This window comes from Varroa jacobsoni, unplaced genomic scaffold, assembly GCF_002532875.2.
Source record: "Varroa jacobsoni isolate VJ856 unplaced genomic scaffold, vjacob_1.0 contig00794, whole genome shotgun sequence".
NCBI classification, from domain to species: Eukaryota; Metazoa; Arthropoda; class Arachnida; order Mesostigmata; family Varroidae; genus Varroa; species Varroa jacobsoni.
This window is the reverse complement of record NW_019214526.1, coordinates 1-119,870: the sequence shown is the minus strand read 5'-3', so window position 1 is coordinate 119,870 and position 119,870 is coordinate 1. Positions and strand designations below refer to the sequence as shown.

The 119,870-nt window shown below is 41.7% G+C and overlaps 4 protein-coding genes and 3 long non-coding RNA genes across 13 annotated transcripts; 3 read left to right on the top strand and 4 right to left on the bottom strand.

Moving 5' to 3' along the window:
* Window positions 1-2,180: 2,180 nt before the first annotated feature.
* LOC111271610 (uncharacterized) lies at window positions 2,181-18,282 on the bottom strand. Of its 2 annotated transcripts, none has more exons than XM_022852538.2 (8): window positions 16,866-18,282; window positions 7,613-7,789; window positions 6,884-6,960; window positions 5,442-5,556; window positions 5,092-5,147; window positions 4,437-4,574; window positions 3,717-3,840; window positions 2,181-3,175 (listed from the first exon to the last, which is right to left on the bottom strand). In XM_022852538.2, the coding sequence occupies exons 1-8, from the start codon at window positions 16,927-16,929 to the stop codon at window positions 3,012-3,014; spliced, it is 915 nt and encodes a 304-aa protein (XP_022708273.1). In that variant the 5' UTR covers window positions 16,930-18,282; the 3' UTR covers window positions 2,181-3,011. The 2 variants fall into 2 exon arrangements, with proteins under 2 accessions (XP_022708273.1, XP_086829100.1); XM_086972974.1 differs by lacking the exon at window positions 16,866-18,282 and adding an exon at window positions 11,286-11,374.
* On the top strand, window positions 8,307-21,722 carry LOC111271612 (uncharacterized). Its single transcript, XR_015315391.1, has 6 exons — window positions 8,307-9,111; window positions 9,681-10,122; window positions 11,184-11,448; window positions 11,689-11,891; window positions 12,556-15,870; window positions 21,599-21,722. It is a non-coding gene; the product is annotated as an uncharacterized LOC111271612 (long non-coding RNA).
* Window positions 21,723-25,497: 3,775 nt separating this feature from the next.
* LOC111271611 (pyridoxal phosphate homeostasis protein) lies at window positions 25,498-110,225 on the bottom strand. 4 transcript variants are annotated; one of them, XM_022852540.2, is made up of 6 exons: window positions 109,622-110,225; window positions 75,612-75,677; window positions 29,767-29,896; window positions 28,409-28,563; window positions 27,766-27,909; window positions 25,498-27,172 (listed from the first exon to the last, which is right to left on the bottom strand). In XM_022852540.2, the coding sequence occupies exons 1-6, from the start codon at window positions 109,733-109,735 to the stop codon at window positions 26,984-26,986; spliced, it is 798 nt and encodes a 265-aa protein (XP_022708275.1). In that variant the 5' UTR covers window positions 109,736-110,225; the 3' UTR covers window positions 25,498-26,983. The 4 variants fall into 4 exon arrangements, with proteins under 4 accessions (XP_022708275.1, XP_022708276.1, XP_022708278.1 ...); XM_022852541.2 differs by lacking the exon at window positions 75,612-75,677 and having other exon boundaries at window positions 109,622-110,222; XM_022852543.2 differs by lacking the exons at window positions 75,612-75,677; window positions 109,622-110,225 and adding an exon at window positions 56,912-56,957.
* LOC147751978 (uncharacterized) lies at window positions 61,342-63,898 on the top strand. The gene is made up of 2 exons (XR_015315392.1): window positions 61,342-62,156; window positions 62,352-63,898. It is a non-coding gene; the product is annotated as an uncharacterized LOC147751978 (long non-coding RNA).
* On the top strand, window positions 87,568-95,247 carry LOC147751977 (CCAAT/enhancer-binding protein gamma-like). The gene has a single exon (XM_086972973.1). It carries the CDS (start codon window positions 88,376-88,378, stop codon window positions 88,739-88,741), a length of 366 nt encoding a protein of 121 aa, XP_086829099.1. The 5' UTR covers window positions 87,568-88,375; the 3' UTR covers window positions 88,742-95,247.
* Window positions 96,495-99,811, bottom strand: LOC111271615 (uncharacterized). Its single transcript, XR_002686970.2, has 2 exons — window positions 97,427-99,811; window positions 96,495-97,290 (listed from the first exon to the last, which is right to left on the bottom strand). It is a non-coding gene; the product is annotated as an uncharacterized LOC111271615 (long non-coding RNA).
* A 1,329-nt stretch (window positions 110,226-111,554) lies between the features above and the next one.
* On the bottom strand, window positions 111,555-116,947 carry LOC111271609 (growth hormone-inducible transmembrane protein). Of its 3 annotated transcripts, none has more exons than XM_086972972.1 (6): window positions 116,927-116,947; window positions 115,156-115,411; window positions 114,357-114,610; window positions 113,729-113,964; window positions 113,088-113,271; window positions 111,555-112,415 (listed from the first exon to the last, which is right to left on the bottom strand). In XM_086972972.1, the coding sequence occupies exons 2-6, from the start codon at window positions 115,364-115,366 to the stop codon at window positions 112,272-112,274; spliced, it is 1,029 nt and encodes a 342-aa protein (XP_086829098.1). In that variant the 5' UTR covers window positions 115,367-115,411; window positions 116,927-116,947; the 3' UTR covers window positions 111,555-112,271. The 3 variants fall into 3 exon arrangements, with proteins under 3 accessions (XP_086829098.1, XP_022708270.1, XP_022708272.1); XM_022852535.2 differs by having other exon boundaries at window positions 116,836-116,930; XM_022852537.2 differs by lacking the exon at window positions 116,927-116,947 and adding an exon at window positions 116,103-116,228.
* Between the last annotated feature and the right edge of the window lie 2,923 nt (window positions 116,948-119,870).

The window sequence follows — 119,870 nt, the reverse complement described above, 5'->3', positions numbered from 1 at the left end:
TCAATGAATAAATAATATATTTTGGCGGTTGTTTATATGCAAAAATTAATTTGACGCGAATAGGCATTAGCAATTATAGTTGCATATATACTTAGTTCGATGATAATTAAAAGACATATAAGTTACGTAGAAACGCGAGATTTAACTTACCACAACGTTCACTTTCAAATGGAAACAGTGACTATTGTGTACTGTACACTATGAAACTTTTCAACATCACATGACGCTGGTTAGCAGTTTTCACCACTTTCATTTCGTTTTTTTCAGGTATTGTGGCCTACGCTGACTAATAGGGTTCCGGCGTTTAGCAACATTAAGCCCAGTCGTTCGTGGTGTGGCTTCTATGACTACAACTATCTTGACGCAAACGCCATTATTGGCTGGCACCCGTACTACCACCATGTTATTATCTGCTCGGGATTCTCTGACTACGGACTGCAGATGGCGCCGGCAGCAGGACGGGCTGTTATGGAGATGATCATTGAAAGCGAGTTTACCTCGATTGATTTGAGAAGACTCTCTTTCGAGCGTGTCATGCACTGCGAAGGGTTACGAGAATAAGAAATAGTGTAGGTCATCAGAAAATCTTACGGGAAAAACCTAATCTAATTAAATGCATCCAATCCAAAATGACTGCCTTTAAATATATCTATTTGGTACGTTCTCAGTACGGAAACGATTTTTACAAAGTTATTATTATTATGAAGTTCTTGTTGTTAATATTATCACTATAATTACGGCGGGAAAATATAAAATGCAAGAAAAATATGATAGAAAAAAAGTGCATAAAAAGCAGCGTAGACGAAACATTGAGACAGGTATGTATATATTTCGATAGTAGTTTCTGTCAGGCGAAAGGCTAATGAAATTAGTGGTATTCGCTAGTTTGGAATTCACTTTCGGCCACGAGATTCTCATGACACCTAAGGAATCAGTGAGAATGGAAAAGATGGCGATAAGAACTGTGGCGTGAATCTTCTTGTGATAGCAATATCTGCTCACAAAAGCTGGTTTATTTTAACCAGTTTGGAGTTATTATTGCTTGTACATCTTTAGAAGCCGAATGTGTAGATATTTTTTAGGTTTAGACCAATTTTAGGGGGAACAAATGATAGCATGAATTTACACAAAGTTAGGTCACAAACTCTTCGACGGTGGAATAATTAAGCGAATATTCTATTTATTGAGTGTTAACAGGTTCATTAAAATTGCGTGAATGCATAAAATCGACGTATTTTTATTTGCTGTTTACTTTCCAAATTTTGAGTTCGCTCATGTATGTATGAACACAAATTTTGATGACGAAAATTGCATCCAAGATTAAAAATCGAAGGGTAGTTACGAGTATAAGACCAAAGTAGGAAAAGCTTTTAATAGAAAAATAAAGGAGAGCTTTTTTCCATACGGAACAGCTAGTTCTCAGCAGAGGAAAAATCGGCAAAGAGATGTACGAAAGAAAAACAACAAAAAATTATATACATAATATATAGAATTGAGCCTCCTACCTAGTAAAGACTAGAAAAAACGGGTGACTTCGATGAAATATTTTCTATAAATATATATAGAAAGCTAATAGATCTGGATCCTGGGGATAAGCTGAAAAGAGACAACTTTTTATTTCCTTAGCTGGTTTTGAATCAGTCCTCGTTTAAATATCTATGTCATTTATGAACAGTACGGTTGGGAATAATGATAAAGACACTAGAATTAGGAACAGTTACATTTAAATAAAAATTTCTGCTAAATACTTAAAGCTCAATAAAATAATAGTTTTGTAAATAGTAGTTTTTTTTTTTTTTTTTTTAAATAATCTTTACATATGACAGAGGTAATTGATTGTGTGGTATATTATTTATGAGGTTCTCTATTCTTATGGGATACGTAGGTACTTAAGTCAATGCTAGATGTTTGGAACAGTTTTGAGCCCAGACCATTTTTAGATCAGAGTTGTCCACGAGGAAAAAAAAAAAGACATTAGTACGGGGTCCGGGACGCGACCGATGTCTTACACAAGCGGCAAAAGCATTCCCCGAATATTGTCGAACTGTTGAAATGCATACAGTTATGCTTGTGTGTCACATAGCCATCTGGTATTTAGGTTTGATTAATTTCAGCTATTCAGTTTGGCCGGTATTAATGAAGGAAACTGACTCTGTCGTCCTCTAATAAAGACACCTGGATCATTTATAAGGTAAGAATAACTTTATTTGACTAAAAAAACCGCTTTTTTTTGTTATTTGTTTCTAATTATCGTTAACATTACCTGCTGTCAATGTGTAACAATAATGCAACAGGTGTTGCAAAGTGTCTTCTTTTGTTTTCACAACAGCATAGTTAAAGGCGCATTTCTCTGTAGTTAATATATATATATACAAGGGTCAATTATCTTATTATTATATTACCATTGTGAAATTTGTTTGTGTCTGATTCGCCATTCTACCTAACACTCAACTCAACAAAGGCAGACAGCAAAAAAATATTATTTCCTTTATAAATAGAGAAATAACATATTCGAAATGCAACGTTATTCCATCCTTTGTGTTCTGTAATGGTGTATTACTTTGAGCTAGTCACAAATGTCTTTTTTTTTTATTCGGTATGTAGCTAAGTGCCCGTTTTTCTAAAGATGGCTTCCTGTCCTTATAAACCCTGTAATGATGAATTAATTTTCAAATTTCACAGCTGCGTATGGCTAGCGCAACTAATGATAGTTGACAACTACCACACTGAAGGTCTACTACGATTTAAGGTTTTTATACGGAAGTTCAGTTTCCAGTAAGCTCGTTTGCATCTCTTTCGTGGGATATAATAGTAGTGCTTCGTCTTGTTGGCCTCTTTGCTAAATGGAACGTCGAACTAGATAGCGTCGTGGCAACGCAAAAATGTCAATACCCATATTCACATAGTGACATAGATAAAAAAAAAATGACAATACCCATATTCGAATAGCACCCGTGAAATTTAGGTTAATGCTGTTTCTTCATCATATGTACTGCCAACTCTGATCGGTATTAAAATACTCTTCCTATTCTTACAGCCAAAAGGGACAATGGCACAAAAACAAATACGCCGCCGACTGGCAACAGAGGAGTTCTTCCCGAAACAGAGCCACTATTCGCAGAGGCTCCAGGTAATCGGGCTAGAATTTTTGGTTTTTTTTTCGGTGCTTCATACTCTGAAATATCGGAGGAGAAATGAAGTACGGAATTTACAATACTAGCCATAAAAGTACTAACCTTGCTGTGCCCTACCATACGTTTCTCGTGTTTTACGTCTGCTATATGAGCCGTTAAATGTTATTCTAGAACGGTCTATGAAACATATCAACGCTGCTAGCATACTTTGATTACTCACAGATCCTTCAGAGTTACATCTATTTCTAAAAAAAATCTCTGCATAAAAAGTATTGCCCGCGGTAATCTTATATGGATGGATGAGATTCGATATTAGACGAAGACACGCGCTAAGGAGATGCTTGTTTTCTTCCTACAAAAATATAGTGAATGCTAATTCTTATAAATCCATTAATTTTATAACTATAATACGAAAAAAAAGAACGCACTTGATCTTTTCCTTGGAAAATTAAACATAAGTTTGTTAAACCACAGTTTCATTCAAAAACACGTGTGTCGACTCAGAATAGCACGGAGAAAGTTACGACGACTAAAGTGGACTTGCTGCGATGAAGAACAGGTGAAGTAACGCTTGATACTCACTAGGCGTGTAAACTTGTCGTTGAAACCGTTGGTATTTGACCTCTCTGAAGTGCATGTCGCACTCAAAAGTTAACGGTTGTCTCTGGAATAGCGTCTGATTAGTAGATTGCATTAGGAGTGAGACCTGAAAATACCAAGTATCATATACATAATTGCAGGGTAGGACCGGCCATTAGAACACAGATAAAGTTTGTCCCTTAAAATTAGTGCGGCGTTGCGTATCAGTGATACCTAATGCTCAAAAAGCTCATGCTTCCTATCCTCAATTGTAGAAAAACATTGAAATCTTATCATGATTACTATAATTTCAATTATTCTCACACACATACAACATGCAACTGCGGAAAATAGTGGCAATTTTTTGCATACTCCATAGGTATTCAAAATGTTTTAAAAAATGCTATTTCACACTGAGAAAAATGTAGAAAGTTTACATAGTGATTAAGACATTACAATAAAGAGATTAGCTCTTTTTGGTATGACAAATTAACGTCGTATATAGTTACCATATCTATGAGCTGCTACTGATTATGGGCGCATCGCTGAAGGTCGACTAGACTAACTTCGGTCTTATTGAATCATTGTTGTTCCATTGTGGATATCTTTTAACATCAACAGCCGCTAACCCATAGAGACTGCCAACTTATTCAACCTATAATTGTCATTCAATTATACCGTCCATGTAAGTTATACTCGCGCTTACGTAATGTGTTGCCTCACCTGGTGAACCTTCCCATTGAGCTCTATTGACTCAATATGCGCATCCTCAAACTGTTGTTTTGCTTCTTTATCTGTTTTAAGGACGCGATACAATTTCAGTTCAGGTATCGGGTACACTGGTGATACGGTACAATTAACCTATTAGGTGAACGCTATGTTAGTTACTTCTAACAGCGGATACACTTTACACCCGACTTCCTATTTTTTTTTTTATAATCTAGTACATTCGGTTACAATTTCCCAAAGTTATCATAATAATCACTATAAGGGAATAATTAATCGGTAAGGAATGACTGTGTTTGATTGTTAGTGTAACTTTAAAGCGCATCTCGGCGCTTTCCTAGTTCCTAGTTCCCAGTTACTGATCCCCTAGTTACGTTTTAATGAGCTGAGTGAAAGCATAAGGTGTAATAATAATACTATGTGTACTCTGACTATGTATACAAGAACTATTTATATTGCCAATAAGGTTAAAAACCTGATCCTTTTTCGGCTCACTTAGAAAATATTGTGGCGTAAGTTTAAAGCATTTCGATCTGTTTGGTGTATTTTTATGGTGCAGGCGATATGGTATGGATAGAAGCCTAGCAATATCTTGGCATAAAAAGAAATTACATTAAGGCTAATGCGGTGCGTATTACTCTGAATCTTATACCTGAAGGACACCGGCAGACGGTTCGTCAATCACCAACGTGAAATTGCGTGGGGGTGCTGAAATGCCAATTGGGTCTTTGTAACACTAGTCCACTAAGTTTATAATCTAGTCTTGCGTTGTCTATTGATGCAGGTTCTAGGTTGACCTGTTGAGTTGGATTTCGAATAGCAGAAAAGCTGCACGTAAAACACAATAATTTTGATTCAGAACGTCCTTTAAACGGTACAAAACATACGTGACTCAATGAATTGAAAGAAAACCACGTTTTCTTTCTAAATAACTCTTTGGCTTCTGGTATTAAATGAACGGTGGACGGTGCAAACAGTCACTTGGGTATATTGTCAACTTACAAAATACGACCATATTTGCCTCGGCGCTATCCTGTGAGTCGAAAGTCTGCACTTCACAGCGGTAAAGACCACTCATCGCGACCTCAGGATCTGTTAAGGCCAGCTTGTATGAAACCTGCGAATAGTAGTCATTAAAATTACTATTACATTGTAAACATATATATTTAATTATACGAAAATAACTTTTATATATGTTAAGAATCGAGGTTAAAGCCGGCTAACACTCGGGTAAGGCGTAAGTCTACTTCACGTGGAGTATTGACTTAGGAAACATTGGGTTAACATTTGGAAGGATTTTATTGTCCCTGGCTATAAAACTACTTTTTTAAGAGTTTGCTTATGTCGCACCTAAATATTGCTCTATCTATACCGCCTGTCCTAGTCTGCCCTTTATCTGTACATCCCTGATAGTTTCCTGATACATTTGTACAGGCAAGCAAATCAAAGAAGATCTATTTTATCCAAACAGTGCTGCGCATATAGAACAAATATCGGAAGCTGAGTTTCGTATTTCTACACACAGGACACACGAAACTGATATTATCATCCGACCTATATTACCAGACCCCAAACTCATAGAGGGATAGATTTGTTGCTAATACACTTGATGCATGAGTGTTGGTACTATTCAGTGTAAACGTATGTGTATACGTTGTACGGTGTCACGAATAGCTAGCCTCCAGCCCAGCTACAGGAATAATTAGATGCCCCGCGTGCCAATTAGATACGACACATGCGTAAACGGAAGAAGACATAAATGTTACTATTTCTCTGCCGTGTCAAGATAATTAACGCATGACGCGCGTGCAAATTATTGTCATATACAGCCCACCTGGTGCTGCTCGAAGGCCCCACTGTTCTCAACGTAGCTGTTCGTGCTGGAGGGAACGCACGCTAACATCTGGATAAAATTTATTACGGACACGTACTATTTCTGTTTTTTTAGATATATGGTAGTAAAGCAGCGTTCATATAACACCTAGTAGTATTTATCGATTGTTATATCTAAACCATTTTGTACTTCTATAGTATATCATTTGGGTCGTTCTCTTAAAGGGAACTGAATTACAAAGTGAGCTCCCATAGTGTATTACAACTCGTTTGGATGTTATTTTTTAATAAATATTCCATTACGCTGTTATAACTGGTAACGGAAAACTGTTGTAAGCTTTTTCATATTTAATGATTTTTTCTGAAATGTAAAAATATTTAATTTAGTTCAACTTCTATTATGACTTCAAAACAAATACATTTTTTTTTAGTCTATTTTTTAGTTTTCTTTGAATACTTTATCTACTTCGAAGATTGTATTTATAATGTGGCCGAGTAATTTTTCAAAACGTCGTTTATATGCCATTAAAAAGGTACTTCGGCGGGGATAACGATCGATACTGCCTTCAGAGATTGAATTTTGGGTCGAAGATTCTGCCTTGCCTTTTTACCTTGTTATTGCAAGTATCGGCATGCTGGTCTTCTTCGAAGGAGAACTTCGATTCATACGGCCCAGTAATAACTGGTTCTGGAAACAAAAGCGACTCATCTGTTGAAACTAGTTCTATCCTGTAACGTCATGATCTTTCAGAGACTGTACTCCATATTTTATTATTATATTTCCACGAATGTCATATATTTACATCATCAGAGATATATTAGTGCTATTATGGATAGGCTAAGAGTTGGGTTTATCCCTGTAATGACGCAGTAACAGTGTATTTGCCTATTAAATTTTAGGCATACATGGGGCAAAAACGTAAATATACCACGTTTCGCACCAGAGGCCAGCCGTCTGAAATAATACTTAGCGGCAATAGTATTAGATGCGGAATTCTATACATTTTATATAAAGGTTTGGTCTCGCTGTCTATTTCGGCAAAATCAGTGAACATAGGTTTGTGAAATACAAAAAATGCCCAGTTTTAGGTAATACGCTAAACAATATGTGCGGTTCCATGTCATGCAGAATTAAATTCTAAGTATAGCGCTCTTGGTATTCCAGTAGGTTCATAACGATCTTTTAATACCACATTACCTATTAAGGTTTTCAATATAAACATAAACAGATTAGAGAAACAACATAGCTTCATACATCATATCCTACTTTACTAGAAATTACATCCTGCAACGCCACTCAAAGTTGAGTACGAGCTTTTTGCTTATTACACTGTACTTACCTCCATAGCTTGCTATCCATTGATAGAATGGTGTAGTATCATTATTGAAGAACCATTTCACGACAAGGTTGTCGTCGCCTTCACCACAGCGGTAGGAGCATTCCAAATCGAATGGGCCCTTCTTTCCGTCCTCAACTAATTTTGGCACTATCAATCTTACGATATCGATAGAAAACACTGTTTCGAGAGAAAAAGCACAACAAACAGGACCAGAGAAACATCGAAAACGCAAAAAGACGATAACGAAAGATACAATCAAATCACTTAAATGCGTATAAATATTTCTAGTTGTTCGATCAATCTGCTTTATATATATATATATATATATATATATATGTCAACTTCGTGCAGGAGGATGCTGACGTTGGATTGCCTGAAGATATCGGTTTTTTGATTCGAATCCTGCAACATCCATAGTAGTACCGAAACAGTTGTCTCTAAACACATCAATAAACTCTTTCTAGTAATCAACAACAAGGTTTCGTATGATAACGGGCATTGTTTAAGTTTTTCTGGTAGTTTACGACGAATGGTCTATATGTATACAAGTTATCTTTTACTTTACGGTTTATTTTCAGCAGATATTCTTCGTACGTTATATCACCTCGAGTCTGAGTCCCGAGCTATCTCTACGGTGGCCATCGAAGAGAGAGCTAACGACATAATTCGGACACATAAAAAAAACAGGCTTACATTGTTGAAAGCTAGTTCTGGTGTGAAAGTACTTTACGCTCCCTCTTTTTCTGTTGGCTATTGGATATCCGGTCTGTGACTTCTGCTGAAGTTTTTTTCAGCAGGTTTACGACACAATATGGAAATTATACACCAAGGCCAAAAATTTCAAGCAGTGATGGTCGCATGCTCATGGTTGCTATGACAACGCACTCGCTTACCTATCAATTCGATGCGCTTAGCCAACCATATCGCGGTGTTCCACAAACACTTATACATGCGAAACTAGTTTTATTGAATTAAAATTTAGTAATTTGCAACTATTACCTTAAAAAGTATGGTACAAAATTAAATTATGTTCAAAAAGTAGGCAATCGAAAATAAGTAGTGCCCTATAAAAGGGAAGGTGCTTTATAAAATAGTTTTTTTTAACCAAACCATAGATGGATGTAGGGCGTATTGTTCATCAATTCGTGAAAAGTTTATGCCAGATTTCGAATAATTGGGAGTAACGGCTTTGTATAATATACATTGCAAACATATTAGACAATGAAGTGTTTTTGAGGATAAGATGCCTGCGATAGCGCGGTGCTTTTACTAACTAAAACAGCCGCGAATCAATCTTACTGTAACCAAAGCCCATATTTCTAGCTGTGCCTCTCAAGATTAACGACATATTAGAAGCCGGAAGACTGCGACGACAGAACCTTCTTTCCATTCCCGGTTGCTGTGTAGTGCTAATGTTTAATGCCATTTCGGGTGCCTCCTCAGCCCCGATATCGTTGAGCTGGTCCGAGCTGTGGCAGTTACAACAAACACTAAATATGGTAAGCAGCAAAGAAAAGATCCTATCAGTACTCATTATTGAATACATAGCACTAGCCAAGTGGTATATAGGTAACAAGCGTCCTAAGTAAAAATTCTAAAAAAATACCAAAAAGTGATTCCAAAGGCATTCTAAAGACTAAATCGTACGGGAACGCGAAAACAAAATGTAAGTGCCCAGCCAGTTTTCCACAGACTCCCAAGTTCGAGTAAACTGTTAGACGCACCTTGCTGCTACGCTGTTCCTCAAGTCAGTATTCAATAAAAATCAGCTGACCAGAGATTACATCCTATGCCTAGTCCTTTTATAAAGCATTCAAAATAAAAATACCTTAAAGCCAAATGCTTTCAGTAGCACACGTAGTTGGTTTTGTATTTATGTGAAATTCCTGATAAGGTGTTTATCTATACTAATAGCAATATTTGAACATTATCGATTGGCTTGTAACCTGGATCTGGAAATTATTTTCGAAGGCTTAAAATTAACATGTACCTCTTTTTCTAACTAGATAGGCCAGTTATTTTTTTTAGATAGGCGGTTAACTGCAAAGCATATCGTTTATTGTTACAGATCGAATATAAGAATTGACGACGAGCGTTCGGCATATTGTAAAATTCCGCAGCATTTAAATGGCACAGAGGGGTTCTCGTCATTGTAGCGTTTGTGCTACTTTTTCTCAGCTGATTGACCTAGCACGGCGTCACGTCCTCGAACACTTAGAATCCTGGAACCCAACTGAATATGCAGGTCAAACTCTTGACCGAAGGTTTCTCTTTACAGAAAAAAGGACACGCTGGAACAATACAAGTAAAATCGAAGATAGGCTTGCTACTCAGTTTAACTGTCGCATACACAGGTCTTATTATATATTGTGGCTTCTTCCATGTTTGAAGTTTGTTTTTGCAACTGCTTCTGGGATTGAATCATTACCGGATCGAGTGGCTTTCCTGAAGTACGATCTACTTTGCCCCACGCCACTTGGACCTACGCAGATGCCCCATCAGTGTTGAAAGTAAATTTCTTAAACTTTTGATAGTTATTGCCGCCGCTCCTTCTCTAGCGTTTATTTTTAGTATAGTTCGCCGCATTTGATCCACTCTTAGCCTGGTCTAGCCCAACCTAATCTACTTAATCGCGGCTGTTGAGTGGTCTTCCCGCCTTTTTACTAAGGGCAGTCAGATTGCTAATTCTCCAAATAACCAATAAAATATATGACAAACAAAGCTACCTGTAGTTTTTGTAACATTTTAGCCAGTTTCTCTAAAGACTTTTTGGCTGTCTTGTCGTAACGCTGGCGAATTTTTTTGCCATTTTCTGAAAACAGGACGCTGGTGAATATGGGTGCTAGAAAAGCCACACATAAGTTTTAATTATTAAAGTACAAAGCGTCAACTGCTTATGGCCCTCTTATATACATTTGGGGCAGTTGATCGTATCCTGCGTGATTTGAAATCATCGCAATCAGTGGGGCGAAGTTCGTCCTAATGGTTGTTTAGAGTAGCCATATCGCAGAAAAGTGCTGTCGTTTAAGCTCAGTATATTTGATGAAATCTTTTCAGTACATACGGATGTAAACACCAACTAGTACGATCGTCGATTTGTGTTAAGACTACATATTTGTAGAATCCGAAGATTCAGTTAACCCATTAAGGAGTCTACGGATCATAAACTTAAGTGAAACTTCATCGACTATACTGTAGCTTCTCAATGACACCACAAGGGCCACAAAGCCGACCTGTTTGTTCGATGCATTACACGAGCTTATTTTCAAAAAAAAAACTTCATCTTTATATCTTTCAGCAGCTCAGACAGAGATTCCACAAAGACACAAAGTACGACTTCTCTTAAGCCCAGTGCGATGCACTGCCTGTGAGGTTACTATTAATGATATCAGCGATAGTGGACCCCAGTGCGATGCACTGCCTGTGAGGTTACTATTAATGATATCAGCGATAGTGGACCAGTACAGGCGTTCTGCAGCTTTAGGTAAGCCACCATAGGGTTCCCCCAGTGTTCACTTGCCCCATCCACAAAACAGTTCATAACTAAGAGGATGAACCCTTGATTCGGGAGAGCCCTGTTAATCGCGAGCTGTTGCAGTACTTTTACGGACGAAACGCATCATACAGAAAGATATGGCTGTAATCACATCGGACCCATTGTCTTCTGACTTACTTCAGTTCATGAACGGTAAACAGTAGACGCAGTCAGAATAGATCCGCAAAGTTGGTCGGCGTGCAGTCATTTCGACAATTGAGAGAATGTACACCATCAGTCGCCATTGAAGACACCTACCAGAATGTACACAAGGACACGCAACAAGAAGCAAGTGGACTGGGTAGATACTTTTGCAGACAACTCGTTCGGAGTTAGCAGATAGCCACTTTTAAAGAAGAGGCGTCTGAATCGGGACTTTTAAATGGGCATAGGTATATGGCATTATTTTGTTTGATATCTGTTGGTGAAAAAATCGAACAGCTAGTGGATTAAGGAACCTTAATATTTTGTTATGAACTGCGCCTTTCACCAATAGATTAATACTAAAATTGGATTATGTTCTTTCATTATTGACGGAGAGTTGGAGAATCATCAACGCGTCGGCGTGTGCAGTACTGAGCACTATAACTACGGATCGTTAGATTTCTAGCAGGAGTTTCACGCTTCTGAGCTTTGCTAAGAGTCTTACAGAGGTAAAGATGCCTATGATCTGAAGGATATTAGGTTACTTGGCCTAGAAGTGATGCTTCGACTGTAACCAAACTGCAAATTCAGACAAAAAAGGTATTCACTTTTGTTCAACCTAGGTTTTTGTGCACCATCAACTACCTAGGTAATCTGTCAATAGTCTCTGATTTTTGGTCTGTAGCTTTTACCTAGGTTTCACTGCGAATTTCTTGGCTTTTAGACGTTCAGGCGAAGGAAACATACATTAACCAGTCTCATTGTAATCAACTCGCTCTAGATAAGTAGCTGGCTATCTAATGCACGATGCCATACATTATGTTGTTTCGGATCCACTTCGAATTTGCTTCACACGTTCTCCAGTCGCATCGGGTCGCCTACCCATCTACATCTCCATCTGCACTGTAGATTCGCACTGGAGTTGAATCAGCTGAATTTAACAACTGATTATTCTCATCCGAACCACCAAACCTGTCTCTCTATTTGGTTATCTTCCTTAAATTCTCTCTTTCTCTCTCTCTCTCTCTCTATATATATATATATACATATATCTCTCTGGGGGGTATCCCCCATGATCTTATGCAATTGATATGACGCAATTTTTATGTCTTTGCCCGTTGACTTTCAATTGTTCGCCTCTAGTTAGTTATTATTTAGAGAGACTCATTATCTCAGTAACATGTAGTCTATCACCCTGCTGATCTTGTTTATCTCACGCGTTTAATTGATTGCTTTACTAAAATGGGAATCTTGTTTTCGATAGATGAGATCTTCGACAGCTGCGACTTCTTCGACGGCCGCCTGGCGCCTTGACTGTGTTCTCACTGATTTGTCAGTGTTTCGCGTGGGCAATTCATTGGTGATATGCCGCAGTCTCCGCTGCGTTCCTGTTTTTTAACTATTTGCGGTTCACAGTTTGATTATTTTGGCTTCGACTGCATCGAACGAGGGAGAGGAACAACAAGAGGAAAGAATCGGCAATTGAATCAATTGATTCGTTTCATCTGCTCCCCTCATATCTTCTCTCTAAAGCAAAAAAAGGAAAGACAGCAGGGCCTGCGAGTTTCCATAGATCCCTGTGCTGATGTCGTTCCTACGTCTCGACGTTTTTGGTTACGTCACGTTAACGTTTCGAGTGATGGAACGGCGTCAACATTGACGACGACGACGAGAATGACAGCGGCAAAAAAAGAATATATTGAATTTTACGTTTCTCAACGGAGCGCGTTACACCGGCTGTCTGCTTCCTGAAAGCCAGAGGACAGTGCGACAGTTTAGAGCATAGTCAATAGAAGTGCTACCGGGGAGCGTCCGCCACATCACACAGAGTGAGAGCAACAGCATTCATTGGACACGGATGTCACTCCTCTGACAAACTGAAGCTCGCTGTAAGAGAAACACTCAAACGGGAATCTTCCTTTTCTGTCGTCGTTCTCGTTACTGTCAAAAAGTCGGAGACGGGGCACGGTTAAAACGGACGCCTGCCAGCGAGTACGACCATGTAGCCGTGAAACGATATCGCTGCCATACAATGCACAATTGCACGGACAATCGCATCAATCTTGCCCACTTGCTTACCAACGGTTGACGCTTCTTTCCTCTGGTAGTAGTATGCTGAAAATGAACTACGAAACTCTCATAATAGACGTTTACTTGGACATTATTGTAGATAATTTTTATTTAAGAACCCTATAGCATTTGGTGGTTAGTTATAGGTGACACATCAAGACAAACTTTGGGACGCCAGCTAGCTTCGTTGTGAGATGCCCAGAGGAAATATAAAAGATGCAATGATGTTCAGATTGCTATTTTGTAATCAGACATATCCATTATTACTTCTTATGCTTCCCACTATCGTTCTGTTTTCTATTTCTGACGAAAGAGTACTTGCCGCTATAAGCCAAAACGGAAGCAAACATTGCTTGTACTTTAAGACAATATTACCAAATTCAGTTATGGGCCATTTTGATCGATAACCTTCTGTTATTATTGGCCAATACCATAATCCCATCAATGTAGAACGTCTATGGATCCTGGAGAAACGCTGTTTTTTGGAGAAACTAGAGTTATTTTTGTATCTCTCTTTGAAAACTTAATTCAATAAACATTTTTAAGGGAATTTTGCAGAGACCAAAACAGGTAATAGTCTGATGGCGCGAGGTCCGGACTATACTGCGAATGCATTAAACATATCCATCGAGATTTTCTTATATTTTTGTCGGGTAGCTACAGATGTCCGTGAACTGATATTATGATAGTGGAACATGGCGTGTCTTTTTTGTCCGCTAGTTCCAATCGATTTTTCCAATGTCTTGTTGTCATTTTATCAGTTGTTGAAGGTACCGGTCAGAATCAGTTTTCTACCAGACGGCACTAACTCAAAATGCACGATTGTGTTCCAATTTCACTAAACACCTAGTACCATTTCTTTGGCGTCAGCCTAGGCTTCGTCAGATACTGCGTGTACGTTTTTATCACTGATGATCAGCCGTTCTAGACGTGAATAGCAGTTTTGTCAATGAAATCACGGTCGGCAATGTTATTTTCCGTCAATTTATATGGCATCGACCATTATTTCCCTAGCGATATAGGAGCTATCCCAGTGTCTATTTGACTCAACGCTTGCAATACTCGGGGCAACTCTTTCCGTAATCGGTCGAGCACTACAAGAAGCATAATTAAGCATAAGTCGGAATTCGCCGAACGAAGGCAATAAAATCACTATTTGGGTAGTCTGTTTCTTGTATGACTAGAAAAACGGTGAATACTTTTCTCGACAATCCGGTGTACCCAACTATACAAAAAAAAAGCTACACTCGGCCTAGGAAATATAATAAAGTCCTGAAATGGCATTACAACAGATAGCCGTCAAGGAATAGGCGCGGACGAAAACGTGCACTAGCTAACGGGCACAGTTAAGACTTCGTTGGAGACATCGTACTAGAAACGTAGATGTAAACGCGAGCACGCAGTGTGTACGATACGACAACACATTAACACATAGGTATTTTGGAGAAGAGAGGTCTCTTCTTGCGCAGTATATTTATAAGTACTTGCACGTCTGCCTATTCACAATACGTTGTGAAACAAAAATGAAACCTATTCAAGCGTAGCGTTTGGTTTCTTCTATTTTGTCTCGCCAGTATTGTTTTGTTTTTTTTTGTTATCGAACTTGGCATCTTGTCTTTAAGGTATCGCTAGCGCCGCTGCCGACAACAACAGCGACAATAGCGGCGGCGGCAACAACCCTGAGTATGCCAAACGCCCGTGCGGCCCGAACTGCGTCATTCAGAAATCCTCAACAACGCACCTATTCGACATATAATACAGTTACAGTGACGCCAATGCTTATTTGTCTGTTCTCAACAGAATCAGCAAAGTCATTGTTGCTTAAACGAGAGAAAAAGGACCTAGGTGTGGGTAGAAGGCTGAGCGTTCTCCCCATAGATAGGATGTATCGATCCAATTAATCTTTCTGGTTTTCCCAGAAATCGCTTATTCATTCGTTTCTTGAAGTTTCAGATCAAACATTATTCATTATTCATGTAAGTGCCACTTCTGCTGCTACCGGCAACACTGGGCCCACGAAGCAAGAATAGCGGTGAAGCAAAGCCTGAGCGGCCCAGTTTCGAGCGAAAACGAAAAACGCTGAGAATCCTGACGACGGCGATCAGAAGGCATTGACCCACAGTTCGACTAACTTCTGCTTATGGGTATCTCCGGTGCTGCCATATCGTCATTATAAGTCCGTCATCGTTCGGCGGGAAGTGGTGAGATCGCTGGCAAGCAGATATTAGACAAGGGAACAAGCAACAGCTAGATGACGGGTGCCATCGTTTCCCTCTTTCTGATCTTCTACCGGTGAACTAACAGACGACTCTGTTATGAGGCAACTTCTGGTGAAATCGAACTTCTCAAGCGGTAAAAGGATTCCCTTGAGCGTCGTCACGTCGGATTCCCCTTAGTCGACGATGACTGTAACGTTGTGTGCCACAGAAAACACATACAGGAGGGGCCTGACATGCTATGGAAACGTGCCTGTATAGAATGTTCTAATATGCATAAACAAACACCAGTTGTAAGTTCGCCTAGCGATGCGTAGTATAAACGACATTTACTAATCGTTATAATAACAGCCTTTAGATGTTGGTGAGAACTGGAAGAGCGATAATTGGCACCTATTAATCAAGTCTTTAGAAATAATTTTACAACAGCATGCTCAGCAGTTGGCCTAAGAGAAGATTAATATCAAGCAGGCCCAACTCGGTATTAATTTTAAATACTAATGCTTAACACAAGCGGTAGCTCAGCACCTGCATGCGACCTGATTTAGCCCAGGTGCCTATCGAGTTGATAAGCTAATAAAACGGCCAACCTGCTGTAAATTTGACAACAAAATGCTAATTTTTGTTAAAATTTCGCAAGTTGTTTACTCCGGCCAACGCCCTTTTGTTTGAAATGCTATTGCGGCGGTGTGCTGAAGGGCCTACATGAAATTCGCTTAAAAACGCTGTTACATCCTGTGGTTAACGCTCTCTGAATTACGTTTACATTAGATCGGCGTGACAACGAACGCAACACCAACATGATAAACAAGATCATTGCTCTTTATGCAGTCAGCCGTGACACCTGCCAAAAGATGATGTGTTGGTATGTCTGCATCAGAAACGCATCGTATGGCTATAAGGTCTGAATCGTTAAATATTTCGGTTTTTATATTCTCCTTAATACTACTTACCTAATGGATCTTGTTGGATCAAAGGTAAAATCGACCGGATTTCCTGAGAGCTCTATCTACTGAATCCTACTTCCGTGGATTACCGTTATTATTAAACCACTCTATGCGCTGATGGAAACACTGCACAGACCGGTCGAATGTCTGCTAAGGCGGCAGACTATACCTGTGAACTACTCGAATGTCCAATACGTTCGACGATTAACGTGCGGTGTAAGATAGAAAAGTCACAAAGCATCATTCTATTATCTCAATTGCGAGCCCACTTAAATTCACAGTCTCTATTAGAACCGTAGAAATAGAAGAATCTATTTTGACATGTCAGCTTGAACACGTACCTTGCTTTGAAGTAACGATCAACAGCAGAGCAAACGTTGATGATATCCAGTTGGCGTACTTCATTGTGACCGGTCAATCATAGAGAGCGAGGCTTCGGTATACGTTCCCGAAGTGACTGTCCCTTCAGTAATATTATCGTAATCCCTGCCGCACATCCACGAACCGACACAGCAACAGCGTTGTTATCGCGTACCGCTATACGGTCAGTGTGGCAATACGCTCATTTCCTATTGGACGTGCTCTTCAAAGTAAAGCCTAAGCTAAGATTTTTGACAGAGGCTTCTCTCCTGCATTTTTTAAGTACATCTGCAGGAACAGGGGTGCAGTATGTTTTGCGTCCGTTGTATGGGTTCCGCTTAAGCCGATGCCGTTAGAGAATGGCGCGCGGTGGCAACGTACGAATCCTGCTCTCTCAGAAAACCTCCCTATGTCCTCTGCGCGCCTTTGCCTGGGCTGGTCTGCTTCGATCTTATTTCTTTCACCTATGACCCGTCGACAACTGTTTTCCTCACTCGCTGCTGGACAACGTTCGTGGTAAAAGTCGTTCGATGTCACCAGCACTACAACAACGACAATAAACGGCAAGCGTAACAGTAAAGACGAACAATGATTCCAGCCGGCCGACCGGCGTATCGTAGCGGACGAGCCAAACGCGCGACAGAATTCTGCGAACAGTTTCAGCCCCGTCCAATCTTTACTTTCTCTGCCAGAACTGGCAGAACTCTCGTAGACGCAATGTGACGACACAATGTTAGAGCGAAGTGGCTGAAGCTCGTAGTTCGTCACAACTCCTATGCAACTCTTACAACTTAGCTCGCATAGATCACAATTGACTGTGTTATTGGTACTCGACGTACCCCTCTGCTTGATCTTAGCCAAACTCGACTCGCTCAATCGTCGCTTAGTACCATTTATTGCTTCTCTATCTCCAGCGCCGAATTCACTGTTGAAGCTCAACGAAGACTCAACGACATCCGAATGAACGTAGCTGTACCATCACAAACATGGGTTGTGACCGTGCCATCCGCGCGTTGGTATCACCGCTTCTTTGTTGAAGGGTAGTGACTACGGCCGTGAACAGGGCGGCAGCAGCAGCAGCAGCAGCAGCAGTAACGTAACCACTTCTACCAAATGTCTTCAGACCGCCGTGTCTCACAACTGTGTTTGGTGTGATATGTACAAGTACGTGAACCAGTAACTGTTTTGTCGACAGGCTGCACGAACCAAGCGTGCCATAAAGAACGAAATAGAAAGCAAAAATGATAGAGAATTAGCGTCGCCTAGAGCAAAGAACGCTTGACCGCTTATTCATTCGGTCGTCCGTCTCGACGCACACATAGAAACACACATATACAGACGCACGCGTACCGATAGAGCGCGACAACTCTCAGTTTTCGCGAAGGAAGCACAGTGACACTGCGACCGTCGCAGCAGCTTTCGCGCTGATTGCTTTCTGATCCCCTTACCCTCTTGGTTCTCTCTGAAGGAGGAAGGCCAGGACGATACCCAGTGACTCTGGTAAACACACTGTTACGCCTCTTGATTTAGGCCGCCATTGATGCTGTCGACGAGACATAGGCCTGAGGCTACTTCGCCCTCGTCTTGCTGAGCCCGGCATGTCCGTTAAACGGCAGTTTGTGGTTCCTGATTGTATCAGGCTCTAAATCAACATCGTGCAATTTAATTCTATTGCATACTGTCCTTTCTAGGTAATGTGAGGCACTACAGAGTCACTAATTACGGTCATGGGTCTAATTCACCGCTGCAAGGGCAGCCTTTTCAGTTGGTTACAGTTGCTAATATTACGCGTCACGAATGCAGACTGTAGCCAAAGCTCTGTAAATACTAGATTAAATGTGATGGAAGAGTCTGCCACTGGCGTTCGATACGATTCCAAGTTCTGTTGTCCTACTGTTGAGAACAAAATCGGTTAGCGAGAGCTAGTGAGAGAGAGAGGGAGAGTGAGAGAGAGGGGGGTGAGGGAGAGAGAGAACGGGTTTTGGGGTTACTGTGACAAAACCGCGGATGGCAGACAGAACAACCGTAGCGAAAATAAAGAAAATTCGGTTCGAACCAAACGTCGTTACTTGCCTTCCATTAGAAAAAGGAACCTATATATAATAACATGAAGGTTACTATTGAAGGGTATGCGCACCCTTAGCCGAAAACCTAATACTTGTGAGTGACATTAAATAAACGTATTGTCTTCCCTGCTTCTCTATGTGCATATATATATATATATATATATATATATATATATATATATTCATCAGCGTGATCCTTCTCTGAAATAGTGGTATCGAATGAAGCTCACGAGTAATGCAGCCATGGACGAATACTACGTCGCAGGAATGAAGTTTAAGACAAATATCATACAAATATAATCTTTTTTTTTATGGCAGAAGATTCGGGCAAGTAATTATTGGTTTCTACTGTTTTTTTCACAAACTCCCTTCTGGATCCTATGTATAATTATTTTCTCTATATAGGCCAACTAAGTCCAACTCATCATTGACAGTCAAACTATTACTAATTTTAATTTGAAAAGTATTTCTGTTTATAGCTGGCAGCGATTTCTAATTAGTGATAGTTAGACGTCTAAATTCTGTTTTTAAGCTGACTGAGCCAGTGAAATAAAACGAATTCAATAGTAAGCTGGTCTATCAGTACCACAAACGAGAGCATGAACAAGTTAGTTGACTGAGGACACATGTGCCCGTTCGTCCTATTTACAGGTTGTTGCTCTCAAAACAGAACAGACTGATACGTAAAAAGGCCAACAACATTCCGTTTCGAAACTAGATTGGTTCGCTATAGAACTCAATTCAGCCAGATCCAAGGCGCCTTGTCGCCTTCGCAATGCGAAGTACCCTACTCGATACAAGTAAAGAAGGCAGTAACAAAGAGTGCCTTCTTTGCAATAGGTTTGGCTTAGCGCTGGAATAGCTCACGAACGCCACATTGGACACAAATAAAGGGCGTAATATAAGCCAATAGAAACAAAGGGTCTACAGAAGCGTGATTTCACAAACTGATTTATGTATCTTATAATAATGACAACAAGCATAAGCTGTTATGCTTCCGAGGCATATTCGGAGGGTGAGGCGGATAACCTCCTTGAAGCGATTTCGCAAGCGTTCGTGAGCCGGGACGACAAGTTGAATACTTACAAGCAACTCAATGTGGAAGCTTTCTACTTGTCCTTTTTTTATATCGAAATGTAAAAAATTTCTGCTGGGGACGCAGACGTGAAATGAATAGACTTTGGTGGCGTTCAAAGCGAAAGTACGAAACAGACAGTGTACAAACCTATTCGGACTCGGGCTAGGGATTGGCGCAACTTGAAAACAAATATCATGTCAACAAATAGTTCGTGCTTTACCGCCGTTGACTCTGCTTTCGAAAAACATCTACTTACTGGGCTAGCAGACGGCCGACGAAAAAGGCAAACACACGAAGAGGGTTTCGCCCGCCGCCTGTTGCCTAATTGACTATATTTCGCGTTTTCTATTGGAACGAAGACCCAAAACTTTGAAGACTATTTCCAAAGCGGCAGTGGTATTAAAGAACTTCTGCAGTAATTGAGCGCAGACAGACCTGTCAATCGAAAAAATTCGGCTGCGCTCATTTTAAGGAAATAGGTTTTTTATTTCGTTTTTTTTTTATTTTGTTTGAAGTTGGCTCTCTCGCCGCTTTTTATCTACGGTAAACAAATATACGTATTATAACGGCTACGTTTACGGGACAAGCAGTTCTTAATTTTATTACAGCAAGGTGCCTGCAAAGTATTGCAGTTAGGCTATTGTCGACGTTGACTCCCCTCGCACTTTCTGGCTGAATAAGCGGTGCGCAAGGTGACGCGTTCAAGCACAACCGAAGGTACTTCTCAACTACCGTTTGTTATTGGTTTTTGTTCCCGAAACTAGATACAAAGGAAACAGGGTGTGAAGAAGTGTGAGCGCAGCTCGTGGGGTATCTATCGCTAACGTTAGCACTCAACCGCTTGTCGTAAATCAGCTTTGCAATTATTTTCACTCTTATTATTGGCTTCGTCTGGCTCATTATTTGTGAATTAGATCCTGATCCTTCCAAGCCCCTCTGGATTTATAATATTAGTTGACTTTTCCCACATGTCGTGCGATTGTTTCTGAGTCGTAGCTGTTTAGCCACTCTCGTCGCCAAGTTCGAATTTGCGTCGGAACTTTGTCGGCGCCGCCCCCTCAATTGGAGGACTCAAAAGGATCATAAATTCGGTTTAATTTATTGTAAATCTTGTCACAGGGATGGCCGCCCCTATGTTCCTGGAACAGATACGTAGCTGCTGATTCCTTTCTAATGTCGACCCATGGGAATTCCACTAACTTTCCAACGCAAATGTTTTTAGTGGACGGTGCCTTGCCCGACGTCTGAAGCGTTCAACGGCTAAATATATTAAATAAATGTTGCGGACTTTACGTTCGCCATTCTGCCATCAAACATTAATTCAGCTCAATGCACTGCCAACAATGTTTATACGTCAGCTCGCCCGTAAGTTAGCTAAGCCTGACTTACGTACTGCACTGCTGAATGAACAGAGCCTATTTTAACAGTGTTTTCTTAAAGGAATAGTGCATAACCCGTTCTGCAGAGTACTTTTCATAGAACTCATATAGGACTCAGATAGGCCCATATAGGACGCAGATAGAATACCACTACTGCTTCCCACGACTCATTTATGCTTTTATCGTTTCAGCCTTCGAGGAGAGCCAACGCCACCTTAGAAGCCGTGTGTTTGAACGGTAGCTATATTTACTTGAACCTACTTGCTTCGTTGAAGCCATAAATAAAGATAATGAGATTGCCTGCAATCAAAATAATCCTCGATATTTGTTTTTACTATAAAACGCTTTACTTTCTGCTACCTATTATTATTACTTTTTTACTGTATTAGTCAATTGTTCATCTCTATATTCCACAATTTGAAGATCCGGAGAAAGTTTCTTGAGAGGAGTGTTTCTTCGATGATCCTATCAGTAACAGTTCATTTTTTCTACTTGAAACGGAGCTAGTCCATTCAACCTAACCTAGATATCTAGACCAGATCCCTAAAGGTTAGGAGGCAGACCTGTCATTTATAGAACAAACCTCCAACGCATGCAAAAATACCTAGTATTTTTGTCACGTGTACTTTATTCTAGAGATGAAACCAATTGAGACGTTGAGTTAACTATTGAGTAAACACTAGTGAGAGCAGGTCCTATGATGAACTCCTCAACGCGGCGAGACCACTATTTTTCTACATTCGTTCACATAAATTCAATGTTCCCTGAGGAATGTCGCGGTCGCATTGACTCAGAGAAACTTGAAGTTCTCTCGCCATCAGGTAGCCCATGTCCAACCCTTTGATGCATATATAGCATCTGATTTTATTAAACTATTTTTGCAATTTTAGACCTTTGATTGAACTTTGCGGGTAATGAGCAAATGCACCTATCAGTATGTATTTTCCAACGTACTTTCTAGCAGAACGTCAAGTTTAACTCGAGCATCTGTCAACACTCTCGTGCGCGCGAAATGTCATATGTGTCGAAATGTACTCGAGAGAACACTTCGGAGGCAAGCTCTCATCGAAATCTGTTTCCGCTTTTTCAAATGCCCTATATTATTAAGCACATTAGAAATAAAATGCGATCATTTCTGAACTAGATCAACGAAATGCATACTTCAGACTACAAGTAATATCCTTATACACTTGTTGTAGGCAACAAATGTATTAGAATGGATGAGGGATCCTTTGACTAGAAACTGGATTGGCTTTAAGCAAGCTGTGTTGCACACTATCTAGGGTTGATGAATTTTCCGCAGATTCTCTACGATATGTCGTATATATGCTATACGGTGACCGACCGTTGATTTCGTGGTCGAGTAACTAGCGAACCCTTTGGGTGTCATCTTCAATTGTGTCGCTGTTTGTTCGGCACATTTCTTCCGTCCCAGTTGAAAAGCCCTGGATGCCCTCCCTATTGGCACACGGCACAGGGCACAGTGTTCACCAAGAAAAGGCGGCATAGCGAAACCATTTGTCATTACGTTTGGTTGGTAAGAGTCGATGAGTAGCTCACTCGCAGAACAAAACTGGCCTTTCGCTGAACCAGCAGCAGCTGCTGTTCCTAGCCAGTTAGTGCTATTGCTATCAATAGATATCGAAAAGACCTTGATCATGGCAATAGAAATATTGTACTTTGATTTATTTCGATACATACTTCTTCATCGCATGAAAGCCTTCCCCGTGTTTACAACACGCAATGCGTGCGCCCGTCTCAACGGCAGCGAAAGAGGGAAAACTAGCCAAAAAAAGATCGAGAACCTTCTTTTTATTGTTCCCTAACTCTCACAGCTACCGTCTGTCTTCGTACTCCTGTGTGTATTATTCTGGGACAGAAGGTCGTATAGTGGGCGTATGCCATCACTGAGTATGCCATTCCATCGGCCAATATTACTTGGCCTTCGGAAATAACTCGGCTGATTGGCAACAGGCGGCAAACTTCGATAGGCCAAAATACTCAATGATTCTGGTTTGGCTACTACTGTTTATGTTGCTTGTGCAGGATGAGTTTCTAGGCCATCTTCTACGGAAAACGATGAACTTGAGAGGGCTAGTAGGATGAGATAAGGCTTAAAATTCTTACGTACGTCTCCGAGTCCTAACTGCTATCTACTATAGAATGAAATTGTTGTTTCCTTTGTTGCTGTTGTTGTTGTGGTGTCGACCAATCTTTTGGGATTGCTGTTCTGTTATTAGATTTGTAGTGAGACTTCGGCTAGCAAGACGAAACAATAACGTTCGGTGTATTCACGGACGGGTTGCAGTAATATAGAAACCTATTTTAAATGGCTTTGGGACAACTAACTGGCCGAATCGAGGGAGAACCTTGCCAGAAAATAAATTTCTGATCAATGGTTGATGTTGCTTTTTAATAGAGATTAATTTAGACCCTTTTTTTTTTTTAGTTCTTGTCTTTGATTTACTCGCTGCTGTAGGTAATGCTTCGCTGCTGCGTTAGGTAAATTGTAGTCATCCAGTTGAATAGGGCAGATTTTTAATTGGACTAGAAAAATTATTTTAGGTCTATTGTTGGGCTTTGGCCTGTTAAATTAATTTTTGGTACTCTTGTAGTTTACTGATTGCATTGCTTAATTATTGAGTAGAAAATTCGGCCGAACGCACAAAAATATCCGCTTATAATGAGCGGCATAAGAGTTATTTCCATCAATATCACGACCACATGCTGAACAGTAATATCGTCTATTTCTTTTTTTGTTTGGTCCCTTTGTGTTTTTAAAGGAAAAGTGAAGGGAAATATGCGTACGTTTTTTCATTCTCAATGGCCTGTGGGTTTGAGGTAAACGTCAATGGTTCGTTTTGGACGAAGGGTACTCCGTTAGTGTTCTGAATTATGACGATCTCGGCACGTAGGATCCCTATCTAGAACTTTCATTCTGGAGAAGTGCGCCATTATTGCGAAAACAACCGATATACATATTTCGTTTGCCAGTTCTTCTGCTTTTTTTTTTTGTTTTTATATAATCTTTTCTATTGCATCGATAAACTTTATTCGCTAACGCCGTCAATTACTAAATAACAATTTCTACCAGTTGTATTCGTACGTACAACCCACTCATCTAAAGAGCAAGACGTGTGCGTCGTGCGAAGACAACCAGTCATTACTCGATCCCAGTTAATTTTCTGTTCAGTTATTTAAGTGAAGTGGGTTCCTGAAAAAACTGGTTCCAATGAGAGGTTGTGATGGAAAACGACGGCGTCACATTATGTAAGCGGGCATGATTATCCGAGCCTGCTTTCAAGGAGGCACTATCGGAAGAACGAGTCTTCCAAATCGAGAGAGAAACCCAGATCAGACTGGTGATATGCGCATGATCTGCTCAGCAGGCAGATCGCGGGCATCAAATTGTCTTCGGGAAGATGCTCTGGTAAGTAGAACTTGCCGATGGCGATGCCCTTATGTCGATTTAATGGAGCATAGAATTCTATTGAGTTCATTTTCAATGTATCTAAATAAGTAATGCTAAACGTTTTTCTTTGAGGCTTGAAACTGCAACCTGCTGAGAAGGGGATCAGATGTACTTATAAATTATAAGTTATTCGGTTTGTGAGTGCTGCTTGTACGGATTATAGCGTAGAAATTATTGCATTAGGAATTGCAGCTAATTTCGGCCTAGATTAGAACCAGTTGAAATAGAGGACGTTTGAAAATTGCTGGGCCATATATTTGCCCAATTTGCCACGACCTTTTACAAATACATTTCACAATGCTCGTTGATACATTGTATTCACTGGTAATCGTTGGCCTGCCTCGTGCAGCTCAACAACATTGAATTCTCATCATTTCGTATATTTAAGTTGAATGCTTAAGTAACTGTGTCGTGAGACTAAAGTTCCTGGGTTATGAAAAGTTTTATTACTTACGTACACTGCCATGACTGTATTGAAAGAGCTATCGTAACATTTATTGGCTCATATTCGACGAACGAACTTGAAAATTAAGGATTAACTCGTAAGTTTTTACGCTAAGGATTAACGCTAAGCATAGCTTGCATTATTTGTTTCATTGTTATAAAGTTGCCTCTATGAACAATTAACCCATGTATATCGTTTATTTAGTTTATTCAAAGCTTATCAATAGCGGACCTCGAAACACAACCAATCGCGTATAATAGAAAAGCCCAAATGAACCCTAATGGAAAATAAGATACATATTTAGCATTCAGAGATCAATTGGGAACCACTTATTCTAATATCAACTACCTCTACTATACTGTGTATATATTAGTGTCGAACGACTGCGAACAAAAGTATTGGGGTATCGTTCTCAGGAACCCGGGATGAATTTTGAAGGCTATACTTTAGCATTGAAAAATAGCCTTATGCAAGAGTGGATTTGTCACCAAGTGAACGAACAGCTTGCATAAGGTTACATAAATTAAGATAGTGAGATATAGTGGTAGAGGACACGGAACTTCAATTTTTCATTCTTTCCTATCCCGGCGGCAAATAGCAACGAGCAAACGAAAATCAACGCTAAACTATAACAGGGCTTGCACTGCACGGGTGCGATCACGTCTCATTTGTAAAATCCAAAAATAGAACGAAGCCAATGAGAATTGCATTTTTTTTTTTTTTTTTTTTTTGCAAATTTCATAAAACTGTCTGTCTTAGATATCGTTTAGTTTACTCTAATCAGCTAACCACTTCATTAACATATAAACCCTAGTACCTAGTCAGTTAGACGTGTTTATATACGTACATATCCAGATATTGAAACACATGCCGTAAGTACTGCGTTTATCAGCAGTGAATGATAAACACCTATCAGTAATTCATTTCAGGCTCAAAAGCAGACTATAACAAATTGATTAATACTTGTTGATTTAAAATTAATTTTTGCGTTAGTCTCTAGCTGAATCTATTTTTGTTACGGTCTCTTTCCAACTGTGCCTATAGCCTACCTGTTTTTTGAAGCGCTTTTTTTTTTACGTGTTATTAATAATAAATGTTGAAGTCGTTAATACTAAGCGGTGATGTAGACGGCTACGCAAGAAACAAGGCCACTCCTGGTAGGGTCCATCGTTTTTCTTCATTACTTTATATCGTATGTTCGTTTTCTCTTCCTATTTTTTAATTCATTCCAAATGAAAAATGATGTTAGACAATCTACTTGAAGTTTGTATAACTAGTTTGTATTTATTTCTTCGAAAGCCTCGATGAGTCTAACCAAGGCTACATTTTGAAGCTCAGTTACGGCCGTGTTGCCGCTTACTAGCTGATATCAATTATGGATACGACCTCTGGAAGACATTCAGCTGTTTGTTATAATAAATGACTGACGCAACTATCTTTAATGTCTATGGCCCTTAAATGTATGGATGTTTCCAGTAAAGTATCGCCTGGTGCGGTAGAAGAGACTCTACTTGGTCGCACTTGGTATTGGTGCTTAGGAAACGTGGGAAGTTTTTACAGTTCTATCTTTTCCGAGCTTATGAGCACATTGCACGCGATCTAAATTTTTCACAAGCGGCCAAAACCGGCAGGATTGGTGACGTTCTCATAGCCGAACAGCTATTTTTGAGAATAATCCCTGGCGCCAAAAATCGTACTTCCTACACGAACGTTTGTTGACCCTTGCGCTATTGCCTGTTCAAAATCGGCACTCATACCCATGGAAAGTTCCAAGACTTCGTGTTCGATGCCAAGAGCCTCAGCTACCATATTTCGGCATTTGGCCAATGCGGCAAAATCGGGATTCTCCTGTGAAAAGAAAAAGGCAGAATATGTGCACACGATTGATCATACGAAACCATTATTCAATGCAGTCTTCCCTAAATTTCCAGAGGATGCGTCACAGATCATTTCGCAACTCTACAAACATGCCCGTAAGCTATGAGGAGCGCACAGAATTTCATTACTCTCGTCTGACTATTACAATAATTTAGCTTATTTTAGGCCTGTCATTTGGATAACCCGTATTAAAGTTCCTCCAAGTTCATATCACTCCTCTAAGTTATCCTACATACTTTCCAAGTTTGCTAAAAGGGTTCTACACACGTACTCGGTTCGATTGTGCCACATATAAACATAAACATAATGGCTAATCTTATGATTTAGGATTGTAGAAAAGGCAAAATATGAACAGATGTAGCACAGTAGTTTTCTAGATTATATTCTTTTGCACAGTTTATACTTTCGAATAGTTCGAAATAGTGCCATCATCAAATTGTACTTTGTATCTCTTTGTTGCGATAGACGAATGGGCATTAGTGACGAAAACGTCTCATTCGATGACCAACTGCAAAGTTTCTGGCTGATGATTTACTTCTGAAAATAACGCATAAAAGACTCACCGTACCCGGCTGCACATCGGCGAAGCCAATCGTCATAAGCCCAAGAAGACTTAAGCGAGGGCACTTCTCTCGAATGTGGCGAGCGAGGTCAACAACTTCCGACATTTCGACGCCTCCCTTCTGTTCTTCCCCAGAAGTATTTACCTACAGAAACAGTTGCAACAATAACAACAATAGTAAACGGCTGCAGTAAGAATGATAACAACATGACATAAGCTAGTTTTGCGTGGTTTGTCAGCGGATCATCATCAGCATATGGCGGTACTTCCTGAAACCTGACCCTTGTAGGTCAACACTAGAACTTTGTCGTAGAAGCTTCGGGCAACATTGTTCTGCCCACATCGAAAAGAGACTATCCGTAAAGCCCGGAAGTATATAGACAGCTACAGGACAGGTTCTTCAGATGTACCTTCCTAACCTATATATATATTTCATAGTATTTTCACTAACGTAAAGCGGAATACATGAACAGCTAGAACGTCTTCGTTATATATTTCAGCCTCTCGTCGCGGAGTCGACGCTTCTATAAAGGTCATAGACAGAGTAATCAAGCCCTCAGTTGCTATGCAGTTTTCTTATTGTTATCAGAAAAACTACTTTTGGGTAGTTCGCAGGCTACAACTCTAAGGTATCAACTCTATACCTGGACCATAACGTTGAGCTTATGAGGCTCCCCCCGTTGAGCGCTCTCCCAAGACGAGTTCAAAGAATCAGCAACTTTAGGCGTAGCGACGGTTTCAACAGCCCAAAGACCTGGAACTTTTGCGAGCTGTTTCACCTTGTTACTCTGAAGACGCCCTGATAAAGCAATCAGTAATAACATTACAAGATACAAATATACATTTTAGAAATGGTAACGTTTATTATAATATGCAAAGACAAGTTATTATTACACTTGGTCTAATCAAACATTACTGTTATAGTTTTATCGAAGCGCAAGGCCTGTGAAGTAAATTAACACCTGGCGGCACCAGTCCGAACTTTAATTTTAGAAAACTTCTAAGGTATCTTAGGAACTTCAAAGTGAAGACCAATTGTTGCCCTTTTGCATGCACAAGTGAAGCAACACCTGAGGCAGGAAGGGGTCAGAATCGAATTCGTGGACTAATCGTCAATCTATCGATACGTTTACTACTCTCAAAAAAGGAAATTACCATAATACTCTTAAGAATTACGTATGTATCGATACGATAGTCGAATTGACGGTTTACTTAGCCCCATAAACACGAGGCCTTCCAGAATTCAATTGTAGAATGTCATGTTTGCTTCAGCTTGTTGAAGTTTTTATTGTTATTGAGCTTAGACACCTTCAATTACCCTATGTATTGAACGTTTGAGATCAGAGAGTGACAGATATTGCTCAGATCTCGTATGCAACGGCGTAGTTCCCTACGGTACTGTTATATATGGAATGTACATTACTTGCTGTTAATGTTTCGTAGATAAGGTTTCTGCCAATACATACAGCACGAAAAGCGTATGAGGGGAAATGTTTCATGCTACCTACACACTAGGCGTATATCACTACCTGAATCATATAAGTGTTAGGGGCAATTAAGTCGTAGTGTAAGTCCATACAAGAAGATATTTATGGCCGCCAGGTTGTAGGCCATTAAAACCGATTCCCTCGTGCCACGAATGAACCTAAACAGTTATATATTTATATTTATTTAAATGTTAGCGAACGTGCTGCTGATCAGTTAAACGTTGCTATATTTAACACTAATATTATGGTAGGATGTTACATAACTCAGGTCAGCTTAAAATTAGTTAATTAGCATCGCAGAGTATCTTCAGTATACTATGAGAAGTTAGCTATTTTACCTATGAGATAACCAGTGACTCATTCGTAGAAACTTTACACGCTTTGCTTCCAAAAAGGCAAGATTTCAGTACCCGAACGGTATTTCCTAGCGGAGCGTGAGGGAATGAATTTTGGTGCTTCTAGATGTAATCCCTAAGCATCATTTAAGCGATAAACATGTTCATTAGATACCGTACCAATGAAATGCCACTTCAATTCAGGACAGTTTTCTTTGATGGAGGGATCCTCTGCCTTGGATACCAATTCCTGAATATAATTTTCGCCGAAATGGCGAGCACCAGCAGCATACGCCGCTATAACATCCTCCTGTAATAATTCATAGAAGAGAAAACAATCTGTTCACTGCTATAATACATTGTTAGATTTCACTGAATATACCTCGTAATAAGCTTCTGTCTATGACAGAGTGCACCTTTAACATTCTATAATAAGGCTGGTTAAAAGAAATTGATAGGTTATTTTTATATTCTACTACAAAACAAGATATAATTATAACTGTGTAATCCACAGTTTGACGCAGTGATTCTGTATGATGTATCTGCGTAAGGGCACACGACGATACGTTCAAATTTTGCTTTCATCTGTACGGATATACTGGACGGTTATAATGGTCTTAGGCATTTATCTGGTTAGGTTCTATATATTATTTTATATTGTCATTAAACTGTAGATGATTGCTATTATAAGAGTTTGACTGCAGTGTTATACTTATGCAGAATCCCAGTTCCGTATTTCAGTGGAATTGTCGACACGGACGTCACGCTATGATTAATGACGTTTGTACAAGCGGGCAACGAAGTTCGTATCGAGGGTGTGGCCGCTTCAGTTTATAGCAGCAAACATTTGGGCCTGGGAGAGCAGGGAAACTGACACTAACGCCATCATATACCAGTTACTCAAAGATCTAGCGCGAAACAAGTCGCACTTAGGACTTACAGGCCACAAACGCTTATTCAAGCATTTTTGCCCTTCAAACATTCGGGGGCCTTGTCTTTCGTACGGCTTAGCTACTAGAAGTTTTGCACCGTGGCAGACACAAATACTAATTTCTTCTTAAAGAAGATAGGCAAATACATCTTGCTACATCGACCAATTTGTTAGATTTGAAACAGAGGGCAAACACCAGCGGCATTTAACAGGTTAAAAAATCAAACGTGACCTATATATAATTCGTATTTGCCGTAATCATAAGCCCACCCTCACTTCTTCGTCTTGTTCTTTAATGTCTATATTTACTGAGCTACTAATTATTTAAATTAGAATGTGGAATTATATTACACATCGAGCACATTTTTTAATTTTTCTAGGCGCTTTTGTAACACACGACTCCAGGTGTGCGATCAAAGATTATAGATATGTTACTCCCAAAGGAGCTACGTCCTTGCATACGCTAAAGACACGCCACGAATGCTTACGCTGTTGGCACCGAGGTTCACTTCGTGTTTCTAACTAAAACCAAAAAAAAAAACATAAATAGTTGTATTCTTTACCCACATCAGGCTCAGGTTGACTTAGAAGTACTCACGGAACGACTTTCGTATTGGCTAGCAGGGCCTTCCCACTGATAACACACATAACAGAGAGAGATGCACTGCGCAATAAAATGCTATTAGAGTGCTTGTAAACCAAGATCCATGTATACTTAGCGCTATGTTGGTACTTTATAGAATATTTCTGTTATTACAAAAATTAAGCAAACTATTTTTAGATGTTAACAGAACCAGCGCTACCTGGTGTAAATGATTCACCCAATCACCAAATTGCGTTGTGCAAAGTCTGCCATCTCCAGAATTTTCTTGAAATTATTTCTAAATGGAATCCAATGCTGTCCTATATTTTCCACGATCAGGCTTATCGGTAAGGCCCACATGTTTACTTTAAGCTTGAATTTCGCCGATCGAAACAGCTACTAACTAATCATAAAAAACATGAGCTATTCATTTATTATATGATGTAGCAAAATCCCCCGTGGGAAAACATCCATCTGACAGGGGAATTGCAACATCTGTTGGTGTTTTCTTGTTACAACGGCTACCTAAATTCTAAACGCGTGCATATTAGATTGATTATACAGTGAAAATCGTCATCTTACGATAAACGCCTGGCTTTCAACGTAGAAAACGAAGAATAAGATTAGTTTAATCGAAGAGAGTTCTGTCTCTCTAGACTTAGCCAAAGCTGGTTTTCTTCTAGTGCGATTATCCAATAGTAACAAGAGCAAAAAACATCTGAAGGATTCAGATCGCATCTTAACTTAGATTTCGTAGCTTTATCATTGGGACCCAAATAGTGTTTTTAGGGAAAAAAAAAATAGGTTATCTATATTTTCACTGTAAAGGTGTTTTTTTCCCGAACGATTAAGAATTATGTCGAGGTGAACGTTGGATGATTAATTATTCAAAATCGGAGAGTGAAACAGCAAGCACGTCTCACTTACATAACCGTATTCGTTTAAGTTTTTATGGAACGTTCAGAACTTCTTTTCTCCAGGTATCAGGAAACATACAGTGTGGGAACAAAACTGCAATCGGCGAATAGGGAGGGCAATTGGGATAGAATGTTCGGCCAATTACAAGAGGGTTCCATTGTTACTGCTGGAACATTGGTTTGCATCTCGTACAGCCTCGTGAGCGTAGTCAACCATAAGTTATATGCAAAAGTGGTGATAGAGCTATCACACAGAAATACTCACGGGCTTGTTGAGACCGACTAATAAATCGCTCTATCAGGAAAGTAAGAACACTGCTACCGGTTCGCTTGAACGGAATAGCCACACAATAAACACAACAGGACCATCGGAAACTTCTGGCGAAAAATCGTGCCAGATAACCATGACAACATGACGGTTATTGTGTTCTCGAACTCTGGTCGACGTTAGATTGGCTGTAAAATAAGCGAATTAAGTTGTTGAAAACTCTGTGTTTTGGTGTATTTATTTGCCTTTTGGAACCACCTACAAAAAATTGTTTCTTTACGATTTTTTGTAAGCCGACCGAAGTTCATCTTAAAATAGGCTTCGCATTTAATTGTTACAATTGTTAGTTTGAATTTTTTCTACGAGATTGTTCCTTCTTACCATATGCTACAATGTGACTAGCGGGTAAGGATGATCCAAATTTGTGGAAAAATTATTTGGTAACCATCAAGAATATCTGGAAGATTTATAAAACAAATTGAAATTTATTGAATTTTTGCAATTGATGGTATAAAATTGGTAGTAAGTATAACGGGCAAACTGGGTAAATGCAGTATGACGTCTGAGTTTCGAGAACGTTTCAACGAGAGAAAGTGTTAGGTTAGGTTAGGTTAGGTGTCTTACGCCCAATCGACTGATTTCCAGCATGAAGCGATCCATACTTCCACGTCTCGGTTCGGAATCTAAATCAACTTACGTATCGTTATTGTTAGAAGGCAAGCACGTTATCTAACGAGGTTAATGAAACATTTGGAAAAAGGAATAAAACCAGTATAACAGAATAACGGAGATGGTGCAATAGGTTTTTCGAACGATTGCAACGAGATTGATAAGACTAGTACGATAATTTGCGAAAAAAAGACTCTGAGAACTGTCGATGTATTATGTATATATATTATATTTAGAATCAGGCTGCGAATCGCATTGGTTAAAGCAAGGACAAAAAAAAATGTCAAGGGAAGCCCCCCTGGTCAATTTAGCTTCATTAACATCGATACTAAACTTTGCCACGTTTTATTATCGAGTCTATTGCTATTTTTTTTATTAGCAGCAGCGTCATCTATGCATGTAGCAATGCATTAGGGTATTAACGAATTGATTTTGTGTTTAGACGTTTTTTTGGTGTTTTAGATGATATTCGAAATTATTCCCCGACCAATCAAATATCAGTGGCATGAAATTGCGTTATTTTGTTGTGACAATTTTTCCTTCACTCTGAGGATCATATCGATCTTCTATTATCGCTAGAATTTTATTCGTAAAGGTAAAGTACATATGCCGACTAATGATGGATGGCGCGGGAGATTATAGGTCGCGTGCGAGGCTTTGCCGTTCGGCCATAGCCAGCCCATACGAGTGACCTGAGACGATTTCTAGTTACGTCTTTATTGATTCTTCCTGTTTTTCGTTGTCTGTTACGATCGAGTTTCGAAATAATGCAATCCTCGAAAAATATTTCGATCGTTGCGAATACAGCCGGTAGTAAACAGAACTCAGGTATACTTTTGGTTATTATGCCTTTCTACCTATTTGCATACGATTACATTATCACGTGAGTAATGTGTACATAGGCGTTATCAAGCTTAGTTTTGTCTATTTCGTACATTCGACAAGAGGCAGATAGTGAGTGTACGGATTACCTATTCATTCGTGGAAACAATCTATTCCGAACAGCGTTATGTACGTATATACCGTATATTATACGTTTCCTAATGGATCGTACTTCAAACAACTTATTGTTCTCGGTAAAATATCTCCGCGTCATCCAAGTAGACTTGGATATAATGTTATTAATATAAGAAGAACTAGCCAGTTACCAAATATTCTTCTATACACAGTCTACGTTAAAGATTAACAAATTCTTCCCTCTCTTACTGCAAATTCAAACTATTGACCTTTGGCGCATCGACACTATGAAGCTTTTCAATTCTTTCCCTGGTCTGCGTGAAAATAGGTCACGTGATTATTGATAGTGTCATATTGAATATACGCTTTTGTTTTTGCGGTTCCTACACAGAATACATTTGCTAATCAATTATTCCACGCGAACTTGCGATTCTTCGCAGTGAAGCTGCGTTTCTGAGTTGTTTTCCAATTTTGTTACGAAGCCGCTTACCCTTTTGTGCTACCAGAAGAGCAATATCACTATTCATTTACAACCCCATGCGTCTCCTATTCACTGTCTCGCACCGATAGCAGTGATCCACGAATTTGCCAGTGTACTCTGTCACAGTTACCAGACGAACCAAGTTTAGAGTCGGTAACTTCTTCTCACGATCGAACGCTGCTACTGGACTGTTTCAGCTCGGCTAGCTGAATGTTGCTCTGGGTAAATAGACGATTCCAAAAAACGCATTGCAAACGCATAGCTGTTGCTACTGTCGTCGACGAAAATCTAATTAGAACGCCGTAATGTAAGCTATTACCTCCAGCCGGCGCCGGCAGCAAGATCTCGATCCAGAGTCTGTTCTGTGTCCCTCGGTCTAGCTGGCGTGGACTAGTCGACCCAGTTTTTCCTTCTGGCTCGCCCGCTAATCGACTTTAGCTTATCACCGCCCGCCGAACAGGAGCAATGGGACAGACAGGTAACCGATGTTAGTGGTGATTGCATAAAGAGGCACAGCGAAAGCCCCTGACCACCGGGCACCGGCCACCAATGCACGTCCGATTGTCTGCGAAAGTTTCCAATTTTATAGTTGTGTCTATTATGTGCAAGCTAGACGGTGAAAATTATCCAATGTAGTGGAAAAAAACTAGCGCGGTGCTAACACATCGCCTTGTTATTGTTATTGTTGTACTATTGACGTTGTGTATTCTGCGTTCGGTACACGCGATGTTGTATCAGGGTGATAGTCTCAATAGAAAAGCAAATAAAATCCGGAACAACAGCGTTAGCAACAGTCAATGCAAAATATTAGAAAGCTAGACTCTGTAAGTCTGCTTGACTATGATTACCTCTAGTGCAATGTAGACGGTATTTTTCGTAGCATACCCAGTAGTGTACATAGAAACGATGGCGATAAAGAAGAGGCACGGGGATGGAGAAGAAGAATGAAGCAGAAGAGACATTAACGAAGTTACGAAAGTCTTCGATATCAATCCCCTCCCTCTCGACGCCTGGAACGTTCCCTTTCCACCCCGGCCAACCTCGGTTTTTCCTGTAATTTTTCGTAAATGTCTACGCCTGTTTAGGTGCGTTCGTATAGCATTAAGTGGCGGCACCGCGCCACTGCTAGCCCCCATTATAATAATATAGATGTGGATAGAGGCCTCTAAGAATTGGCACTCTAGTAGCCATAATTAGCCTGCACATCGAGCATACAGCAAAGAGTAAATGCTACTAAGAAGAAATGCGAAGGTATGGGTACCGTGAGTCAAGGGGCAACAATAGCAATAGCTCCGCCAACGACGACCCCAATGCCCTTTGCCGTGCTCTCCCTGTGCACGTTTGTGTCCCGACGGGGCGCTGGCGTAGTAAGTCCTTGTCTGAGTGTCCTCTCACAATGTGTTGATGGCGACATAGAAGAGAATGACAGCGAAGTGGGGTTACTGGGGCAAATGGTTCCTCATGGATTGTTAGGACCTCTGCTGCAGGGGTGACCACATAACAGCCAAACATACAGTGGTAGAAGGGCAACTGGCGTTCTGTGCAAACATCGGGCCGGGTCACCAAGTGCAGGACAGGCTAGTTAAAATTAGGGTCAAGATAGAATATCTCGGTGGAGCAGAAACCAAAGGAGGGCCCCTGCCGTCCGGTCGCAGAGGGGTACGAAGGACGGGGGCAGGGCCGTAGCGTGTCGCAAGACGTGGCGTCGTCGATGACTGCTTTGGTTTCGCAAGATCCGGGCAGCAATGAGAGAAAAAGAGAGTAAAGGGAAAAAGGGCAAGGGACAGGCCCAGGTCAGCTGTGAACGGGGAAGTCAGGATGGTGCTGGCTTTGCTAGACTGCCAGTAATGCCTCAAGGCCGGAGTGCTGAAGGCGCGAGTATGGAGCGCCTGTCCCCTGTGCCTTCGCCACAGGCATGACAGCGTAGGAGTAAAACAAACTGGTCGCAAGCGACTATAACACTCGCGCACCATCTGTTATGTGACAACGCCGATCTAGACAGAGGTGACGGCGGCGACTCTACCAGTGGCATGCTGGCGCCTTGCTGCTGCTGCTACTGCCAGCAGGTTGGGGCAATGGAGTAAACAGGAACAGGCAGAGGATAACAGTGATAAGGACAATAACGATGGAATTACATTGCGTCGTATGATTTTCATAAGTTTCGCAGCCCCTATGGCAATAGTAGCTGCGACGATGTGGCTAAGACCAGCTGACCGCACAACATAAGGGATAATATGTTGTCTTTGTACGCTCAGCGGCCCCTCACCGACCTACTGATAGGTCGTGTGGGTCAGCACACTATTGGGTAACATAAGTGTGTCTATGCGCATGAGTTACTGCAGCATGCAACAACGCCATACCATACGCGAACGTTGTTAGTGCAGTCAAAACGACGAGGTAATAATATTCAGCCTGTGGTCAACGTACGACAGCGAACGGACGAGAAAAGGCTGTAGGTGCCAATGCACACAGTAAAAGTGGGCTGATGAAGTATAAGTGAAATTGTTCTAGTAAATGGGTCGACTGCACCACAATGAATTACTACTACATATTACAAAAATAATGCCCAGAAGTCGACTGTACGGCCGAAACAGCTGCTAAACTTTACTCTAAATTAGATTGCCTTTTCCCAGCAACAAACAGTTAAGCTATCCTGAACTAATTAGAGGGTTAAAACACTCAGTAACTTGTAAACTACACAGAACTAGCCGACCAAATTCAGACTAATAACCACATTACAGTTGTAATGTGACGTAAGTTCTCGGGTGTTATTTTAGAACAGCAAGTGCTTAACTATCTACGACTATGGGCTAGTTGAGCATAATTAGAGAACAATATGTATACACGCGAAGTTTCTCGTGCGCCATAGGTGTTTGCATCTGACTTGAATATACTTTGTCTGTATATTATTTTCTCTTTCATCTTCTTGTTCTTCGTTACAAGTTTGTAACGTGTTTCTTGAGTAATCGCATATTGAGTAGACAGGGAACGTGTGTTGTCTATGCTCTGCTTTACTGAAAAGCTTTCCTAATCACAGCAACCCGTTTTTCCGCTTGAGGTACTGATGTACAGTCACCTCCTCTATCCTTCAACGACCCAGTTTCAGCTTTTTTTTTTAAGCATAACTGCACCAGCAACAAACTGATTAACAAAGTGTATCGCTAAAGATTTTAGTACCGCAGTGTTTAGTGTCCTGGGTAGTTTAAAGGCATCGAAATTTTTCGACCCGCTAAATAGCACCGGGCAATCGAACAGCTGTGTATATTTCCTCAGCTGAATTTTTTCGAGTTCGTTTTGGTAGCGGGTGCCACGGACCTTCATAGAGGGATTCACCAGTAACGATGTAACAGCCACAGAGATCCAAACGACAGAGGGATTATATGATCTTTCTCTTATCGTATGCCGATCATTTTACAAAAGTGCAGCAATACTGAATGTTTAAAGTGTACAACTTGGTCAGTACAGGACGTTTACGTGGTGAGTTTTGCCATTCTATCAAAACATTTGGTGACTTTGGCGCTAATCTTCCTATAATGCTTTTCGTTTGTTCTTGCTTTTGTTGTTAAATCGCATTAAAGCAAAGCAAAGTAAAAGAAAGTTCAGCAAACATTTTTTCAATAAAAGATTATTTTGAGAACTTCACTGGCCGTTAATAGGCCGTTAAGAAGAAGTTTATCATTCTCTTAGGTAACCCCTCTAGAATGATTTTTCAACTTCTTTTTTTAACTGTAAAAAACATGTTTCTAGCTAAAGCATATGTACGAAAAACGACAACAAAGAACTTTACGAAAGGCTCTTTCAAACGCATCGAAGTTTGCTTATCTCCCACAGGGTTGCGCAACTTTCTATCATGCACAAGTACTCTAAACTTCTATTCAGTACTATACACCTACACCCACCGTAGTACTTTTACTGAAACTGAGTTATTATCATCTAAGCTTTATTATTATTCTTTAATATACCCTATCAGCGTACTTACATGATCGCTCATTAGAGTAAAGCATTTCTGATATCGCTCATCCCCAGGAATTTCCGGGCTCTACGTCAGTATAATACTGTCTTTGACATTGCTTCCGTTGGTTCCGCCCCTATCAGGCTTAATTTCTCTCTCTGTATAGGCACGTTTGTCTCTTAGGGATGCTAATTACACTGGAGTTCAGCAGCATCGATTGACCGAGGCCGGCGAGAATGGACGGTAATTACGCAGCGAGTAACACAATGTGTATTCGCAACGGTCCATCTCATCCTCTCGCTGCGTTCTGCTTCCGTTTCAGAGCCGTTATCCTTCCCGGCATTTGCTTTTTAAGCAGATCCGAGCGGTCATTCTGTTACGACTGCCCTTTGCACCGTCACAGGGGCAACACATCGCCGTCCTTAACCAAGTAGACGGCAAACTGTCTTTTACTGAGCGTCAACAACTTTCTGTCGAATGTGATGCCTTATACCCGTAGTGGTCACAGCAGTCATCCTCACAAGCCGTTTAGCTAGACAAGGAGGCAGAGCTGGAAAAGCATCCTGGTGATGATACCATCGACCAATAGAATGATTTTTCGGTCTTTTTTTTTCTAAGACTGGGGATACGTAGTCCCAGGGGGTCCTAGTGGACCTCGCCTGGAGTACAGGGGCTGTCCTTATATGGCTAGAACTCTGCGGCAGTTGTAATAATAGCAGTTGCAGTACTGTCCTCGTGCTAGCGCAGTAAGTAACGAGTTTACCTGTTAAATTTCAAGACATGAGTAGTTTAAATCCGAATGCAGGCTTAGACACACTCTCTTTCGTGCTAGAACGAGCCAGCTGCCTGAAGTATTTCCTAGCAGCTTAAGTACCCTACGTAAAACACGGAAAACATTTTAACACTCGCAGTAAATGCTATCTAGCTTTCGAGATAGTTTTGCAATGTTCTCTCTGCATAATGTTCAACAAAGCGGATTACAACGTTCAGGCCAGTTACCTTATATTGAAGTGTGTTCTTGAGTATGCATACAACACTTGCATGTAGTTAACTGGTAGTTTCTACGTGTAGCTATTCGCGTATCGGCTTCTGCAGGCTGAACATTGTTGAAATGTTTTATCGTTTCGTTTATACACATAGGTAATCGTATTTGTGAATATTTTTGAATGTGTTTGGACAAGGTATTCGAGCTACTGCACTGTCTCGCATGAAGATTTTCGAACTTTTTCGAATATTGCTAACGCAAAGTATTCGGCAGTAATGTAAGACTGTTCTTCTCAGCCGCGAGTATCGTTTAATGTTCGTGCGCCCTAGGTAGCGTTCTAGTGTCAGAGAAACCTGGATCCATCTTGATGCTGCTCACTCTACCGTTTCTTTTTTCTTCTATTGAGCTGGCGTCGCGTTAGTATTCGAATGTAGGATTCTACTTTGTGGTAATAATGATGGTAGTACGACATCCGATGCTGTACGAGCTTTGCCGTATCTGTTTTTTCTATTACTGCCCCCCCCCCCCCCCCTCCAATCTGTTCCCGTCGGTTCTCTTACAACTTTCTTTTGTTATTTATCTTTGTTTCCCACTCTAATTTTTACTACCCACTTATGCCGCATGCCCTCTTCCTTTCTTGCTTTCTCAGTTTGAGTCTGTGTTTCTCGCTGGGAGCCTACCTTGTCCGGGTTACCTTGTCCGCCTACTTGATCTCAAGCATGGCCACGAATTTCCCTTTCCCTTTTTACGCCCCAGTGCCCTAGGGAAAACTCCTGAAGAGGCTCTTCAGGAGATTTCCCCTTCCGGCCTTTGGTGAGCTTTCTTTGAGCAGGGGTAACTAGCATTAGAAAGAGGAAGGCGAGAGGCAAGCCCGAGGAGACGAAGGGTGGAATGTATATGGGGGCGATGTTCTTTTTCCTTCACCCTGACTAGAATAATCACCAAGACCAACTATAGAAAATCCTGCGAAAAAGAGATGGGTTCCGTTAGTGAGCATGGAGTGAAAGACGATCCTCCGCAGGAGAGCCCAACTTGCGCAAGGTCGTAAACATGTTTCAAAATCTTCTCCTTGCCATCATATCCGTCGCCCACAGCCCGTTGCCCTCGACAACAACCCTATAGCGAACGGTCATGGAGCTTCCGTGGGCCCTCTTCATAGGCGGCCTGCCCTCAGCCTCTCTTCTGGATGTTACGCAACCTGAGCGTCTGCTCTTTCCCTCATTTCCTGCCCGCCTGCCTATAGCGCACACATGCTTGTTGTTCATATATATATATACATATTTGAACTAACTTGCCATCGTGTCCGCAGCTCCAGCCACCGATACCGAAATGGGCTATTGTGAGAACGGCCCAAAGATCGGCTAAGTAAGGTTATGCTGGGCTAGACTACTTAGGTAGATCTGCCGGTGGAATGCCCTAACGGCGTTGAGAGACTCGGCTGTTGGTCGGGCATAGAGAGAGAAGCGATTGATGTGAGTTAATAGCCTAACTACTACTGGTGGCTCTAGGGGGGCTTATTTACCGTAGGGTCTATGATATGCCTACTGTCTTTTCGTAGACAAATACTACGAAGGTCTATAATAACTGAGCACTTTGTAGCGCAAAATTTCTATAAATTAAGAAACTGTACATATGATTTTTCTTATGTTACTTCTAAGGTATGCCTATTTGGTAAAGAGTGTATTTGTAGTTGCGTGTAGATATGCTCGCAAAAACCTGTTAGTTTTACATGTTCGAATACGCGGCAACATTCAGTAGCGAGCGCCGTCTGGCGGTCACCGTGCCATAGGAGAGTACATAGCAGTTCTCGAAGTCAGCTAGCGATTGGGAAAGCCTCTGGGCGAGGCGGTGTGACGAAACACACCGTCGGGGGATTCTAGCGGGGATGAGCATATTGGGTAGTAGCAGATGAACAGTAGGAGAGGACGGGCCGATTCTAGCAGACCCTAGGGATAAGCGGGGCAGTGAAAGTGATCGGAATCGGAGGTGAGACCCAGTCGTCAACGCCGCAAAGAGCTTAAAGCGAACTGACTTCCGTAGGGGATCGATGTAGCAACTGTGTAACGAAATCGTGAGGGGAGAGCAACGGCTAAAGGGAGAGGGCATTCGAGTGGTTACTGGAAGTCTGCATGCGGCCTGCCAGCCCCTTCGCCGACAGGATGCCTCGAAAAGTTCTATCTTAGGACCAGAAAGCAAAAACCCTTTTGGGCTTGGCTTCTGGCTTCGTAGTAGGGTGCTATACCCTAAGCGTTAGGAAACTTGTGGTGGAGGAAGACGGATCCTGAACATTCCTGATGCAAAAGGCGGTGACAAAGGGAAGTTGTCAAATAGTGTGTCGAACATTCCGGTTGCGAAGACGTATTAGTTAAGGGACGAGATAGTCAAATAAGAATTCACTAAAGGTCCCTCAGATTAGCGTCGATATCATGTTGGAGGTTACTGCTTGCTACAGGTAGAAGGAACGCTGGAATCCTTCATTTCGAACCCGCACGTGACTTTGATATGAATGTCATATTTTTCATGTTGTCAAAACAACATTTGCCATTGAATTTGGTACATTTTACGATTTTGCCGACGTTTATGCTTTCGCAAAGAGTAATGTATTAGTTTGCCTATCCTTTAACTATGACACAATATTTAAATGAATAAACCTTAATGGGGTGAACAAATTGCATCTTAACCCATAAGCTGCACGCGCTTAACCATTAAGTCCCCTTCTAATCCGAGCCTTTCAAACGCTCATTTGATTCTTACTGCGTACGCATAATAGTTGTTGTTTATTACATGAACCGCTTTTGATCGGTAGTCTGTTGAATTTTAAGTAATAATACAACTCAACTTACAATAGTATTTCGTATTGTAGACTAATTTCCGATCAGGAGAAAAAATTAGTGATGGACCAAATTAGCGCGGATGCAGCGCTCTCAGACGAGTCGGCAGTTTGAAACTTGGTAACATCCTATTAGGGCATGGCAATTAGCTCAGATTTAAGCCTGAACCGAGATTCAATGCCTCATCTTCGCAACGAGGCTTGCATTATGGACAATTTCACTTTAGTTCTTGACAGGAACTAAAACCACTGCTGACACTTTTGATATCTGTTTACGTCTGTGTTCCGCCTCGTCTATTCCTAATCAGTATTTAGGCAAGCTGGACCAGTCTTAGGGAAAATGCCTGTTTTTTAATACTGCCATACCAAAAGTTTACAGGGACTGGTTGACGCACGTATTACCAGCTTGCTATAGGGGCGTATATGTGTGTGAAGCACTTATACAAGATAAAGACGATCCTGATACGTCTTAGATATCTTCTTCCTCTAATATGTAAACAAGATCACATTCAATAGTGTGTTGTAGCAGAGCATAGTCTTTGCTCTGATTTGAAATCTGAAAAAGGTGTTAGACGGACTCAAGTTTATCTTTGCCGGTGGAGAATGCAACTTTCCATGTAATGTTAGGTTGTCCAGAAAGTACTGACCGTTTCAAGCAATTCATATAAGTTGATATTATTAAGCTAAACAAGCGCCATTTTGATCGACGACCTTCTGTCACCTTTTTGGCAATATCACAGTTCCATCCAACTTGTATAACTGGTGAACGAAGCCTTGCGACAAATGATTTTTGCATCCTTCCATTGAAGCAGAATCAACGCCATTAAAGGCGTATAGCAGGGACCGAAACGGACGACAATTAAACGATGCAAGGTCCAGGCTATACTGTGGATGGATTTAAATTGCCCATCCAAATTCTTTCAAATTTTTCCGGGTATCTAAAATGTCTGTGGCTGGCATTATCGTGGTAGGAATGACAATGTCTCTTCTGCTCACTGGCTCTGGTTGATTTTTTCAATGACTCGTTGTTGTTAACAGTCGAGGTCCAAATCGATTGTTCTACCCAGCGGTAGCAGCTTATAGCGTATGATTCCTCTCGAACCTTACCAAACACGTAGCATCGCCTTCGCCACTAACTATCAAGTTTCCTCGCCGCGACTATGTCTTTTTTTCACGCAGTTCTGTCGTACGTAATCATTTTTCTATAGTGATTGATCATGACTTCATCAACCATGACAGAAATGGCTCGATTTCTTTGTGTTTATGCGGAGTTTCGCACATGGAAATATGATCGAGTGATTTATTACGCCAATTCGTGCGTCGTCAAAACATAGAGCTTCTTTTTTGTAGCCAGATTTTGTCAGATAGTTTGAAACTATTTCATGGTGGATGTTTATTTCTTTGACGATGTAATGGCTACTCGCGTATCGGTCTTGCCTAATGGGACAACCACTACGAGGGGCATTTTTCATTTACCAGAAAAAAGCGAAGCATGCATTAATGCGCCTTGACCCTAAATATCACAAATGTGTCTAGGTCTAACCAGCATGTGTGCCTTTGTTATAAATGTAAAAAATAATGTTTTCACCAAAAACGAACTTTCACAGGAATCTCACTCGTCTTCAAGGCGGCCTATCTTAAGTCTGAACAAAGGCATTCTGATAATCCAGATTTCAAGTCAAGACAAACGCCGTCCGTATATAACTCGTAATACCTGAGGTATGCCATCTGTCTAGAAAAACGGTCAATTTGACAACTCGATATATAATAATACAGTAAATCTTAGCCTTCACGGTACACAAAAAGTAATCCAATATATAGAACAATGTGCTTTATGATGACTGTTATGATTCGTACGATTTTGACTATCTTAGATTAGAGGAAAACAAACGAAGTCAGGTTCTGAAGGCAACAGCCCTTCATCGTCATTAGATGCATCGTGGATTATTAGCCAGTGATTGAAGGCAGGTTTATACTGCTTGCATTCCCGCGACGATTCATAGAAAAAAAAAAAAAAGCGTAAATGTAGGCGCACGTACTGTTGTCCTAACATAGCCTCTTCAAGAGATCGTACCTTTCGCACGTTGATAGGCTTTGAACGAATGATTGCTTGTGACTACTTGTCTACCAATATTGGTCTGGGCTTTGATAAACGCATACACGATGACTAGCGATAAATAGATACGAAATAATCGCAAACGTTAAGCGTCCTCTGGATCTGCTCAAAATGTATTTGTCGTTATCTCAGACGGAGCTTGATTACAGTCGTACGTTTTCAAAATTAGAAGAGATAAGCTTCCGACTTTACTGCGTACCCTGATGGCAAACAAATCATTTCATGTGTTTACAGTGTCGTCTTGTATTGTATCTCATACCGTCATCATTTTATGATCGAATACATATGAGTGTTCCTTCTGACTGGGTTTCGAAGACTTTGTTCTGTTCCGTAAAATCCACTCGTATATCCCACGGCTGGGATTATGAATAATCTACCGCCTCTTCAAGATGTTTCTCGTATCGTAAATTCGAAATACGTATCACATATGTCTTATGAGAGAACTACTCATCTTTTGCTGTCGGAAGTTATGCTAAGTTAGGTAGATCAAAAACCGTTGTAAAAAAAAATAAGTTAGCCCATTTCCACAAAACGGAAAGGGATAATTTAGTTATGACTAGCTTGTTTGCTTTTCCTAGTTAAGCGGTGGGACTTTTTGAACGAGTCTATTTTAAGTCAAGCATTGACTTGACTTGAAATTCTTGATATAATTAAATTTATTTCGAGGTTTTAACTGTATCCGTCACGTAAACAACTCATTGCAATCGCCTATTCGGTATAGTATAAAGGACAATACACTAAGCGAGCTACCTTAGTCTTGGGAGGTTTATCCTCTACAAGTTACGCGTTGAATTAGAATAATTTAATTGCGTTAAACAAAGATTGCTCAAAGCTGTCTCAGCAAAACGACAATGCTATTGAAAAGACATACACGCACATATATATACCCAGCGAAACATTTCGTCGTATTAAATCCATTGTTCCGCCTTACACGCAGCTTAATGCAGTATTCACACTTCAGAATATGTTACTAGACTCTGCTATGCGTTACGCTACCGCTAACCGAGACTCCCGATTCTAGTGAGGTGCATTTCGTAATGTTCCGACTTCTTTTCTACGACGACTTCGTCCTCCAGCTCATTTCATTTAACTGTCCGTCTGCTTGACCTTTCAGCTTAACCACTGAATTGACTGTCTTCGTACGCTACGCAATATACCCTACACCGCAGTTAGCGTTTAGTCATTTTCCGCACAAGTCGTCGGCGTATCGTCCGCTACCGGTTCGTTCAGCGCAACCGTCGTTGTGCGTCTAGTGAACACGCCGGGATTATGGAAACAAAATCGGCACGCGAAGAGATACCGAACAAGAATGGCGTGGAGGAATTGTAATGGCGTTGCATTGTAAAACCGTTCCACCCTCTAACGATAGTGCCAGCCGCAGCGGCAGTGGCGGCGGCAGCGGCACTGGTAAGCCGGAGCTGGCAGCAGCAGCAATAGCTGCCTTCTGTTTTCCAGGGCTGTTAGTTTCTGTGCCTATGTCTTTCAGTATTCGTTTCACTATTGCGCCGCTCTGGCTACGGCAGCATGAGAAGACGAAGGAAAAATAGAACAGGAGAGAGAGAGAGTGAGCTTGGTGGGTAGAGGGAAAAAGGGATATTGGTCTCTTACGAAATCGATTCTTGGCGAACTCAGCCCCGTGGCAGCCCAGCGTTTCTCAAGCGGGCTATCCCTAAGAATTAGGTCTGTAAACCAATCGGTAAATAGTAGGTAGTGGCGTTAAGGCTTGGGATTGGGAACACCGCGAGGCAGGTGGGAGACCGCAGGAATCAGCAACTGGGAACTGTAGTGTAGTTAAGCGATGAGTGTTATCATAACTATCATTACCCCTATTCATGCCGAAGTCGAGTGCGGTCTGCCCTAAAGCGGAAGAGCAATGTTGAACGGAAAGAAACAGTACGTGGCTTAGTGACTGAACAGGGGTCCGTTGGCCAGAGTGATTCTGATGCTATCGCGAATGTTACAGCTATCAGTTACCCGTTTTATCTTTGTTTTTCTCGTAGACCTCAATGACTTGTAGAGTCTGCGCCGGTATTACTCAGTCACCGGTGTGTACCTCCCCTATCAAGGGGTTACCTTCTTAGCTGTTCGCGTATCGAGTTGTAGTCTTTCTCTCATCCTGTTGGGGCACTTCATGCTTAACCAGCAACGATGAGGTTCTGTACAGTGGTTATAACAGAAGCTTCATTACCTCAACAACTGCTGAAGACTACCCTCATTCCTTCACGGTTTTTGAAACCTGACAGTTCTGTTCCAGCACAAGCTTTTTATACTGCCTCTGGCTAAGCTCGTACATGCTCTTAAACAGTCGTTGTCGGCCGCCAATTAGATAAAATTCTACAAAATGCTTTTTATAACTACTCACTTCCTTCTCTTTCTTGTCCACTGCCATAGTCACAATAGCTTTGCGGGAGGTGGGGAAAAGAGCAAAAATTTTAAAGCTAGCGCGTATTTACGTACGGTGCACGCTTACATATTGGCTAAAATTATCCAACAATATTCCGACGCCCCCCAGAAATATAACAACAATACGGACTTCTTTAGCCTCTATAAATATCACTCGTCAGATTGGCAGAGACGCACGCTTTCAATGGAATAATGTTAAAATGTATACTACTCACGACTATGAAACTACCGACGAACTACGATCTAACTTTTAGGATATAAGCCATTGCTGTTATATAACGCAGTCAGAGTCAGCACTGCTCAACTTAGTCTAACCTCACCACAGATCCGAAACTGGTCCTCTCTCATTCATCCGTTAGATCCATGTTTGCACAACGGCCCGCGCATGCTCTCCGCTCATTCTAGTCGAGAGAGTATCGCGGGCTGGGTCTCACTCCAGGGCAATGGCCGCGTCAAGGCGACCACGTGCACTCTGTCTCCTCGGAGCTACACAGCCGCCATCGCCGTTGTCATTAGAGCAACCTGCAGAAACCCCTGAAGTGCAGAGCCGTTTTCCCACGATGCTACCGCATCGACCCGTTCTGCTCACCAAGATTACTTTCCTCTCATTTATTTGTTACTCCGGAACTACCCTCACCTTCGCCAGGGCAGAAAAAAGTCCACGCGAACGCCACGCACACGCGGCCATCTTGATGAACCCGGCGATGCCAGAATTTCCATCTCGGACGTCTCCTTACTATAGCTCACTTTGGTCATCACATACGCCGAGAAACCACTCTACATTGTTCCGAATTGAAGTTAAAAAATCTGACGACTCAGCGATGGCGCTCTTTTGTCCAAATCTTTTTCCAAATTCCGGAAACGATCTCTCTTTCCAAGCAGACAAGACATGGCGGCAGCCGGCGTAAACCTTTGCATTGTCCCTCTTTGCTACTGATCTGATTGAACTTTCGCAGCAGCAGCAGCAGTCAGAAGTTTCAGGAATCAGGACTCTTCTGTTTGTTCGAGTAGCCTCGTTATTCCCTCTCTTTTATAAAGGGGGGAAAAGGTCGTGGCCTCTGGCTTGGGCAGGTGAGTCTTGCGCGCTTGCACAAGACGACGTTTCAAAACCTTATCCCCGTACCTCTCGCCCTCGACTATGTGGCAGAGTGCGCCACAGTGGCAGCACCGGCGCTGGCGGCAGTTACCACGTCACCTCTTCTAATGCTTCCAGCTCGCCTTCTCGAAAACGACGTGGCACATAATATACATAGTACTCTGCGCACGGCTTCCACTTGCGGCATCGCCACTGCTGACGTACGTTATACTAGACCGATTCGACACGTGGAGAGGGCGACGCCCTGGGTGAAGCCCCTGGAGCCGTCGCTGCCGCCTAAACTCTCCCAGCCGGCCAGAAGGAGTCAGGATGGGAACTCTCTAACGCCGTTCATTCCGCCTTCCTGCCCCTACGAATTCTTCTCCACAGCGCCCCTTAACGACAGTGGGTTCTGTCCTTCTAGCCCAGATCAAGGGAAACTATCCAGACTTGTGGAGAGAAGGGTAGCCAAACTTATCGGCGTAACCTAACCAGCCAGCGATCTAGACTTGAAAGGAGGGGAATTGCTCCTTGTTGGGAATGGGACTAGCCGGCTACACACGCTTCGCCATGGAACGTGCTGATGTACAGGGGGACGTCCGTCCGAGAAGGGGACAGGGACATCAGCGAGGATCAGCGCTAGGGGTTCCTTGCAGGGGACACAGTGTTGCAAGACGAGGAGGAGGGCAGTGACTCACAGAAGCTGGAACAGAGAGAGTAAAAAGTGAAGAAACAAAGAGGAGATTGAACGCATGGCGCTGGCACGCTCAGTCGTTCCGTTGGTTGGGTCAGACAACGAACTGGGTCAGGGCGACAACGCCGGTCGGCGTCGCTACAGCGGTACAGCGGCATAACCAAAACCGGGGAGAGAACTAGGCAAAAGGCTATGGCCCAGCTAAGGACGCTATAGACAATACCAATATTTGCTAGCAAACATAGGCTTTAGCAGATTCTAGGTCAAGAGACGATCGGCCAGTATTTACTGTCGGTTTCAAGCCAGTTGTTGATTCTGCGCTGCATGATTTAGGGGTGGGCAAGCGTCGATAAATAATGGCAGGGTAATAAATGGGGTTTTGGAAAGGGAGTTCTGCACAGAATTCAGGAACGGCGACCACCAGACAACGAAACCTGCCTTTGCCGGATTGCCAGACCCTGGAGTCGACGATGATCGCTTGTGAACGCAAGAACAGTAGGTCGATAACGAGAACTCCGATAAACCGAATCCAGGCTCAAGCAGATAAAGTTGAATAACAACGAATGAACGCCTTGACTGACTCGACGTTCCAGGGTTCTTCAAGGTGGCAAGGAGCTGCGCTTTCGCCATTTGCGGTCCACTCCATGTGCGACTTCATTTGGCGCTGTCGAATAGCGGACAACTGACACCCGGAAAAAGATGTCCTTCTAACATCATTGGCTTGTACAGTATTCGGTTGAGCCGCTGAATAGCCAGCACAACAATGCTGATAGAAGTTAGCTGTCTAATAAAGTGTAGGACGTAGGATAGTTCAGCAATGATTCACAGCAATCAAATTCTTCCCTCAACTCGATCGGGAATCGATAGCGGTAATTGTAATGATATCACAACGATCCTGACAAAGCAAAGCTTGAACAAACCAAATAAGTGAAACCAAATAAGGCCACGTCCCAAGTAGGTAGCATACGGCCTGCTCTAGGGTTGACCAATCAGCGAAGAGCTCCAAAAGGCTTTATAATTGTAAGAGTCATAAAGAACAGTAGCGATTTGTTAATCATCTGCAAGTAATAACGTACAGGTCGCACGAGCGTGACGTGAGATGTCTGCGATGGAACAATCTATCATTGTTGTTTTCTGTTGAATCTAGTTGAGTATTCATAACTAAGAAAAGTTCCTAAAGTTTACAGTTCTGTACAAAGGACAACCTCAGAACTTGTGCCTCAGCCACGTGACTCAGTTTCGAAAATTCGGAAGTTTTTCTTTGCGTGCTTTTTCTGAGGTGCAGTTTGTCCTACGGTCTTGTGCTTGCGAATCTGCTAGTAAGTTATTCTCTGTCTATGCACATTTCAAGATGGCTCGGTCGTAAAATGCGTAAATGAAACCTGTACATCAGTTCTTGATGACGGTGTTCAAACTTGACAGGGCTCACATTTTCGCTACCTTGTCATTACTATAAACGGCTAATTACGTTGTCGAACGTACCCGCAGGCTTGCCTTTGTTATACAATCACTATATTAACGTCTCAAAACTTAAGGTCAGCTTTTAATCGCTATTATATATACATATCGGGAATTTTTCCTCTACGGGCAACGACTCTGGCGTAGTTCCAAGGTCATGATGCCCTCTCCCAATCGTGTCGTCGTTCGGACGCTAAGTGTACTTCTGCGGTTCGAGCATTTATCAAATGCGTTTATGGCAGCTGATTCGTGTTCGTAGCCCCCTGTTTAGTTACTAATAAACACAACCTCATTTTATATATAAATTATCCTGCAGGAAACATTAAAGGTGAGATGCACTGTCGCTGAATAACACAATTAAATAATATTAGTGTAACTAGCTAGTCTATGGTAAAAGCTATAATTTAAACGAAGCCAGTTTTTAGTCCAGCTTCACGGGAGGCTTCAGGTGCCTAAGGATCGGGTTGACTCAGTGGACGTCAATCTTCTCGTCTACGGCTACCTTGTTTCCGTATGCAGCCGGGTAGCTGAAAAATTGCGATTTTATCGCAATTTTTTCAATCTTTCGATCTGAATACATGTGCCGAATGAGGTTGCTTAGGTAGGATCTGACTGCCAGATCTGGCCAGCCGAGAAGTCGGCCATAATGTGAGCACTATCATAATGGGGTTAGCTTAAACTGATTGGTAGAACTCCTGGCGGAACTATGGTGATGATGATTCCTAGTTATTTCGCTCTATAGCGTTTTATAACATAACGGTTTTAACGTATCAAAATGGAGACAGTTGAGTAAGCAGCAGTGACGACGGCTGCGGCGTCGTCATGACGAAAAGCGCCAAAAAGGTCAAATAAGATCTGTGGACGCCAGTTTCTCCAGACTAAGTTCAACTTGTATCCTACACGTTTCCAGCCAGCATCAGTCTCTTTAGCAGTATTTTATTTGTCTTATGATTTAATACTCGGGAAAAATGTGAGGTCTGCAAGATTCTGCCCACAGGTCTAGAACTGAATTAACGGACAGTGTGTAAAAGCAGACGTATAGCAGCCTTGGCTATTTTTTCATCAGTATATAAAATAATAGAGGTCAAACTATACATAGTAAAAAAGAAATTCTATATATATATAGATATATATATATATGTATGTATGTACAACATGTTCTCATAATTTTCAACTTGCAAGTTTAATGATAGCAGCCGTGCGTCAAACAATATTCTTAGGTGGAAACCCGTTCAAGATCCGAGCGAATCCGTCCCTATTTAGTTTTTGCCTTAGTGGGCCAAAGGTATCTAAAAAGCGCAACGGTTTAAAAGATCAGAAAGACCATCACCATTTTACCGATAACTTCCTGGGTTTAATAAAGAATTTTAGTTTGATGTGCATTAGCTTATTTTTGAAAAAAGAAGCAGCTTAAAACGGCCAGAGGAAAAAGCGGATACGGGAGTTGAAAGTTGCCACACTGGACCGTGGTCAGGCAATAACATATATCCTCAATATCGTTACAGATAGATACATATATAACACATTTATAAAGAACTATATGTCAATAAACATATTTATCTTGCTTTTTGACAATACGAACAGGGCTTCATATAAAATTGTTCAAATGTCGTGTGGCGAGACGCGTCTAGCAACGAAAATGGACGACTCGTACGAGATTTAACGACATGTTATTAATACAGGGGCGGCTCAGCTGTGCTGCAGAAAAATGCAACCACTTATTAGGGTTTAATCCAAACACATATTGATTTTATCTAAGCTTTGCTACTATCAATAACGTCATAGACGTAAGTAATTCGTTGGAGTCATTTACAGCTGATGCCTGCTTACCATAACAGAACTAAACGTACTGATGCTTTGTCATCAAGAACGGCAAACTTTTGAATTAGCAAAACTCAGACAGAAAATCACAGCTGCGGCGCATATAGTAGACACAGATGCAACTAGGTATATTTGTAGTGATCCTATAAATCTTATAGAATGTTGACGGAGTCGTTATTTCAAGGGTCAGGAAAAAACAGTCACGAACAAAATAAACAAGGATCTAAGTCATTTTGCCAAACAGGCAGCTGAGACTAGTCCTGTTGCAGCGACACAAGCGGTACTCAAACGATCGGGTTTTGTTAACGTTGTTTGAGCCCCTGACGAATCCATTGCTATCTACGCCTATTGTTGTTGTTGTTGTTGTTGTTGTTGATGATGATGATGATGAATGTCGCAAGTGTTTTCATTCAATCTCCGGAAAATGCGAAACACCTACCAAGTCTGCTGATGAGACCATAGCACCGACACAACGTTCTGACAGTTTGAACAACGTTCTAACAGGCAGGCTGCGATTGTCGGCCCTTGCGGGGCAGCCCCCAATAACTCTTCAATAAAGCTTGCCTGTTCCCACCAAACCGATAAAGCGCAGACTTGGGCTGGAATTTGATCAGGCGGCTGGACGCCGCTCACAACCAAAAACACCAAGTCCTGTAACGTCTCTTGAACGTCCTCGGCAATCTGCCTATTCCACCTCCGTCCCTAGCCTATACATTGTATTACCCTAGTTTTATCTGCTGCAGACCGTATCTGGCTATAAATTGCGAGTAGTACTCTGGTCCGGTAGAAAGACCGAGACAAAGCCCCGACTGCCTTGCCCCTGCTGCTGGGAGCACGTGGTGAAATCAAGCTGGGGCCACGCAGGCCTGTTAGCAACCTCCTGACTCGAACGCTCCCGATCGAAGTGGTGGAGGCTGCGGGTGACGGGGGTGTTGCAGTGATGCAATCATCATCATGGCCCACGAAGTGTTTTCGGAGAAAGAAATGCCTTCGGCAAGAAATGCCCTTGGTATCATCCCCTAACCGTGCAACCCTTGAACGAACATGTGTGCAGGTCTAAAAGACAGCTCTGTGTCCCGTCCCTGTTGGGATATGAAGACTGGCAAAGCATGCCAGAACAATGAAGCGGGTCTTAGAGTACCCCTTTTCACGGGTAAATGGAGGGAATGAGGTCCTGGAAAATGGGGTCGGTTGAAGGTTCCCCGAAAACAATTTCAGCTGCATTACTCTTATTACTAAAATAACGACTGGCAACTAAATTACCGGTTCACAGCAGGTAAGGGTTCAGAATAGAACACTCTATTCCTCTAGAAAACAGAAACGTTCAGAGCGAATCTGTTGGCTTTTGTTGATAGAAAATATGGATGGCCATGGAAGCGAGTAGTGACAAAAAAATACCTTGAAAAGGGTCAGAAAACTGACAGGTCTCGGAAACACTGTTTCAATGGGGCGCTGAACATGAAGTTCGAATGTTTCTGAAATCGAAATTGGGAACTCTGCAAGCATCTATCGAACGAATTCGCTACTGCAAAAAGTACAGTGTTTCTTAATGTAATGTTATATCTAATAACAAACTCATATTCTGTTTTTGCAATTACGCCTTAGAGACAGGAAATTTACAGAATATGGATAAGTATACTATTACGCTATGACAAAGCCGCCGATCGTATTGTTAAAAACCAAGGTCGAACATAAATGTACTGATCTGTTTGATCTTGGATACGACGATCGACATTAGTAATGCGACTATTCATGGCGCCATTTAAACAGAAGCAATCCCGGCCTGAGGAACCACATTGCTCATTTACAATAGAAACAAAAACCAGCGAAATACCACGTCCAGGCCATAGCAACTATTCCTCTTAATATGATTCATGTAGTTGATAGTAGGACAAAGTGATCAATTGTATTTGGCATAGCTGTTCAAACAAGTACAAGACAAAGATTGACGAGACACTTTTCGATGGTTGACAACATACTTGTCTAATGGTTGAATATGAATAATCTACCCGGGTTTTTTTTTTGCGCAGATTGCGCAGCAGCTCTGATCCGTCCCTCTAGGACTGAGAGAAATATAGTGTCTGCTTTTTACACTTTTAATCATATCTGACTCCGTCCAACACACCGTTGTTAGTCTGCTGCGACTAGCCATGACGCCATTTTTCCACAGCTGTCTACGAAAAACCCAGTAACGACAATGCATGGGCCCTAAACACGTTTTTTACAGTTAGCCATTAAAGAAGGCAAGACGTAAAGCCGCACTTGCCACTAACGTCAACCCATTCATTTGGAACACACGAACGTACCGATCTCTAATGGACAGCCAGCCCGCATATACCCATCCATTAGAAAAGGTCCCGACCCCAGCGAGAGCTCAAAACAACAGTGAAACGGGACCCATATAGCAAACAAAAACTTCTTCTTTCCTCATATTAGATAACAATCAGCTTTGAATTACGTTCGTGAGATAGTGCAGTAACAGTGCGCGTTCCTATTGAACCTAAGAACACGTGGAATGGTCTAGGTTGGAAGCCGGGCGTAGAGATTTTCCGTTTCATGTTAATGGAAGCAAGCCGTGCAATGGAGCAATGCTTAGCGGCCGGTAAGTACCGGACGAAAAACCCGACACATTTATTTATTAGGCCATTTGTTCCTTGTCATACGACTAGTAATACGCCCTGCTGTCAGCGATGTACGCCAGAGTCTCTAGTATTGTTTAGTCGATCACAGCGATAAGGCGAGTCGCCGTTGTGCTGAAAACCAGTTCGAAGCACTGATCGAAGACACGCAAAACAATAGGTTTTTACCCGCCGCCGAAAACTCGGTCGATGAAAACTGCTCCACTGATGCAATAATAAGCCTTCCTTTTGCTAAGCCAAATTGTTATTTTGGCACTAATGCACAACTGCAAGCGAAAAAGAGCTGGCTGGCTGGCTGGCTGGCTGGCTGGTTACGGCTGTTGGGGTCGTATAGGTTAAACCTATCGAAGATTTACGATAAACAGCGCACGAACGTACAATAACTGTAAAAGTATTCGCATACTTTTTAACTAAACTTAAAAAAAGTTCGTTGAAAAAAGTAATGTAATGGAAAAAAATACGTTTTCAAATAAAAAACACCGCATTTGTAGAATTCGTTGAGGAACGAATAAATAAATCGCGAATTATTTACGGGCAAGAAGTTGGGTCAAGTTTTGGAGATTTTGTTTTAGCTTACTATTAAAAATATATTGAAATCGTATTAAAATTGGCGTAGACAATAATGTAGCAGTTATGAGGCCTACGAAACAGAAAACCGAGCCTGCCAAGTGGAGTGTTAAGGCCCACGAAATGGATAGTTGAGAACGGACTGGAAACTTTATAACCAGGACAGAAAAAAGCTCTATCTATTCTATTTCATCTGCTTTAATTGAGCAACCCTAACTCTGTAAAAAGAGTTTCCAAATCGACCTAAGCGAAGCCTACGACAAACTAAGATAACAGAGAAATATGCAATTAACAATTACAAGCAGAATACTTAAGCCATTACTGAAATAACTATCAGGGACTGTAATCAAACCTCAACTAAAATTTAATTATTTTACATTTATTTTCTGTGACTCATAAACAGTCCATTTCATGTGGGCTAGCTCCGCTTTTATCTCAAAAAGTTTCTGAAAGACGAAGGAATTCTTATGCAAAGATATTTGTTTGTTTTCGCAGGACCTTCCTGCGTCGTCAGCTTTACAGGGTACCACGTTGACGGACGGTGAACGGCAAGCAAAACACAAGGCCGGCTAAAGGAGTAGCGTGAAGCGTGTGTGAACTATTACGCAGATCAATTTCGCTAAATAAACCTTTTAATACTTTGGTAAATATTCGTGTCTCTTAATGCCGATCTGCTTCACTTGCTCGTCAGTTGACTGGAGTAAGTAACGTGTTCCTTTTAATGCGATTAACTATTTCCTCTATTACGTTATAATTTATACGTACGAAGTGCAAAATTGGGTAATCTTTTGTATCATGTCAAGTGTTCTTTAGGAACCAATATCGATAACTATACCAATTTGGCCTTCGCTGATATCATTTTTCTTCTTCGTGGTTTCATTTATGTTGTCACAGGTCTAATGTGTATACTTCTCCAAACGGAACAGTTCAAGCCCACAAAGAAATATATCTGTGGACCCGCGAGTATATAAGTGGCCCATTTTAAACTCAATACAGCAGATGGACAACGTTCGAATGTTGGTGCACAGTTGGCTGTAGGGAGGTACCGCCACTATTTACTCGACTAGAATTACACTATGCGTGTGGGGCAGGTGGCAGGGGTAAAATTTCATCCGCAGTAGCCTGCTTCGTCGATCGGCCACTCACCTTTCGCTGCAAAATACTACAACACTATGGAAAAAAAACGGTAGAGAGTCTTTGCAGGCAACGATCACCTGCCTCTTTTGCTGGCCTAGCTGCCAAAAGGAGCAAGGCGGCGCAGGCAAAAACGTCGAGGCCACAGACTTAGCCAACGTTCCACGGGGGCAAGGTGGGGTAAAAAGCGAGGAGACGGGAGGCGTTCGCAAAGTTGATGATACCAGCTTACGCTCCAGCGGTACAGCGGTCTGTTCGGTCTGAGCATGAACGGCCCGATGTTACAACACATGAGAGGGAGAAGACGGGGCAAGGGCGTACGTTGCAAGCGACTCGCGGAAGTGAATACAACGTTGCCATACGCCGAGGCAACGCCGCGGCTATCGCAGACTACCGTCGGTTGCGGCGGACTACGGTGCCATAGTTGAGGCACCATGAAGGAGATTGCCACATCATGAGCACACATTCACTCACGCAGGCATACAAACTCATAGCACCCCTTTCACACACGCGAGCCAGCAGAGACGCACAAACGCCGCAGCTCGAACTAGCGCATGGCTCCAGTTGTAGTTTTGCGATCGTATCGGGTTACTAAGACAGGAGGAAGAAACGGAAAAAAAGAGAGGGGTACATGGAAAAAAGGAGGGTTGAGTAACGGGAGGTCCGGAAGATAGTGAGGGGAATTCAAACCCAGTGGGGAGATGAGGGACTGTACCTACTTTTACACAAAATGTTCTCAATACACTCACGCAGAAGAAGAGAAGTGAGAAACGGAAAAACGAAAGGGAATAGAATATAATGCTCAACCCCTACAGTCTCATTAATCTCGTTCGTTCACGCGTTACCTTGCTCGTCGAGGCTACTTCCATGTTTTCCTTTTCTTAGCCGGCGTGTGTCTGTTCCTGTGTACAAATGTGCACTCATTGTGCAAGCAGGATTTCTTTCTTCTTGATTAATGTCCACGCATGGACGGCACACGAAGGTAGTGTAAGAAAAACACGAGAAACATGCAGAAATTCAGTACAAGCTCGTAGAGCATACACATAGACTATGTATGCCTGCGGGTTCATATTCATCGTTGAGGAGAGTCGAGTGCCCAGCGGGTCTTTTCGTACAGGAGACGATTCGCAAAGCAGTCGCTCTTCTGTGCGCTGACGTAGCCGCTTTTGTTGAGCTCCTTCCGAAGGGAGTTCAGAACAACACATGCTAAAATCTCGAGAAAGAAGCAGATGGCCAATGACGAAAGAAAGGGCCGGACCTTTATGGTGCCTGTAGTCGTTGTTTTTTCCGCGTGTTTCCTCAGCTGTACATACGTAAGAAGCTGTCAAGGTCTCGAAATTGTGACTACATGTACAATTCAATACAAGACGAAAGGGCTGCATTAATGAAAAAGATTATGTGAATCAAAGAAGAAGATAAAAAAGGGAGCACAGTTAGCGCGGTTCTGTTCATGTATATGGGAGTCATGATGTAAACAAGGAAATGGTTTACAATAACGATAGCCGCCGCCTCGGATGGCTGAATTTTATCGTACTGTGTGCAAATCATTGAGTTAACTAATCCTCTCAGACGGAAATGTCAAATATTTGCATATCGTTGATAAAATGCATCCAGAGATAAACTTAAATTGGAACTGTCTTCATTTTAAAAGGAATCTAACACGAATAATATAATCATGTGACAGGAAACCCGACAGACCAAGGACCAGACACAAAGGGTATTAACAGTGTTAATGTAAATTATTTTTGGTTTATTTCACGTTGAACCTCGTTAGGTTCTTCACACATGATTAGATCTTCCCACCTCTTTGAAGCCAGTCTTTCTTTACAATTGCTTTACCCTGGCAGTGCGATATTAGTTAACGAAATAATACATTTACTACTCGTTTTACCAATCTACAATAGCGTGAACGCGCTTCGAAAGAACTAGGGGACCCTGAGGAAATCTGTTGTGGAAAACGCAGTTCTACCGAACGCTTTTTTGATCCTCATAGCCAGAGCTCTTACAGTCAAGTAGGTATTATGCCAATCCTCAGTTCATGAATCGGCTTCAGTACGTCCATCATCTAGCTTAGAACTGCATGGTCTATATGATCAAAAAAGATAAGAACTTGAAAATAAAACAAACAGAGTTACGAGAAACAGAACATCGGGGTTTTGCAATTATTGACCAATAATATCGAATGGTTCCCCAGGAATTGGCTTTCCTCTGCTAAGACCATTATGGTTTAAGGCCAAGTACCCAAACACTGATAAATATAAATTGAACGAAGGCTTGTGAATGTGCCAGTCGGCTAGATTCTTGATGATGAAGCGAAATATTGGTGAATACTTTTCCGCTGATAGTTTAATTATTAGTGGCATACGACGTTAGCTTTGGTCACAAAAAGTTAAAATGTTCAGTCCTATTTTACACCGGAAATACCCTGACAATACCTTCAATAGGACAAGGTCACTGTTAGGGACTCCTTCGAGAAGAACACAGCGCGGGGATGGCTGCAATCGTAGCGTTTAGCTTGCAAATCTGTTGCATCGGTCATTTTGAAATTTTGTGTTCACCAACATTTTTCTAATTGTCGAATTTCACTTAAGATTGTGGAAATCGAGCTTATCGAGCTTAAGTTATTGTTTTCGGGATTATATTAATGATGTCGAAAGTATATAAATATATAAAAAAATAAAGTAGGCCCAGACAACTTTCCTGATATATGCATTTCTATAAGCGAATACCATGCCTAATAAAACTACTATTTACCCAAACGAAGAATATCATTCTGGGGCTAGTCACACATGCACACTGTCCATTGTTTGTTAATATTCGACCGTATCTGCGAGTACAGAACAGTTAACTTTACTTTAATAGTTAACTTTAGGAAAATCGCAGTTTATATAATAAAATATTTCCTTCTTGTTTACGTCAATAACCTAAATCGGATCATATTAACAAGCTATGTAGCAATCAATTTTTTGCCGTTCGTCAGGAAAATTCAGTGTCAGCAAAACAGGATGTTAAAACTATGATCTACGATCAACATGAAGGTATTGGCTTGAGCGTAGTTGTCGATTAAAAGCACACTATTGTTTGTTTAGAGTAATTGTTTCTTGTTCCTTTACTATTTGATCGTTGCATCACATAACTCTAGGATCACTTGGAATCCTTAACGTAAGGTTAGACTCCTCTACAATTCGTGAACGGGCGTGTGCTTTCTACAGTTCAAACCCAGGCTTAGATTTTATGCCATTAGATTCTTCTGATTGTTTGTTCTCCATTTATGAAACAATGTTTAGCAGTGAAATCATGGGTCATTATACAATTTTTGCTGACAAAAATAAAACGTACGTTCTTTACAGCATTATTAAGTTCTAGAAGGAATTGTTTCTGCCATATACAGACAGCATAGCCTCAATGTCTTCCGAATCATTCTTCCAGAAGGTATCGCTGCCACCCTCTGGGCTCAAGGTTCTTTATTGACAACGCATTTTTAACCGAATGGCGTCACGATATAAGGGTACAAGGAATAATAACGGATAGCCTATCACATATAGTCAGGTTTGTAGCAAACAGCAAAACCAGGGTAACACAGTGGTCCGGGTCAATTGACGCATTATTTTCGAATTTTTTATCATCATATCACAGCTTTCAGCATCGTCTGCTCATCTGGACGAAGGCGTAATACGCCCTTTTGTTTGGTTTTGGCTATTTATACTTTTTGCTAGGAGGTTGTTGATGCCTATTATTCAAAATTTCTCTATATCACACCTAAGGCGTTGAGCGGTGTTGACGGCGGCACATAAGCTGTTACGTGTGCTTGAACATCTATCACGGTGAGGTTGGCAAAGACAAAACTATTTAGAAAAGGAGCTTACTGAGCCAACATTTCCTCATATTTTTTCCATATCTAGAACAATCACAGCCAGTATGTGAATTCAGTGGCTAGGTTAGAATTAGAAAATATTTTATAGGTTTTTATAGGGAAACTCCATAGTTTGTTTCTAGAATGAGCAGAAAAACTATTTTTGTTTTGGAAATGTTCAATACAATTGTCAGTTACCTACGTTTCCAGAGGTTCTTTCCTAGAGAAAAGGAATAGCGAACTTCCAGCTGGAAGTTCGCTATTTCTTTTCTCTTAAATATTAGAGATTTTTCCAAATGTTTCAATAAAAAATAAAACGTCTTGTTCTTTTTTAGGTTAGAGGCTAATAAATGATACGTACATATATTTTAGACCTAAGCCCACTATAGAAGAGTCATCATTTGTAAAGGTATATGTTAAACAAAAACCAAATAGATATTACTATTAAGATTTCGAACGCATTCCGGCTGTCACTTATACTTATATACATATATATATAGTTAAGGAGAACGGGTTCACGGATAAGAGCGTGTGCAGGAGAGTCGAGTCACGTTATGGCCTCCAGCCGCTACCATCCTTTTATTATCTAGACAACCTTCTCTCGAGTTGTCGTTATTAGCTGTCACTGGCACCACGACGTGTACACACTAAGTGAACAGAGTAGAAGACAGAAAGTACTCTACGGAGCGTCCGTATTATAAAGGCAGCGTCCGCCGGACCGACCAACCGACGGCAACGCCGAAGTCGATAATAAATAGCAAAGTGCAACAGGGAAAGCCTTCACAAAAGTGGACCTATCTGCCTTCCACCTCCCAGTAGCCCAGTCCCAGAATTCGAAAGCTCTAAAGAGAGCGCAAAAAAAACAGCGAAAGACAGCAGAGACGCTGCGCTATACGTAGCGGTCAAACTGATAATTGCAAAATCTCATTTGGCCGACGAACGTTGGGTGGCTAGTGGACCAGCCAAAAGCCGTGGCATGATCGCAGTTTTTATTTCATCTGCACCCCTATCGCGTCTATTACATGATCGTACATTTCGCTAGTGTCGATGTGTTAGCAGCGATGTAGCTGTGCAATTTGGTGCAGTGATTGCGATCAAATTTGACTTAGGCCTGCATTGTTTTTACCCGTTTCGACCCGTGACATGACGCTGGCATCATGAAGTTCTCAAGAAGAAAACGGAACTTTGACTTACTCTGTCTCTGGGTCGTTATTTCTCGAGTGAATGTCGAACGAAACATGACGCTGGCATCATGAAGTTCTCAAGAAGAAAACGGAACTTTGACTTACTCTGTCTCTGGGTCGTTATTTCTCGAGTGAATGTCGAACGAACCATGAACACCCCAGTCACTACCAGCGGCGCACCGAATGCAGTACTCTAAGGAATTGCCTCGCCCGAATGCGTTTTGCAATAAAAAACGACGCAGCTGGCGCAGACTGACGCACAGAAGATTTCGCGAATAGCAGCAGAACGTTCTGTTCTGCCAAGGTCTCTTATATTGTTGGTTCGTTCTTTCATCCATCCATCTGACTGTTAGTTGGTTTTTGGAAGCCACCGTCAGTCCGCCTTAACCACCGCCGGATGTCCTGATATCTCGCGACGTTTGGGCAGAACAAAGCAAGGCATTAGCCCGCTTCTAACAGCTGCTCGCAGCTGTTCAGGGCTAGTAGCAGCTACAGCGGTTCTTCCAGTAGCGCCGCCATAGAACTTGAGGGCACTGACTGTCGAAAAAGGAGACATGAACTGTCAAATCCTGCGAAGACCTGCAGCGCTAGTCAAATAGGGGCTATGCGCTGGACGAGGCAAGGCGCCGAGTTAGGCACCGCTAACCATAGCAAATGAGAGTCACCGGTATAAAAAAGTGATCTATGAGAGGTTGAGCAAAAATACTACCTCCACTTATCCCTATGGCGGGGGAAGAGGAGCCAAAGCCAAAGAAAATGAGACATTGTGTCACATCTCGACGGCGTAGGAAGAACAGACAGGCTAGCACAGGCCAAGCCCCATCCAGAACTCCTTCTCCCGACATAGGACCATTGAACAAACAAACCTGACAGAAATACTTAGCACTCACATCCGACACTAGAGGCAAGGCTCGACTAAAACAACGGCACGCGCAAAGTTGCTCTCTAAAAAAGGCTGCTAAGTCTGAAGCATACGAAGGACTAAAAAGTGGAATTGTCACTTAAAATTGAACAACAATTCGCTCGAAGTAAATGTTGTGCGCGTATATTGAGGTTTGTTGACTGTTTAGTTTGTTATTGAAAGACTGACTAAATTTAGTAAGAAGGTAGCCATCTATCGAAATATATATATCGAAACGATCGATCATAGGCTACTGAAAAGGTAGGTTCTCTATAATCAGTAAATTGTAATAAAATCAACAGTATTTCCGCAAAAAGTAGCGGTCGCACAATGTCGGCTTGTTTCAGGAAATGGCGACAGTGGATAGCCTTGCAAAGAGCGTTATGCTTCTTGATTTCATATCGTAGCCACCACGATCATCATATAAGCATCAGCTCATACCGCCAGCTAGACACGAAAAGCCGATAAAAACGGAACATAATGAAAGTGTCAAGACTTCACGGTAGATTCCGCCGAAAGTAAAAAGTTTTGTCATTGGTCGTATACACTGACAGGATGAAGCGCATATGCTACTAGATACCTCGAGTGATGTAATATGTCACCTAAAATTAAAACCATACCAACAAGGCCGTATACGATTCAAATCCATTTAAAATTGTTTCATACATTTAAGACAGACATGTTAACGCGTCAAGAAGATTCAAGAGACCAAGCCTATTATATTTCAAAAGGCACAGTCCCGTTTAATTCTTCTTATATGCCTCAACGACCCACAGGGTCGTTGAGACAGATAAAGAGCCAGGACAAACGCCTTCGCTCTGCACGACCATTCAGTAAATAACGCAAATCTCCTAATAGAGAGAAATGTTAACACCCTATTACCAGCTTAACGCCGCCATCAGGTGTTCCAGGATATACCCTCTGAGGGATTATTCTATCATAACATTAACTGTTACGGCTGCTGGCTAAGGCACGCAATACATAAAAATTTGTTAGAGCGACTATAAAAAGAGAAAAAACCATTCTATCGAGTTTCAGCCTGAAAGACTTCGAGCCTCTTCTGCTGCTGTTGCTGTTGGGCAAGGCTGCAGCTTGGCTTGACAAGGACGTTCTTACTCTCCAACCGGCTCACGATACTGATCGCCAATGAAGGCGGAACGATTACCAATAGCCGACATATCGTTCATATAGTCATCGCGAGCAAGCCGCTTCCCTTCGTACACGTAGCGTAGTGGATATGCTTGCGTTGTGGAGCACGTACAATGACTGCTTGCGGTCGAAACACATCGAGACTCAATCGGACGTCGAATAAAGGGCAAAGCAGAAAAGAGAAGAACGTGAACTCGCAAGAAACCCACACAGTAGCAGGGCCGGCCATAAAGAGATGATCGTCAGCTCATGTATGCTAGCGTATGTGGGATTCGTGTTTGTGACCCGGAGTGGAATGAGATGGCCTGGGAATATAAACGTGTTACCACTTTATTTCAAGGCTGGCCTAACGCCAGAATTCTGTTATCTATAATTGTAACGTATGCCGTACAGGTGGTGGCCGTATTCGGGAATAACAAATAGCCAGCAGATAAGCTGAGTGAGACCGTGATAAAAAAATTAATGTTAAGGCGATATAATCTTTTGTAGATCATATTGATTTGGCTTAATACAAATGTATGTGCTGTATGGAGCGTGAGTCATCTGACCATCCGTTCTACGTCCGGACATCGAAAATGCGTATTCGCTACGTGGCCAATCGGTCGTAGAAGGTTCAATTAAAAACCTGTCTCTCCTGCGTCGAATCGAAAGGATTGACGGTAATGGCGTGATTCAACGTTAGCGAAATCTAAGATATAACAGCATAACCAACAATAAATGTATGGTTGAATAAAATCAAGTTTAATTCTAGGTATCACTCTCTATCACATCTGTAAAAATCTGATGAATGTCCTGAGTCTAAGTCGCAACCCAGATTTTGCGTTTTGTCCTCTGTAGAAGGACAGAACTGTTCCTAAAACTGAAATTGCTTTTTTCGTGAGTACTTGAATAACTTTGAAGCATTTTGGAGTAATTATTTGAGAGAGTTAATATTAAAGTCTGTGTTCGTTACATGTTTTATAAAGTGACCCGCACCACTATTAATAACTATATTCCATCCGGAAGATCATATATCGAAGGGGTTTTACCTGTTGTTTCTATTTACGTACATCGTTTTCGCGGTATAAACTACTTAACAATATTTTCCGTTTAAGTTTAGTCTTAATAGGCAACATGCGTCACAAGAGTCGTACAAGGTCCATTATGGCGTTAAGCTTTGCCGCGTATGAAAATGCTTATTATGACGATACTTGAGTATGTACAAAGCACGCTGATTGTTTAGCTAAGTAAACTTGCATACGTGTATAGTATTCGCACGAAACAGTAACTAGTTACCCTAATAGGTGACACCTTCAAAGGAAGTCACAATACTCTAACTCCAGTTAACGTTAAAATCATTTCAAACCAATCGTTCGCTGAGCTCCGCAGAGGAGTCCAAACACGGTTCCAGTTTTACAAGACATACTCTCCCTTTCTAAAAAAGGTGTTCCCTTTAGAATTGTCGGTAAATTCTGTCGCCTTGTCGAATAGATTTAGCCAGACTTAATATGATTATTTCCGGAAACGGAAGAATTGCGAAAATTATTTTTAGCTCTGCGCAGCTAATAATAATAGAAGCCAAAATCTAGCGAAGCCGAAAAAACATTTTTCTATAATAAATAAGATGGCGAATGCAGGGGAAAAGCTTCCAGAGACTTTAGTCGAAATAATTCGCAAAGGTGGGTTGCGCCCCCGTTCCCCCGCTATATATATATATATATATATATATATATATATATATGGTTCACTTTACCGTTTACTTAGGCGCCTAATGCAGACTTGGAATACATTTTTACGGCTCCTAACACGTTTGGCTTAGCGTGCCGCCTTTAATGCCGGGTGGGACCGAAGGCCGGAACCAGGTATACTTTTTAACCGCGGGGTGTTCGGAACGCTCAAAGAGGCAAAATGTTGACTTTATTGAGTGAGCTCTACAATGAAATGATTAGGCAGAGATCCCGAACGATTCACTCTTTATTTATATCTGATAGAGAAATTTAACACTCAGTAAAAGTTCAATGAAACTTTACAATATAGGACACATTGAATGCACATGCCGCAAATAGGTATACTCAACGTGTTACTTACTTATCCAGATACTAATTCAAATGAACGAAGAAGAATAACTATTCTACAACGATAGTGCCTGCAACGTCGTGCAGAAAGATCCTGTGTGTCCCGCATATGATCAATGAATCAGCACGATTTATTTCAGGCCTTTCTTCTACCACTGCTCATTGTAGGGACACATTTCGAGAGAAACCGAGTCGGCAAGTTCAAACGGCCTAGCTCCTGCTCATCTCTCACGAGCTATTTACGGGACCAACTTTTTTTTAACGATATTTTCAGAGGTAGTGCACTTACGTCTGGGTCATTAAAATGTCAAGTCTAACGATTTACCGTTAACCGTCGGTTGCAATGATCGATGTTACGCTTTCAATGTATCCCCTCAGTGGAACTTCAGCCTTTTCCGAACTCCTGTCTTCAAAATATATAGGTAACGCTTTCCACGAAAAGCTCAAACTAGAGGAGAATAGAAGCATTGCGCTGGACACAGACTCCTTGCTGACTTACTTTAATTGAAAATGGGCACAGACAAATGATTCTATCTTGTCTGTCTTTACTTTTTTTAGTCTGATCAAAGTAACTTGAAACAAAATCGTTGAAATCTGATTAAGTTATTGACCAGTGCCAAACATGATTCGAACTTTTGCATCGGTAAGTCTTACTCGAAAATCAATGCGTGTGACCCGCCCCCACGCGAAACTACTTCATCCTAGCTGTGTTACGCGGCTCGCACAACCCGTCAATACGATTGTTTCAACTCGCTTAAAACATGTCTTCGGTCCAAACATATGTCAAAGGTTCCAATATCAAAGCACACACGAACGCCTCCAAGGTATACATGGTAGATTTATCCAGTGATGCCGCGCGATATGATTCCCAGAATAAATAAGTTCACTTCTCGCTCAAGCTGAGAACTAATGGACGCTTCAAGTTCCTAATTAATCTATCGCTCCTACAAAGAACTATCAAAGTAGAAGCTAGTTAAACCTTTCAATGGATGCTACTTCGGGTTTCTTCCGTGACATCGTAATTAAATAACCGCTTAAAAACGTCTACGGTTTTTCAATACCGATTAGCGCTAGGGACCCCAATTGGCAATTTTATTTTGGCTGTCTGATTTTCCTGCGCGATGCTTCCTTTCCGTTTCTCTAGTCAAAATAAGACGCCCATAAGAGAGGTTGTATAAGTGAAATCCCCACCTAACGGAATCTTCAAGAGCTTTAGTCCCAGATGAGTTTCACTCTGTCGGCCTGCGGCTGCCAGAGTATGCATCAAATTCCTAAATAGAATCCACGAACCATTTCAGTACACATAGGGCCGTTCAAAGGTCCAATTTGTTTGCGCTAACCCGGATAACTCACTTTGTCGCGGAGAACAAAGCAGAGCTCTCTACTGGTCATATATCTGCTGTGCATTTTAATCAAAAGCTCATTCTGTACCATGTCATACTTCTTGCACATTCCCAACGAACTTGCCCTTCTGGCCATCAAGCCATTTGTAACTTGTGTTAGGCATATTTTGCCGAAGTTACAATCTCCATACATCCAATCTCACAGATTCGTGTGCTCGTATTTTGATCGCATTGCATCCTACATATATAGCTACATACCGTTCATCTATCTGGTTCCATTCGTCTTTGTCGTGTGATTCATTTCGATATTTATCCCAACATTACCCACAGCTTCACTCCACGTTAACTGAGCCAAAGACATCAGCTGGCACTATCCCTGTTCGTATGAGGTGAAAATTGACATACGAGGGACATTTAGTACATTCATGGACGGTCCACACGGGTTATAGGGCTTCTTCTTGCTATAGTAATCATAAATATAGCTACAATACTCGAAATAACCAATAGTAACTATAATGAAGGTTTTACTCATTCTCTTTTTACCTAAGCCCCCCGAATCTAGCCTAAAATGAATGCCCAGAAAGGCCTGCGACAATCCATAAAACTTCTCATCCTCATTAGGCACCAGCGCAACAATGACACTGTCCTGGCCGGTAGCAGGAAAACGGTTACATTCGATGTGTTGACGCAAGCTACCTATTTATAAACGTAATATAAGAACCGTAGGCAGTATCCAGTCAAAATGAATCATGAGCTGAAACATCGCTTTCAGTTGCAACATTTTCTGTGCATATGCCACCTTACTCACTCCTGTCGCATCAGCATAATTGATCGTCACATGCGTGACAACGGCGGAGTAATCCGATGTAGGCGGATCGAGGCGTAAAGGGGAGAGGGGGTACAAGGGGTGTTTGGAAGCTCAGCTTTGGTGCCGGTTGCAGGATGAGCGTGGCAGAACTGTTGGGCAGGGCCCAGCGGCTCGCCAAGGGAATGATCGCTGCCAGGACACAATGTAGAACATTGTATTACGTCAAGGAGCACTTAAGCTTCCTTTAGATCTCGCTCAATCTATTTATTTCTCTACCTCTTTCACGCGATCGCCTCCCTCGCTCTCGTTGTATCGAACACAGCCGGGTGCACGTAACAGGCGAGACTTCTCCACATCCCTACTTTGTAGACACGCTCACATACCCGCCGCCATCCGGGGCTACCAACATTACCGGCAATTGCCTCGGTCTGTTTGCCCTTGAGGGCGGAGGCAGCAAGTGTGCGGTGAACTGGAAAGAGTTGTTGTATAGAATTGTATTATGTACAACCAAAGAGTAACTGTTTTAGTTATTGGATAAGCTTGGTATATGCGACTGACGCCAGCGACGGTGGTCGGCGTCGTGATAGGGGCGGCGGTATCCACAGCGATCTTGTCGCGTGCAAACAAATGCCTACGACTAAACTCCACGTTTGTTTGTGAAGTTTCGCAAGTCGACAATGGGGCTATTGCCATGCATGTAGAAGTATTATATACGGAAAACAATTGAGTTCGTTTGAGCAGAACAACGACTGACAGATATATGATTCGAATGCGGTCATTAAATCCAGAGTTTGTTTACAAAATCGTGAGCTGCGTTTGGCACGGGTGCGGGAGAGGCGTGAATGGACATTGACTTATCAAAGGCCGAAATAAATGATTGGGCATATGAGATCTGCTCTGCAGTACTATACTTTGCTGTATTTTAATTATCCTTAGATGACGTTTTATAATCCCCGAGTATTACGTTGTAGAGCTGCGTTGTATACGAATGAACTATTCGCCGTTTTCGGTTTGAGGCATTTGTGTAACATGTATAATATCTGGTGATAGTAATTCTGCTCGTCGTTTGTATGAAAAAACCCGATGTTTAACATAATGGTATCGCTAAACGACATTGGAAATACGGGATAACAGCTACCTGACATAACCAAACTCCATAGCTTGTAACAGTTTTATCTTTTTCAAATTTGATTAAATCTATTAATATTATAATAATTAAATAAAAAAAAATTTAACTGGTCAGCCTCCTGTGTAACGGTGTTCCGAACATAAAATTGCTTACAATTTTAGAAAAGAACGAGACGTTTCAGTACACTGTTAGGTTTTCTAAATGTAACAAAAAGTTCATTGTCAAAGAGGGTGCAGTTAGAAAAGCTGCTTAGTTAATTTTTTTTTTTACTTTAAAATTGACAATTTTGTTGAATAAACAATTGCTTTGTAAATTTCGAAGTAGAAATGCCGATTGAGCTGGTGCATCAATTTCAATAGACTCCTTCCGATAGTATGGAAACGGCTCTTCCAACACCTTCTAGCGCCTATCTAATGCTTTATTAGATGGAACGAATCCTCTCGACAATTGTAAACTTCAAAAGGCCTAAACTTTCGAACACATCAGACACTCGTTTCTAAATCACCCGTTCACATCTCTCACGACACCTGGGTGTAGGCCATAGATAGTACTAGATGCCACCGGCCATAACATGCACGAAACTACCATCCGTAAAACAGCAGTAGAGATACAGAAATGTAAAGACAGGGTGCTTCCTGTCTCATCAGACATGACACGCGATCCAGACCATTTAGATATAAAGTTGGCTGTATCAGTTTCCAGACATAAGGTCTTTGTATGTTCCGCTGATGAACAGTTGCCGGACCCAAACAAGGTCGACCTAGGTCGTGTTGATAGCACGAAGCGTATGCATACATGCTCTGATTAGGCTTCTTCTTTATCCCTGAGGGAAGAACAAAAAAAAAGGTCAATAGTCGAATGTGTCTCGACCATTAGACGATTGATGCTAAGACTCATCTGCCATTTATTCGTCCAGGAACTTGTCCGTGTCTGAGCAAGAATCCTGCAATATAAGATGTTGATTTTTCATGTCTCTGATAGCCGTACGCTCTTACTGCTTCAGTGATCGTTGCAATGCTGACAATGATGGTGAATTTCCTCTAGTAGAAGAAGATTCTACATTTCAAAAAACTCGAAAGGAATCGTACCTTATAAGACTTATCGGTGAGGATGATATTTTAATAACGCTTAGCTTTCTACTAAGATAATTTTTGAAAGCACCAGTTTTGTCGGAAAGGTGCTACGGTCTAATTTTTCAAAAGACATGTACATATATAACATAAGAAGTATATTTTTTTTGTTTACTAACATACAACACTGCATGTGACGCGAATCTTTTTTTTTTTTTTTTTACCTAACTTGAGGTAACTCAAACATAAATAAATTATTGATATTACGTCCATTCTCTTACTAGTCGTATTACCCCTCGTAGACGTTTTTGCGTTAAAAAAGAATCTACAATAATTCGTTATTGTTGAACGCTTTAATAAACAGGGTCGGCCTTCCTGTACGCATTTGACCTGCTAGAATAGTGCGCTGTCTTATAGATAGATAGAATAGAATTTTTGACAAAGAAAAAGAACACCGCGACGATGTTTTAAGCTGTCACTTCCAGTCTGGCACGTTGATTCCTTTCGTATAAACCACACTGGACGGTAGAAAGTTTTTGATTAGAGGCAAGTTAAGCGTTCATTCCCAAGTTTCTTCAAGGGAGATATAAAAAAAAAGCTATTATCTGATTCGGGTTCTAAATAACTATCAAACAATTTTAACTAAAATATTCTATGCAATTGCGTCGTATCACTTTCATACTAATCACTCGTTTCTCGTAGGCTTTGAGCGCGATATGGAAAAAACGAATCCAATGAAATTTATATTTATCACAGCATTAAAAAGGTTCACGAGCACTCGTTAAGGTACACTGAAAGTTGCCTGCCTGCCTGCCTTCTGGTTGAACTCGGTTCCTAGCCACCATCGCAACGAAGAAACTACCGAAAAATGAGCGAAAAACATAATAAGACAATTCTTTGTGTTAAACAAATTTGGCAAATCCTTTCACAGAATTCTATCACAAAACCTTATCGACCTATGTCTGAAAAATCCAAACCTAACAAGCGGCTAGTTGTTTCCGATCGATAGTTTAACTAACGATGTAAGTAAATGCTAGCTTTAAGATTAGCTAAGGTTAGCCAATGGGGTTCATGGTTAGCATCCAACTATAAAACCATCATTGTTGTGTGTATATCGAATAATACCAATAAAAACATGCGTATGTTAATCACTGAAACATACAAAAAAAAAAAAAAAAAAAAGAAAAACAATGGAACCGTTTGTTTGCAAAAGCAGAATGGCCGTTAATCGATGAGACAGTGCATGTAATTGCAGACTGTGCGGACATTTACTATCCATGCCAAACAGGTAAATTAAGTATCACAAGGAATACGAAGTAAAAAAACCTTATCGACACAAAATTGTTTGGTGCCAATACGACCATATAATTTACCAGCATACATTATTAAGCATTGTTATTACAGCCGTCCAAAAAAAAGTACAATTCCACCCATTTCTCTCGTTTAAACAAAGACGTCATTCCATTTGGTCCTCAGTGCAAAATATTGTTTTTCTTTTGCAAAATATTTTTCCGTAATTTCTTTCCATACAAAACCCAATCACATTACAATCGTCATATGTGGACGTTCGTCCGCACATCAACACATATACAAACGGTCCATGACACTCTCATGGTATAGCGGTAGGACAACATCTACTTGTGTCTGACTCTATCTATATATTTGATTTCTTCTGTTTGTTTCTTCCCTTCAGTCAAATGATCTTATCGGCTGTGTCCTTCTCGCCCGCTGGTCATGCGACTTGCCGTTGCTGTTAGTAACTGGCGAAAGGCCAAGAAGGACGACGCAACAAACTAGCGTCACCTTTTTGCCGGCATCGCTGCTAACGCGACGCCTTTTACATTGTAGATCTACCCTAACGTCACAACTAGGCGAATTGGTAAACCATTTCACCTTTCGTATCAGCTGGTGGACCTCGTTCACTTTACACGTTCATTTGTTTCTCCGACAACTAACTTTCTCGATCTCCCTCGATATCTGAGAGTCTGGGGGTGTTTCCTCATTCGGAGGTCTGCCATAGCCACTATCAATTAACCTACTAGCGCCAGTAAAATGAATACTACAGCCACTAAAAGAGTCACTGAATCTCATCCAAATAAACGGACCGACAGTGATTACCGTGCGGCTTAGACAGCGCCAAAATTCGTGACTTCGGGGGATTCTTCGGTGTTCCGTCTAGACACGTCATGTTCCATTGCACAACAACGACATCAGCGCCAAACGCGGTTGCGGAAGGACAGAAATTTCAGCAGACGAAACTGCCAAACCAATCCATAGCAAAGTCTATCGTTGTTTCGGGCTGCGTATAGCCACCACCCCCCCCTCCCCTGGCAGCAAAACTCAACACACTGTTGTGGCAGGTCAGCGGACATCAGAAACACTGTCGACTACGTTAGCCACTGTTGAAGTTAAGCTCGAAAGCTACTATTACTGTGGGGCGGTTAATCATACCATTGGGGCACCATACGGCCTCGATGATGTTCACGAAGCTAAAAAAAACAGCGATCCATAGAAAAAGACTACTAGCTGCTGGGTTGTTGGCTGTTCTCAGCCATACCGTCAATATTTTTTTTTCTAGATATAGGCGAACAATTTGATTTAAAGAAAGTGTATGGCTATAAAAACAATTCTCAATCTATTGATCTAATAGACTAGTTTCATGTGTAACTTACTGTAGTAACATCGAAATCCCAAGCATTATCGGTATGAAACGATGGAGAATCTATCGCACCGAGACACGACTAAGCGCCATATTGCCGATAGATAAGCTAGAACAAATATTTAGGAATAGCCTTATATTTTCAATGCGTATGAGTCTACAGAACACGTAAATTCAGGGCTAGCTAGTTGTCCAACTGTTACACTAGCTATCGACTGACGTCTGGCTACTGCTGGATTTTACCGATTATGAAACTGTTACGTAACGGTGTCACAGCATAGATGCTTTGTCTGCTTTTAACGGTCGCTATGGCCGCCACCGCCGCCTCCTTGTGATGAAGTAAGTCCAGCGTCACGACGGCAACAATCGAAGCGCCTACAACATGCCTATTATACATGGCAATCACGAGAGCAGTGGAGCAGCGGATTAAGAAGGGAATGACCTTCTTTAAAAAGGCGTAATACGTTTTGAGCAACTCGGACGGCTCGCCGTCGCTGCTGCAGGTGTCCTTGTTACCGACGGACCGGCGCGGTTTTGAGCAGTGAAAGACTATGTGGCCAAGAAGGCATAGCGAGAAACGCGCTTGAAGCTATTTTCTGTCTAGAACAACTCATCAGCCTGATACAAATACGAAGACTGTGTCTCTTATATGGGTTATGGTGCTGGGTAAATATGATAAAATACGCATTCGATCTTATTTCTATCAGTGTCTGCCCAATAAACTTCATGGAGTTCGATTGTGTACGGTAAAAATCATCAAGTAAACAGATAGCAGGATATCATTTAGAGTACGTATAGGTTACAGAATATCAACTCAAAATAAATATGGTGCAGTACCAGATGATTACAATGGTGCACTATTTTAGCCATTCTGAATTTCGTATTTAATCCTCGATCGATATATGAGTAATCTTCATTAAGTAATTTTTCTAGCACCAGTTCTCAGTACCATGGATTGGGCTACGAAAAGGACCAACTGAGATATTACTTGTTTAATCTATTGTTCAACGAAGTGCGAAATGATATTGATAGCAAATGAAACCGTAGTAACGATAGTAGCTTTTTACGTGAAGATTGCAGCTATTTGGTGCTTAGCAATGCTAATCCATCTACATAGAATTAATCGGTTCCGTAAAGTACGTATGATTGACAACTTAGATATAATAGAAGAACCGTACCGTTCGGGACAGATTCAATACTGATCCTCACACATCGCTTGCACGCATATGGGTCTGTCAAGGCATGATATTTGGGTCTCCTTGTGCACAGCTCCAAACGGAGTGATAGAAGCCATATTTACTGTTAGCTACCGTATCGATGCTGTGACTCTGACTGGTCGTTTGTGAATCCATCTAGCATATTTTTTAGATGTGAGTGACGTTTGTTACTTGATTGAGTTGTTACTGCGTTTCTCTTACTGCCGATGGACCGTCAAAAGTCACCGGTAATGATACATTTGAACACCATAACACTAACTGTCAAACACTTAAAAATTAATCGAGTATTTTGTGCTGAATTTTAATAATTAGGCCTTTCTGAGCTGATAAAAATCTGCACGTCCAAAAGTAGCGGGTAGAAATACTGCTGAACACAGAGTTAAAGCTGTCACTTGGAACGGAATGAGAGTTCGAACGATTACTTAAGAACAACTCTAAATAACGATCAAATGGCCTAATCAGTAGGCAGGCCAAAAATATAACATCAAGTTTTGCAATGCCGCCGAAACGAACCCAGTTGCTATAAAGTTTTTCCAGCGTAAAATCATTGCTGGTCCCTATATGTGCCATCGTTCCCGCTGAACCAGTTTTCTGACGTAAACCTTCGCCGATTGGCCCTTCTCGTCAGCGTTTGAGTCTTCTGACCTTTTTTAACGTTTATCTGTCTTTATCTGTAGCTATTTTTTCTGTCCTTGCCACTACCCCCGCATTAACTGGCAGTATTGCTGCCAGATTTTAGCGTCATACTTTTTGATCGATCTAACTCGCCACTTATCCTTACTATTGATCCTTGTCACCCCGGCCACGCACTGTTCTCCTTTTACTTGATTTTACTTTGCTTTTTTTGCCGCACAACTTACTTAGTTCTTTTTTCATCTGCGGTCAATTGGCTATTGTTGCTTTTCGCTACGTTTTATACCTAATTCCCCATTCTCTGACTCAAGCACATTCTCTAATAGATCCGTAACGTATTCACGCGATAGGTATTTTGACGGCCGCTGTGTTTCGCCCTCTACAACGTTCACAACAACGGCTGTATCAGAACGGACAATGAGTCGTTGTCGGCGGCATTGCGTGCACTGCTGCTGTGTGGCCCGCAATGGTACTTGCGTGATAGTGTATAAGTAAAAGTGTTACATAGCTAACTTCTCTTTCCTAGCGGTTCGACCTTGCTTCGCCTCTGCGTTAGCGGCTGAAGCTGTTGTTTAGGGATGCATCGGGATGTCCTTACCGCAGAGAACAGTTGGTATACATGCTGCACAGCTGCATCTGACGGACCGTATATATACCCCAATAGTTATGATCTAATGAGGAGCCGGGTCACGAGGGGCAACCAAACTCAGGTTCAGTCAACGCTATGCCAAAAACACACCACTCACACTATAGACAGCTGCAATATCAAATAGTAACTTTTGCACGTTATTGCTTCCCTTCTGCCATTTAGCAGTGCCCCTGTCGATTGGACCATCGGCAGGCACAACGAAGGACACCGCAATGCGTATGTAATGGCACCTGACTATCCAGATCACTAAAGTTGTTCAATTGTTGTGGGGTGTATAGAACGCATGACGTAATATGTTTGTTATACTGGTATATACTGAAGTAAACCGTGGTGCCTTAACGCTTATTTCAATTAGTACCTATATTGTAGGATGGCTTCGAATAAATCCGAGTGAATGGATGTAAACGTCCGTGCGAGTCTCAATGATGGGTTAAGATGTATGGAGTATAATGTAATCATTTGAATATAATTCATATGTCGAATTCAACAAAAAACAGACGACAATGGTAGGGTAGAGGCAGACACGAAGCAGTACGGCAGGTGGGTAAGTCGAGCCAATTTATTACGACGCATAACACCGTCTTCCTGTGGTAGAAAAATGACAACCATCGTTGTGATAATAGTGTCTATTACTTCTGTAACAGCAAAGTCTCGTCGTTTTTACCCCCTTTTTCTAGTCAGTGGGTAACCCTCCCATAGACATCTGCTGTTTTTGCCGGCTAGCGCGTAGGTTTTCCGCTAGCAACCAATCCTCAATCGACTATTCGACCCTGGCAACAGTTTTTGACTTTCTTTGCACTAGTCTTCTGTCGGTACCAGCTTAATGCTATATCGGCTAATCGGCCTTGCCTGTTACCATGACATCTCTTGGCCCATTTGTTTATAGCACTACTTGCCTGTTTATGTTGAAGTCCTCCAGTGAAACGGTGCGCAGTATATGAGTCATCAAAACTAGTCGTTACCTATCGAAATGATAGTAAACAATTAGACACAATTGCAACAACAGGCCAACATACGTACAAACAAACAGAAATTAGTCGTTGCATAAAGACATGCGGGCGCATTAAAAAACGTAGGTACATGTGTATAATTCGGAACAGCTCCCAGACACAGGCATGACTTCTGTGTTTCGTTTGTTTACCGGCGTGCCTTGTTTGCCTATGTGTGTGTCTCAATCATGCGTACAATTAAACTGTTGCGTTCCGCAGTAAACTTTGCTTCTGTTACCGGCACCGACCATTGTCTAGCGGCCATAGCAATAATCGCAGCGAGAACTCTCGTGGTACACCTACCGGTAAGCAGTAGTCCCGTTGAACTATTGGTATTACGGTGGATCAACCCAGACACCCTGATGGGACTTCGTGACAGCCAGGGTGACCTTGTCTTTCTTGTGAAGAGCGCACCCATTGCGGGTACACGGCTCTTGTATTTAGCACGGCGTAGTACCGTGTGGTTCGTCGGTCTTTGCTTGTCTTACAGTAGGGTAAACTGTCACGTGAGCTATTGCGCCAATTCTCAACTACAATGACTTTCTGTTGTTTAGCCGGCAACCGGCTATAGGCAATCAGTAATGAATAGCAACTCGGCGTCATCTGGGGCTAGGGCTGTTGTTGTTGTTGTTGTTGTTGTTGTTGTTACTGTTGCTTTTTTGCCTTCATTGATGTTATCTGGGCATCGAAAGCTGTCTATCTAGGATCAGTCACGATTTACGGCGACTGGATACCGAACTGCTCTGTCTGCCTGTTGGTCTCATACTATGCCTTGAACTAATCGTACTAATTGTTGCGGCAATTTTTAGACCTAGCAGAGAATGGCACCAAAAGATGCCGGCTAAACAGTACATTGCTGTTATAAGCACCATAAGATGTCACGGGGGCCGGTATCGCTGCTGCATCCTGTTGCCACTAGCCGTAACACCATAAAGCGCCATAAACGTTGCTTCGGTGTCATCCACGTGTACACCTTTAGAGTGGCCAGGTGGGCACCAAAGGTAATGGATCTGGCGTGGCGTCGGCATCGGTAGTAGGGCCAGCTCAAGCTAGTAAGTACCTAACGCCTGGTAGCGACTTACCTTTTGTCGTACCTTACCAGGACAGTCTGCAGCGCCGGTGGGGTCACAAGCGCCGGCGAGCTGACAACCGCGGCACCAGCGTCGTATATCGCTTATTACAACAGTAAGTAACGATATAAAGCCAAACAAGAAACGGTAACAGCGCCAGTAATAAAACCGTTACACCTTCAGTATTAGGAACTTTTCATGAAATATCTTTCTTAGATATCGCTACCCGTAACAAGATATAGAAAATTTCTTTTTCCATAGATGCGTTCGAGCATCAGACGCGAAAAAAGCGGAGACGGCGGACAAATTGCAGATTCTGTCGTCGCTAGGAGAGAAAAAGTTGGCAGAGGAAGCGTAGTTTGCCAGTAAGGCTTAGTAGCGCAGGAATGTAATACGGTGCTCGGATGCAGCCCGAACTTGGTAAGCGGGTTTGCGCGGCCCGGGGTTTAAGGCGTTACCTAGTCGAAACTTTACATTTAATTGACAGTTACTGCTGATGGCACTTCGTCCCTTTTATCGAGTGAGACAAAGAATCGCTGAAGTGACTAGCGCCTACAAACGGACAGATTGGAACTGCCGCCTGATCACTGATGGAGTCAATCACTAACCGGGTTAGTAATAGCGTGCGTCTTTATCTATCGACTTGTCTACGCATTTAAGGTATTCCTTTGTCCTATCGTGCTTGAAGTTGATGGCTATGATCATAATATTGACGAAATTAATCAGTTAGATTACGAAACTTATTACATTAGTGATAAAGTATAATTAGTTTAATTATTTGTGTAAACAAAATATGGAACACATATTACCAAAAATGGTCGCGTTGCATTATATAACTTACGCTCATTTTCCGATTGCTACTGGATGATAATGTGCTGCTGGTATAAACATTTAATTTTGTCGATTTCGAAACATCCCATATGCGCGGGCTGCACATTTGTTTTTTTGAAATTTTTTGGATACAACCCTGTCAGGTCAGACAATCGAAATTCAAAAGCTCAGACGGAATCTTATCTTAAAAGAAGTATGTGCCATCTTCGATTTTTTTCTTACTGATGGGGTGAGGGACCCACCTTATGAAAAAACATCTTCTGACCTACTCACAAACCCGCTGAGTAAATCTCCTTTAATCTAAACCGTTCGGCCAACCAATGAGTAGTAGAACAATTTCTGTTCTTTGATTTCTGACAGACACGTGTCCTTCGTTCATCAGTCCCTTCATGTATAAAACAGTTTTTTTTTCTACGGCAACAGCAGCAACGATACGCACCGAAGGATCTGTTTTGAATAGCCCACCTTCATCATACACATACACACACGTAAACACAAACATGTGGCCAGCATGTGTTTGCCATCTCCGATGTAGGCGACGACAAGAAAAAGCAATAGATGCCCTCACTACGAGTCCCTTTCCCCGCTACCCTCGGGGCTATCTTATTGTCTGCGAAGCGTCTATTGCGTCTTCGTCGACAATTTGTCAACGTGTTACACCGATGGTCACGGCGACGCGTTGCCGGTGTTTCTTCATCCATTTAAGTGAATCGCTTCAAACAACTCGAATCAATATCGGTTCAATCTTACAAGGACGGTCATTGTTGTGGCGTGGAACCAATTTTAGTAAACCATTTCAGTAGCAAGTTTGTATAATATGTTCTAACGAAATATGAAAAACGCTATAAAACGAAAGGCAAACAAGTGGGGGGCTAACGTACATAGCAGAGATGGAAAAAAAACGTACGGTAGGATTTCATATGTGAGAGTGCAGCCAGCGTCACCAGCTTAAATTTAACTTATTTTCTGATTTTCTGGTATGAACTGTAGAAGTTAGTATTATAACAGCAACAAAATTGATGGTATATAGGATTATAAAATAAGAAACATGTTTGGTACAGCCGAACAACGTTCTATTCAGATTGTTTGAAGTAAGAGATCAAATACTTGATGAGAGATATATGCCCCTTCTTGTCGTAGCACGAGCTAAGCAAAAACTAGATAAAGCTATAAAAGGAACACCAGTCTAATGACATAATCAAAAAGGGCCATATAATTTATATCCATCATTTTCTAGGTTAATCATGGACGTACGAAGCCATTATATTCCGTGCAAAACGTATTGTTCACGACATAAACTAAGGTATACGTTTTGGGACTTAGCCATCTTTAACAGTCAATATTTACGTTTGATTTGCTAAATAGTCTCTATCACGTTTATAACGTCTGCTAGTTGAATCGCATTGGTTGTGTACTATATACACCATGAAGGGTTAGTCGATCAGTTGAAGATGATTATCAAGTGTTTTTTTTTTGTTTTTTACTGAATAACAGCGGTATACGTTCGCCTAAAACCATAATTTTTCAGCAAACGCATTAGCAGTGCAAGCTACGTGTCATACCCTTAAGCAATATAACGCCTTAAATCTTCCAGCAACTATAACGGCTTAGAAGGCTGGCTACGTAAAGCTCTAACTTCGCTAGGAACGCCTAGTTTGAACTGATTTTTCCCCGTGCAAATATTTTTCTTGCCATATAGTTTTGAGCCATTTTCGCCGGCCCAGAACAAGAAGGGAGCCTGACGTATGGAACACTCGACGAAAATAGTAATTACAAATGGACCGTAGCATCGGTTTATCGAGAAATTATTACATCCAGGTATTGCGATATATTCATTCAGGTATATTCAGAGGCGAGATACATCTACAGGGCAGGTTCAAGCGAATGTATCCGTTATCAACTGTTGTTTTGTAGGCATATCGATTACCACATAAAACGAATTCTTAGTTTATTTGCATCGACCAGTTTCTCGACAAGTGAATAGCTTTTTTTTTTTTGTCATAGAGAAAAATCTTTAAAAATTCGTTCATAGATCAGACGTCGCTGTTGGAAGTGACGAAGTTTCGCTTCGACGGAACCTGTTATCAGTCGACAGGCGGTGAAAGACGGTTATGCCCATTCTGACCAATTTCACCTAATGGCCGCACCTGTGCAACTGATATCTAACTGAAGTCAGAGTCATTTATTCGGAATCTGCCTCAAGTTACAGTCGAGATCAACACACGGGTCGTTTGCTAAAAAGTATGTATTTTAAAGGCAAAATTCTGTTGTTCCAGTGATCGATGAACAAGGTTCTGTAAATCTCGTTTCTGTGTATTTTATATAAAATTACGAACTCCTCCATTTCTCCTTAGACACTTAAGTGTTAAGCACCTACGAACGGCAGTGGACGTGTGCACCGCTTTTGTTTGTAATAAACGTAGGTGCCTCTAGGTATTGAAAAAGATCATTTCAGCAAAGGCTTTTCTAAAAAGGACCTTCAGATCGTATGCTGGGAACATTGGTCACTTTTACTTATTGTAACCTCGTCGATTCCGTTTAACGTCCATTAAGTACTTCGTAATGTGCTTTCGTCAGTACTTTTAAAGAAAATATTAAATTTCAGCGATTCGAATTCCGGTTAAACATTAGAGTAGACCCGCTGAACTTGTTAGGTCAGGCAAACCTATAGCCTACATGTGTACATACATATATATGCCTAACGGCACTACGGAACCTCAGTGTCGCCGCTGATAGGCGTCTAACGCCGATAACTACGGAATGCCCACCGTTAACAGAAGTTTACCACCCTTCGTAACTAAAACGTAAAATTTCGCCTCTTACGGACTCGTCTAACTTGCCATAAACTCTCGATGCCAGCGACGACCTTTCATATCATCCTACTAGTACTAGCATAGTATCTAATACCGCCGTTTACACATCTTTTCGTCCTTCATTCCCCGATCTGCATCGTGCTCAACTGACAAATAAAAATGAAAGCATAAACAGTACGGCAAACAAAATATTTAACACCACTACATCCATCTAATTTAGTTGAAATTTATGCATCGTTCATAGAAAGAGATATCGCGCACAGCGAGAAAAGTAGGCATCTGTGACACGCACGAGCAGCGATTTATCACGCAATCAACTGGTACAAAGCTGACAGAAGCCGCTGACTGCACGTCAGAAAACGGTGAAAGTCTGCTTAAACTTTCTTCGTTCAAGACACTAAGTACAAAATGTTTCTAGGACAATTAGCTATTGTATTATGCAATGGCTATAAAGTGGGTCCCGCGCGCGGCGGTGCCACTGCCGCTGCAAGGTCACTTCATTAGCTGGCCTCAACATTCGAGGCCGTTGTCACAGCTGTTAGCCGCATTGGGTCCAGGGTAAGCTTCCTGCCATCAGTTGGATTGCACTAGAAGGGTCGACAGTCGACCATTGTGCTTCTTCTGTGGCCCCCTGGCAATCTGTATTTTCTACTCGTGTTACTGGGGATACCAGATGGCGAAGCTGGCAGCCGCCTATCTTTCCATGGCCTTCAACCCTTGTATTGCCTCAGAGCGATTGCGTATATATATATATATATATATATATATATATATATATATATATATATATATGGATACTAGTTGTAGCGGCTATCAGCTCCACTGCAGCAGAGACAGCTACGAAGTAGAATGCACTTTTTCAGCTGTTTTCCGCTGGCGACAACGTCAGCGATTTTCAGCACCAAGACACGTGCTGGCCCACGCGTGCACGTTTCTCCGCCTCTCTCACGTTCGACGATAGTTACCCCATTAGTTATTAGTCAGTTAAACGACGCCGTTTGTCGTTGCTGTTGGCGGCTTGTTGTTAAGATAAATCTCTACAACAAAAGGTTACCAACAAACAATACGATCTAAACAAGACAAAAAGCTGCTAGTCCAAACGAGGAGTACTAACATTATGTGTTAACATGCAAAGCAGGGGTATGGGGAAGTGAAGAATGGTACACACTATAATTGTTACCGTGCATCATGATATATCCTGCCAGTGTAAGGGGTTCGCAACATCGAACGCTGGCGAACGATATATGAGGGCCGATATATTAATCTTAACTGAACTTCTCTGGGCTAAACAGAGCGTTTTTTTCGACCTATGGTTTGAAGCATCATTCTAGATGAGCCTATTCCACCATGGGGCTCAATGACTCCTCCTGGAGTTGCGAAGGGTCGCTCTGATAATTGCTGCTGACTGGATTACTTGTGGCATTTACAGCAGTTGGTGTAGAGGTCGAATAGAGTTGCGGCATTTCCGCGTTAAAGGTCGCTATCCAGGTAGAGGTCGTATGAATGGTTCAAGGTGTTATTGCCTCGTCGATTGTTGTGGATTACGGTTCGCGTTCGGGGACCACGAAATCGGTGTTAGGGTTTGTTCTTTAACTGGAAAAAGTATACTAATGTATAGGTAGCTCCGTTAAACGCTATTGGAGGTTATACACGACATGTACTAGCACATAGGGATGAACGTGTATACTGTTTTGATTTTACTACTAGCGTTACCGTATTTCTGTTAATGAACGTATTTATTTAAGCGTAAAGAGTACCAATGCGGAATTACAGAACTTCGTGTATTCTACAACTAGCTCACAAAAGGCCAATTTGTGAAATTGGTTCCACTTTCTAGAGGTGGGTTTACGCTTAATTAAGATTTAAGTTTACAATTTAGAAAAAAAAACCGACGTTGATGGCTAATTAAACAGATATATATACAACGCGTATGTATAGACAGATATGAGTAACGCGGAAGAGTAACGTTCTAGCTCAAGTCATCTGCGTAACTTTTATACCCACATGTCTTCTATCAACGACTAACTGTGATAGCTATGTGTCATGATAGCGATTTGCCAGCGGCGATCGGACGCCCATAATTGCCATGGCAATGCACCCAAAGAGGTCCATTTAAGTCACACGACGTCTATACATACGTTACACTGAGAGTGAGTCGTCTTTACTCGGGACGTGGAACTATTCGAAAACTAGATTATCAGAAATATGTTCTGCTTGTACGGTTTGAAGTAAAACAGCAACCAAATGAATGTATTGCCGTTTATACTTAAGATGACCTTAACTAACGAGCTCCCAATATCGAATGCTGTTCCACTGCCGAAGCGGTGTGGTCGTCGAACGAATGCCTCGGCCACCTGCCTTTTCCATCTGTAACTATAGCTATTATGTGCCGTCCTAGCTGGACCTTCATAATGACCAAGTTTAAATAATTGAATTTTAAGTTGAAGTAAGATCTTCAGCTCGTGTCTGCGGAAGAACGAGATTGCGCGCTCTAAAGCAAACCCGCACATACTTTAATCGTACTGGTACGACAGTCAAGATCGAAAGTTTCCAGTAGGAAATTTGCAGCGCCAAATCGACGAAAAACTAACATACAAATCACCCATTCCTGTGGACAAGGTTAAATAACCATGTCCTTGAAATTCAATGATCTCTCCTTTTGCGTCAGTGAATTTTTCATCGAACTCACAAATTTAATCTTGACATTAACAATGGCTCTATCTACAGCTTATTCTGTCTGACATTTAACAGCTTCGTCCGCTCTATACTATGGTTCCTCAGACGTTACGTATGTCGGTAGATGGAAATGTGGGTTGGGTTAGGCCAAGACAAATCAGCCCGGCCGCTAATTCTTTGAAATGTACAATTAATTATATAGATGGTTCCGGGCCGGTTTGGAGCCTTCTAATCTTACTTCCTAAACATGATAGAAATCTACTATCATGGGTATGCTATTACAGGTAGAACTTAGGGATTGTACTGTTTAATTATGTCACTGCATGGCAACGATTTACTATTTTTGCAAAATTAAAGCAGCGACGACAAGTACTATGAGCATGAAGAAGTGTCGAGGAAGAGCATCTATGGAAAACAATATCGAATGGTAGTTATCAGCATTGCCTTAGGCGGTTTCAGCATCGATTTGGAAGCATTTTTGTTCAGGAAAGATTCGTCTGGAAATTAATTGTTACCATGATGCTTGTTATTAGTTTTGTTGTTTCGTGTCATTGTTATACACTGTGGCATTTGCGTAACGTGCGCGCCTTCAACAGGTTGTCAACATAGCTTGATGGATCCGCCATAGCACGGTTGATAGGTAAAATTTTCGATTTTTTTTTCCTTGAAGGCGAAGTCCGCCCAATACCTACGTATAAAATGTATGGTCAGCATGCAGCTTATACGATTTAGAACACCCGCAAAAATAGACATTGATGGACATTTGGACGCGACTGGACAGAGCTGGCGACGCTCAGTGTCGTCGAGTGATCGCTTTACAACGATGTTTCAAGAGCAGCGCATAATGGCGACGTCGGTCTGATAGAACAACCACTTCGTTTAAGTCGTCGATATTTAAACTTGTTTAACACGAACAATACAAGGGATCCATAATGCACTACGTGTGGCCCACAATTACAGACTGGCCTGATTCTCCATTCAGAGAATTACTACTGTATAGTTAAAGGCGTGAAGCTCAAAGCAGTGTAACTGGGATTGGTGCTCTTCAACTAGGCTAATTTCATACATAGATAGAGCATACTGAAGCTGGTTAGCGTAAATCAACGGCAGGTTAGTGATACCCTTCTGTGACCAATATAAGTGGATGTAGCAACTCGACCGCAATCTGACGATAGGAACTTCAAAGAAGTCATTGCTCTTCTACAAGATACATACTTGCCAATAGGTCAGCGCTCGTCAAATCAGCTAGGCCTGTCTGCTCGAGGTGCCAAATGACAAAGTCCTTAACGGTATAGTGAGTGAAGCTCTTGGCGAGTGTTCAATTTGTGGTCGCGACAAAAATGTGCCAGCAAATATGAGACAAATTACCTCTCGAAGACCTGACAGAAGCCTATTATTAATGAGTACATGATATGCTACTCAAAAATGATCACAGCTTCTCTCGGTAATATCTTTCTGGTCAACACTGCTTTTACCTATAGGACGTTAGGCTAGAAACTATTTGCTCACTGAGATATTTTAACTGATAATAGAATATTGTCAAGATTAACTGAAAAAGTTCGCCAGTCGAGTTAACTTCGTACTAGCAGAATATAACTTACTCATTTTTTCTTACTTTTCATTTAAGTCGTGGGGCCTTTCGAACGGCGAGATCACGTACTAGATGATGCTTCTTTGGATCAGTCAGAACGTATCTCAGAAGCTCCCTTCAGCGCTTTCTACGCGATAACGAACCGACATACAGTATCCCCATATGTAGACTAGTTTAGCGCAAATCTAGGCGATACCCAGTCATCTTTCGAACGCTAACCTCCGAATACTATACGCTGCGAGCAACGACACAGATAGCGGACCATAGCGCCTGTAACGAAGCCACTCACGTATAATTTGCCTTTAGTTTCAAAATGGGCAGATTATAATGTCCTCTCAATGTACTGTTGATCTGTAGCGTTGAACTTCCCCAAAAACAGAAGCCAGTCAACTCTCTGTTCTTGAACTAAATCAGGTCTGTGGCATAGCTTTGTACGAATATTTATAAAATTATAGTCTGTCACTATAGTTTTTGTTTGAATACAATCTCTAAAAATAGCCGGCTGTGCTTGTAAATGGCCACGTTATTGATACGATTTAACGTGTAGTTTTTCATAGCTTTATGCTCTTGCTATTATATTATAGATTTTATCCTAATTAGGCTCATACCCATCTACCGCGTAATAAGTACGCTCGAGGTCAGCTCAATTTCTCATATTAGTACCTCTTCCCAGCCCGAATCGTATGATCGCAGAAGAGATGAAATGAATCGGTAGTCTCCTCAACAACGCTGATCAGGGACTGTCTCCTGTTTACACACCGTATCACATACGACGAGCTACAATCGTCCATAAGTCGGCGTTCACTTTGAATTTTACTGCAACCCTCTAAGGACAGCTTGTGCTCCACTCCCGTGAGTAGCAGCAATTGCTCCATTTCAGCATCATTGTTCAAGGGCAAAAATAAAGATCTTCCTGTCGCGGCTACGACCACCTCTTTCGTCGGAAATTCTCACTTCTCCGTCAGCCCATCACCCACCGCCTTAAAGAGGCGGGTCCTTATGACACTTTAGGCTTTAAAGTGCTGTTCATGGCTGTCGCGTTAGGCCGGCAGCACTTGCGGCTGTAAACACCGTGTCTGCCTCGACTCGTGGTTAGTACCAGTGGTAACGGCGGCTTAACCCCCATCACTAATACCGCGAGGGAGAAGTCTCCTTTAGAAGGCTGCTGCTGCTGCTGTTCCTCTATCCGCAGATAATAGCGTCAGAGAATAGCTTATAAGACAAAAAGCGTTACGCAGTGCTGTTAAGCGTGGATGTCCAAAGCCCCCGCTTTTTTCTGCCAGCTGTCGTACCCTGTGCGGCCACTATGAAGTCTACTGGTTAGGCCTTTGTTAGAAGAACCCACTATGTGCCATCATCGTACACGAGAGCCCGTATTTAGCTAGAAACCTTAACTGGAGCGTAGAACGCGTAGAGACCGCCTGGGGCATCGGAGTATAGGGGTGAAAACTGGGATGTACCAGCCGGGCGGACTATTGGTCTGTTAGGTTGCCAGCAGAGCTGTACGTACATATGTTGGTTGGGAGAACCGCTGAGGGTGTCAGGGGTGAAGGGTGTTGACCCACCGCGAAGTAAGAGGGCTTACCGCTGTTGGGGGGACAGAAGCGAGACGTTTCGCAAGATTTTGGTCGATCCGTAGCGGCTCCCAGTCAGTGGTCGAGTCATTAGAGCCGGTCACAACCAACGCTTACCCATACTAGGCTTTTACTACAACACATCCTTTTGATCCACGGCGGCCGTCGTTTACGCTCTGCTTCTAGCGCAGTCCTGCTAGCCCGCCAGCCCGCCCTCCCTGTATGTACAAGCGTGTCTAAAGCCCTGGGTTTTAGTCACCAGCTACCAGCCAGAACGATCCATTGGAGAAACTAGCCTATCGTTCTCTGTATTTTTTGTTCTGCCTCCCTCTATTCCACCCTTCTCGTACCTTTATTTCTTCCGGGCTGACTATCTGGGCACAAACCGTGGGGCAGACGGACGAGTCAGGCAGCCACAAGGGTGCGATTCAATTGGGAAAATCAGGGGCAGACTGCTCTAGTCTTTCCCCATAGTAGAACCCTTTCACCCCGAAAAGTCCCACACCAACATCAGTTAGAACGCGGTAACGGTAGTGTGGGTTAGGACTAGCCAGGCTGACTCCATTACTAGGCTCGCATACGGTGCTGGCCAGCAGACTTCTGTAGGCGCATGCGCCCAACGATGCCCGACGCACACGGTCAGGTCGGTTTGTTTGTACGGCCCTCGATGTGTGCCTCCGACTTTTCGCCAGAATCAAAGTTTGCTTGCTTCGCTCAGAATTCCTCTGTAGCATCGGAATCCAGCTTCTCAGTCTCGGGCGACGGCGATCCAACTACCCTATCAAGCTACTGGCTGGTTGCCTCATCCTTACCGGCCTTTTCCCATCCCGCAGGCACGCACCATCAAGCTTGCCGTACACAGCAGCAGCACTCAACCCGCAACCCGTCGTCTGAAGCCCGTGCCAAGCTCTCGCTCGCCACAGCTGCCGCCGCGGCGAAGGCTTTGCTAGGCGAGGCCAGAACACTCTTCCACTATACTTCTAGTTAGTAATACAAAGTTGCCTCATATTACTCAGAGGCCGTTGCAGCCATTGCCAACGCTGAAGCCGCCGGCAGCTCGGCCGGCTGCGCCAACGAACAGCCCCTTTTCGTCGTTGGTAAGGCTTGCAGCTACTTCTGGGCTGCTGGCGCTGTTGACGTCAGTTGACATCAGCCTCCGCAGCTAGCAGCGGCTGCTGCCGCTGCTGTCGACTCTTTGGAGAAGCCCGCCATTGGCTGTCGGCCAGCGAGCGGCGAGTCCCAGAGAAAGGGCAGACTGCGAGCAGTCGAGGAGAACAGCATGACACTAGCGCCACCGTAGCCACTAGCTTGGTTTGTGGCCTGCCTGCGATCCTGTGATGTGGCCCAGTTTGTAAGCAATCCTTCGAGTGGCTTGGCGTTGTTCGCTTCGAACGCGGTCAGCAGGGCTGCTCCTGTTTGTGTAACAAATCGTGCGAGACGAAAGACGTGCCATAGGCTCTGATCCATATCGTTGGAGGCAAGGGCAATCGGGAAACATTTAAGTATATTGTCATATATATTAGGTGAGTGCCAACGCCTTACTTGTCCTAATCGAAGGCCAGGGCCGATCCATTACTACATTATTGGCTAAAACGTGCACACGTGTTCTATCGGGTAACCCAAAACAGTTTGAACAAATACATTAACTTCAAAACAACTTGGACAAGAGTTGCAACGCGTCAGTTCCACCCGAACTAGAGGACTACGGTGTATAAGTGCGACCTGCCTACAACAGCTATTGCTTGGACGAAGCAGAATATTTAAGTTTGTGAGAATAGTGTATCGTCTCTTAATTAGTGATAGTGTTCCTAAGGAAAAGACATCAAAGGAAAGCTGTTATTATCCGCCTATTTATTCGGTTGGTGCGCGTTATGCTCGTCTAATGTTAAGGTGACTATGTGTGACCCTCGCCTTTTGTCTCATCGCGTCGTATGATCACGTAATCGTTGTGGCGGTAAAGAAGACTACCTTCAAAATTTTCGTTCACGCGACGTGTCTTGCCACCCAAACGGAGCCTCGTAGTGGTAGGAAGTCTGTAACAGTAGCGATTGCGTTGCAAGGCATACAGGCTGCGCATCGTCGTGTTTTGAGCGGGCCTATCCGTAGATTCGATTAAATGATACACCAACCTTCCCAGAGGAATAGTGGTGGCCACGATCATAGAGAAGACGATATGACATCCCGTAAAGGACAACCCGACAAGGATTCAGCCGAGTACCGGCGACTCCGGGAGCGTAACAACGAGGCGGTGAAAAAGTCTCGCACCAAGAGCCGCATGAAGGCCCAGCAGACGCAGGAACGAGTGGCCAAGTTGCGTAGGGAGCACGAAGATCTCGTACGCCAGGTCGAGATACTCAAGAGCAAGTTGGACGTGTATAAGACGCTATTCCTGCAGCAGGCCGGAGCACAGGGCGAGCTCGAGCTGAGGCAGATGGATCTGACCTTCCTCCACGATGACGATACCATGGAGAACCACCGGTAAAGTGCAGTGCAGAGTAGTAAATAAAGCGCGGTCTCCGTAAAAAATAATGAAAGTAACTATAACAACACAGAAATTAGAGCAACAAGCAAAATACAGAAAATTCCGCAGCAACCTCCATTACACGCCAAGACACCTCTGATATCGCGCGGTGTCCCGCCATCGAAAAAGAGTAAAGTGGGAGATAGCAACTTCGATCCAATGATCCGACTGAAGCAGAAAAATCAGATCTCGATTATCTGTGAAATAATCCGTGGTACGAGGCAGAACACTTCATAAATCGGGTTCTCAGAACGCGAGATCTAGTCGAGCTCGAATGTGCGTTACGACTGCTTTAGTACCAGTTAGTTGGCGCTGGAGGCCAACAATGTGGGGCAACGTCTCGGTAAGGGCATCAACGAGCAATGCCCGACATGAATTTCGTCGTTGGGCAATAGTCATGGCGGAAAAATGTTAGGCCCGGAACAATTTGAGTATGCAAGAATAATGATATCAAAGTGTCATGGTCCGGTGGGGCTCTGTGCTGACGTAGAAGTAAATTGAAACTAGTGCAATATAAGTAGTGGAATTAAACACTCTCAATCGCTTGCATCGTTTTAACTAACGGCCCATCATTCTCTGCCTACCGAAACCCTCGAACATGAAGAACGCCCCTCTCCCGCCTCATCTCAACGTGCTGCTATACATAACTTGACATAATTCATTATTTCCACCGCGAAAACCTAACATGATCAACGATTATTCTTCAAGATAATACAAAGACCGAAGTCTAGAGTTGTAGTGCGAAATGTGCGGAAAGCAGCTGTGGCTTTAAGGATTCTGACGACTTTATCATCTCTCGTAAATGAACATAGATACAATTGACGTTTCAAAGAACGATCAATCTTGTAATCCAGAAAATGTAAATACACCAAAATTACCATTGAACCATGCAGATGTTTGAATGCAGGAGAAAAATCAAGAGGCAAAAATGCCCTATTTGCGTATTCTTGCGTCCTAGACCCAAGAAATCATCTTCTTGATTAGTCCCCAAGTTAGAGCGCCTCTCTCCGCCGGCATAGGGAACTCGGCCACACAACACACAATGGAGAAATCGTTTACCAGGAAATTGCCGGGGCCAAAACTTGACATGGCGAGTGGCGACTACTGAACAAGAGCGTCATCACATGTTGGGCCTTGATTCTCCTGGCCGACTTTAAAAAAGAGACAAAAACCTCTCAATATTTGCTTGACAAAATTGATAACGACAAGCAACAACAGCAAATTAGCACAAGCAGAGTCCGACGATTATTAACATAGAATAGGCAGCCCTAGGACGATATGGCACCAGCTGAGTATCATGTGTTCCTGTCTAAATTACCGAGTTTTTCACTCGTACAGTTCAACAACAACAAGGAAAGATAACAGCATCAATTTGACCATGATGATAAGCCACAGCAGCAGTAGCAAGCTTTGTCAATGTTAGTTCTTCTCTATCAGTGTAAATACATCTTGCTTGCTTTATCTACATCTGTCATCATCATTTCTTCGAAGACACCCCGCCCCCCGCCCTACCGTCAATACATCTGTATCATTTACAGAGCACAACGCCTGGACAGCGCCATCAGCAACGGGTAATTACACAGTGTTGACATCGCCAGCCATGCACATTAGCCGCCGTCGCCGTCGCCGTCGCCGTCGCCGCCGCCGCGCTTCTGCTCTTGCTGCTAACACCGTATAAAAAATGAGGCACCAGTCACGGATATTTGCTATAGTAAATGTTAATGCCATCACCCCAACTCGAACGATGATCACGATTATATATAAAAGGGTTGCAGGCATAGCGCTAAGTAAAGCCCCTCGTCTCTTAGTCCGTCCTCTTTACTTATCATCGCCCAGTCATTTTAATCATTTAATTCTCTACCTTTATGCATACCAGCATATCCATTGAAAGGACAAAGCGCAAAGCAGATGAACAGGAGCGCCGCTTAAACAGTCCGCTTCTGACGACAATAGCGACCGAGAAATTTCAGCCATGATCGTCGCTACCTTCTAGCTGACTTTGTGTCCATGTCGCTGGCGAACGTCTGCGCTAGGATTGTTGTACGTTGACGACGCCGCTAACGTGACGATGACGGCGATGATCATGGCCAGTAGTGGCTGCCTCATTGTCGGAGGTAGTCAGTATAACATTGAGAACGAGTCTGGCGCGACACTACCACCGGTATCGCCGTCGTCACCGCGTCAAATCGGTCTTTTTTTTCTCTTTCGCATTCTTCGTCGCTATCGCTATTGGCTAAAGCCTCACCATCACCATCGCCACTGTCACTATATAGGAAAAACTGCCGGGGTAGCGGTGGCCACGTCCATCGCATCATCATAATATCGTATATCGTTGAGCGTCGCACGGCTATTCGGCCCCGTTCACAATCGGCTGTAGCTTTTGCTGTTAGTGGCATTGTCCTGAGGCCCCTCACTCACACGCGCTGTGGCGACCCTTTGATTTCTCTGGCCCGTCGGCAAGCGTCGCGGCGTTAGCCATTGGCCGCGCTGTTGGTTGCGGCAGGTTGAAGGCGACACAGAACGCTAAAACAGAGAGGGAGAGGGAGAGCGAGCGAGCGAGCGCGAGAGGGGCAAAGACGTTTACGGAGAGGAGCAATACGTTAGCAGTGAGCAGTAAGTAGTTCGCCGATGACAACATCACATTAGCAGCTGGTGAAATTGTAGCAGCGTCGAAGATGATGACGACGGGCCTGGCGCCTATTGCCGGTATCGCGAGAATCGGTAGAACCACAGGACCAAGTAGGCGACTATGCTGAGGCATACTACTTGCAGACAGCAAATAGGCAAGGTGCATATAGGGTAGCGATATACTTGCACCACGACGTAAACAACAAGCTACTAATGGAGTGTCGTCGAGCGTCGCTTGGCGATGGGTTAACCACTATCCTCTAGTCGTTCCACCCAGAAAATGATTGCATCGCTTTTTTCATCGCTACAACTAACAATCGCCCTCGGCTAGGAAATGGTGTCATCCCGATGAAGCACGACGCCATTTTCCTGCTATTAGGCATAGGCGTTCACATTGCGGTTAGCAAACTGACCATGACAAGATCATTGTAAAAATGTAGCAATAATTTAAAACTAAGCGGTAACAACGGTTAACTGTGATCGCTGAAGGACTATTCAATAACTAAACCAAGCCAGTTATTACCCACTTAAAAAGCTGAACGCGAATATTTGATAACATTGCCAAATTGACAAATATCGCACGCGCTCACTTGCAACAAGCAAAAAGGCCACACCAGAAAATCAGAAGCATATGCCAGGACCCGCGCGCTCTGAAGCTGGCAGTGTAAGCTTCGCACGGCATCGGGCGAGATTTCAGAACCTTCTTCGTGTGGCGCGCAGCGAATGAACTTTAACGACCACGGACATCAATCACGTCAGGTTTATGGCAACGATAGGGTCGCGATAGCCCAGATATACATGATGGATTGAATAGGAGAAAAGTGATTTAGCTAAATATAGTCCATTGTATCCTGTCTGCTCGAGTACTCCGATGCAGGTCTATCCTAATTTTTTTAGAAACTTTAAGGATGGACAAAGATGGCCTTTTCTAGCTTAATTTTACTTAAGTGAACAACTTGATTGTATTCGGAAAGACACCCGTTTCTGAGAAGCTTGCTCATCAACGAAGAAAAACTTGATGGAATGTACTGGTAATCATAATAGACCAAGACACTCTTTAAATTAGCCCCGTATTTGTCCCGTAAAAATTGTCCCCGTCACACATTGTTGATGGAACTTCGTTGGATGTTGGCGTTTCAAGCAGACAAAAAATAAAGGTTAAAAAAAAATATAACCCATTTGATATCATAAAGGTAATATATCAACGCTAGCTTAAATGACCGGATGCAACGACGCTCCCTTAACGAAAAAAGACGCGCATGAGGTTTGACGCTTTACAGCACAAGCGACACTGCAGCAGTAACGAACGAAACACTAACGTCGTGACTAGCAAACATTGAATGGAAGCTTGAATATGGACAAGCTAAATAAAACCCGATGCTAGCAACAGCGAATAATGACAAAACATCAAGTTATTTGGCGCCAAAGAGCTCGGAATGGGTGTCTGGAATATACGCCTTCACAACATGTATATAGATATATATCTATATATATATATATATATATATATATATATCTATCGAAATATCCAGCACCTATAGACGAGCGTAATCTCTACAGGTGAAGTGGATAACTATCGGAAAAAAGACCTTTACAAGATGATAAATGATAGTATCAAGGTAAAGACCGTTTCACATGTATATCGTCGTATCGACTTTGCGTAAGTCTGAACGAGAAAAAAACAATTTTTAATTGTGTAGCAACTGCACGCCCAACTGACACAAGAAGAATAGCAGTCAGACAGATGATATCGCATGAAAGTGACGAGATACTAAAGAAACTTATATATACGTACGTGCTCGTAAACAAGCAACCAAAAAAAAACACATACATACATACATACATTAAGATTGCGATGGAATTATTCCTACTGTAGAAAATACGCCGACTCTGACGCACTTCGAAAGGAGTGCGAGACAAAAGACAAAAATGGCGAATAAGCTACGTATAGAATGAGACTAAAAAGCTCCCACGTGAAGGAATCAGTAGGGTCCGATCTCAATGTGACGCGGCAGCCCTGCAAAGTCCCAGAGGGAAGAGGCGATTTGTACGTGTGCAGATCAAGGCGAAAAGGACTAGACGGGCAAAGGCAGATAAAGGACATCCCGCAAATCTTGGCTACCTGCAGCGAAGGTCTCATAAGACGATTCTGAGTTAGCCAGAAAAAAGATGCAGTGGGCACTGTCATGTACGTTATTATCAACTAGGAAAAGGAGATATAGGATCATCCAGCTCTTGCCCCCCGTTACTAGGGGCAAATCGATTGAGTTTAGGTAATTAGAAATGGGTCTGACGGAATGCCCAACGGCGCTACCGGACGTCGGACTGGAACGCATGTAGGTAATTAGAAGTGGAGTACATTAGAGAGAATAGAAAATGATACCCACACAGACCGGCATTGCCTAACGGCTACGCGATGGGCGGTGTGCTTGAGCGAAGGTACACAGTCGCAAGTACGCAAACGAAGAAAAACAGTATATTTTATGATGTCGAGCGACGCTGGTCCTAATTGGGAACGTCCTATTCGAAAATATGTGAACTTTCAATAGTCCAAACATTTTGAAAAGATACCAATGCTTGTAACCGCTGTGTCGATAGCTCATCACACTGACCTATCGAGTGCTAGTCATAATGGCGAAGGTATCCATTGTCAGTTCGTTAGCGAAAATAATTTTTAAGTAAGATAATGATAATAACAATAATATAACGACGATGGTTATGCCGGTGAACGAAATAACGGTATACATACTTAGTGCATTACATAGAGAGTAACAATAGCGGAAAGAACATCCATGTATGACTTGGATGTAACAACTGTATGAACGATTCGTCTGCGGTGACTCCGGGATCTACTGTCGCGAAGTGGGAAGACGCCAATTAAGTCAAAACAATTTAAAATTCTATACTTGCCCTAACGTGATACGGGGAGGGGAGGGCGAACGGGGGGACAGATGACAACTGGTCTGGCCATTAAAATAAGGACAGAGCAACTGCTAGTTGAGTGGAAAAATGAAAAACATTGCAGCGGGGCAATCAGTTGATGGCAAGATATTCTTCGGTAGAAGATTGTATCGACTAGGCTAACGGTGTGATGCGAAAGGTCTTCTAAAGTGCTAAACAGGTCCCGCTGTCTGGATTACAAATAAAAAATAATAACAGATAGAAAATCACTAGGCAAGTTCGTCTGCTAGCAGACGGCAATTGTTTGGACGTCTGCGCCAACTGATTGTTGCATATAACACTGCTGTGTCGAGAATTTCAGATCAGGATCAAGCTCCGAGATCGCATAAATTGATCAAAAATGACACATTAGAGAGTTCTCAGTGGTGAATATATAACTGATAACCGGCAGAAGAACGGAGCCGAATGCTGGAAAGAAAATATCGTATAATACAATATATAGGTCAATTGCTATAGGATGCATAATGGAATAACTGGTGGAAAAATGGGTTACGGTAGGAATTCTGCTGGGAGACTCCACTCTTTGTGCTCTACCTCAGTTCATAATAAATAAGACGAGATACTATTATAAATTCACTCAAACAAAAAGAGACAGGGACAATAATAGAAAAGTAATGTGTCACAACGGAGCTCTCGGAGGAAGCGTAAAGGCCATGGCGGTACCCCGGGTAGTAATTATAGATAGAAAAAGATGATAATAATAATTTGAAAAACGATGGTAGCTTAACCTGAGTAACGCTATGATGACGACGACAATGGTGATGATAATGGCCAGAGAAATGGTTAATAGTGGAAAAAGATATATAATTATATAATAAATAAAAACGATAATAAGTATAATAAATTATATCGGTGTAATTGTGATACACACTCAATAACATTACTTGTCGTTCTTTGATCTTACAGTGCTAACTTTTATTGTGCATACGAATTATAGTCAATAGTAGAAACATTATTTCTTTTCTCTGCGTTTTGCCATGCAGAACTGTCACAGAAATTATAAACCCTTCAAGTCTCTATTTCTAGTGACACCCCTATGACTGTTGCAATGTCGATTCAGCTTGAGGAGTTTAACGTCTACGGTTTCACTGAAGATGCCTTTTTTTTTTGCTTCTGATATAGGTTTAGTGCTGCGTGACGAAGTCGCAGGAGAAGACATTTAGATGCTTAAAGAAGGCATCTTGATGAGAGAACTTTTGATTACAAAGGTCGTCTTTGTCCAGGTTCATTTGATGTTTGGTGGATAAGGTGCATTGAATGGTGAAGTCGATTATCGTCAACTTTAGCAGTATACAATGTAATAGAAGTTAGGCACAAAACGATTTTTAGCTTCCTGCGCAAGCGAAGATGACTCGAATTCCCTTGTACTAGCTATAACATCTGTTAAATTGCAATAGCGGCTTGTATTTGCTGATTTCCTTGTCTGATTTTTTGTTCGATAAAGGCCAAGTATTTTCTGATCCGTCTAGAAGCTGATTCCTTTTGTTATGGTCCTGTCTATATCACAAATTTTTTTAGAACGCCTCGGATTTGAAAGTGGATGTAACCATTTTCACAGTTTGATAATTTCGACGTCTCAGAAAATATGCCGCTAAATTTAAGGAAGAAAATAGGATATCAAATCGGAATTTGAAGTTTAGCGGAACCGAACCCAGTTTCAAAAAAAAAAATTAGCGAAATTTGTTAGGAAAAACATAAAGAGCTAAAAAAAAAATAGCTAAACGATGGTGCACACCAAAAAATACTGTACTATACAATTATGGATCGATAGTAAACATAAGAGGTAGAGCGTATTTGTTACTTTTTTTACCACTTCTTGAAGTTTTTCCTCTTTTCCTCGACAGATTTCGCTATTTTTTTTTTTTCTTTAGAATCATAAATTCGTTTTAGGTAGTTTTTGCCACCTTTAAATATACTGCCATTTGAGTGTAACGTTCCTTTTCATAATGTCTACTTTATAAAATATCGGAGTTGCCGCATTGCTGGAACAAGTTGATTATCTTTAAAGGGCAAACCGAATGAACAGAAAAAGTTTATAACAGACAAACTAGAACATTCATTTTGAACAAAGGTGTTCTTTCGGCAGCAGGATATAATAGTAACCGAAATAATGTAAGACGGTAAGTCCAAAATCGTCGCTATTTTATTTATCGATTTAATACATAGTGATATGTTAGGTGTGTTTATAGAATCGTCTTTTCAAACACGTGGTACACGTATAACAAGTTTACTCAGATCCACTTGAAAATTCAGCTTTATCCTTATAGGTTTCAAGGTCCGCTAGAAATGTATTTCCATATTGTCACGAAGGTGTTGCTCTATTTTAACGATTTTTACCAGCAACGTTGACGGGGTAGCGGTATGTAACTTCTAGAGTAGACATTAAGGACCAACTGGGGAAGCTACCATTGCCAAGTCACGATAATATCGATGTCATTCCTAGCAACGAAATCATTGTCGACACTTTACTGTCTTCAGTCACAGCTCGTAAAGAGTATTCTCTGTTCACTCTGATCTCGTTCGGTTGCGGATTTGGCATCGCTTTCGTGTATCATGCATGTACGCAAGCACTAAACGTTCTCTTCTTGAAAGCAATAACAGGGTAGCCGCAGCATCGGCGAACTGCTAAGGTAACTATGCCTTACGGCGTCTACTGTACTAGTTTCGTTGAAGCTAGATAACGCACTGGATGATATTTCCTGTTTCCCGTGAATTTATAGAAGATTGACAAGCAGAGTCACCGGACTTGATCATGGATGCGACTACCTTCCTATGCACCCACCACTCTGCTATAGGTGACCTTTCTGGCAGAAAAAGGAAACGCTAGAGAGCAAGGAGGGCAATAGGACATGCAATAGGACGGTGGTTATCCTGCTGCCGCTGTTGAGAGTACGGGTGGCTGTAGCAGAACGGGCTGCTTCCTATAACACACGGAAGGTCAAAAACGCATATGGCAAGCGTTGTCACGTAAGCAGGAAGCTACGGTGCAGGCTAATTCATCTGTGCATATCGATTCAAATAGCGGTAATGAAAGGTCAGAGGTTGAACGACGTTTACCTAATTGTGTTCGTTAGGTTCGATCCTCGTAAAGACAAGGTTTGCTGTTCCAGCTGCTGTCGATGGACAGAACACCAATTTCAACACGCAACATCTAATGAGCTCTAGACAAAATTATATGTCGACGAAAAAACGATGTATTAGTTGTATTTAATAGGTATATGATGTTTTGCTACGTACAGTCGTCCTGCAGTTCCTTCGATGAAAAAATTAAGTTGAAAGTTGAAAAACGGTAGAGCTCAACTGGCAACGATTACTACTTCATCTAAATTTTCCCGATTTTTAAACATACGTCGTTGCTATGATAATTTTAATAGCAACGATTAGACAATGATATCGAAGAAAGGAGATCGTATATTGAGTGGTCAAAAAATATTTTTGCTAACTAGACGGCTTGAAAGTTACATATTCTAGGTAATACGTTGGTATGCCTTGATTCTAACATTATTGAAGATGAGTGAAGTTAACTAAACTTTATAATTTTACCCAAATGCTGCCTAGAACCACAAGCATATTTGCGCTGTTTATGATCAAAATGCGTTAATCGGAAGCGTCAACGTAAAAATTGCCCTAATGCTCTCGTTCAGGAAATTCCGAAGTGAAGGATACTTCTCGTGGTAATCAATTAATTACGAAAACCGTTGATGAAATTCTTGCGAAGGCTGAGCAATATCGACGCCACGATAGCCATAATGGCGCCAAGTAGCTAAACAAAACCTCCACTACCGAACAGTTTTTAACCAATCGAGAAAAAAAAACTGGTTTGGAAAGCGGTCGGTCACGGCTGATGAAAAATGAGCCACATACATAATCTATGAAAAAGATTATGGTAGAACGTACGAAAGCTCCACAATGTGTGACGAAACGTACCCTGGGCTCAACAAAGGTGGCCTGTTGTTTGTGGCAATGGAAGGGAATCATGCGCTATGAGCTGCTGCCGCCGCCGTCGCCGCCGTCGCCGCTGCTACCTGCTAAAGTGTTTGATTTGCCTTTTTACTGTCAAGCAATTGAAGGAACGAACCGGAACTAGTGAACGGAAGGTGCGTCGTCTTCTACCATGATTATTTCAAAACACGTACATCTTAAGCGACCCGGCAGAGATTAGGAGAATTTGCATGAGAAACTTCAATACAATTGGCCTATACGCCTTGGACCATCAGGCTATCATCCGCTTCCATCCCCGTAGAAATCTCTCTATTCACGCTGTTTTTTTATTACGGTTTTAATGGACAAATGTAAAGAACACCTGTCATAATTTTCGTCCAAAAACCATAGAAGTTCTACATGGATCGATAGGATTAACGGTGTTGACAGGGCAAAAGACAGGACGTCGTCGATTGAACTAGTGCGTTTTTTAGTTTTGTAATATCATTTTTGAATATAAAGAATATTTGGTTCAATTTCAGCTCGAGGATCGTCAATACTTGTTTGCCCATCCAATACAACGCATTGTCTTTGTCGGCAGCAAGCGATAGCAATAGTTCATCCGAGTTGTCCTTTCTTTGAAAAAATCTTCATATATGCAAAATACAGTGCATATACGTATAGTGATATAGCAAAATTATATAAAAAATAACCCTCCAATCTCTGTGAAGTGTTGTAGAGATCTGCGCTAGATGAAACTATCGTTGGTACTTAGATCACTGTGGACTCATTGGATTTTAACTGGGATTTGCCAGAACAAATGGCCAATACGTATCGGCTCCTCTCATAGGACAACGCCTAGCATCCAGCCCAACACGGTATAGAGACACACAATTTTCATTCGCATGAGCCAAGGAACAATATTTACGCAGTTAGTAAAATAGGTGTTTCTGAAGGGATTTAAAAATAACGACTTAGACATTATCGTACAGCTATAGTATGAGAATGAGCGGTCTCAGAATGCGAAACATCTACAACAGAAAAGCGGCATCGAGCGGAAATAATTCTACAAGAACTGCTAAATAGTTCACGGAGATCTGACAAGATCTTAAGTACGGAACAGTTACCTGTAAAAAAAAAAAAAAAAAAAAAGGGATCGTAGCCAGAAAATTAAGCGGAACTATATCGATGAATTAATACTGTTCCATTTAATGGGCCAGATAAAGCTGATAAACCCATAAGAAGTTAACCTAAATGCAGCAATTGCAATTTATTCTTTAAGGCATAGGTGGAACGTCGGTAGCAACCTGACGCCGAACACAGATTTTTACAATAGGTTTTTGCGTGTGAGAGAATGTTTTTGTCTAACAAAACAGTTGTCTGAACAATGGCAGTTTGCTCAGCCAGGCGCTAGGTGCCTATCTGACCTCTCTAGCGAGGTACTTTTTGTGAGTGCGTTCGCTGACAGACACAAGCACTATGTATGTATCTACGTGCCACTTGGACCACTATCTAACTCTGAAGCGTAATACCGCAACACGTCCAAGTACCCCCCAAATCTGATTAAGGAATAGCATCGGCTGGAACAGAAAGAACGATTTCTTCTACCTCACTACTACGCATCGTATCGTACGTGCAGGTATGGCCTTCTGCCGAGCAATTGAGCCTTTCTGCATTTACACCACAGGGTTCAAAGTCGTTTATCTGATCAAGTACAGTTATATGTATCACTAGTATCTAGTCACCTGTTGTGTAAAATGAGTGAATCGAAAAGACGAAGCAGTTTTTCGCTGAACACTCATTTAGCAAAATTTTCGCATCAAACAATAGCCAGAAATCTGCTAATCTGATCGGCATAACGACAGAAATCTTCACCGATTACATTATATCTAATCGATATTAAGAATGATCGTCACTATTATTACTAGCCTCAATTTTAGATCACAACATATGCGAGATGTCATCGTCCATCGGGTTCCAGCTTACACACGTGCTTTGCCCCCACTGTGTTGATTACCGTTGAACAACAACAACAACAACATCATATTCGGTTAGAGTTAGTCAATCAGCAACCATAGAATATTAGTGATCTAAATCAAGCTAGCCGACAGCAGCTCGTCGTAACAACTGGATCCATAACAAAGGTCACATTGTAAAATTACGTCAAGACGTTAGGAGCGCGGAAGGGAGGGCCTATGTATTGCGTCGCTTTTTGGCTGTGTCCAGTAACACAGCTATTTATCGCGTATCGCAAAATTTTCCTTTCGCCAGGGCAACTGTACGATTACCCAAATCTATGTCCTTGTAGACGACCGTTTTTCTCTCCTCAACGAAGCTATAAGTCTGTCGCGTTATATAATAGCAACAAGCGTATGAAATTCGTAGACGTTCTAACACATTTTGCTCGTCTCTTGGAAACTAGCTTTCTTGTTGTCGCTGATTACGTCTGTTGCGACTCTGATGCAACCGAACGGTCCAATCTGACTCTGGTCGCATCGACTTCTTACACACCCGTCACTTCACTACGGCCGCCGTACTCTTAATTCAGCCATTGTATTACGTCTATAGTAAGAGCTGGCACGCATTGTAACACACGACGAGCTGCGATATTGGCTAGCAACAGCGTTATAGTAACAATTTGCTTCTTTTTACGTGAAATTTCCGTTGTTGCCTATCGCTCTGTACGGCCGCTAAAGTGATCTGCCCCAAACATCGGCCAGCTAAAATCATGCCATTTAGAATAGTAAGTAATCACATTAGTATCTTAGTCCAACCGCTGCTGCCGCCCCACAGCGGGCTTCCTGTCTCCAGGCCTTCCCATAAAAATATACAGAATTATAGAAATGGTTTTTCGCGTTTACTCAATAAGGTTTGCGGAGAAAAGCATATGAACACGGGAACACGCGGGTGCCTCGCTGCAGCCACCCACATTAGCGGACTTAGATTAGATCGGAAGTCCTGCAGCTTTTCGCATCACGACCCGAACTTTCTTTTTCTCTGGGTCTGCAACCTATCCCATCTAACACACCTTTTTAGTTCAAGACAAGCATTTTTCTCGGTCGATTTGGTTTTTTCTCTATTTTTTGCCTGTACTCTACTGTGATCATCTAGGAACGAGGAACTTTTCGATAGTTTCCTCTGTTTGATTGAACGGCGAGAGTGATGCATATTAAAATGTTGTCCGTTTTGGACATTCGCCTTAGGACACTTTGTGCCTATGCTACAGTCATTTCAGCAAAATGTACACCGTGAAACTAAGAAAAATGTCTAAAACCTCGTAAAAAAACAATCAGCTTTAATTGCTCGTTAGTAGATTTGCCGTAGGAAAATTGGGAAAAACTATTGAATGTGTATGACAGCTATATAATGTAATTATGAAATGTTATTCGTACACACGTAGTAGCTTTGATTCCGTGCAGCGCATAGGCCTTTTCGTTTGGCTAGGCATACTTTTTCTCGCGCTTTTGTTTTGCTCGACTTTTATTTGCCTATAATTTCGTGCTCTAATTCTCACACAGACATTCATCCACCTTCGTGGTGATGTGGTGATCGAAGTAGTCTCATGTACATGTTGTAGCAATGATGTAATGTTATATTATCGTCACAGGCTAATCCTGCAAAAGCTTTCCGCATCAAGCAGCCTTTAATCAGCGCAACAGTTGTTTCGATGCCGATGATGATTTCAGCAAAGTGGTTCGATTGTCAGATAGGTCGATACAACAAAACAGCTAGCTATCTATTCCCCTTCGCCGCGGGATCACTACGCCACTACTGACCACTAACCGGTATGCGCAAATGCCGTAAGCAAAAGATAACCGCCATCAGCCCCCTCCGTCACCGTCTGTGGCAAGAATCATCCGTTGCCTTGCATTACGGCGTTGCGCAGTGCGGCCATCGGCGCTCTGAAGACACCCAGTCAATCTACCCGCTTTCCGACGCAGCAGTTCGACGGCGCTGGGGCTAGAGCTATGGCCGTAGTCGTAGGATGATGACGACTGGCCGAAACGGCCGACGAGAGCTATCGTTATGTTGCATCCTTGGTGAGGTTGAGGGAGGCGCGAAATGTCGTCGGTTACGACGTCGTATTATCTATAAACTACTACGCTATAGCTGGTTACGTTATGTTATGTTATCGAGAATGACAAAGCAGCGCCAACGAAAAATAGATGGGCGAGAAGTCGGACGGGAGCAGCTTTTAATAAGTTGCTGTGCTCATATATTTTGTATATATGGCACTACACTGGCTAAACGGAAAAAAGGAAAGTGCCACTCCGACTACTCCTGTAATTGCTGCGCTTTATCCACTACCGAAAGTATTGAAGGAATAAGGCAATGATAAGTTAATGCAATGTGGCAAACACGCACACGCAAAATACGCTTAGGCGACCAAAGCTTGTTGGCAATAAAAGGCGAAAAGTCAAACGAAAATACGTTATTCTTGTTACTATCACAATTATTAGCGAGGTGATATTTTTTTCGTTATTCGGCCGTTTATTCAAAGCCGTTTTTGCGTCATCACAACGAGATGTACTCTTTACAACATACAGGACGGATTGATCAGACGCAAATACCCATGACCACAGCGTACGCAGCCCGAGTCGGTAGCGTACCCGTTATTGTAAGTGTTATTGATTTCGTATTTCATGAGTCAATGAGTCAGGTATGGAGTGATAATAACAATCGTCAATAATGGTCAGTGCACTCATGGTTTCAATATGCTTTATGATAAAAAGACCTTTTATTACACAAGCGAAGTTGTTGCTAGCCTTGTAGGTGTACCTAGTTGAAGTGAATGTTTCATCCGAAAAAATAGTATTATGCAAAAAAAAAATATTATGTACACAACTCCAAGTCAAGGTAATCTACGTTCGTGCAGTGATCAATCAGCCAGGCAATTTTTTCTGAGGGTAATCTACAAACAGATTGAAAGGGCATCGCTCTGCGAACGTTTAATTACGCGTTCGAAAACACCTTCCTCAGATCTCCGCAGTGAGATAAACAACTGCGAGTCCGACCCCAGAAATTTGCTCTTTGAAAATTTAAACTAAAATAAATTATTTCCTTCATTAACTCGATAGTTTTTTTTCTAACGCACCTTTTGTGTCAGGTCCGCTGGCAGGTTAATGATGTTTATCTTGATATATTAGATCATATCTAGGTAATTCAATTGCATTGGATATAACCGGCCTATCCACAAAGATGTGCTGGCAGATTTGGACAGAGTTAGCCAAATCAATGGGCAGCGACGTTATTTCCACAGCCGAAGAAGAGCGGATCTAAAATGCAATCGTCTGCCCTGCATGACAACGAACGCAAATAAAAGTCATAAATTTATTCGTATAAACGGCCTTATACTTAGCTATCAAAAGTAACACATCTATTGACAATATAATTACAAGATGTCAGCATATTTCGTTATCGGCAGAAGCATTCTGCAGAAAACCAGCCCCGTCATACATGAGAAATACTTGTTTTCGTCACATCGTACTCGTTGCAGCGGCATTAAGAGCCGCCGCAATCGAACTGAAAGCAATGGCAGTTGCGCTAACTGAACCATAATCGTTTATTACCGATTTCATCTCTACCGCATGTACGTTATGATTTGGTGCTTCAGCCAAATGCACGTGTTAGATGTTCCTGAATTGTAGTTGTACGAAATGGTAATAACAGTGGTCGCGGCAGCAGCAGCTGTCACAACAGCGTCGCACCCCACGCGCTACACCTCTCAAGATGTGTGTTCTTCGAGGGGATCGTTTACGGCGATATTCCAAGAGGAGGTCATTACCAGGTGTATGCAAAAGTGTAAGGGCGTGAAGAAAAGGGCTGTTTAACGCGGGAGTGAAACATCTGGACTTACCAGTCCATTATTCATGTTGTTATATAGTTGCAGTTGTTGATTTATATAGCAGCAATTTATACTGCCAATCGTGTCCGCGGCTCCTTTTGGCAAAACGAAGCAGCTAGATTGCTGATATTGTCGCGCTACCACTGTACTAGGGAAGCTTAAATGCGCCATCTTATTATACGTGTATCATGGGAAGTGCTCTCTCTGTAAGCCGTTATACTCGGCAGGACTCTGTTTTTCCCAATGAAAATATTCGTGCTATTAAAGCAAATATTTGTCGGTACTCGACTCGAACGTTCTACTGTGCAAAAAGGGAAAGAAGATTTCCGTTCTATAGTTGTGAGAGGTTACCAAGATAACAATGGGCTAACTAACCTTCTATTTCTGGCTTTTTCAAGTGGCAGGATGGCTAGGCCCGTGCTCACAGCAGAAACGGCACGCAACGTTTCCAGCTCGTCGAGTATAGGTTGCAGGGACTCGTGAACTGTTAAAAAAAAATGCCAAGGAATCTAATGCCATTAGAATAAATATGGTGGTCTGTAAATCATTAGTGGGACATTATCGAGTGCGCACGAATTGGCGCTATTTGAAAGAGCTTCGTTCTTCATAGCAGAACGAAATGGGTCGCCCTACACGACGTATAACTACGTTTCAGATTGGCAAAAACTACGCAGTTGAGGTACTTATGCACCTGTGTCATAGCATACACTCATGATGTAGGAACGGTGCAGGCAGTTGCAATTACAGCATCTACCGTCGATTGTGGTGTCACTAATTCTAATATGATATTTCAACGTGTTCAATCGCATATTTACATTTTTATCACATGGCATTTAATATTATTGAAATCAAATTCGTTTTAGTAGTAAATACTGCATACGAAAGTTTCATTGTATTTTACGGAAATGCTCATGGAATACAGTTGAGCCCACACACTAAGTTCCTGTAGCAAAAGACACTGCCTTGCGTGCAAATTAAAATGCCACCATAGCCGACAAGAACAAAAAGGAGCAGCCCTCGCAATCAGTGGTATTATCAGTAGCAATAATAAAAGTAATCCGTAATATTACTGGGCAAATTGGGCTTTGTACGAATCGTGTACGCCTCAAATATTTAGGCCGCAATTCTCCCCCCTTAGTACCCGCCGGACTCAGTGGAAAAATTTCTAAGTTGTTCTAAATTCAGTAGAAAACTTAATTCGCTCAGCCGTTTCAATGCAGCTTTCTTCTTAAATTTCAAGCGTCTTTTGAGCTCTGCAAAGAAAAAAATCAGATATACCGCAAAACAAAGGCAACACAGATGTCGAGTTATTCTACAGCGAAACACCGTACAATTAACAGTCAGTCAAGCGGCGCATTGTCGGGGTATAGGACCAATGGCCTGTTCTCTCGAAGTTCAGGCCCATTTTCTTGTGATACCTTGAAATTTATTTCTTCTATGAAGAGCAAGCGGGCACGCGAATACGGAACCACAAGCCACGTTACGTGTCGACTTTTAGCCGACCGGACCTGGGTATTTTATTGATTTTTTTTTGACCCAAAGCCATAGCATAATGGCCACCCTGAATGATGATGGACAAACAACCAGACTACAGCCATGCGGGCACTGGCCACTATTCACTCCAGATCAGGCTGTGCAGCCCTGTTTGTGTAAATTAAAAATTTCACAACGAGCAAACATCTGCTCTCTTTGCCATTTAACAATGAAAGCATAAACGAAGCCAATGAAATCCAAGAAAAGTGCGACGTTATTGGATAGGCAACACAAACAACTCCATAATGGCCACAGTTGGCGTGGCCTTGTTAGTGCGTTCAAAGTTGCCAATATGGCGGTCAATAAGTGCCGCTCGCTAAATGTCGAATTTATGAGTGGGCCGGCGAGCCAATCCAGTAAAACCGCGTGCGAAAAAATTAGAGCTGCAAGAGCAAGAAAAATCAAGCGACCGCCATCCAAAACATAACGAAAAGTGATCTAGATAAGAAATAGATTGTTCCGCAATTGTCCCTAGTGCAAGCGATAGCAGCTTTGCCTACCAAGCCGGGTACCCAGGGTCGGCGAAGTAACTTCGCTCTGTGGAGTGGTTTGGCAAAGCAATAGACTACATGAGCCTACGCCGTCTGACCGGCTAGTGCGTATCTCTTTGAGTGCATTGCCATGACAACCATAACCTTGCAGCTACTTCTGGCTCGTATTTCGAAGTTGGCCAATGGTTATTATGCTACATTACGATCGTGCTGGTTGATTAACCTGCTGAGAAAAGCCCAAACAAGTTTCGACAGAACTCTGAACTGGGCCCAATTATGCCGTGAGCCTTTTTCTGGATGACGCCCCATAATAACACCTAACGGCTTAGGTCCGGAGTGATTCAATATGCCACAAGCGTAAGCTAAAAAGCCGAACGAACTCAACAACCCTGGCAAAATACAACGGCATAACTGTGTTGAAAGTATTTGGTTGGAGAGGTCATTTGCGATACTGGTCTTAACCGATTGCACCAATTAAACGATATTAAATTATGAACATTGTAAATTTTAACAGCTACCAAAATGGCAACGACCAAGTGAATGGCTGACGAGCACTTTACATGGGCACAATACTGAAGGCTCCAGAAAGACGTCAGCGTTCGATAAGATAAATGGGTGAACTAAGCAAGATTGAATCCATTCGTACTCTGTGGAATCAGCAAATAAGGACTGCCATAATAACCACTAATACGAATGTCATAAGCTGTTTAAAAGCAATATCTCGATTATCGACTTGTTATTTGCGTCTGTATTTTCACACCAAAACAAAGAACCAATTTCGGTTCTCTTTTTAGATGTGTAAATGGATAGGTATAATCCATTCCGAGCTGTAACGGTACATTGTGCTGCATGTAACAATGCAGTACGTTAGTTGTTTGAGCTCACATAAGAATGCTCTGTTTGAACTTGATACGTTCTTACCGCCATCCCGATTCAACGGTGCCATTCGATTTTATCCAAACGTATAGATCAGCAATCATGCTCCCAAAAGCTGAGTTTATATTACAGTACAGCTTATTTGTATACTTGAAACACACAGGACTTAAGTTTCACTATAGTCTCGTCCAGATGTTCAGATATCTCCGGCTGTACGGGGCGGAGGATCAAATCGCAGACCGGTAATTCTGTGCCTTACGCGTGCAATTGAGCGGGATACCAGCATACATGAATGTGAGCAGGAAGATTTGAAATGAACGATAGTTACGATTTGACATTTTGTATTTTTTAAGCCTATAGACTAGCCCACCGATCCTGCAAACTTCTTATGAATCCAAACAATTAACGGAACGTACAGTACACACCAACCAGAAGTTCATAGAATTGAACGATGCATATGTATTTTATTAACGTGAAACCGATCATATCATCGGCTCTAATGTTTATTTCCTCTTGTAGAAATCTGAAAATTAAGAAGCTTTTTTTCTGCCACTTGACCGATCTCGGAAACCAGTTGTATTGAGCTTGTTCTCTTTTCGGCAATATCCGGATTTTGTTGTAAAAACGAATCTTGTTAGTATCTGTGTCATGTCAACAAGGTCTAACACCTTTAGTATTAGCTCTAAAGCCAATGTCTTACCCTTGGGTCATAGAGTATCAAACAAACTAAGTACCTTACAATCGAAAATTGGAACTAGTTCATTTCGGTGTAACTATACGCAACTGCTTTTCTTCAAGGCGAAATACTCATAAAAAATTATGAGACATCATGAAGCTATTGCCTTATGGTGGCAATACTCTCCCCTTCAACAAATCGACGTGGAAACACGATAACCTCTTCAGGTTAGGTCGGTCACATTCTACAGCGACACCGATAGTAGGATACCGTAAATCTCTATTTGGATGATCTTGGCTAACACGAACGAAAACGTATTCGTGCACATCTGCCAGTCCTATTACTTTCCACGGGAAGAGTTTCGGGACCGCCCAGTAACAGCGTACATCGCCATTTTACTTCTACTATAATAATTTAGTAAACGAATCAAATAGAAGAGTGTACGCGTTTAACACAATTGCAATTGCTAGTCCAAATATCAGTTTCAGAGACATTAAACTTGTGTCCGTTAAAGTTACTAAAAATCGACATGATGGCGCTTTACCCAACTCAGTTTAATTCACTATTATATAGAATGCATATTTTTAAAAAATACCGCTGCTTCAAAATCACGATCTCGTACTCGTGAATCGTCACTGACTATCTTTTTTGAGTTACATCCATATATAAAGGGAAAAGAGGTAAATTAGTTAACAAATAAAATGTCGGTGTTGATGACGGCGTAATTATGGGATGTTCCAACATTGTGCTCGACTTGTACGGCTTACAGCTTAGAAACTGTGCCCCATATATGAACTACTCAAAGGTGCTTCCGAGGCTAATGGGACAGTGAAAAGCGTTGTATGTTGACATAAGAAGATTTCCTTTCTAATAAAGGCGATTAACTTCATAATTAGCAGAGTGTTTATTATTATTATTGTCTCATTATTTAAAATAAACCATATCAAGTTCTAATAGTTTACAGAAAAGGAAATAATTTAGCACTGCGATCAACACCACTATGTTGCACATAGACCCTTGCTGCAATGTGATTGCTTGAAATTCGATTACAGTTCTGTAAAACTTCAATAGGTTATTATGCAATAGTAGTTGCTAGTAAATGACTATAAATCCTGCCTTTTTACAATCAATGGCTTCAACTGGAACTGATGGTAGAATATATAGTCTTTTCTTCGCGGTTTCATGGATGCCAAAGCTCCGGGATACTGAAGAGATTTCAGTTACTTATAGGAAGTTTTCTTTGTTCGTGTCTAATTATAAAGTAAATCGTTTTCGTTCATAGAAGTTTTTATACGGACAAGAGATATCATCAATTCAATAAAAGACTGTCGCAGTTAATAAGCAGGTGCTCGGCCAGGACAGCACCAGTTGTTTACGAATTGGAAACGATGAAAAAATAGAAAATAGTAATATATTAAAAGATGGCACCTCACATAACACGGTTCAGATCTTATACAAGCCGATAGAAAACCTATATTTGGATGAAAAAACACAAAAACACCTCCATAATAGTGCTGACATGTCTTTAAGTTTAATGGGAACTTTCATTAACCTAATTAGTTACAAATCCACAAATTGTATCTTTAGTTATTTACCAGTGACGACGTACATTCGACCAGATTGGCGAATTTCACAGTAAACGTACAGTGTAGGTTTATATTTTTCATACAGCAAAAATATTGTTGCCATAATAAAGCTTTTCTAGCAAGCAATCGTCCATGCCAGATTTGTATTAAAGAGAAATGCTATAATAAGGGCGACATTGTTTCGTCGTAGCAACATTATTTCTAATTTATGTTTATTCAGCTGCTCTTTTTATATAAACTTCCTAGTATTACATTGTGTAGGACACTTTTTTTGGGTGAGAATGTGGTCCAGCAACAAAAAGCGAAAAAAATGTAGCAACGAACCTTCGACTTGGTTTTAGATACCGCGACGAGCCTGACAGTTTGCGGCTGAAGTCTCGCTGCGTTTGCCACACGCTCGGACACGAGGCGAAAGTTGGTAGCAATGTGGTTTTCCATCTCAACGCTTCCGAGACAAATGGCAATGAGCAAACACTTCGGTTGCTCGGCCACAAAAATGCAACGCTGTTGCTTGACAAAAGGCAAACCTGGCAGTCGATCTTTCTGTTTCAACAATCTGTTGGCCTAATGACAAATCATTTAGATACGCTTCTTAATGTATCCAACACTGCGCTTTTTGGTGACTTGCGAGAAGAAGCTGTTTTTACACCAAAAACTACAGGGATAAAAGAAATTTCCAATGTTTCATTACACACTCATATGCACACCTTATAGATGCAATAATAATTAGCAACGCACAGATAGATCACAAGATACTTAGAAATGCCGGCGAGCACAGCCTTTCACGATAAAGCTTATTCTATCCAGCAACCTAGAGAAAGCGGAGTTTTTTTTTATTGTGTTACCAATAATAAACGTTAGTTAATGCGCCGATAGAAAAGGACGCCTTTGTTTGAAATTGTGACCTCCGTCGCGACGACAAGTAGAAAAGGGCATACCCGCAGATTAAAGCGCGCTGTTCTGGGTTAGTCCTGCAGAGAACCGCGAAAGAAGGCAGCGTTGAATCCAACGAGGGAACAAGCTGTTCAAGTTGGTCATTCTGCATCACGGAACAAACAAAATTTGCGGGTAATTGCACAAGTAGGACCAGAACGATACGCGAAGGGCTAACAAAATACGAAATAGGCGGAAATTAGCCGTTGTAATCCCGCCAACTACACATACTACACAACCTGTGTGAATGAAAAAAGTTATTTTTTGCATATATAATAATCGGACTTGGCGGAGATACTTCCATATTTGTTAATGTCTAATAGTCTCTTTGCTAACGCCAGATATAGCTCAAGTTGGTGTAGAAAAGCATGTTAAACTAACTTATTTCAGATGTACGTATCTAGAGATATGCTAAGATATGGATAATATAAACAGATCATATTATTTGTTGTGCAATTGCCATATTCACACTAGATAGGTTCAACAGTAAGGTGATGCGTAATCAATGCTTAAAAACTTTTCTACGTATTAGATGGCAAGTGAATTCAAAGTGATGTGTATTCATTGCTACAAAATGACATGCGGTCGTTTTAAGTAATAATACTATAAATTGTATGATATAAAATTATTGAAGCTATCGCTGTATTGAAAAATCCTAGAGACTAATGTTCGCTTCTTTCAACAAGTCAAACTATGTAGCAGTACAATACTAAATTAAAAACGTGTATCTATGCATGAAACAAGTACACTTATCTATTGTTGAAAGAATTTTTCACTGTTTGATAAGAAAGCTTACGTCCTCATTATCAAGATATACAGCTTTGAATTCGCCCATGGTATTTCTATTTGATGCAAAGACGTCAGCTCTCTAAATATTTCTGTTGAGACATTCCATAAAACATAATCGGAAGGTAATACCTTTCATCGATTAGATACATTTATTTGCGCATAGAAGAGTTCGAGCGGTGTATCATAAACGAGCAATCAAAAACTAGCAATGCTGTGATTAGAAGTGCACTGAAGGCTGACTTCAATTCATCAATGGACTCCGACAATTATAAGCCTTCGCCCAGAAAAAGAGCCCACGCGATTTGTAATAAAGCTCGAATGAATATTTTTTAAAAAGGATCTCAGTATAGGTACGAAAACAACAACCCAAGGTAATTATTAAGACCCCATCACCCAGCGATCTCCCTATCATTTCTCAGGTGATAATTCATAATAGATAATACGTGACGTGTCATTGTATTGCTGTAATAAACAACGTGTTACTACAAGCATGCATATACGTACATATCGGCATTATCGAAAAATAACACCCCTATCCTAGATACAACACGTTTATTAGCATTTAGCTTTATTTTTAAAATATCATCGCTGTTGGTATCTATTCTTTACCGCTCGGCAACAGCGGCAGCGCTGCTCAAGATGCCATGACTTCCGTTCACTTAACTTTTCTCTAACTCGTCTGACAAGTCTTGCTCTGCCTTCTGCATACATGTCTTCCTACGAGTAAACGATACGCGATATCCTAAATCAAAAATCGAGGCTCCACCTAATTTAAGCCATATTGCTTTGTAGATATCCCAGATTTTCAATCAAAATGCTCATATGGTTTCTTCGAACATTTAAACATCTACATATCGCCAAAAATAACTGGCCAAACGAATAAAAAGCAAACCTCTAAGAAAATTAAAACAAAGGATTTATACGTAATGAACATTCTCTGTACTCATCATCTACCGTGATTTGACTTTTTAATGCTGTACTCTAGCAGATACCTCCTCTCCGCTCATCTGCATTTCATTAACAAAAAACCAACTAAATCGCTTTCATCTTGTATTTCTCTCTAATTATTAGAAACAATTTTCACTATCGGAGTCTGCTGTTTCTGGTGATGATGTTAAACGGGTTGACATCAAAATTGTAGGTGCATTTGTTTCCTTTCCGAACGCCTTTATCACCCTTCCGCTGCGACATCTAACCCGTCCATTTGCTTCGCCGATCACTAGCTGATCAAAAAAATATGTTTGGTGTTGTTCTACTTTTTGCGGTTGCCGCCGCCCGCTAAAATCATAAGAATCCGGATGAAGATGTTGATTGTATCCATGTAGATGGACATCGAAGAGTTCACTGGGTCGTAGGGAACGACTCCTCCGTAATACGGCGGAGGATGGGTTTCGGCCTAAGAAAAGAATAAAAGCAGATAAAGGAAAAAAAAATATTAAAACATTTAAAAAAGCGGAAGTGTGAACAATCAATTGATTATATATGCCTAGGTCAAATGATAGTGACGAGCACCATCGGAAACAAATGGTGTTTTGTTTTACGTAATAAGTAGCGCTAAAGATTTCTATAGCAACAGGCAGCATGGTAGGGCACAATAAAGTAAGTTTATAGCGACACAAATAGAACCATGCCTGGAGCAGCGTGGTGTAAACGGCCAATGCGCATATCTTTGAGTGCGTTGCCATGGTGTTCTAAATGCCATCTCTAGTTAAAATTTCAGCATTGGCAAAATGGATATTATGTCATGTTTATACCATGCTGTTTCGTAGATCTGTTAGAGAAAAAAAAAAAGACATGACTTATAGCATTCCATATCGTGTTTGACACTGCTATATATAAACCTGCGAACGCCCCGGAACGATACCTGACGTTTCAACTCAAGGTGACTTAATCTATAGGGAGTAAAAACTGAATCTGCCGCGGAATAAATAATATGACCGTATGACATTCATTCAAAACCTTAACTGCGCATCATTGGTAAAAAATACCTCAATTTAAATTTGTTGATCATCCTCAACAATCCAGTGCACAAATGATAACTGAATTATTGATCTAATTCTAGACCCACCTTTTTGATTATCCTCTGTGTGTCGTGCAACAAGAAGAGCGAGAACAATACCAGGCCACCATAGAGGCTGATTGAATAGAGGCCAGCGCCAAGAGCGGTCGTTGGAGGCAGGAAGAATGTGCCCATAGAAGAGGCAAACACTACTCCAAAGCAGATTCCCAAAGGAGCACCCATTAAGAGAAACCTACATTCATTCCACACACAAGTCGTCCATCAGTAATATAAGACTAATAACAATATTTCATATTTTGGCTTCTGTCGACAGAATTAAACCAGCTACTATTATATAACGATGACCAAACTAGCTCGCTTGGACTTAGGGAACTGAAATGAAATACAATCATGAGTAAATTTAGGTGAAAGTCTAAATAAATGTCACGGAGCCACATGGTCACACAAATAATTAAGATAATTTGTGTTTTTCTTTTACCTAGTTGCAACTTAGTTCAACATTCGTTGTAACTTGCTTAACGTCTATCCAACTAAGTTGGCTATAGACTTGGATAAGTCGTACTTTGGCGGAAGATTTTTTCATTTGTGACTTAACGGTTAAATTTAGCATCTCGCCAAGAACCGTGATTTTAAGGAACACCATATACTTCATCACGATACACTTCGCTTTTGTTAAGAGTTCAACTAACTTGTCAGATGGTGCGCAGGCGGCGACCGTTGAGAGGCCACCAAGAACGCCGGCGGTCATGACAGCAGCACGCAACACAAGTGGGCCGCCCAAAAGATATAATGGTGCAATAACAGCACCGATGACACCGCAGTGGCCCATCCAGGCCAACTGCTTGGCGCCGAAACCGGGCTTATATCGGATTCCATGTACCACCATTGAGGAGCCAACCATCGCAGCTAATGTGCCTGCTAACGCCTGTAACAATAAAAAAAATTATGCTATTCTGCTATATTTATGTAAAGTTTTGTGAACGCCATGTCTCTAAGTTCTAAATCGTTTCGAAGTATTCTAATAGATAACAGAAGACGAGGATTTGAGCCGAACCAGTAATAATCTATAATCCCTTAAAAAAGGATGTTTTTCTACTAAATGTTTACGAATATTTATAATTTCTAAATATTTACATTTATTTATAAATACTGCTAGATATTTTCTATCTTTAATATATGTATGTTACATATAATAGTAAAATGAGATACTTCGTGTTCATTTACTCTTTATTTGTATAGTAAATGCATGAATAAGCCTGTTTCAAAGAATATTTTTAAGAATATAATAGAAAAGTGGTGTTGAAGGTTCGTGCTCACTAGAAACGAGTTGCGAGTCATCAAACGAAGCATGGCCGGGCTGCGGAGAACCATCGCCGCCGAAGCCGCTGTTACAACAAGACTTCCGCCAAAATACATGTAAGTGTCGCGTACGCGATCTCTTACGTACTGAGGCCAGACGTACGCCTTATCTATGGCTCCCACGCCATTCGACATTCCTGCGCCGTAGTACACTAGAGCGCCCAGCCCGACGAGAGATGCGCCAGCAAGCAGCCCTTTGCCTGCGTTGAACGCTAACGGTTGACAAGCAACGCACAAAAGAGGTAGTTTAATATCGGTTAAGCAGGAAAAGCCAAGTGCGCTCTGCTAAATTTTATATTAATTAAATTGGCTCGAACAGCACAACAAGCGACTGGACACTGAAGACTGCCATGAAATGAAGGGCACATAAAAGAAAAATAATATTTGCTGTCAGAACTATGCTACAGAAGTTAATAATACGATAATTGCATGGATCATGCGTTGCTATCTCTTAATTTAGTCACACCTGTGGCGTAATATACAATTTTATAGCATAAAATTGTGAATCCGGTGTTAATTGAATCTTCTGTAAATTAAATGGCCATAATGTGTCTATGTCTACAAAAATAAGTAGCTCTGCAATACACCGTCAGCCTTTTTCTTATACAGCATTTCATGATACCAGCAGCGTCTGCTAAAAATAATTGTGCAATCTCTCTATTTAGGCTATATGAATAGTCATAATTACACATCAATAATTATTAACATGGTAGCATTCTCTTTAACTATACACTATGCGTATATTATAAGCACTGACGTGCGTCCGTAGCAGGTGACATGGCCATTTCCTTGAGGGTCTTACGACGCTCGATAATCTTCTCGAGGCGGTTGGTGCGCTGCTGCTGCATGAACTGCCTCATCGGGTGACCCTGTGCCTGCGGTGTCCTGAGCAGGCCAGCTGTTTTCGGTGAAATCCGCACCGCCTGGCGGCAGAGCGCCGATACGGCGAGTCGTGATGCCGATAGCATATTTTGTAGCTCAACGGGCGCAAAGAGTGATCAGGTTTAATGAACCTTGGTTTGATACGAAAGAAAAAAAAAGTACAAATAGGAAACCCATTAATGCTGAAAAATGCCATATAGCTATCTTACTTTACTTGCGAAATAACGCCTCGCGGACACTATAGAATTAAAGAAGGGGTTTTAAACATATAGAATCAGCGTATGATTCGCTAGTTAACTTCAAAGGTTTTTGAGATTATAGGACGGTATTTCAAAAAGCTTCTCCTTGATTGGACTAAAGTAGAACGAGTATGCGCCTTTTTACGTATGTCTATCGTTTCGATGAGCGAGTCTAAATAGGAAGATTGAACTCTTCGTTGCAATAGAGATCATAGTAGGAGTTCCAACGTTTACGTAGACATGGTAAAATGAACAAATGGACAGTTTATTGTGGACACTGTACCGCTGTCTTCTGTGTATGGCTGTTCAGATACTATATACCGTGCACAGGAAAATGCATTCTGTAAAGAAAACAGATTCGGTTATGGGTGCCCTAAACATTACTGTGAAGAATAGGAAATTTCAGGTCTCTTCGTGCAGCATCTTTGAGCTGAAGGTTCTTCGGAGTCCCTGAGCGAATTTTCATCTACGCTTGCATACACTACACCGCAAGATAATTGAGGCACAGGCTTAACACTTTCAATCAGACCACACTCCATTTGTATCACTATAATATTGTATAGAGCGTCGGTATATAAACTACCTCTTAACTAGATATAATTAATTCGATTCACAATAGCACTCAAGCCATCTAAAGTACTCTTTAACTTAGGCTAATCCCCACGGCCGAAAATAAAAACTGCCGATATCACTGGCCGATTTATGCGACGGTACATAGTAGCAGTAGCATAACTCTAGAAAACAGATAGCCGCTAATAACGGTTATCTTTATCTAAAGAGTTGGCTGTACTAGGTAGTGGTAAAATTTCTGGTTAGTTCGACCTTGCGCTCTTGCCTCTAATGAGTAACGATTAACCTTAACAGTCATCTTCAAACTACACTCGACTATTATATCCTGTATATAAAACTATCAACTTGCATAAACAGAGTAAGGAGATGGCTCTCGTGTAAACCAGCACGGACCGGTTCAGCCTAAAACTGCCTGGGCCTACTTTACTCGAATCGTTTTCTTTTTTTGACGTCGCTGAGCATTTCTTTTTATATGTCCTGTCTACAAATTCGACAATGTCATGAACATGACACCTTAGTCCTTAGGTGCCAATTTCAACGTCACCACACAACGAAAGCCAATCAGAGCCTTAGTACTTGTCATAAATTGATCCTACTTTTCTATGAAATGCAGGCCATACGCATGACGCAATTATTGAAACCATTTGAAGTTCAGTCAACGCTAATTCGACAACATCCAGGTCAATCCGAGTCGACAAAAAGATTTCACTGAATGCTAACATGTCTAGCCTGGTAGGAATACTTACAATTCAATTTCACTTCGTAAAAAATCACTCAGAGCTAGAGAACTTGACTCAACAGCGGCTGGGACCAGAAACTGTATGAGATTTCACTTACCAGCGAGCTCCTTCATAACAAATACTGAATGGATGCATTGTTGTTGACATTGAGAAAGGTTTGATGGTACGGGCGAGTGCAGCGGTTAGAGCAAATATAACTCGATAGGACAAGAAAGGTCTACATTTGAGCTTTCTTATGAAACATTTCGGATATCGACGCAATCCAAGAATCCACCACATTCTCGATAACCATTCTAGTAATATTACCACCAGTGTCCAATAATTGTACTACCTGGGTCATAGTTCTTGTCTGGCGCATTCGGCTATCTGTTCCTTGCTAGAGGAAAGGATGCGATTTAATTGTTCGGCTATTCTACCACTACCACAGTCAATTCTGTCGTTTACAGTTCTTTCTTTAGAACTTTATATATCTAAACGGTATCGCACGGTAAGCTTGACACTGTCGAAAATCTAAGTTAATTATAAAAATAACACCTTCTAAAAGAATCGATCATTTCGATCGGGCATCATTGGTATAAGTATACAACTTTTTTTTATATAACTTAATTAGCACATGTTGTACTAATTAAATTATATAAAAAAAAATAGGTTAGCGTGCCCAGCAAAGTCAAAAATGCCCCAAAGTGATTGTCAAGTTTTTGTATGTCTATATAAAAGAATTTGTTTGATGCCAACAGCTTAAAAATAGGCTTTTTCCGCATTTTTTGAATCTTGGGTGTCGATGAAGATTAACGAAACGAATACAGGACAAAGCCACGCATTAGTCGCACCTTGGATCATCGTTTCAAACTACTTAGTCATTTATACACGAACATAACCAAAACAATAGCATCCGTTCCGAGCCGGTTTGCATCCGACGACTTCACTAGTAATTATGATTCTCCCATTACCTAGACGTTATCCACTTCATCTAAAGACAGGATTTTGACAGAGTTCTAAACCAGGTACATCGGGTTTAAAGGCCGGTAGTGCTTAATGATTTAAGTGCAGAACATAGGATAGGAAAAACACGAAGGAACACTTGGCTCCCCCGCCCTGGAACTAAACTGTTATTAAAACAAGCCAAATGGGACAGTTTAATCAGTAGCGCGGTTCGTGCAATTGCGCCTAACATTTGGTTCAATGCAAGATCCGTTCACCGAGAAGAGAGGAATTACTGGCAGCAAAAGTTTCCTTTTCCATTTAGAACAGTGGTAACTGCGATTAGCTCGAAGACCAAAGAGCATCTGCCGACTCTCATGCATAAAATAACACTTGTATGTTAGATGCGGCGGCCGTAATCACTGTAACAAAAAAAAACACATCTTGCACGTCCCTAGATCTGTGAGGGGCGTGAGCACATGGGCTTGTATCTCATTAACGCGATAGACCAGATAGACAACCATTGTTCATCATGGCAGAGTGCAAACCCCTTCGCATCGGGGTTGACACTCTTCAATGTAAATCTACTCCTTGCGGGTTCCGGCGGGAGGCTAAAGTGGGCCCAGTTATGTTATGGCCTTTTTTCTGGCTGACTCCCGTAGGAATATCTCACGATTTAGAGCTGGGGTGATTTAACATACAAGGAGCAGAGGCTGAGAATCAGCTGCGAGTCAGAAAGCTTTATTCAGTATTGAAACAAATGCCGGTCAGGAAACCGGGTTCCATACAACCGCTCCGAGTATTTAGACATAAGACCTGTTGTATGAAGACAAAATTTGAGCAATAACTTAAAAAAATAGTCTAAAGCTGTCTATCGATGTGATCTGCGCAAGAATCATGTATGTATATATATATATATATATATAGAATAGAGAGTGTCAAAAAGGTCGCCAATGTAAGACATAACATAATTATTTTATAGGGTGAGATATCTAAATGCAGGATTTTTCTTGGAGATTACCGCTGAGACTGTATTCAAGCAAAAAAAGCTATTTCAAAACATTTCTTGCATGTGAGCTTTATTCCTGACTACCATGTTTACTTATTATAACTATTGTTCACAGCGACTTAGACAACTAATTTGTCATTTTCAAGCTACTTCTTCTTCAGCCCGTAAATAGTCTTCTAACATATAAACTCACTAAGGTGTTATTCAAACACGCTACATACAAACGATTCCAATTGCTATTCCATTACAGAAAAAGGCGGCTAATTTTTGTACTAAAAAATTGAGCATGTTCAAACAGGCTGTTTAAGCCATTTTGTTGGATCGGGCCCTTTGAGTCTAATTTTTTTTTATTGAAGGTCTTCTAGTTCGCTCCATAAAGGTCCCTCTTGAATTTTTAAAAGCCGTTGGTTTCAGGCAAGAGGGAAGCTTTTTTTCATAGCGAATACAAGTTGATATTCTCTTAAATGGAAACACGACTCATATGATTTTTCGTCATGGTGAGTTAATTGTTTTGTTCTAAAAGGACCTAACAGTTTCGGTAGAAGAGATAGCAGATGAACGCACGCCTACTAGAGCAAACGGTCCGGAAAAGCTTGAATGACTTTGAAATGTCTCACTTTGTATATGAACACATATCTTTATAATACATTATCATATAAATATATGTGTAGGTTGTTAACCTATTGGCATGGCTTGCACTATAATTAGGGGTGGTAAATCTTTAACAGCGGGTGTTCTCGTATGTATCTATCCAAGAACTCGCACCAATGGTATATACCTAAGAATGTAATCGCGTTTTCAAACTTACTTACTTACAATGCTTAGCGCAAAGCAGGCAAAAGTTACCTTTTCACTCACTGTGATGTGACTGATATGATTAATGGAGTTAGCTAAGCTATTCAAGGTTTAATTTCTGGATATGAAAAAATCTTAGATGAAATCTATGTAATAAATTAAAGACTTTTATAGTTAAATTTAACTTTGCAAAAAACTACATATACTGGGAGAACTTTTCTATTTGTAACAAATAACTGGAAGTGAATATACGAATTTGTTCATCTATCAGCCTTAGCAGATCCAAGATCCCCCCCTTCTCTCTCTCACTCAGCAT

What these genes read in the sequence shown, in the direction of transcription:
- LOC147751977 (XM_086972973.1), top strand. Translation starts at nt 88,376, where the DNA reads ATGATACACCAACCTTCCCAGAGGAATAGTGGTGGCCACGATCATAGA.
- LOC111271611 (XM_022852540.2), bottom strand. Translation starts at nt 109,735, where the DNA reads ATGGAAAACCACATTGCTACCAACTTTCGCCTCGTGTCCGAGCGTGTG. An exon ending in TATCTAAAACCAAGTCGAAG is followed by an intron (nt 75,678 to 109,621) that starts GTTCGTTGCTAC and finishes TCATTTCGATAG; the next exon opens with GTAACGACTAGTTTTGATGA. An exon ending in AGCTCAACGTTATGGTCCAG is followed by an intron (nt 27,910 to 28,408) that starts GTATAGAGTTGA and finishes CTGTTTCTGTAG; the next exon opens with GTAAATACTTCTGGGGAAGA.
- LOC111271609 (XM_086972972.1), bottom strand. Translation starts at nt 115,366, where the DNA reads ATGCTATCGGCATCACGACTCGCCGTATCGGCGCTCTGCCGCCAGGCG. An exon ending in TGACTCGCAACTCGTTTCTA is followed by an intron (nt 113,965 to 114,356) that starts GTGAGCACGAAC and finishes TTATTGTTACAG; the next exon opens with GCGTTAGCAGGCACATTAGC. An exon ending in GCCTGCGCACCATCTGACAA is followed by an intron (nt 113,272 to 113,728) that starts GTTAGTTGAACT and finishes GAATGAATGTAG; the next exon opens with GTTTCTCTTAATGGGTGCTC.
- LOC111271610 (XM_022852538.2), bottom strand. Translation starts at nt 16,929, where the DNA reads ATGAAGTACGCCAACTGGATATCATCAACGTTTGCTCTGCTGTTGATC. An exon ending in ATGGATAGCAAGCTATGGAG is followed by an intron (nt 6,961 to 7,612) that starts GTAAGTACAGTG and finishes TTTTGTTTCCAG; the next exon opens with AACCAGTTATTACTGGGCCG. An exon ending in ACGACAAGTTTACACGCCTA is followed by an intron (nt 3,176 to 3,716) that starts GTGAGTATCAAG and finishes CCGATATTTCAG; the next exon opens with AGTATGAAGCACCGAAAAAA.